The sequence below is a fragment of the Culex pipiens genome, chromosome 1, assembly GCF_016801865.2.
Source record: "Culex pipiens pallens isolate TS chromosome 1, TS_CPP_V2, whole genome shotgun sequence".
NCBI classification, from domain to species: domain Eukaryota; kingdom Metazoa; phylum Arthropoda; class Insecta; order Diptera; family Culicidae; genus Culex; species Culex pipiens.
In genome coordinates, this window is record NC_068937.1 from 62,930,013 (window position 1) to 63,074,191 (window position 144,179).

The following is a 144,179-nucleotide window of genomic DNA, read 5'->3' on the forward strand; positions in this document are numbered from 1 at the left end:
CATAAGGGGTTTGCTTGTAAACATCACGAGTTATCGCGATTTTAAGAAAAAAAGTTTTGAAAAAGTTGGTCGTCATCGATCATGGCCGTTCATGGTCACCCGCGACAGACACGGACGACGAAACAAAGAGAAACGCAAAAAGTAACTTTTTCAAAACTTTTTTTCGTAAAATCGCGATAACTCGTGATGTTTATAAGCAAACCCCTTATGTCTATATATCAAAATTTTTGTAATTGTCTGCTATACAACTTTGTAGAACATTGTTACACTCTAAAAAATAACCCTGCAAAGTTAGAAAAAACACGAAATTTTAAAATGAAAAATTTTGTTCTAAATGAAAAAATGACCCTTCTGGGTCAATGTAGATTCGAAAACTACATTAAATTTCCCATAAAATGCCAAGTTCCAAAATTTTTTACAGTCAAGTAACGGAAAATGGGAGAATTTTTAAAACTTTTTCAGTGTTTTTTTCGATGAAAAATACGTTTTTTTTTTGGAATTCTGAGTACGCCATCAAATCGAGCGTCTAATTTTACATAAAAGTCCCTTTGACACAAAATTTCTATCTCATCACCGTTTCAGGCTGCAAATTATTGAAAAACACCTCTTTTTTCGCATGTTCAAAAATGGAAGGGGTCGTATCGCCCCTCCGTCACGAGATATCGAAAAACGGACCTCGGATTCGTGATCAGGGACAAAAGTTACCCCTTAGGACAAAGTTTCACGCTAATCGAAGAGGGGTCGGGGCAACTGCTGTGTGAGTTGGCGGAGAATTACCCAAATATATGTTCTTTTCGGGGTAAGGTTGATGGTAGCGTAGTTCGGTGGCTCGGTCAACATTTTTGGAACTTAGAATTTAAAAAATCATATCTTATTATTTTATGAAACTAACACGATAGAAGTACAATGTTCCAAACAACTTTGCCGAGCTTCCGTGGCCGTGAGGTTACGGGTTTCGCCTTGTAAGCGGAAGGTGATGGGTTCGATTCCTGTCTGGTTCGGCAAAGTCAGACCCCTTAAAAGGTAGGGGATGAGTTTCGACTTGCGGCGTACTGGGTTTCCAATCCAGAGGTCGTAAGTTCGATTCTCGTACCGGGATGATGAAGTTTAAAAAAAAACTAAAATTTGACAAACTTAGAAAGCTCTCAAGTCCTGTGGATATCCAAAATTAATGTTTACCGTTTAAAATTCATTTTATGGTACTTAATCATGTTAACCTTTTTAAATGTGTCTCGCAGCATTCTAGCAAAGTGTTCCACCGTGGAATATTGGATGACTGAGCAATGCTTATCGTATAACATCTTCAAACGCCACTGCAAAAAGCTATTCAATAGAAATTTCAAACAATCAAATTGAAATGATGTTTTAGTTTTTTGTAAGGTCTTTCAAATTGTTTTATTCGAAATATAAGTGAACATAATTTTATTTTCATGTTTGATCGCTTTGGATTTAACCCTGTAAAAAAAATAAAATTTTAGCAGAGTGTTTTACCAGAGATCAGATCAGTATCAGATTGAGATTATCTAAGACTGAGGGATCGAAAATATAAGTTACTGGTTGAATCTTCCATATTTTCATATTTCCATACAATAAGGTTCCACCCTAGTACAATAACTAGCTTCAAGAAAACGCGTTTTTCTCTAAAAAAAAATGAACTTTCAATTTGACGTGATCGTGCTATTTTGTCGCACGTCGCTTTTTGACGTTTCGAGGAAAACGCGTTAAATAGTTGACCTTGAATAAACAAAGACCAGAGCACGCAATGTTAATTATAGAAAACAATTTTATTGGTTGATCATTCTGTGCATTGTCGGGTTGTTTGGTTACTAGTGTCCTGAGCAATAATTGAAAATGTATAATGTAGTCGGGCTTGTGTGGCTAAACCCTGACTAAATTTCCTTTGGACAGTAGCCGCAACTGCAGAGTGTGTCAAAATAGCACGATCAGATCGCAACTACTTTCATATGGAGAGTGAAAATAATGCACTGGGGTTTTCGGTTTATGTTACATATCTCAGGATTGTAATAAAATTTTGGGGATCTGTGAATATCAAAAGTTGAGGTAAATGGCGGTAAAGCTGTACAAAATGGCGTTCTTAACTTATTTTGACCTAAAGATGATGAAGTTATAAGGTATATCTGAGTCAATTTAGGTGTCCGATAAAAGAATTTTTCGTTATCCTCAAAATCATGAATGCTTTCTCCCAAATGAAGTTTTTTTCCGTATCCGTAAAGATCAGTACACAAACAAATTTCCAGTTTTCTAATTCATATTTCCTTTGGTTTATCATCAGACCACTTTGGAATAGAAAAATAATTACTCGCTCCATGCCGAAGTGGTTGAAAACCACTGATGGCTCGTTGTTTGCATACCTCTTTGTCCGAATTCGTTAATTCGGTGGGGGAGCTTTTTAAACTTTCCTCTCACGTGTCCATTCTGAAGGTGCTGACTCAAGAGCAAACACACACCCATTCTTACTGATCGCAGCCACGCTTCTCCCCCCTCTATCTCTCCCAAACAGGTCTACCCACACAATCAAGATCGAATTTCGGCTTATCCCAGTTTCCACGGCGCCGCGTGCTACGCATCGCGGTGCATCCAAATTTGAGCAGCTGCAAAGAGCTTCGGGGAGAGAGCGAATTGGATGACTCTTGGTTTTGGCTCCTACTTCGTGTGGGGCTCAAAAAATGCGAGCGAAATTGTGGGTCAAACCGTTGCTGGATGTTGGATACGCTGCGCCGCCGTTTCTTTCTTCGGCGTCGTGCTCAAGACTTCGGGTTTAAAGCCGGAGAAAAGTCCACGCGGACAAGAGCGAGCGTGGTTGTTTTAGTTTTTGAAAAGTTTTGTGATAACGTTTGTGCTATTTAAATTAGTTCAAATGTTTCGTCCGTAGATTTTCGAGATTTCAGACCCCGCCTCTCTCCCCCAGTCACTCACTTTCCAATACCTTTAAAATGGGCTGTCACAACCCCCAGCCCCCCCCCCCCTTCTGATGAGTAAATATCCTCTTAAAAAAATTTCATACAATTAAAAAAAATATGGTGCTTAAAACGCCCATCGTGAACCCCACAACCCCCAACTGCGATACGTAATAAAATAACGCTCCCTTAAGTGCTCCAGAAAAATGTTATCCCTGTTAAAACTGCAGTCCCGATTCTTCCCAGTTGACGGTAATTGAACCATCCTTCCACACTACTAGGTGTACTGCCCAACTTCCCTTGCGCCACACCGTTTTACGATCCGTGAAGCCGGAGAAGCAGCGTCTCATAATCGTCGTCGTCGTCGGAGACCGACTGGTTGGCGGAGCGCAATCTCTTAATGCTAACACGCATCAGGCTGGCTCTCCGCGTGAGTCGCCGCGATCAGTCGTTGTCGGTAGCTTAGACGGTTCGGAAGTTTTTACGAGCTGCCGTCTTTTGGTTTTCAGGAGGTTCGTCGCTTCAGCTTTTTTGAGTCTCCAAGACTCTCGCTCTCTGGCTCTGGCTTGATGCACTCACACGTCGCGAATGATGCAGTCGTCGTAATTTTTGCTGGTGCATGTGGAAAACAAGTTGTTGGACAATAGTGTAGTGTCACTAAACTGTGTGTACGAAAAATAAATATTACATAATGTTAATATTGGCATCGTGTGCGGTTATTGAAATGCGTCGATCGTGGTTCACTTGAGGGTCTCTCGCGTAGTGTGTGGCTGTGACAATTTATTGTCCTCGAAAAACCAAAGTGCTCTTCCCGTTTGAGGCGTTAAATAACACCGTCAAAAATATACCGTATAATTTGTTCAACTTGGGCCCCTAAAAGCCGTTAGTAGATTTTTCGGGTTGATTACGAGTTCGGTTAAAAAAACAACAACAAAGAGAGTAAAGTACCGAAAAGAGTGTTTTGTGAAGCCGATGCAATAATATTTCAAGTGAAAGCAACCATGTGAAAGCAGATATTCGCCCCGTGTCTTTGCCCGTTTTTTTCCTGCCTCGCCGTGAGCCGTTCAAAAGAGAAAAAATCAGTTGTTTACATTTTTGCGCTAGCTTTTATTTACTCACTAAAGCTGCCGGAGTTGGTCTCGGAACGGACACTCTTTTATATTCCTCCTGCCTTGGCTCGCGATTGCCCAATGAACGATCGCACTTCTGCAGCGCCTAGGTCTATTCACGCGCCGCGCCACAAAGCGTAAAAAGTCAAAGTTAAGGTAGAGTCGTGTCGTGTACTATCACCTGGTAAAAATTTTACCCCTTCTCCACCGATTTTTGCTTTTTTGCGCGCGCGCTCGCGCTCGGTTCAATTGCAGTAGGCTCTGGCTGTGTAAGGGATGAAAGTACTGGCACGCAGACTGGCTTGCTTGCTGTGCACCTAAATGAGCGTCTCGACGCGCAGCAGCCACGTTGTTGTCGTCGTCCGCGTCAAACTTGTCGATCCAAGTGACCAGTGGGAGTAATCGTGTGTAATATCGTGGCAGTAGCTGAAGAGAAACGATTTCATTACCCACCGAAGACAGCATCCCACCACGGCTTGCTACGACCACCTGCCCGTAAATGATGTTATTGGTAAAAGCTCTGCTGGTCTGCAGTTTTACGATTTTCGCCGAACTCAGACTGATTGAAGGTAAGCAAAGACGAAAGCAGCGCAAAAATAATGCGCGCACACACACACAAACACGTGCGAATGTCCGGCATATTAAGATTATCACGATTTTGCTTGGCGCTTTCTACGGATGCTGGCATTTCCGTAAATAGACCGGCTTGTTTCTTAATTATCTAACTTAAATCCTATCCTAAGGTAGTTTAATGTTAAGTAATGTTGCAATCGTGGTGAAAGAAACATTATCTCGGATTTGTTTGCAACATGTCTGCTTTCGTGACCTTCTCCCTTTTTTAAAAATTTGGCAATAACTTGTTCAGCTAATTTTAAATATTTTATGTTAAGAGCTAGTAATTTTAGTGAAGATATACTCAATGGATGGCAACATCTAATTTAATCCACATTCAGTAATAATGACACCGATTCCAGTAAAAAAAAAGTTCACATGATAATGATTAACCAATTAAAATTCTACCAATTTAAATACTCAATTACTCTAACTTATTTCAATGAGTTATCATACATTCAACAATAATTATTGTTAGTCTTTTGAACACTAAACATCAACGGAATGTTTGAACAATTTGATCTCCAATGATTTTAAACGTTTAAAACAGGGGTGCTCAAAGTTTTTGGAGGCCGGGCCAAATTTGAAGCTCAAATGAGCTTGCGAGCCAAATTAACAAAAAAAAAGTTATTGAAAAAAATAAATTACATTATTTTAATTTAAAAGATTTAATTTGTTATATATATATATATATATATAAAAAAAAAACAATTTAAAATAATAGAAACCACAAAATAACGGTTTTCTATCGGTATCGTTGATTTTATTGTTTCAGGTATTTGAAAAAAAGTTTTAAGCTGAATGTAGGGGAACTATACCCTTTCTCAGCCTATTTCTATTATCGGCCTATCAGCACTTTGATCATGAATTACAGCTTTCATAAAGTGTTTTTGACTGTTCCGAAGTTATAAATAGCTCAAATAAAAGTGAGCAAGCAACTCTCCATTGTTGATACATCTGAAAATGCTGATTTAATAGCGGAAAACGGCAAAAGTGATGAGAATTGGTCGAACGGCTTAGAGTGATTAAAATGGGTATATTTCCCCTACTTATGTTTCAAAAAAAAATCAAAGTTTTGTTTTTATACTTCGAAAATGGTAACATTACATGTTGAACAATTCATCTAAAGGCGTAATTTTATCTATAAATTAAGTGTGGCTAATGAAAAATCGTTTAGAGCCAGAATTTCAACATTTCAAAATGTTAGAAAATGTTTTAAGCTTCTGTATAGTTAAACTGCAATCATTATTTTCAAAAAAAAAGATTCGACAAAAAAACATTTTAACGAAAAAACATTTATTTATTTCATCGAAAATTCACTAAAATTCATTTTTTTAATAAACCCAAGCATGCTCAAATGATTCGAAATGCAAAGGAATGCATATTTAATAAATTTCAGCTCATTGCATTTTTCTGAAGTTTTGAAGTTTTTTGAAAATTTATTTTTGCTCCTGGTTTTTGAGCCTATTTTTAAATAACGGTGAAGGGGTGGGTTGATCGACGAAAGCTTTGTAAAATATTTGCAACATACTTAATCCTCCGATTTCCACATTTTGTCTGCCTGAATCAGTTGGTAGTCAATCAGATTCGTTATCTAACTGTAATGAGTTCGAATCCCGCGGGCCATACTTTGGTCACCCCTGGTTTAAAAAATGATTTAGATCTTCAGAATAGCAATAGTTTTGTGGACAATCTTGTTTTTAGTAACTACCTAAATGTAGTTATCGATTCATCTCACCAAAATGAAGACTTGTTTAAACATGCTTTGGAAATAAGTTTAACGTATAGATTCCTGAAAAAAAGTTTATTCCTATTCTTATTACATTTCCACTCTTTATCTAACAGCACTTTGACAGTGAAATACAACTACCAAAACGAAAGTAAGCAAACAAATTTCTCAAAAAACCTATTAGGCGTCATCCATAAAGTATGTCACGCTCTAGGGGGGAGGGGGGGTCTGAACAAGTGTGACATTGCGTGTTATAAGTATAGGAAAAGCGTGACAAAGGGGGGGAGGGGGGGTAAATTTTGGATGATTTTTGCGTGACGTACTTTATGGATGAAGCCTTAATATTGTTTTTATTATTCATTTATTTATTTGCGTTTAAGGACCACATAACTCAAGAGGCATTCGGGTCGGACTATTATTATTGTGCAAAACGTCATACGTGGATATAACAAGACGCTCAGCTAGAAATGAGTCATCCAACAGGGTGGGGTGGGGGGCTGTTGATTGTCCATGATTCGTAAAAAAATATTTGTGTAAAAGTGTTCACGTTGATTGGTGGCCCAAAGCTAGAATGAGTTCATTATTCTATTTTATGTACAATATAGAGCAACTACTCCTTGAGTCTTAAAAGAAACAAATAAGGTAAATACTAAACAAGAAAAGTGATTATACCATCGCGTGTGACAACGACGAATTGGTCGAAGATGAGTTAAAGTTTTATCTAACTTGCGTTTGTTTAGCGATAGTATTTGAAATGCGATGCGTCAAAAAGTTTGACTCAATCATTCATAGTTGTGAAAAAAAGCTTTTGACATTAATTTTTCGATGGCCATTTTGAAAACAAAATGTATAATGTATTTAAAAAAGTTGAAAAAACACAATTGTACACTTTTTTAAATTAAACTTTCAATTTGAAGCAATGGTTTATGTTTTGATTGCCATTTTTTTATTAACTTAACTACAATCTAAATTAAAATCATGGATAACATTAGGGATACCCCTTGGCTCGATTCCTTAGGTAAAAGTAAGTAGATAATTTTGAGCCAAACCGATTAAGGTGTAGGGGTCGCAGTTATCCGAGAGCAAAATTATTGTAGAAAATTCAATTTCCTACAACTTTGTCCAAGGGTGCAAATCGATCCGAGTTGATCCTGATTTTAGCAAAAAGTATTTTATTATAGGTGCATAAAATACCTTAGGGCAACAGAAAAAAATGAAATTTTTGAAAAAATCTTAAGAGATACCCTCTGGCACGATTTTTATGGTAAAAATAAGTAACTGTGACAATTTTGACACAAAACAGGTTAAGGTTGAAAAGTCGCTATTGATCGTTTAAGTTTGCATGGGAAAAATCAAACAAATTTATGGAGAAAACGAAAATTTCAAAATTCCATCAAAAGAAGGCGTTAAATGTGTCGAATCATTGCCAAGTGTGAGATTCTTATGTAAAATTTGATGACAAACAACTTAGTCGTAGACCGCAAAACTATCCGAGATAACCCTGAAGTGTTATTAGCGATTCAAAGAAAACTTTTTTTGTAAGAAAAGATTTTATCAACCTTAACCGGTTTGGCTCAAAATTGGCACAGATACCTATTTTTACCTAAAGAATCGAGCCAGGGGGTATCCCTGATGACGTTTTGTTTTATTGTCACCCTAATGTACTTCTTGTATCTAGAGTTTTTTTTTTTTGTCTAAAAAAGGGATTTATAAACAAAATGTCAATTTTCAGCTTTTTGAGTGTTTTTGAAACTGCCCAGAGTCAAGAGTATTCGAAAACGACCAAAATACAAAAAAAAATAAAAAAAATTTTGCTTATTGAACCTTTAAAAAAATCCAAGATATGTACTTTCTGTACTCTAGATAAGTTTTTTCGAGTATAGTACAGTTTAGCATTACACTATCTCTGCCCGGGTTATAAACTGATCTAAAATGTCTTGATTGACACTAGAAAAAATACTTGAGTGCTTAAACATTTTAACACACACACAAAGTCATTTAAATAAATCAAGTCATTTCTCTTCTAGATTATTTCGATTTTTTTAAGCGAGCGCACCCCTTTGATTCGAAAACTGAAAACACCAGGTCAAGGGACACAACGGTTAGCAAGGTTCAAATGCAAGAAACTATTACCACAAAGAAGCGTAAATAGTTCCAAATTAGTTCCAGGACACGAACGATTGTAAAACCACCCTGGCAGACCCGGCATACGCCAAAGTCACCATTATCGATTATTGCATGTAGCGGGTGCTTGGACAAATCGCGTGGGGACCTTGCAAGAGCGCGCGCAAGCTCACAGTTTAAAATTGTACGACTGGCCAAACCACCACTACTAACCAGCCAACCAGTCAGCCAGTCAGCTAGCGGCAACAATGGGTTGCACAAGCGACGAAAATGTGAAAAATAATTGTTGATCGCTTTAATTGACTCCGATTCGTTCGGAAGCTTCGAGTCCAAACCATGTCGCAAATGGCCAAGTGCTCAAACAACATCGTCACGGCACTGCACGTAGCAAAAAAATAGTCTATTTGTTTTAAGAAAGCTTTCAAGTTTGCTCTTTGACGTCGAAAATATAGTCAAATTAGTGGTCAATATTATGCTACAAATAGGTTTACCTCCGTAAACAACCCGACCAAGTGTTAGAAAACAATGTTTGTGCATTCTGAAGCGGCTGTCCAAGCGTTCAAGCAATTTGTTTTGTTTCACAATCCAGCCACGGACTGTGGAAAGTTCACCATGAGCAGCAGCAGCACGACGCCGCAGTTGAACTTGAGCTTTTTTCCATTCCGCCACAGCACCAGGCAGACGATTTCCATGCTTTGAATTCTTCTTTGGCGGGTGTTAAAACGTTAGGCAAACAAAAGGGGCAGAGCAATTCTCATCTAGTTTTCAATGCCAAAATCAAACTTTGAACTATGGTGAAATATTTGATATTATGAAATGCCTGTCAATAGGCTTCATGTGTGAAGGATTATTATTTTGAAATAATAAAGATTGTTTACTTCGCCGTTTTTTTTTGTTTTCAATGAAAATTTGGCTGGCATTGGATCTGGATGTTGACTTTGGTCTACAGTATTATTTTTCGGTTTTTTTTATCACTCAAACGCTCGGGTAGTCATTTGATCCCTATTTTTTTCTTAAAAATCTTATAACTAAGTTTTGTATCGTTTCGGGCATTGTTCTGTGAAAAAGTTTTTGTTATATTGACCAAATACCCATATAGGAGGGCCGAGGTACCCCAACGGATTCCGGAATATCTCCGGTAAAAATAGACCATATTTGTCCCTCATCTGACAGTTAAAAATATAGACAAATCCGGATCTTTTGCAACCGGAAGCATCCCATTTGGTCAATTCTACCAAAAGTAATAAAAATTTTAAGAAAAAATATGGGTCAAATGTCTACTCGAGCGTTTGAGTTTTAATATTTCAGGATCAATCATATAAATAATTCAATAATTTCTATTAAAGAGTTTTTCATAGTTACATTATGGCACTATTTGCAGGGAAGGGTACATAAGGAAATATCTCACATTTGTCTACAGTCTAATCTTCAAGTTGTTTTTTAATGTTTAAATAAAAATAAAACTCTCATTAAAGCAAAGTTTTTCGTTTTGCCTTCCTCACTGAGGTAAGGCTATAATCCTGCTCTAAAATTGAACTTTTTATTTAAAGCTCGAAAACCCACCTTGATGTATACATATCGACTCAGAATCGAAAACTGAACAAATGTCTGTGTGTATGTGTGTGTGTATGTGTGTGTGTATGTGTGTGTGTATGTGACCAATAATGTCACGCAGTTTTCTCAGCACTGGCTGAACCAATTTTGACCAAACCAGTTGCATTCGACTTGGTTTAGGGTCCCATACGGTGCTATTGAATTGTTTGAAGTTTCGATAAGTAGTTCAAAAGTTATGTATAAAAATGTGTTTTCGCATATTTTTGTAAGTTGAATAAATGGCAGTAAACTGAACCAAACATCATCATGTAATACATCGTTAGTTAGGTAATTAAAAGACCTTTCCAACGAGTCTAAAACATTGAAGATATGGCAACCCTGTCTCGAGTTCTGACCACTTTAGTGATATTTATGTACTTTTTTGTAGCCGGATCTCACTTAAATGTATGTAAGCAATGTCCGGATCCATCATCCGACCCATCGTTGGTTAGGTAATCAAAAGACCTTTCCAACGAATCTAAAACATTAAAGATCTGGCAACCCTGTCTCGAGTTCTGACCACTTAAGTGATATTTATGCACTTATTTTGTAGCCGGATCTCACTTAAATGTATGTAAACAATGTCCGGATCCATCATCCGACTCACCGCTGGTTAGGTAATCGAAAGACCTTTCCAACGAGTCCAAAACATTGAAGATCTGGCAACCCTGTCTCAAGCTATGACCACTTATGATGCCACTTATGAGCCCTTGAGTGATATGTGTGTTTTTTGTATTCCGGAACTTAACGAAATTAGACGAAATTTGTGTCCAAACCCATCATATTACATATCACCCATTTTTGGAAAAGAGTGAGGAAGGCACCAACCACATAGGTGGATTAAGTTAGTTTTTTCGGATTAAATTTGTAGCTGAAACGCATGCATATAGACAGAGTAGTCTTTCGATAATCATTAAAATTAGCTTTGAAATTTTAGTAGACTCGCACAGAAGTTTTGTTTTTTTTTATCATCAGGAGTAATTTAGTTCCCTGTTCACGACTCTTGGGTCCTTTATTTTCAATATCTTGTGATGGAGGGGTGGTAAGGCTCCTTTTATTTTTTGAATAATCGGAAAAAATCCTTGCTGAGTAAAACGTTACTTAATCCACCGTACGGTGGTTGATGTCTTCCTCACATTTATAAAGTTTTTTCTTTTTTTTTGCAGAATAGAAATTTCCAACCTACAAACGTTCTCTAAACATAACTTCATATACCTACTCATAACTATCGATAGGGTTTTCATATCTTCAATCTTATGAACTCGTTGTAAAGGTCTTTTGATTACGTATCCAACAATGAGTTGCATGATTCGGACGTCCGGACTTCCAGACAATGTTCTCATCAAAATTTCTGAGATCCGGCATCTGAAAAGTACTAAAATATAGGTTCTCTTATAGTTTGATAGGATTATCGGATCTTCAATCTATTGGGCTTGTTGGAAAGGTCTTACAAATACTTTTTTTTTAATCTATGACTTGACAGGGTTTTTAACAAAACTACCTTTTTTACAATTTTCCGGACTTAAGTCTAAATTGTTTTATAAGCATAACTTTTAAAGTACTTACCGGTGGTCGCATGATTGTGATACATGGCGGCATGAAAGTATATCAGAATCTGCATGAAAACTGTCCTCATGCATTTTTTGCGATATAGGCGTATGACATTTTTGCCCGTTACCGACAATTATCGACGTTACCGACCGCAGATTGATTGTATTGCAGAAAAAAAAATCTTAACAGAACGAGGATTGAACCATCAACTTCTAGGTTGCTGATCCGACACGCTACCACCGCGCCATGGACGCTTGATGAATTGTGAGGGACAGAGCGCGAACAAATTGTTCTCTCTGGAGTGTTGCTCGGGACGCGCCAGCATTATATGTGTTGGTGAGAACTGCAGATCGCTGGCGTGTTTACACGCGGGCAAAAATGATCTATGGGCTTGCTGTAAAAAATGTAATAAAATATAACATTTTCTGCAGCAAATCCACTGTTGCAGATTTTGAGATATATTATTCCTTTGGGTGATATTATAACACCTTAATTTATAGATAGTGATAGATTGTCCCCAAGAGGGATTGAATGAAAACAAATCGATAAAAATCCGTTCAGCCGGTCCGCAGATAATCGATTGACAATTTTTCGTTTAACATCCCTACACATACAGACATTTTTTCAGGACATGATTCACCTCTGTCCCGCCCGTGTGGATCAATTGGACCGCGCACTGGACTCACAATCCAGAGGTTGCTGGTTCGAATCCCGCGGCTGGCGCTCTAAAAATTCTAAGTGTAAATATGGGTATTCGGCGCCGTCGCTCCGTGCCATACTCTCGTACACTTAGACGCCCAGGGCGGCGAAGTCCTTGTAGTTGAAAGGAAGACACTAGTGGTTGGTACTAGCAATGGTGGCCGACAGCTATAAAAGTCAACTTCGTTTCAGTAGGGGAAATATACCCATTTTAATCACTCTAAGCCGTTCGACCAATTCTCATCACTTTTGCCGTTTTCCGCTATTTAATCAACATTTTCGAATGTATCATGTGCTTGCTTCACTTTTATTTGAGCTATTTATTACTTTGGAACAGTCAAAAACACTTTATGAACGCTGTAATTCATGATCAAAGTGCTGATAGGTCGATAATAGAAATAGGCTGAAAAAGGGTATAGTTCCCCTATATGTTTTATTTTGTCTTGTTTTGACATTTTTTGATGGAAAATTGTGTGTGTTTTCAAGTTTCGATCGGTTAGAAGAGGTTTTTCTTTTACGGGTGACTAAGATCTGCGGGAAGAGTGTCATTTTGCGATGTCACAGATAAATTTCCTAGCTGTTTTTCAATCCAGCAGCTCTTTCTGGGCCAGCGAAAAATCATCGCTAATTCTAGCGAAGCTGATCCAACAAACAGAGAAGATTTTCACTAAACCAGTAGATTTTAAAACGGAATCAAACAATAAAGACAGCTTTTGGATGGATACAACCGCATCGACTCCATATACAACTTCCATTCATAATTATAAAAAAATCACGATCTCTCGCCTTCAACTTTCGTAAAATTTCTTGATTTTAATTCCAGGTCCTTAAAAGCCACAAATTTTTCATTCCTGCAAAAAAAAAAAACGATTTTTAATGATCGATAACAATACTCTCTACTTTTGGCCAATAGTAAATTGGTTCCACTTTGACAGTTCAAAATTGATGCCGTTTTGCGAACCAGTTTTCAGCACCCAGCTTATTATCGAACATATATGCAAAAATGAGACTGGTTCATTGGATGTATCAAAACTAGTGGCCAAATCAAATTTCTATCAATGTCACCCCGGGCTATCAAAGTCACCCCAGTTTACGGTAAACGGTTGAATCACATGTAAAATCATGTTTTTACATATAACTTGTTGCAAATTTACACCAAATAACATTTAAATTGCAATGTTTAATGACGTGCAAAAGTATTACATGATTAATGATGTAACATTCGGAAATATTTTTTTGTGTACTCAATAACCGTGAAATTTTTTCAAAAATATTTAGGCAGGGCCGAATGGTTTTTCTCCAAAGTTTGTATGGAGGGGGGCGTTTTGTTGCTGTTACATACAAGCAAAAATTGTAAGCATGTGTTTGAGTAGCGGCCCTGATTCAGCCCGGTCTAAATATTTTTGAAAAATTCAAAGTGCACGTGTTTCTGGGGACCCCAACTTCATGCTTCATGAGTTTAGCCTGCGCAGACATTTTGTTGGTTGGTGTTATTTTACTCAAAAATTCCATCGGCCTTATCGAAATAACATGTCAGGTTGACATTTATGATAACATTATTTCAACGAAGTTTTTGCTTTTTTGTGTAATTTTGATTTGAATATTTGAAATGAGAACAGATATTTCACATTTTCGAAAGGATATTCCATCTTTAATTAGGCTTAAAAAATCGCCACCACGCGTCGTAAATGACGAACCCGTTGGTGAGACAACAACGCGACGCCTGTTTTATCGAATTAAGTTGGAAATCGAAAACGGAGAGATCATTGCACCTCGAACACGAGGTGAAAATGAAATTTTGGCATTTATGTACTCTTGTGTTTTCTTTTGGGGGCCAATTTCAGTAGCAGCAGCAGCAGTCAGTCAGTCACCCAGCTGGAAACACAACGGTGAACGGATAGTCGAAACATGACGAATCCAGATCAAGATTATGGTGTCCGGTTGATTGCAGAGAGGTTCACGTGCAGATAAATGGTAAAAAGTTGTTGCCGGACGAACACGGTGGGATGAAATAAAAATTTTTACATGCAAATTCTGGCTACAATGGTAAATCACGCTGACAGTGAATACTGTTGTTGAAACTTTCACTATTTCAACAAACGCTTAACATCCATGAAATCCAAGCTATTTTTTTATTAATAAATTTTATTCATAAATTAACAACAAAAATAGCTTAGGTTAAAATCTGTATAGTACCGTAAATTGTTTTTTTTTTTTTCAGCCAACTTTAAACTCCCTTTGATTGATAATAAAAACCTTAATAAACGTTATATCAGCACTTCATCAAGGAGAATTATGTGTGGCGTCGCTTCGATTTAGGACGGCGTCGACCAGCTCAGATTTAAGCATTAATTGTGCATCGTTATAACGTTGGAAACTCAATGACCATGGAAGCATTTCAGGTCGCTCGAAATACGAAGAAAATAATAAATTCAGGGGGCGTACGCACTCAGCAAAAAAGTATCCAAACCGTAAGGTATGTGTGGCAGAGAGGCTTCACCACGATGGAGTTTCATGAAATATTTAGTTTTAGTTCAACTATGAAATGACTCATTGAAAAATCACCACATCAACGATTTTTAAAATTTTACAGTTTATGGTTTAATTTTGAGTGATAATTTGAAGAAATCGCATTTAAAGCACTGTGTGTGTGTGTGTGGCCCAATCCAATACCCGCTAACCGGTAGCGAAATTATAGGAAAGTATAGTTTGTATCAGACTTTGTATATGCCGAATGCTGATACAACTTATCTCAGTCCCGGGTATTAGGTGGTGATAGCCCTCGCGCTGCTTCCAACGACCCATTTCAGAATGACAGAGCTCCTTGCGGTCCAATTCCGAGGTCGCTGGGCATTGTTCGGCCCCGCCTTAACATAGAAGCAAGCATCTGAAGGAAACTCGATCTATATTTAGACTTCCAATCCCTTCAGGCAAATCAGGGATCAGCGCGTATTTAATAATATGAGAAGAAGAGATAACATGTTTCAACACTACGGATCAATTCACTGCTAGAGTGTTAACCTTCTGATGGCCTACTGCTTAGCGTTCCAGACCACCACCAATCCAAAGGTGTGAGTTCGAATCCCACCTGATTCATTTTAGTTTTTATTCAAAGTCAAATTCCTGATTCCAAATTTCAAAGGTACCGACCGGGATTTGATCCCTGAACCTTCTGCTTGGGAGACAGAAGCCGTAACCATTAAGCCACGGAGCCGGTTGAATGGGACGTGGTTCTCTGTATGGCTTTTTGCGAGATGAGAGCAGAGGACAACATGCATCTCAACGTTTCCACTTTACCCGGGCTAACGACCGGCAGTTCCAGTTCACGATGATTTCCCTTCATATGTTAAAAACCACTTATGATTTTGGCACATATTCCGTTTGTCAGCGTTTCCTGTAATTACTGGCGGGAAAAATCTACGTGGAATCAGCTGTGCAGACCTCATGTGTGACAGGAATGCAGGTAGAGCGACTCCCACGGGATTGAAGAAATCGCATTTAAAGCACTGTGCTTTTAATACCCCTTGATGATAACGACAATTTCACTCACACCATACACACTTCAATCACCTGTCCAAGCTTCACCATATGATACACGTTTTGAGAAATCAATGTGTGTGAGCAACGCACAACCCATTTGCTTATTGAAACGATTAGTATGCTGCCCCAAGTTTCCGCATATCCATAACGCGGGCATATTTAGCACAACACTCCATTACTAATCCAGCTCTTTTTCCCTACAAAGACTGCCACGGGATTATTCTCCTGAGCAAAACAAAAACATTCAGTTCGTTTGCTTCAATGTACGTACAATGTGCATTGATCTAGGTGTTGTTGCAGCTATACATCAATTTTTTCACCGTTTTATAGGGGAAAGATATTACACCTTTTGTGGCTATACCCCAGTCAACTCATTCGGAATTCTGGAACGGAATTCAATGCTAATCATTTACGTATTCCGTTTCAAACGCAATAACCGATGTACGCATAAATATTTTTTTTCGAAAAGTTCGTAAAATTTCCCGAATTTTTATTTTTTTAACATTGAAAATCGGACCATTAGTTGCTGAGATATCGATATTAGAAATTGGAGGGTTGTTTGGGTGAGACTTTAAATACACCAATTTCCCTGTTTATTTGTCTTTAAGCATTTTTATTTCAGCAATCAGATCTCCAATGTCTCTTAGACAATTTTATAGCAAATTATCTGAAACTTAAAAAAATACATTTTTAGGAATGGACAATCATGGACACTATTTAAAAAAGTAAAACAAAGGAATTTATCGGACAGAATTTAACTTTGAATGGTTATATTTTGAAAACGGTGCATTTAATCAAAAAAAAATGTAAAGTACTTTTCGAGGGAGGCAAATCGCAAGGCAAGTTTGTCTCAGACTTAAGTTAGGGGAAATTCTCCTATGTTTGACCGATTAAGCACTCGCTTCTAACTCCATATAATTTGCTGATTTGCACTATTTGAACAACATATTTCGTAAAACTTTTTATAAAAACGTTACTTAATCCACCTTAAGGTGGCTAGTGCCTTCCTCACATTCATGTTGTATTTTAGGTTGTATTTACAAATTAATTTAAAAAGGAGGGGCTGTAATTGAATTTAAAAGTGCTGATATGCCAACATTAGGTGCACGATGGAATTGCATGCTGTCCTCCTAGTCTTAGTAAACAATGTCTCATGAGTTGTATATTTCAGTAAAAAGTTTGTTTAAATGTAAATGTCGAGACAAAATGATGTATTCAGCAACATAATTAATACAGACTTTTTTCCAGAAGAGACGCAGACACTGCTTAGTCAATGTGGCAACCGGGCGATACGCATGCTGCGCGAGTCTCGCGCGTGGGCGAAAAGATTCGGCCTTTGAGGTTATGCAAAAACACCCTTTTTGTAGCTACAAAAAAACTTTTTCTTGGCATAACTTTAAAAGTACTTCACTAAACAGATTAAAATTTAATAGGGTCTTAGGGGACCCCAAAACGAACAGAATAAGGCGGATCCGGCCAAAATCGGTTCAGCCAGTTCTGAGATAATCGTGTGGAAAAAAAATCATGTCTACACACATCCCCACAGACATTTGTTCAGAATTTGATTCTGAGTCGATAGGTATACGTGAAGGTATATCTAGGAGTCGTATTTAAGAAGTTCATTTTTCGAGTGATTTTATAGCCTTGCTTCAGTGAGGTGAGGAAGGCAAAACTTGCTTGCTACACCCAAAGGAAAAATATATCTCAAAATCTGCAACATTGGATTTGCTGCAGAAAATTACATATTTTATAACATTTTTTGCAGCAAGCCCGTAGATCATTTTTGCCCGCGTGTAAAAATTTCAGCGATCTGCAGTTCTCACCAACACATATAATGCTGACCCGTCCCCGAACAACACTCCAAAGAGAAGCATATGTTGGTGCTCTTTCACTCACTCTTCATTAAGCGTCCATGGCGCGGCGGTAGCGTGTCGGATCAATAACCAAGAAGTTGGTGGTTCAATCCTTGTTCTGTTAAGGTTTTTTTTTGTGAAATACAACCAAAAAGCCGTCGGTAATGTCGATAATTGTCGGTAACGGGCAAAAATGCAATACTCCTATATCGCAAAAAATGCATGAGGACAGATTCTGATATACTTTCATGCCGCCATGCATCACAATCATGCGACTGCCAGTTGGGTGTAGATGCTGGTCCCCTACTACTTTGTTCAAAGAACTTGATAAAGTCCTAACTTAACCAACGCGACGGCAACGGTTTGAATAAAATTTCCTTGCGTTTTTCTCAGCTTACTATTTTGCATATGGGACATTTTTGCGAAAATATGTCGATTCAAGTATTGTTAATTACTTTAAGATCACGCCTCGCTTCAAAAAGCAGCTTTTGTGATTTCATAAATTATTTAATCCATTTAAAAAAAAACAGTTCGTACCATGCTGAAGCAAAAAAAATCTCTCTAAACCACTGAATCTCATTTCACCAGTCAACAGAAAAAATATCGTAAACAACATGTCGAAATGTAGGCTTCAAATTTCGTGTTCGAGACCTCGTGCATTTTCGTGCATTTCTGAACTGGTTTCGATCTCAATTGTTGCCTTTCCTTCGCCACTGTTGATGCTGCACAAAAGGACCAAAAGCCATGAATATTTCGTAACTCACTGCGATTCCATTGTGACTTTCGGTAGGTAGCAGTGTGGGCATGTTGGGCTCAACCGCCGCACCTTTCAGCAAAGTCTGGTCTACTGGTGGTTCAGCGAAAGTGGGGTTTTAAGCAACGATGCCAAATTTAACGCATTAGGCACCAGAACCATCGATCCGTTTGGAAGTTAGCAAGGCTGAATTGAAATTAATCATATTTCGTTCGGCGATTGGGTAAACTACTTTCAAGCGAGTGTCGGTTTTTTCCGAAGTTTGGAGGTGATCCGGTTGAGGAGATGAATAAGTTTGGCAAACAAATCACACATCAGTGAGCATTTTTCAAAACGCGGTGACATTGACTTAAATTGAGAGTATTTAAATCGAATGAAGTCAAATTATGGTGAGCAAACTGGATGAGGTCTAATGTACTGCTGAAATGCTGAATCAAGTTGGATATAACCCCATCACCTTGGATTGTGTATCAACATTTTACTTGGTTTACTTTGATAATTTTGCCAAGCACAATGTGAAATAAGTTGTAGAGAAACTAAGTGTGCAGAAATCTTCGTTAATGATATGGAATACATTTAGTCCAAATAAGATCCCGCCTCTACGATATCTCTAGACTGGCTTGTATTAAAATGCTTTGTGATAAGCAAACAAATTACGTCACTCTTGATTAAGTAAAATATAGAAATTGTCATTTAGCTCTAGACTTTCAGCGGTCTCTTCGGATTCTTAGCTCCAAAATTAGATTCATAAAGTCACTCTTTTGTTTGTTTCTTCAATTTGTAAAGGCATGAAATTTAATCATGAGTAAAAATAAAATTAGCTTTGAAAAACCTCTACAATCGATAGCATTAAATGATTTTAAAGCTATCGTTTTTCTAAACTAAACACTATTTATTTATTTGTTTGTCGTTTATTATGTTCAAAAAACGAGTAGTTCTTGGATTACAGTAATATGTTTAAAAGCACATTAGGTTCCTTCCTCTTAGCAGGGCCGAGAGTGACTGCCTAACTACACTCTTAAAAAGCATGCCTTTAGAGATAATTGAATAATCATCAACACCCTTAATTCGTACAATATTTACGGAAATATCTTGATTTGTTCACACCAAAACAAGGGTTCACACGATTACACTTATTGCATAATAAATCTAGAGTAGGTACATTTTCATTTCAAGCCTATGCAAATGAAACCCGTAGCAAATAGGTTAAAACGAAAATTTATTCTAGAAATAATTGAACAATTAGAAATAAATATGTTACCTTCCCGACCCTTGAAATTTGTTGATCAGTACTATTTTTTAAAATGTAAGATTTTCTGTACGATTTCGCAAATCGAATTTTCTTTGTATTTTGCATTCCCTATTTTGAAAGAAGTAATGTTGCATTATTAGTATTTTTATACAAGTCTCCAAACAATTTTGGGGCTAGTTATTTGGGTGCCCAGAATATGAGATTTTTTCTAAAGCCTCGCTCCGCAAGCTGAATATTATTCCTTGAGATATTTCAGGACTCTGAGTCAAATATTAGCCAAATCGGTCAACATTTAGCCATTGATACCTGAAGGTGAAGTTTGTATGGGAAAAACCAGGAAATATATGAAAAACTCAATTTTGTGTTTGCATCCAAATATTCTCAAAGGTTAAATTATTATTGGAAACATAACTAAGCTGTAAAACTTGATCCTGAAAAGTTATTACCGATCTAAAAGTTATTAAATCTAAAATATATAAAAATTCAACGGTTTTGGTCGAACGCGAATCAGTTTAATACGGAGCGCCGGTTCGAGGTGCTCTTTGTTGCGTGGGGTTGGTATAAGTCCAAGGAAGGTTCTTACGCCAAAAAGTGACGACTTTGACCACGTAAAAAACAAGCTAAAAACTAGGGCGTCCAATTTTCCCGGGTTTTGAATTTCCCGGGAAACGGGAAAAATATTTTTGAAATCCCGGGGATTCCCGGGATCCCGGGAAATTTTTGAAGCAGTCATAAAATGTATGTTTTCATAATATTTGATATGTTTTCAAGCTCAATAATAATAATTGCTGACAATCTACACCTCAATCTAAACAAGGACGACAATTTTTATATAACTTAAAAGAAATTAAAATTGTTTTTTTTATTTAAAAAAAATTCAAATTTAATTTTTCAATGTCATTCAAATTAAATAAGTGTTTTATAAATAAATTTCTTCTATATATTTTAATATATGCCACAACTAGAAAAGCTAGACAAATTTCTTTGAAAATATCTACAAAAACGAGAAGCGACAACAAAACAAGAGTTTTTTTTAAAAAAAAAAGGTCCTATAAGCTATTGTCCTTCATATTAAAAAAAAACAGTCAATGCAAAATTTTAGATAACTTTTGAATGTTTTATTTTATATAAAACATATTTTAATAATTCTCTTTAAGTTACTACCGTCAACTAGGGAAAATCAGGAATACAGGCTGAAAAGGTACAGGAGATTTCAGAGCAATACATTTGGAAATCGGTGTACTAATTTTTTTTCTTTTCCTGTTTTAACTAAAGTTATTCAAAACACGATGCAATTCTTTTTTTCTTAAATAGCTGTCTTATTTCGTTACTTGCCCCAAAATCCGGAGTTTGATGAAAAATAATTTAAGATGATAATTTTCAATTTTAATATAATAAATATAAATATGATAAATAGTCTTCAAAAATACGTAAAACTAAATAGAAAATATTTATTGCGCCAGGCATTTTGCGGATATATGACTAAATTATAATCAATTTTCCCTTATAAGTCAAATTAAAGCTGATATATGCCGAATACAAATTTTAATGCTTTAAAGTTCGTATCGATTACTATGTATTTTACTGGGGGGGGCGACATAAACTTTGAAAAATATTTGCAACGGCCTAAATATGTGAAATTCTGTACCTTGAGAAGGGATTATCTGATCGATCTGGTATCTTCGGCAAAGATGTGGGTTATGATCTGGATGATAATTTTCGTATGATCCCACTCTTTTTGCATCTACAAAGTATAACCTTGTTCAAGCATCCCTTTTTTCTTAAGGGTGAATGAGCTCTTTTTTAACCAGTGGTATGTATTTTTTTTTGAGTTTTTGACATTGTTTGCTGAAAAATGGTGTATTTTGTAAGTTTCGAACAGTTAAAAGGGGGCTTTGTTTTTTAACGGGTGACGAAAGGGAATGTCATTCTGCAATGTCAGTTTAAAAAGCACGTGAACGAAGATTTTAAGTCAAATATTCTGTTTAGAAATTGCTTCAAAAGGACCATTCATAAACCACGTGAACACTTTAAAGGGGGGGGGGGGGGTATTTACAGATTCCCAAAAAAAAGTGTCCACGTGGTTTATGGATGATCCAAAAAATGATTTAGAGTCCAGAGTCGATTTTCCGAAAAAAAATACTTCGGATAATCGAATCTTCGGATAAGAGGATGTGTTTTATGGTTGATCTTTAGTATGACCCATAAACTACTCTAAATGAATTTTTAAATCCTAGATGCCGGCCAAAATGGCGGTGATATTATATTGATTTTTTTTTATTTAAAAGGCAGTCAAACATTCATATTTGACTAAAATGAGTCGCAGATGTTGTTTTTTCAAGTAAAAAAATGAAGAAAAAAAAAAATGTTTTGGTCATGATTTGATTATTCGAAGTCCCATACAAACCAACTTCAGACAATCAAGGCTTCGGATAATCTCGTCTGGACTGTATAATATTTTTTTAGTTAGATTTCCGATATTTTCTAAAAAACATTATTTTTCAAATCAAAAAATTATAGAAAATCAATACTTGTTCATAAAGATTCGTTTTATTCTTCATTTGAAAACATCAAAGTAGACGTCAACTAACAGCACCACATCGATGGTCTAAATGAAAAGCGAAATTATTCCGAGGAAGGGACATTGAGGAAACAGATATGAAAGTTGAAACCAGTAATTACATGCAGCTAATTGATGAATTGACTAAACAGTAGCCTGTCCCATTTTGAGGTCATGTCGAGGAATTTCAGGTGCTCACTTCTTAAATGGTAGATTATGATGTTAGGAACAATGTTTTCTTAGACAAGAAAAAATAATAAAATACTTTCTCGCACCCCCTAGTCGATTTACTGAAAAAAGTCACTTTTTTGAACAAATTTTCTAAAATCGCTTGGAATCAATACAAAAACTGTTTCGATCAGGTGTGTATTATCTTCAAACGATAGGTTTTTGTCCATAGATTAAGATGCACTATCAATATTGGACGAAAATTTAAGTTTTTGGACTCTCCCAGGCGGATTTGTGTCGAAAAAATCGCATTTTTTCGAAACTTTTTTCAGAAATGTTCATTTAATTTAGGGTAGCCTATTTCCAGTGAAACCAATACGTGCAGCTTGTAGGAAATTTCATGACGAACATTTTTCCCTCTGAGAAAATGCAATTTCAACATTCCAGAGCCGAGATATTTGAGTTTTAGTGAGGAAAAAAGTGCCAATTTTCAAAATTTCTCAGAATTCTGAAGCAAGGCCTACTAATTACACGATGTAGCAAGCATATGTCTCAAAGGTCAGGGTATGCTTTTTATAGTAATTTTGGCCGCTGAATCCGAATCTGAAATCAAATTTCGTGCAAACAGTGATGTTTTGGAGCTACACCCTTTTGGAATGTTATTTGCGTGTTTAAGAGGCAGTTTTTGTAAATATTGCTCGGTTTGTTCTAGAGGTCGTATCGAGGTGCTCCGATTTGGATGAAACTTTCAGCGTTTGTTTGTCTATACATGAGATGAACTCATGCCAAATATGAGCCCTCTAAGACAAAGGGAAGTGGGGTAAAACGGGCATTGGAGTTTGAATTTTCCGAGGATTTCGAATATGACAAAAGTGAGACTAAACAACAGAACAATAACTAACGTTGTAAAATGTTTGTTATAGAAAAATCGAAAAACTATGAGAAAAACTGCGATTGGCCAAAAAAGTTATTACCGTAGGCTTATAGTCCATGAAATTCCCTAACTTGAACTAAAAGAGTATGGGTGTTGGAGGCTGTTGCAAAAATATATTGAGGTTTAAAAAAAAAAACAATTTTTAACAGTAATTTGCAAAAGCTATGAGAAAAAGTTAAACCAATCTTGGATGTCTATGGCTCATTTTGAAGTGCTTCAAAAGACCATTCAAATGCATCTAAGATAGTTGAAATTGATGAAGTTTTACTTAAATGCGAGCAATTTTAAGATTTTTTATGTATTTTGGACCTCAATCTTCAATGCCCGTTTTACCCCACTTCCCTTTGTCTTAGAGGGCTCATATTTGGCATGAGTTCATCTCATGTATAGACAAACAAACGCTGAAAGTTTCATCCAAATCGGAGCACCTCGATACGACCTTTAGAACAAACCGAGCAATATTTACAAAAACTGCCTCTTAAACACGCAAATAACATTCCAAAAGGGTGTAGCTCCAAAACATCACTGTTTGCACGAAATTTGATTTCAGATTCGGATTCAGCGGCCAAAATTACTATAAAAAGCATACCCTGACCTCTGAGACATATGCTTGCTACATCGTGTAATTAGTAGGCCTTGCTTCAGAATTCTGAGAAATTTTGAAAATTGGCACTTTTTTCCTCACTAAAACTCAAATATCTCGGCTCTGGAGTGTTGAAATTGCATTTTCTCAGAGGGAAAAATGTTCGCCATGAAATTTCCTACAAGCTGCACGTATTGGTTTCACTGGGAAAAATAGGCTACCCTGAATTAAATGAACATTTCTGAAAAAAGTTTCGAAAAAATGCGATTTTTTCGACACAAATCCGCCTGGGAGAGTCCAAAAACTTAAATTTTCGTCCAATATTGATAGTGCATCTTAATCTATGGACAAAAACCTATCGTTTGAAGATAATACACACCTGATCGAAACAGTTTTTGTATTGATTCCAAGCGATTTTAGAAAATTTGTTCAAAAAAGTGACTTTTTTCAGTAAATCGACTAGGGGGTGCGAGAAAGTATTTTATTATTTTTTCTTGTCTAAGAAAACATTGTTCCTAACATCATAATCTATCATTTAAGAAGTGAGCACCTGAAATTCCTCGACATGACCTCAAAATGGGACAGGCTACTAAACAGGAAATACCTCCCAAAGTAGGATATTTTCCGCTCAAAACGGAAACAACTTATCTCGCCTTGTTCCATTGTATTATGTGCCCTCAAAGGTGGATTTCCCTCCGGGCCTTTTACACCAAAGGTAACTTTTTTTGCCTTTACTGCAGTTGTTGTTATCACAAAACCCTACACGCCCTAACCGCTGGCAGTTCCGCAGATAATGATCGACATTCCTCAGCGGCACCCTAATGAGATAACCAAGCGCACACACGCATAATCGCCTCTTGCTCGCACTCATTATTATGCACACATGATCTCAAGCAAAACAGACAAATCCGCGCAATTCAGATCAGCTGGCTGAGTGGGTGGGTGGGTGGTGAGGGGTGAGAACGAAGATTTCAATTTCATCTCGGGGTATTTTTTTTTTTGTTTTCGTGAGCAAAAGTGGTTAAAGCCCACTCAAGTGTGCTTGTGTGAGGGTTTTGTTTACGATTGGGTTCAAGAGGTTTCGCTTTTCATCTGCGCGCGGGATGTTATTGCAGCATCCAAAGAAATCTCCACCACCACATGTTGAGCTTGAATGTAACCCTTAATGGCCTGTTTGATTTGTGAATAACTATCATATTTTTCTTCATGATTGAATTAATGTTTGCGTTCTTATTTAAGTTTCGTGTTATTTATAAAACTAAACATTAGAGTGGAGCGGCCGTGGCTTACTGGTTACGGTGTTCGCTTTGTAAGCGAATGGTTCTGGGTTCGATTCCCATCTGCTCCCAACGAGAAAGTTAAGAACACATAAATTTGAAATGATTAATATGAACGAAAAATCAAAGTCGCTCGAGGCGGGGTTCGATCCTCCGTCCTTTGGATTGGTAAGCAAAAATGCTAACCACTAGGCCATGACGACTTGGTGAGCTTGGACTCGAATTAGGAATACTGTTACAGAGAGCGAGTTGTGGCGCTATAACCACGGCAAATAGTGTCCAGGGCATTCGTGGAAATACAATGTCCCATCCCAGAGGGTCCCGGAGTACCAAACCTTCTTAGCATGGTGCTCCCAACGAATACAACCAAAAAAATCTCGGAGCGTATGGTGGTGTGTCCCCACGCTTCTTCCTTCCCTGTCGATTCAGAATTGTGTTGTTGTTCGAACACTCAGTGCTCAAACTCAACCCAATTACGAGTCATCTCTGCGATACGGCTTTACGCAGTAGGCCTGGCCGCTTTAACGCTTGTGATGTTTCAATGCATTCCGATGCAATGGCGCACTACAAATGTTAATAAATGACAAGAAGAGTGCTAGGCGTCATCTAACCTAAGGCACTCTCCAGGATCCCTTCGAAAGATTGGCTGCGCTAGGGTCTGATTAGATTAGATTAGATTTATAAAACTAAACATTAGAGTGCCCAAAATATGGGACTTTTTCTCAAAACCTCGCTCCACAAGCTGAATATTGTTCCTTGGGCTATTTTAGGACTCTGGGCCAAATATGAGCAAAATCGGTCAACATTTACACATTGATACTCGAAGGTGAAGTTTGTATGGTATGGTAGTTCGTAATCGTGAATTAAGTTCACGAATGTGAGAACCACGAAGGAATTTATTCATGAGTATGGTGCATTTGCACTATAAACTTGAATATATTCCTTCGTAGTTCTCACATTCGTGAATTTAATTCACGATTTCGAGAATAGATTTTTTCCGTGTAATCAAAAAAATGTATGGAAAACCCAATTTTCTTACGGTTTGGTCTGCACGTTGCGCTACTTTCATCCAAATATTCCCAAAAGTGAGATTCTCATTGGAAATTTAATGCTCTACAACTTTGTAAAACATACCAAAGCTGTAAAACTCAATCCTGAAAAGTTATTAGCGATTTCAAAAAGTCATTTTTGTATGAAAAACATTTTTTTCATCAACTTTAGGCTCGGGTATCAATGGGTTAATCTCAACCAATTTCGCTTAAAATTTGCACAGATGCTTAAAATAACCCAATAAATCGTTTTCCGCTTGTGGAGCAGGGGGTTCTTTTTCTGGGTACCCTACTAAACATACATATTTTTCCCGGGAAATTGGACAATTTCAGAAACTTACCCTCTTAGATCGATTTGCCCGAGAATCTGGTGATTATTTTTAAATATATATCTGAACTCGACAGATTGCTTTCTCTTGTCGTCAGCAACACACATAACTTTGGTTATTTAAGCTATTTTCTTTAGAAGTGTTAGAAAACTCAAGACAGGTTTCCCGTTTCACCTTAATATCTTTTTGCAGAAAAATGTTGGTGAATGTACAGAGCGGATTCATTTATTCGAATAGAACTGCATTCGAAAAAGCAAATCCGAGTTCGCTCATTGGAACGACTGACAGCTGTCAAGAGCTTGAAACCACAGGCTCGAAATTTCTCGATCGATGGGGAGAAATGTTATGTTTTTTTAATTTTAATATTAATGAATGAATATTCGAATTAGCGGACTTTCAAAGTAGCGAAATTCGAATCAACAAATTCGCTCTGTCTCTTTCTATTTTTTTTTTTGACTTGGACTGTGGACAAAAGATTATAGTTTAATATTTATCAAAAATAACATAAAATTTTACGATATTCAACACCTTTATCCCACTTTACGACTAAGATGCGTTATCGAGGGTTAAGTGCCCGTTAGAGGCGGGCAGGTGCTTAACATTCATGCATGTAGGTGAAAATGCGGTAAATGAATTACACTCGATATGCACATCAACTGAGTGTATGTGTTAATTGCGTACTTACAGCTTCACGCTTGGCAATGTCTGCATCTGCACCTATAGCTACCTGTACCAGTTCGTTCATCATCACAATCAAAGTTTGCTCACACGCCAATTTGTGCTCTTGATGTTTTCGTGTTTGACGCGTAAACGAAATTAAGAAGCGTTTTTTTTTTTTATTTCAATTGTTGCTGACCGGAGAAGAGACTGTGCTCATCAGATGCCTTACATGTACCTCGGTCTAGGTCAGAGTTCAAACTAGCACTACACTGGTTGGTATGAACATCTGTATGTTATGACCTTAGCCGTTGGTTTGCTGGCTTGCACCGTAGAGACGATACCGGTGCATTTATGCATCGAGGGAAAGGTAACCCACCATCAGGGATGGTAAATGTCAAAAAACCATCGCGAAGCCCTCGTTTGATTTATTACCTTCCAGTTACAGAATTCACTATAATGATGTATGAAGCAATTGTAGATTTTGTACAAACGAACAATTTTGTAGAACATTGTTTTGTTCCAAAGTGAATCGCGATGGTGAGGAGATTTTTGTTTACGCTCTAATGTCAACAGCATTCAGTTTAGAACAAAACAATGTTCTACAAAGTTGTTCATTAGTAAAATATTTACAAGTGCTCCATACATGATTATAGTAAATTCCTTAACTGGAAGGAAATAAATTATAAAAGCTTTTTGGAGGCCCATCGGCAAATACCTTCCCTGCCCACCATTTCCTTTTGCATTCTTCATGTTCCGAGAGTATTTTTGAATGTTTCTTTGTAAAATCAAGTTCCAACATTGAAATGCTTTTTCTCTAACGTGTTTGATAAGAATAAACTAGGAAGATTTGCTAACTCTGTCATAAGTAATGGGAACCAAATTTGATTTTTTTTTTTCAAAAAAGCCCAATTTAAAATTCATCCAGGTAATTTTTCTTACATCCTAGTATATATGTAAAAATATATGAAACCAAACTACATATAGTTCAAAACCCAGAACAGTGTTCGGAGAACTGCAATGCCAAACCATTTCGTTGCACATTGCGCAACATTGTGGTTGCATTTGATGTATTTATCTTGTAGGATTAATCTTTATGGTGCAACAGTGTCGCCACCACATCGTAACGGGTGTGATAACACCTTTGTTTCCCGTTTTACTTCGAGTGGACTGTATTTTTTCTCGATTTTTCGGAGTTTTTCTTTCCGCGAACGGATCGAGTAAAAACGCGCGCGTCTTGCCTTTTCTGTTACACGCTAAACTCTGTTCCTTTATTTTGGCTCAATCAAGTACACGGAAAAATATACACGTCAAAGTTTTTGCACAGAAGGTGCACGTCTATTCAAACACGTCGAACATCCTCCCACCTTGAAATGCCAACATTTCAATTCGCCATCCTTGCTCTTATAGATTCACTCTGCTTCAAGACACCGCCAACCACCCATCCGAACTCAGTTTCTCGAAGCGAGGGCAAGTTCTCCGCCAGCGTGATTTTCCCAGACTTGATCAGATTCCAGAACAATCCAGCTCCCAAGAGCATATCAATCTGACCTGCCGAATTGAACCTTGGATCGGCGAGTTCAATGTTTGGCGGCAGGTTCCAGCTTGTGATGTCGACTGATTCCGGCGGCAGGTCAGCGACGATTCTCGGAGTGACCAACAACTCTAGCTCAGTCGAGAAATCGGCGACGCGGGACTTCATCGTCGCTCGGACCAAGTTGCTGATCCTCGTTTGGCTTTCGTGCAAACCACTAACCTGGTAGTTGGCACGCTCCTTCTTGATCGCCAGTTTGTTGGCAAATCGTTCCGTGACGAAGTGGTGCTGCGACCCGGAGTCTATGAGCGCCCGACACAAGTGCGGGCCGCTGCTTCTGCCGTTGACGAGTACGACGGCGGTCGAAAGAAGGGTCTGTTTCCTTGCTGGGCCTGGCCGGCGTTTGTCCGTTGGCTTCGGCGTAATCGGCGCCGGGACGACCATCTGCTTCTTCACTCCATCAGTGTGGAGCATGGTGTGATGCCGCTTGCCACAGATCTTGCAGGTGCTCATGGAAGTACAAGCTGCCACGCGATGTCCTCTCCTCAAACAGTTGAAGCACAACCCACATTTCCGCAAATGGTTGTACTTCTCGTTGACGGATTTTCCCTTGAACTGCTCGCACCCGTTCAAGCCGTGTTGCCGGTTGCATACGGAACACTTCTGCGTACCAGCTATCAGCATCGTTACCGATCTGTGCGGCTTCACTTTTTCCACTGTTTCACTGCACTGCTCCACCACCTCCAGAACTCGGCACTGCTCCTTTAAGTACGCGATCGTGGCCGCGTAAGTCGGTAGCTCTCCGGCTTTTCGTTGCAATTCCCACGCCAACCGCGTCTCCTTGTCCATCCGTGCTGCCAGCAGGTTCATCAGCATCTGCTCACCCAATCCGTCGACTGGAAGTTGCAGATTCTTCAACGCCTCGATGTGCTTGACGCACGTGTCAATCAATTTCCGGAACGCGACGGCGTCGTCATTTGTGATCTTCGGCAGATTGAACAAATCTTCGATGTGCTTGTCGATAATCACTCGCTTGTCCTCGTAGGTTTCCACCAAGAGAGCCCACGCTGCCTCGTAGTCGTTGTTGTTTATGATGTCCTGGTCGATCACGCCTTCCGCCTTCCCAACCAGCGAGTTTCGAAGGTGGTACAGCTTCATCGACGGAGCCTCGCCTTGGTACCGGTCCATCACGCTCCTGAACATGCACTTGAACGAGAACCAGTTCTCGTAAGTGCCGTCGAACTTTGGCAAGGGCACACTGAGCGGCGGCAGGTACTGCGTCACAAGCGCACTCGCGGGGGCGGTCGCGACAAGCGCGGCGCTCGGCTTTGAGAGCCGTTCGATCAACTCGTTAAGCTGAATCGTTAAACTGTTGTGCAACGTCTCGAACTTCAAGTAGCACGCCCGGTGCTGCTTCTCCTGCTCCGGAGTGAGTTCCAGTCCGTAGATCTGGTTCTGGAACGCATTAAACTCACCGTAGCAGGCCTCCACCGTCTTCAACTGCAGCTTCAAGAAGTGCAGGTTCTGGTTCGGTTGCTCGGTGCTCGAATTGATGGCTGCTTTCACTCGGTCCAGCTTTTCCGCCACTGCGTTCCGCTGCCGCATGAGCACTTTCTGCTGCTCCTCCATCTTCCGAGCTTCCTCCTTCCGCCGCTGTTCCTCAAGCTGCTTGCTGATCGGCGTAACCGGAACCACTTTCACTTGCTTCTCGCTCTTTTGAGCGTTCCGGGGGTCTTCTTCTTCGGCGTCTTCTTATCACCTTTAGGCGTTCTCAACATCATCCGTCATGCCCGTCGCTAGGTGGGGCTACGCCTCGACGCTCCTCAAACACACTCACACGCGGGCACGTCGGCCGCGCGATCGGATCGGATTTCTCCGTCACTTCCGGACCCCTTGTCCAGTCTTTCGGAAACTTTTTCCGATCTTCCGGAGCACTTCCCGGTCTTCCACCAGCACTGGCTGTCGGATCGCGCACTTTTCACAGCGTGGGTGCTACGCCCTCGACATTACACACACACGCGCATACACGGACACGTCGACCGTGATCGCAATCGGATTTTCCGTCGAAAATCCGTCAAATTCACTCCCGGAACACTACTCCAGCATCCGGCTCGAAGGACCACAATGTTTCCCGTTTTACTTCGAGTGGACTGTATTTTTTCTCGATTTTTCGGAGTTTTTCTTTCCGCGAACGGATCGAGTAAAAACGCGCGCGTCTTGCCTTTTCTGTTACACGCTAAACTCTGTTCCTTTATTTTGGCTCAATCAAGTACACGGAAAAATATACACGTCAAAGTTTTTGCACAGAAGGTGCACGTCTATTCAAACACGTCGAACAACCTTCGCCACCGCAAGCATAAGGGTAACACGTAACTCCAACATCTGGGTACCGCTATATGTCGTGTGCGGTGAATCCTACACTTTTTTTTTCGACTGTTAAAGTCACTTATAATCTTTAGTGCCAACCACTAGAGACTTCCTAGATGTTGGCTCTCTCGTTAACGGCAAAAAAAAGATGCCCAGGTGGAACAATACATGGAAGAAAGAGAGAAAATACAAACAAGCAAGAAAAATATGTTCACGGTACGCTGAAAATTGTTGCGTCATCAACCGTACCTTAAGCTTTTCACAGCGTTATTTTTCTCAGTGAGAGGTTCCATTTTTCCATTAACAACATATTCATTTGGCATTGTAACGCTCGGCTGATCTTGGTTACAATCGTCTCGGCGGCTGAGGCCCGACTAGGTCGTCGTCACACTGCGCCAGCAAAGATCGTCATTGCGGATTGTAATAGCGGAGATTATCTCTATGGTGTTATCACAAATATGAGGTTGCTTCATATGTTGCGATTAAATTATTAGAAGCCTTGTGGTAATGAATATCACACTATTTGCAAAACCATGCGTTCATTATTCATACTCTTTACTTCAACATTGATCCCTTTTAAATTAATTTACAAATTTCAATTTCATAAATGGTTCATATAATTTATCTGAATGTCCTACAAACAAAAAGAAACCAATGCAAATTAGTACTAAATGTCGTGTTGGCTGTTAAGACCTATATCAAACTAACCCAAAAATCGTTATATTTTAAATTGAAAGGACAACCCTTTGCAAAAACACCTAACCTCCTAAAATCGTACAAGCAGGATACAGTCACTCAACATATTCGGAACACTTTTGTCTTAATTTGTCAACAGCATGCCAAATGCAGCTTTTCTGCCGACTCTACTATCTATTAGGACCTGAGCAATTCTCTACGAAATCGGTCTTTTTTCTTCAATTTTAATTTTTGTGTTTTTTAATCCGACTGAAACTTTTTTGGTGCCTTCGGTATGCCCAAAGAAGCCATTTTGCATCATTAGTTTGTCCATATAATTTTCTATACAAATTTGGCAGATGTCCATACAAAAATGATGTATGAAAATTCAAAAATCTGTATCTTTTGAAAGAATTTTTTGATCGATTTGGTGTCTTCGGCAAAGTTGTAGGTATGGATATGGACTACACTGGAAAAAAATGATACACGGTAAAAAAAATTTGGTGATTTTTTTATTTAACTATTTATCACTAAAACTTGATTTGCAAAAAAAAAAACTATTTTTATTTTTTTTATTTTTTGATATGTTTTAGAGGACATAAAATGCCAACTTTTCAGAAATTTTCAGGTTGTGCAAAAAATCATTGACCGAGTTATGAATTTTTTAATCAGTACTGATTTTTTCAAAAAATCCAAATTTTGGTCGTAAAAATTTTTCAACTTCATTTTTCGATGTAAAATTAAATTTGCAATCAAAAAGTACTTTAGTGAAATTTTGATAAAGTGCACCGTTTTCAAGTTATAGCCATATTTAAGTGACTTTTTTGAAAATAGTCGCAGTTTTTCATTTTTTAAAATTAGTGCACATGTTTGCCCAGTTTTGAAAAAAATATTTTTGATAAGCTGAGAAAATTCTTTATATTTTGCTTCTTCGGACTTTGTTGATACGACCTTTAGTTGCTGAGATATTGCAATGCATAGGTTTAAAAACAGGAAAATTGATGTTTTCTAAGACTCACCCAAAAAACCCACCATTTTCTATCGTAAACATCTCAGCAACTAATGGTCCGATTTTCAATGTTAATATATGAAACATTTGTGAAATTTTTCGATCTTTTCTAAAAAATATTTTCAAAATTTTCAAATCAAGACTAACATTTCAAAAATACCAAACATTCAATATTACGCCCTTTTGATATGTTAGTCTTTATTTAAAATTCTTAAAAATATTTTTTTCGGAAAGATCGGAAAATTTCACAAATGTTTCATGAGTTAACGTTGTAAATCGGATTTATAGTTGCTGAGATACCGACATTAGAAAATGGTGGGTTGTTTGGGTGAGACTTAGAAAACATGAATTTTACAGTTTTTTAACGTTTGCATGGCAATATCTCAGCAACTATGGGTCGTATCAACAAAGTTCAATAAAGCAAAATATAGAGAATTTTCTCAGCTTTTCAAAAATATTTTTTTCAAAGGTGGGCAAACATGGGCACTAATTTAAAAAAATGAAAAACTGCGACTATTTTCAAAAAAGTCACTTAAATATGGCTATAACTTGAAAACGGTGCACTTTATCAAAATTTCACTAAAGTACTTTTTGATTGCAAATTTGATTTTACATCAAAAGTTGAAAGAAGTTGAAAAATTTTTACGACCAAAATTTGGATTTTTTGAAAAAATCAAAAAAACGAAACTATTGGCACTACGCCCCCCGGGGCATGGCCTTCCTCTAACGTGGGATTTCTGCTCCAGCGCCTCTGACGAGACAGGAGAAACCGGGACCGACGTTTTACTTCACCATCCGATAGAAGCTAAGTGGATAAGGCGGGAATCGAACCCGCGTCTCATAGCATCATCGGGATCGGCAGCAGAAGCCAGTATTGATTAAAAAATTCATAACTCGGTCAATGATTTTTTGCACAACCTGAAAATTTCTGAAAAGTTGGCTTTTTATGTCCTCTAAAACATATCAAAAAAAAAAAAAATAAAAATAGTGTTTTTTTGTAAATCAAGTTTTAGCATGAGCATGAGCATGAGCATGAGAGATCACCCATGGTTGCCCCTCCGTTGCTGAACAGAACCGTAATATCCTTTCAGCACTACTGATCATAGGCTTCGACTATCAAGTGGTGTTTCCCTTATCAACAGCATGTATGAATGCGACGAAAAGATAAAACACCATGATTGCTAAAGCTCGATCAGTTGCGAATAGGTAACAGTCATTGGCCACCAACGGCGCCCGCCATGTCAGTTTGTAGACCTCGATTTTAAGGGACGGGAATGTTAGTTAGCGCAGGTTGCTACTAGGGCAGCTGATTTACTCTGTGCTTACACCCCACAAGCGCCAGGAACCTGAAAATTTTTTTAGTAGGATAGGGTGCTTGGTCAGGATTCATCATAGAAGATGATGATGCGACCCAAAATCATAGTGTTTGTTGAAAGGTTTTATATATTATTCTCAAGGCAAACAATCGGATGCTGCGGATGAGACATTTCCCGTTTAACTGTTGTTTAATTTTAAATGAAATGAATTCATCTTAGACAGCCGGCTGTGGAAAGATAAAGCCAAATAATGTTTATTTATAGAATGAGGTGTTAAACGCAATGCTGCAATGATAGCGTAGTCTGATTTTTAATCATATAACAATTTAATTCATAAATTTGTTACGGAAACGACGCGACGAACTCAACCATCAAGTGCCTTCCGATCTTCTTTCTGTTAGCTAGATGAGGTATTGATTATCGTTGCCTCTCGAGCTACGATGCTATGGAGAGGGCTTAACACACAAACAACCGACGTCGAGCCCTCCGAGCTACGGAGCTATGGGAAGGTCTTTAACACAAAAAAAAGACTCGCGCACCACACAACGTTCTTGATGAATCAAAATATGTTTTAAGCGATAAAACTAACGAACTCAACCGTCAAATTGCCTTCCAACCAGCGATGATGAAGAAAGGGCACTTTGCACACAAACACAACCACCCGCTTGCACTGACGGAACATTACACACAACAGCCACACAAAAGAGACGAAAATTATCGCGAAAAAACAGGACTGCGCGTCCCCAGAAGCACTGAACTTATGACGGCATTATTCAATTATACTGACCAATCACCCCATGCACACAAACAGTCACACAAAAGAGACGAAAATTATCGCGAAAAAACAGGACTGCGCGTCCCCAGAAGCACTGAACTTATGACGGCATTATTCAATTATACTGACCAATCACCCCATGCACACAAACAGTCACACAAAAGAGACGAAAATTATCGCGAAAAAACAGGACTGCGCGTCCCCAGAAGCACTGAACTTATGACGGCATTATTCAATTATACTGACCAATCACCCCATGCACACAAACGGTCACACAAAAGAGACGAAAATTATCGCGAAAAAACAGGACTGCGCGTCCCCAGAAGCACTGAACTTATGACGGCATTATTCAATTATACTGACCAATCACCCCATGCACACAAACAGTCACACAAAAGAGACGAAAATTATCGCGAAAAAACAGGACTGCGCGTCCCCAGAAGCACTGAACTTATGACGGCATTATTCAATTATACTGACCAATCACCCCATGCACACAAACGGTCACACAAAAGAGACGAAAATTATCGCGAAAAAACAGGACTGCGCGTCCCCAGAAGCACTGAACTTATGACGGCATTATTCAATTATACTGACCAATCACCCCATGCACACAAACAGTCACACAAAAGAGACGAAAATTATCGCGAAAAAACAGGACTGCGCGTCCCCAGAAGCACTGAACTTATGACGGCATTATTAAATTATACTGACCAATCACCCCATGCACACAAACGGTCACACAAAAGAGACGAAAATTATCGCGAAAAAACAGGACTGCGCGTCCCCAGAAGCACTGAACTTATGACGGCATTATTCAATTATACTGACCAATCACCCCATGCACACAAACAGTCACACAAAAGAGACGAAAATTATCGCGAAAAAACAGGACTGCGCGTCCCCAGAAGCACTGAACTTATGACGGCATTATTCAATTATACTGACCAATCACCCCATGCACACAAACAGTCACACAAAAGAGACGAAAATTATCGCGAAAAAACAGGACTGCGCGTCCCCAGAAGCACTGAACTTATGACGGCATTATTCAATTATACTGACCAATCACCCCATGCACACAAACAGTCACACAAAAGAGACGAAAATTATCGCGAAAAAACAGGACTGCGCGTCCCCAGAAGCACTGAACTTATGACGGCATTATTAAATTATACTGACCAATCACCCCATGCACACAAACGGTCACACAAAAGAGACGAAAATTATCGCGAAAAAACAGGACTGCGCGTCCCCAGAAGCACTGAACTTATGACGGCATTATTAAATTATACTGACCAATCACCCCATGCACACAAACAGTCACACAAAAGAGACGAAAATTATCGCGAAAAAACAGGACTGCGCGTCCCCAGAAGCACTGAACTTATGACGGCATTATTCAATTATACTGACCAATCACCCCATGCACACAAACGGTCACACAAAAGAGACGAAAATTATCGCGAAAAAACAGGACTGCGCGTCCCCAGAAGCACTGAACTTATGACGGCATTATTCAATTATACTGACCAATCACCCCATGCACACAAACAGTCACACAAAAGAGACGAAAATTATCGCGAAAAAACAGGACTGCGCGTCCCCAGAAGCACTGAACTTATGACGGCATTATTCAATTATACTGACCAATCACCCCATGCACACAAACAGTCACACAAAAGAGACGAAAATTATCGCGAAAAAACAGGACTGCGCGTCCCCAGAAGCACTGAACTTATGACGGCATTATTCAATTATACTGACCAATCACCCCATGCACACAAACAGTCACACAAAAGAGACGAAAATTATCGCGAAAAAACAGGACTGCGCGTCCCCAGAAGCACTGAACTTATGACGGCATTATTCAATTATACTGACCAATCACCCCATGCACACAAACGGTCACACAAAAGAGACGAAAATTATCGCGAAAAAACAGGACTGCGCGTCCCCAGAAGCACTGAACTTATGACGGCATTATTCAATTATACTGACCAATCACCCCATGCACACAAACAGTCACACAAAAGAGACGAAAATTATCGCGAAAAAACAGGACTGCGCGTCCCCAGAAGCACTGAACTTATGACGGCATTATTCAATTATACTGACCAATCACCCCATGCACACAAACAGTCACACAAAAGAGACGAAAATTATCGCGAAAAAACAGGACTGCGCGTCCCCAGAAGCACTGAACTTATGACGGCATTATTCAATTATACTGACCAATCACCCCATGCACACAAACAGTCACACAAAAGAGACGAAAATTATCGCGAAAAAACAGGACTGCGCGTCCCCAGAAGCACTGAACTTATGACGGCATTATTCAATTATACTGACCAATCACCCCATGCACACAAACAGTCACACAAAAGAGACGAAAATTATCGCGAAAAAACAGGACTGCGCGTCCCCAGAAGCACTGAACTTATGACGGCATTATTCAATTATACTGACCAATCACCCCATGCACACAAACAGTCACACAAAAGAGACGAAAATTATCGCGAAAAAACAGGACTGCGCGTCCCCAGAAGCACTGAACTTATGACGGCATTATTCAATTATACTGACCAATCACCCCATGCACACAAACAGTCACACAAAAGAGACGAAAATTATCGCGAAAAAACAGGACTGCGCGTCCCCAGAAGCACTGAACTTATGACGGCATTATTCAATTATACTGACCAATCACCCCATGCACACAAACAGTCACACAAAAGAGACGAAAATTATCGCGAAAAAAACAGGACTGCGCGTCCCCAGAAGCACTGAACTTATGACGGCATTATTCAATTATACTGACCAATCACCCCATGCACACAAACAGTCACACAAAAGAGACGAAAATTATCGCGAAAAAAACAGGACTGCGCGTCCCCAGAAGCACTGAACTTATGACGGCATTATTCAATTATACTGACCAATCACCCCATGCACACAAACAGTCACACAAAAGAGACGAAAATTATCGCGAAAAAACAGGACTGCGCGTCCCCAGAAGCACTGAACTTATGACGGCATTATTCAATTATACTGACCAATCACCCCATGCACACAAACAGTCACACAAAAGAGACGAAAATTATCGCGAAAAAACAGGACTGCGCGTCCCCAGAAGCACTGAACTTATGACGGCATTATTCAATTATACTGACCAATCACCCCATGCACACAAACAGTCACACAAAAGAGACGAAAATTATCGCGAAAAAACAGGACTGCGCGTCCCCAGAAGCACTGAACTTATGACGGCATTATTCAATTATACTGACCAATCACCCCATGCACACAAACAGTCACACAAAAGAGACGAAAATTATCGCGAAAAAACAGGACTGCGCGTCCCCAGAAGCACTGAACTTATGACGGCATTATTCAATTATACTGACCAATCACCCCATGCACACAAACAGTCACACAAAAGAGACGAAAATTATCGCGAAAAAACAGGACTGCGCGTCCCCAGAAGCACTGAACTTATGACGGCATTATTCAATTATACTGACCAATCACCCCATGCACACAAACAGTCACACAAAAGAGACGAAAATTATCGCGAAAAAACAGGACTGCGCGTCCCCAGAAGCACTGAACTTATGACGGCATTATTCAATTATACTGACCAATCACCCCATGCACACAAACAGTCACACAAAAGAGACGAAAATTATCGCGAAAAAACAGGACTGCGCGTCCCCAGAAGCACTGAACTTATGACGGCATTATTCAATTATACTGACCAATCACCCCATGCACACAAACAGTCACACAAAAGAGACGAAAATTATCGCGAAAAAACAGGACTGCGCGTCCCCAGAAGCACTGAACTTATGACGGCATTATTCAATTATACTGACCAATCACCCCATGCACACAAACAGTCACACAAAAGAGACGAAAATTATCGCGAAAAAACAGGACTGCGCGTCCCCAGAAGCACTGAACTTATGACGGCATTATTCAATTATACTGACCAATCACCCCATGCACACAAACAGTCACACAAAAGAGACGAAAATTATCGCGAAAAAACAGGACTGCGCGTCCCCAGAAGCACTGAACTTATGACGGCATTATTCAATTATACTGACCAATCACCCCATGCACACAAACAGTCACACAAAAGAGACGAAAATTATCGCGAAAAAACAGGACTGCGCGTCCCCAGAAGCACTGAACTTATGACGGCATTATTCAATTATACTGACCAATCACCCCATGCACACAAACAGTCACACAAAAGAGACGAAAATTATCGCGAAAAAACAGGACTGCGCTATAGAAACCAGAAGCACTGAACTTATGACGGCATTATTCAATTATACTGACCAATCACCCCATGCACACAAACAGTCACACAAAAGAGACGAAAATTATCGCGAAAAAAACAGGACTGCGCGTCCCCAGAAGCACTGAACTTATGACGGCATTATTCAATTATACTGACCAATCACCCCATGCACACAAACAGTCACACAAAAGAGACGAAAATTATCGCGAAAAAACAGGACTGCGCGTCCCCAGAAGCACTGAACTTATGACGGCATTATTCAATTATACTGACCAATCACCCCATGCACACAAACAGTCACACAAAAGAGACGAAAATTATCGCGAAAAAACAGGACTGCGCGTCCCCAGAAGCACTGAACTTATGACGGCATTATTCAATTATACTGACCAATCACCCCATGCACACAAACAGTCACACAAAAGAGACGAAAATTATCGCGAAAAAACAGGACTGCGCGTCCCCAGAAGCACTGAACTTATCTGTTTTTTTGTAAATCAAGTTTTAGTGATAAAAAGTTAAATAAAAAAATCACTAAATTTTTTTACCGTGTATTATTTTTTCCAGTGTAGTCCATATCCATACCTACAACTTTGCCGAAGACACCAAATCGATCAAAAAATTCCTTCAAAAGATACAGATTTTTGAATTTTAATACATCATTTTTGTATGGACATCTGCCAAATTTGTATGGAAAATTATATGGACAAACTAATGATGCAAAATGGCTTCTTTGGGCATACCGAAGGCACCAAAAAAGTTTCAGTCGGTTTAAAAAATACAAAAAAATCGAATGACCGAAATCCTAGAGAACTGCTCACCTTTATTTGGACATCATCTTGCAATTTCACAAGTAGCAGTACTTTTTGTTAAATAAAAACTGCATTTCAAGACTATTTTATCCAGAGCAGCCTCCAAATTGTCTTTTCCATAATTGTGGAACACCTGAATTTAACCGATATTTTCACAACAGAAGTTATCAAACCATTCATAAAACACAATTAAGCTTGAATTTGATTGGTTTCAGTGTGTGAAGTTATTATTCTGTAAAAAAAAACATGTACTCCTTTAGAGAACCAAAGCTTGTTTACATCCGTAAGAAAAACGTGTTCCGAATTTGTGAATTTGAAGGGTCAATGTTTGTCATGTCAAAAGCTTTCACATGAAGGTAAAAGCAAATCATTATGTTCAATTATCGATTTTATGTGATTTGTTGAACATTGGCCAATCTCTAAACTGTTCCGAATATGTGGGATGACTGTACGGTGAATTCTAGCTTTTATTCTAAAAAAATCCAACTCTACTTGCACAGCTTTGTTTTTTATGCCTCCTGCATAAATTCCATCTCATATATGATGTTCGTAATAACAACTTAAACCCTGGAACATAATTGTCCGTCGTGATGAAAATGCATATGAGACTTTTATGCGATAAGAGCAGTCTATACATTTTTAATTATAACTTAGGACTCAGACAACCAAATTCAACCAAATGTGGGGATAAAACCCGCCCGTGTGGATCAATTGGACCGCACACTGGGCCCACAATCTAGAGGTCACCGGTTCGAAACCCTGAAATTCTAAGTGCTAATATTGACGTTAGTACTCCCGTAGACTTAAGAGCGAAGTCCTTGTAGATTAAAGAAGACACTTACAGTTGGTACTAGCAAAAGTGGCCGACAGCTATAAAGTCAACTTTGTTTTAGTTGGGGATAATGCACAATATAGGTTAATGCTGCCATAAATAAGTATAATTGATCAAAAGTTGTCAAAACTGGAAAAGTGACTTTTCCCATACAAAATCGTAGGAAAAATGAAAAAAATACAATTTCAATTATACATTCTCTCAGATATACTACCAGCACAAATGTTCAAAATGTCATTCAATTTATGAACATATTGTTATTGTCTATTTCAGGTCTAACCTAGAAACAGTGTTTTTCATATAAATTACAATCATTTGACCAAGTTTTTCAATGAAAATTTTAATTCAGCAATAGTATTTTTTTGCCCCTTGATTTTTTGGGATATGTTTGAAGGAGGACCTGTGCCTTCTACAGGTAAAAACTGATTTTGGCGATTTTTCCCATACAAACTTCAAAGGCTTAAGCGGAGGGGTTCCGGGGTCAGAATGGGCTCAATTTTGGAATCTAGCCTAATTATGGTTCAATCTTTGATTTCAGGTGGTAGCCCCGAATAAGCCCGGATTTGAACCACCCTACTGTGCAGTATGAACAACAGTTACAAGAAAGTCTGAATGAAAAATATGTGTATGCAAATAAGCCCATCAAGGACACCACGCAACTGGCACGTTTCTGCTTTCAACTTGCAGCTCTTTAATAAGTACTGGCGGCTCAGGTATCACATTCGTTTCACTTTTAACCTCCCATCGCAGTGAAGGGATGCAACTCTGAGTAAAAATAATTTATCTCGTTATGGTCTTTAGCCGAAATAATTTACAGTTGCAGAAAATATTGTACTATGTTTTTTCTCTAACTATTCATTTCGTTGCATTGATTTTAATTTGATGGATTTGTGCCATGTTGCCACTTCATTAATCTGTGATAGGTCACATACACTTCCTACCTGAGAGCCGATGTGGAAACAGAAAACGCTACCAGTATCTCTGATTATGTCCGGTAGGAAATTTCACCCGTGTTTCTCGAAAGAATTACACACCTTTAATAGGATCCATCAAGATAAAGAAAAATTAAGCCAGAGGAGAGAGAAAAAAACTACCGCCACTAAGCTATGACCGCGTTACTTTACGGGACCGACCATTTGTCGGCTATTGTTTGGGAGAATTAGATTCGCCTCGGAATGAGGTCAACCTGGGCAGCAGCGCCGTCGTCGCAGAGTGCAGGGCATGCCATCGGTGAATGTAATGAAAGTGCTTTAAAACATTACCAAGATGTGGTTTTCTTCACCGCGGGTCGAATCGGTTCCAAGAATCTGGACCGAGGGCAGAAATTGGACCAGTTTTTCCTTCTGTTTTGGGTTGAAGATTTAACACTTGATAAGAAGAAAGTCGTTGATTTATGGAGCCTTTACTAGTTGTTGAAGAGAATGCGGGTCACTTAACCCTGTTGTCGGAAATGCGGTGGTAATGAATTTTTAAACCATTGGTCAGAAATAGGATAAATAAGGGATGGTGGAAGAGGGGGGGGCGTGGCTGAACATATATGCATACGTATATATGTATACAGCAATTCCATTTGAAAAGAGCCTAAACCGAAAAAAAAGTTCTCCGATCGGGCTCAAAATTTTTCTGGGGGTTCCTTGGCCAAAATAATTAGACCCGTATTTTTTTGTTTGGCCATTAGGGTGACCTACATCGTGCTAGGGTGGTTCGAAAAATGGCAATTTTCGTCATTTTTCGCAAAAACCACTTTTTTCGAAAAATCATATCTCCGCGCCAATTCATCCGATTTTAGCTGTCTTAGACGCAAAAGAAAGGTGATGAGTTTGGCTATTTGAGAAAAATAGTAAGAAGTTCCAAAAATCTAGCTTAACTATTGAAAAAGTCGTATGAAAACTTAAAATGGCGTTTTGCCCGTGTCTGGACCAAAGAGCCTATGTCTGAAAATATTTTTATCGGATTCCTCGAAAAATTTCACATTGTATATCAAAAAATTGGCGATGTCGAAACGTACGTTTCGGAGATATGATTTTTTGAAAATAAAAACTGAGTTTTTCGATGCGCCACGCGCAAAAACAGGAAAATGACGAAATCGGCAAAAAATCAACTTTTTTCACTAAAACTGCGATAACTTTAAAATTTCAGCGATGACCTATACATGTCTGGGTATCAAAAGTTGCGTCTTTCAATTACGAAAACCCAAACATCTAGAGGTCATCGCTGAAATTTTAAAGTTATCGCAGTTTTAGTGAAAAAAGTTGATTTTTTGCCGATTTCGTCATTTTCCTGTTTTTGCGCGTGGCGCGTCGAAAAACTCAGTTTTTATTTTCAAAAAATCATATCTCCGAAACGTACGGTTCGACATTGCCAATTTTTTGATATTTTATGTGAAATTTTCCGAGGAATCCGATAAAAATATTTTCAGACATAGGCTCTTTGGTCCAGACACGGGCAAAACGCCATTTTAAGTTTTCATATGACTTTTTCAATAGTTAAGCTAGATTTTTGGAACTTCTTACTATTTTTGCCAAATAGCCAAACTCATCGCCTTTCTTTTGCGTCTAAGACAGCTAAAATCGGATGAAATGGCGCGGAGATATGATTTTTCAAAAAAAGTGGTTTTTGCGAAAAATGACGAAAATTGCAATTTTTCGAACCACCCTAGCACGATGTAGGTCACCCTAATGGCCAAACAAAAAAAATAAGGGTCTAATTATTTTGGCCAAGGAACCCCCAGAAAAATTTTGAGCCCGATCGGAGAACTTTTTTTTTCGGTTTAGGCTCTTTTCAAATGGAATTGCTGTATAGAGTCGTGTGGTGTTCGTGGGGGAGATCAGTTGGCGAATCGACGCGCGAGAATCCGCGAGAAAGTGCTAGAAGATTCTTGAATTCATTGAAAGGGTGTGTCGCGTGGCCTTGCGAGTTTGGCCCTCAGTCGTGTGGTGTTCGTGGGGGAGATCAGTTGGCGAATCGACGCGCGAGAATCCGCGGCAAAGTAGTGAAGTTTCTTGAATTTATTGATAGAAGGCTTCGCGTCGTCGTGTATATATTGTCTTTCTGTTTTTGAGCCGGTTGTTTGTGGTCAGGACAGGGTAAATTCGTGGTTAAGTTGGTTGTAAAGAAGTCGTGCGCGAAGAACTTCATGAAATCGATTGAAACAGTTCGGTGTATCAGCACTATTTGAGGTTTACATGATAACGAATAATACGTTACTAAAAATTTAATTTTGTTTTGAAAGCCCTTCCCATAGCATCGATGCTCGGATGGCACGCCGACGGTAAGAACTAAAAAATACGGGATTGAGAATATAATTAAGTCCTTTTCAAAGCGTCGAAGCTCGGAAGGCAACGATTATGTTTCACTTTCTGGTCATATCATCTACCAATAATAAATCCGGATCTATTTTAAATTGTACGTCACCGAATAATGCGTTAATTCAAATTTCATTTCGTTTTGAAAGTCCATCCCAAAGCATCGTTGCTCGGATGGCACGGCGGCGGTTTGAAGTAAAAAATACGCGAATGATAAGTCCTTCTCATAGCGCCGTAGCTCAGAAGGCAACGATTATGGTTCACATTCTGGTCATATCATCTACCAAGATGAATCCTGACCTTCCCTTTCCTTCCCCTACTAACACAATTCCCCCACTTCCCGTGATGCTTGAAGGAGATGCTGTGGATTCAACGGTCTCATGCGGTGTCAACAGGTATAGAGCGACAAACTCTGTGTCTGATGAGTCTGCAACTTCAACTATCGGACTAACATTCCTACCTTTGTTGAACTGCATCTCCTTGGGGGGGGCGCCGGTATTGACTTAAAGCAGAGATCTTCAGGGGTTATACAGTGAGGATGATTAGCTCCCACTACTCATCTGTTGGTTCATTGTGTAACTTCAGCTGATCCGTCAATAACGGAGTAGCAGCTCATTGGCAGTCAACCATGCTCATGCTCATGCTCATGCTTTTCAAATGGAATTGCTGTATACATATATACGCAGAAAAATATTTTGTAGAATCAGCCTGTACGAGGTTTGCGTTGAATCAACTCTTGACTTTAATTGTTTTTAATCGCGATATTTTGTTGAATCAAAGCAGACTTTTTGTTGAATCAACGTCGATATTTTGTTGAAATAACCCAGCCTATTTTTCATTTTAAGGCTTTCTTTTTCATTCGAATCAACAAAATATTAAATTGAATTAACAATAGTTTTTGTTTTATTTTAATTTTTTTATTGAATAAATAATATTAAAAGCACGAATTATTTGACTCCGCTCCATCAAGACCATCAGCACTAGCAATCCGTGCGCAGATTCGCTACCGCACCGCACCTGATATTCCGATGAGACTTTCGGTAAACCTAATAGACTGTTTTCGGGAGTCGTCCGCAGCAGGGAACCCTTCTGCCACTACCATCCGATGATGATACCAACGAAATCTGCAAGAAATAAAATAAATTATATATGGGGTTGTTTTACATTTGGTGTCAATGCACTTACCAATGGTGTTTCGTCGGATGACATCTTGGTGTTGATCTGTGAGAAATCAGGAAATCCGGGATGAAGCAACACACAGCGGAGCAAGTATGGCGGTTTAGAATCGGCTTGGGATTTGACACATCGCCGAATTTTGCTCATTGCTAGGTTTCGCAGTAAACATTTCACAGGAACAATAACGGAACGGAAAATCTATATTTTAAGATGGATGAAAAACTTAAGCCGCCTGACTAAAATTTGCTTTTGACAGATTGCGGGCACGTGCAAAAAACAATTAATTTTAGTTTGAATCAAAATGCATTGTATGTTTTATTCAAAGTTGATTCGCGTAGAATCAACGCATTTATTTTGTTGTTATTATCAAAGGGCTTGACAAATTGCAGCGAGTTAATTCAACTCTAAATTTAGTGTTGATTCAATCGGTTTTGAGGGTTCTTTCAACAAAAAATCGCCAAGTAAAAACAACAAAATATTTTTTTGATTCAAATAAGCTCGATTTTTCTGCGTGAACTAAAATGAACTATTGGCGAGATACAGCGATTTTACTGAAAAAGGTTTGATTTTGCGCAGCACTCTCTCCTAGTTTTTTTTAGAAAATCGTCAAAAAAGAAGGGCGGTGTCAAAAATAAAGGGTTGGTCCAATCAGCTCCAAACTTGGGATTTCTGTTAACTATCGATAGATGAACGTTCCCTCCAAGTTTGGTCCAAATCGGTAAAGGTCGAGTCCAAAAGTGTACCCAGTTGACCTGAAATGACCCATATGAGGATTGCTATGCTCGAGAGAGGTTATGGAAATTGAACTTATTAAAAAGCTTTTCCCTTAGAAATAATAAATAATAATAATAAAAAACTTTCGATTTCACATCTGGGGTGTAACTACAAAATTTTGGGATACACTTTTTTTTTTGGCTTCTCTCAATTGTAGTTATTGGAATATTTGACAAGTAGAAATTTACACTTTCTGAATAGGAAGATTAGAGATTTAACCCTCTACAACCCAACCCCGCCTCTAGACGGGCTTCAATTTAAAAAATTGCCAAAAATATTTAAAAAAAAACAATTTTTGATCTTTAAAAAGCATTGGAAAGAAGAACTCTTAAAATTTTAGAAAATTTATTGGTTGGAAGTTTTACTTGTATTATGTGACTCAAGGGGTTTCCAGCATCAAGGATTACTGACCAGTCTAAATGGAATTACCAGGATTACTGGCAATACGTCATGAATTACTTTGATTTCCCAGAATTACTTGGGATTTCCAGAAACCACGCAGAATTGCTCAAATTTATAAAAATAACTTGGAATTACTGCATATTGAGAATTGGATCGAATGACAGCTGTCAAACGCACAAAACCACGTGCTTGACAATAGTACGTCCATCCCGGGGATTCCCGGCACAAAATTCCCGGGATTTTTATATGTTGTACAGGGATTTCCCGGAATTAAACAAAAATCTTAATTTGGCATGGAAATTACATTAGTATTACAATTAATAAGTTTAAGCTTTTCTAAAATTTTACATAAATTTTTAATACTTTTTTTGTAGTCATTTTTGTTTTTTAGACATCTTTAACCAACTTTTAAGCTGTTTTAGTCATATCATACAGAAATAAATAAAAAATAAATATTTATAAGATACTTATTTAAAACAAAAAAAATTGTTTAAGCTATCTAAAAACTGCTATCCTTGTGGAGATTGATATAAATAGTATTGAGCTAATTCTATAAATTCAAAGCTTGAAAAACATAACAAATATGAAGAAAACAAAGATTTTATGACCTTTTCAAAAACTAAAAACTTCCCGAGAATAAATAAGGGTAATTCTCCGCCAACTCACACAGCAGTTGCCCCGACCCCTCTTCGATTTGCGTGAAACTTTGTCCTAAGGGGTAACTTTTGTCCCTGATCACGAATCCGAGGTCCGTTTTTTGATATCTCGTGACGGAGGGGCGGTACGACCCCTTCCATTTTTGAACATGCGAAAAAAGAGGTGTTTTTCAATAATTTGCAGCCTGAAACGGTGATGAGATAGAAATTTGGTGTCAAAGGGATTTTTATGTAAAATAAGACGCCCGATTGGATGGCGTACTCAGAATTCCGAAAAAACGTATTTTTCATCGAATAAAACACTTAAAAAGTTTTAAAAATTCTCCCATTTTCCGTTACTCGACTGTAAAAAAAATTGGAACATGTCATTTTATGGGAAATTTAATGTACTTTTCGAATCTACATTGACCCAGAAGGGTCATTTTTTCATTTAGAACAAAATTTTTCATTTTAAAATATTGTGTTTTTTCTAACTTTGCAGGGTTATTTTTTAGAGTGTAACAATGTTGAACAAAGTTGTAGAGCAGACAATTACAAAAATTTTGATATGTAGACATAGGGGTTTGCTTATAAACATCACGAGTTATCGCGATTTTACGAAAAAAAGTTTTGAAAAAGTTACTTTTTGCTTTTCTCTTTGTTTCGTCGTCCGTGTCTGTCGCGGGTGACCATGAACGGCCATGATCGATGACGACCAACTTTTTCAAAACTTTTTTTTCGTAAAATCGCGATAACTCGTGATGTTTACAAGCAAACCACTTATGTATACATATCAAAATTTTTGTAATTGTCTGCTCTACAACTTTGTAGAACATTGTTACACTCTAAAAAATAACCCTGCAAAGTTAGAAAAAACACGAAATTTTAAAATGAAAAATTTTGTTCTAAATGAAAAAATGACCCTTCTGGGTCAATGTAGATTCGAAAAGTACATTAAATTTCCCATAAAATGACATGTTCCAAAAAATTTTACAGTCGAGTAACGGAAAATGGGAGAATTTTTAAAACTTTTTTAGTGTTTTTTTCGATGAAAAATACGTTTTTTCGAAATTCTGAGTACGCCATTCTATCGGGCGTCTAATTTTGCATAAAAGTCCCTTTGACACCAAATTTCTACCTCATCACCGTTTCAGGCTGCAAATTATTGAAAAACACCTCTTTTTTCGCATGTTCAAAATTGGAAGGGGTCGTACCGCCCCTCCGTCACGAGATATCAAAAAACGGACCTCGGATTCGTGATCAGGGACAAAAGTTACCCCTTAGGACAAAGTATCACACAAATCCAAGAGGGGTCGGGGCAACTTTTCCCGATTTCATGTGAGTTGGTAGAGAATTACCCATAAATAATTTTCCCGTTTTCCGGGAAACTCAAAACCTGGAAAATTAGACGTCCTGCTTAGAAATCATCGAACAATTGGGTAAATATCAACATTATTTTGACAACTGATTTTGGCGTTTGAGTGCATTTAAAATTCAAAGCACAACAAAGAACAAAAAAAACTTTAAAACTATCTAAAAGTGCTAGCCTTGTTTAGATTGATTTTAAAAGAACGTTTTCAAAAATTTCCCGGGATAAAAAATATATTTTTCGGTTTTCCGGTAAACTCAAAACCCGGGAAAATTGGACGACCTACTTGGAAATCATCGAATAATGTGGTAAACATCAACATCCGTTTGACAACTGATTTTGACGTTTGAGTGTTTTTCATCCGAATACATTTCAATTAGAGAGCATCCAAATTTGCGGACATTCCGAATCCGCTCTGTACTTCTTACAACCATAAAAGGCATCAAGGAAAAGCATAATGCATTCTGCCGATTTACCTTTAAAGAATTACTACCTAGTGAATTAATGGGAAATACACGAATAACTGAGTAACTATGGAATTACTCGAATTACTACGGAATTACTAGGTAATTCCAGAATTACAGGAATTACTGCAGAATTGCGGAGGAATTCTGGATTTACTAAATTACTTACTCAAAATCCGAATGATCCCGTATTAGCTGTAACTTTGGTTTCTTACATGAAAATTAATAGCCAATAAATAGAATCAAAAAAGGTTTATCGAAATTATCTTTTTAACAGTTATTTTTATTATTTTATTATTTTCTGAAGTATGTTTTCACAAACAAGAATCATGGAATTACCAGGATTACTGGGATTATAAGGAATTACCAGGATTACTCTGGAATTACTCAGTAAATCCGGAATTACAGAATTACTTACTCAAATTCCAAGTAATTCCGGATTAGTGACCAGTCTGACACGATGCTGGAAACCCCTTGATGTGACTTTGCCAATGTTTTTAAAAATGTCATTTATTTAGGGGTCAACTTTGGCTGTGTTTTTTACTAACATTTCCTATATTTTCAGTAAAAAGAAGTATGCAGTAATTTTTGTAGAGTCCCAGACTATGCCTCTACGCACTTTTTTGCAATTTAAATGATGATGATGCCATTCTATAGCAGAAAATGTGAAAAACATGCAAAAAATTTAAAAAGTGACTGTTAAAACGTTAAAAAAATTAGATAGGCAAAATGTAATTATATTAGGTGGTAGAATAGGCCAAATACTACCAAAAACAAACATAAACTTAACAAGATAAATGCAAATTAAAATACTAAAAATAAAAAAAGAAAAACATATAACAAGAGAAGTAAAGTTTTTCGTAGAACAAAAGTTGCTCAAAATGACCTCCTAAACAAGGGAAAAATAAAAATTTTCGAAAAAAAAATTTGGGCTGTAGAGGGTTAACGTTGAACATCCAATCCAATCTCCTTCTTACTTAACTTCCCATAGTTGGTAGTACAGTAAAACCTCGCATATGCACCTCATATGGGGGTTTCTTATGCGAAGCACGCATATGCGAGGTACAGGGCTTATGGGATTTTGGCTATATGGGAGACATGGGCTATATTTTTATAAAAAATCAACTTAACTATACAAATTTATAGTGTTTTGGAATCGTTATGAAGTCAGCTACACAGCTACACCAAATTTACATGGTTTCGATGTTCTAGATCATCCGAAACTTCGTCAAGTTAAGGCCTATGTGTTCAACGCCGTACAAGTATGAGGTAGGCGATTTGACTGTGGTTTTTGACCACAGATCATATCCGGATAGCCTCAGGGAGGTTCAGGGACTAGTCTACCGATATGTGGTGATGTTCTGGGTCTTCTGTAGAGTCCCGGGAGGTACGTCCGATGGGTCTACCGCCGTAACACGGCAGAGGTCGGTAGTTTTAGACCTCAGATCATATCCGGATAGCCTCAGGGAGGTTCAGGGACTAGTCTACCGGTATGTGGTGATGTTCTGGGTCTTCTGTAGAGTCCCGGGAGGTACGTCCGATGGGTCTACCGCCGTAACACGGCAGAGGTCGGTAGTTTTAGACCTCAGATCATATCCGGATAGCCTCAGGGAGGTTCAGGGACTAGTCTACAGGTATGTGGTGATGTTCTGGGTCTTCTGTAGAGTCCCGGGAGGTACGACCGATGGGTCTACCGCCGTAACACGGCAGAGGTCGGTGTTTTTTGACCTCAGATCATATCCAGATAGCCTCAGGGAGGTTCAGGGACTAGTCTACCGATATGTGGAAATGTTCTGGGTCTTCTGTGGAGTCCCGAGAGCTACGCCTGAAGGGTCTACCGCCGTAACACGGCAGAGGTCGGTATTTTATGACCTCAGATCATATCCAAATAGCCTCAGCGAGGTTCAGGGACTAGTCTACCGATATGTGGTGATATTCTGTAGAGTCCCGGGAGGTACGTCCGATGGGTCTACCACCGTAACACGGCAGAGGTCGGTGTTTTTTGACCTCAGATCATATCCAGATAGCCTCAGGGAGGTTCAGGGACTAGTCTACCGGTATGTGGTGATGTTCTGGGTCTTCTGTAGAGTCCCGGGAGATACGACCGATGGGTCTACCGCCGTAACAAAGCAGAGGTCGGTGTTTTTTGACCTCAGATCATATCCACATAACCTCAGGGAGGTTCAGGGACTAGTCTACCGATATGTGGAAATGTTCTGGGTCTTCTGTGGAGTCCCGAGAGCTACGCCTGAAGGGTCTACCGCCGTAATAAGGCAAAGGTCGATGGTTTTTGGCCTTAGATTATATCCAGATAGCCTCAGGGAGGTTCAGGGACTAGTCTACCGATATGTGGTGATGTTTTGGGTCTCCTGTAAAATCCCGGGAGTAACGGCCGATGGGTCTACCACCGTAACAAGATACAGGTCAGAAGTTTTTGACCTCAGATCATATCCAGATAACCTCAGGGTGGTTCAGGGACTAGTCTACCGACTTCTGGTAATGTGCTGGGTCTTCTGTAAAGTCCCGGGAGCTACGGTCAATGGGTCTACCGCCGTAACAAGGCAGAAGTCGGTGGATTTTGACCTCAGATCATATCCGGATAGCCTCAGGAAGGTTCATGGACTAGTCTACCGATATGTGGTGATGCTCTGGGTCTTCTGTAGAGTCCCGGGAGTTACGGTCAATGGGTCTACCGCCGTAGCATGGCAGAGGTCGGTGGATTTTGACCTAAGATCATATCCAGATAGCCTCAGGGAGATTAAGGGACTAGTCTACCGATGTGTGGTGATGTTCTGGGTCTTCTTTAGAGTCCCAGGAGTTACGGTCCATGGGTCTACCACCGAAATAAGGCAGAGGTCACTGAATTTGATCTTAGATCATATCCGGATAGCCTCAGGACGGTTCAGGGACTAGTCTACCGATGTGTTATGATCTTTTGGGTCTTCTGTAGAGTCCCGGAAGTAACGGCCGTGAGGCTATTCGGATATGATCTGAGATCAAAAACCACAGACCTATATCTTGTTACGGCGTAGACCCATCGGCCGTAACTCCCGGGATCTTACAAAAGACCTATCACATCGGTAGACTAGCCCCAGAACCTCCCTGAGGCTATTCGGATATGATCTGAGGTCAAAAACCTCCGACCTCTATCTTGTTACGGTGGTACACCCAGAACATCACCACATATCGGTAGACTAGTTACGGCTGTAGACCCATTGACCGTTACTCCCGGGACTCTACAGAAGACCCAGAATATTACCACACATCGGTAGACTAGTCCCTGAACCACCCTGAGGCTATCTGAATATGATCTGAGGTCGAAAACTTCCGACCTCTATCTTGTTACGGTGGTAGACCCATCGGCCGTAACTCCCGGGACTTTACAGGAGACCCAAAACATCACCACATAGGTAGACTAGTCCCTGAACCTCGCTGAGGCTATCTGGATATAATCTAAGGCCAAAAACCATCGACCTCTGCCTTATTACGGCGGTAGACCCTTCAGGCGTAGCTCTCGGGACTCCACAGAAGACCCAGAACATTTCCACATATCGGTAGACTAGTCCCTGAACCTCCCTGAGGCTATCTGGATATGATCTGAGGTCAAAAAACACCGACCTCTGCCGTGTTACGGCGGTAGACCCATCGGTCGTACCTCCCGGGACTCTACAGAAGACCCAGAACATCACCACATACCGGTAGACTAGTCCCTGAACCTCCCTGAGGCTATCCGGATATGATCTGAGGTCTAAAACTACCGACCTCTGCCGTGTTACGGCGGTAGACCCATCGGACGTACCTCCCGGGACTCTACAGAAGACCCAGAACATCACCACATATCGGTAGACTAGTCCCTGAACCTCGCTGAGGCTATCTGGATATTATCTAAGGTCAAAAACCATCGACCTCTGCTTTGTTACGGCGGTAGACCCGTCGGTCGTAACTCCCGGGACTCTACAGAAGACCCAGAACATCTCCACATATCGGTAGACTAGTCCCTGAACCTCCCTGAGTATATCTGGATATAATCTAAGGCCAAAAACCATCGACCTCTTCCTTATTACGGTGGTAGACCCTTCAGGCGTAGCTCTCGGGACTCCACAGAAGACCCAGAACATTTCCACATATCGGTAGACTAGTTCCTGAACCTCCCTGAGGCTATCTGGATATGATCTGAGGTCAAAAAACACCGACCTCTGCCGTGTTACGGCGGTAGACCCATCGGTCGTACCTCCCGGGACTCTACAGAAGACCCAGAACATCACCACATACCTGTAGACTAGTCCCTGAACCTCCCTGAGGCTATCCGGATATGTTCTGAGGTCTAAAACTACCGACCTCTGCCGTGTTACGGCGGTAGACCCATCGGACGTACCTCCCGGGACTCTACAGAAGACCCAGAACATCACCACATATCGGTAGACTAGTCCCTGAACCTCGCTGAGGCTATCTGGATATTATCTAAGGTCAAAAACCATCGACCTCTGCTTTGTTACGGCGGTAGACCCGTCGGTCGTAACTCCCGGGACTCTACAGAAGACCCAGAACATCTCCACATATCGGTAGACTAGTCCCTGAACCTCCCTGAGTATATCTGGATATAATCTAAGGCCAAAAACCATCGACCTCTTCCTTATTACGGTGGTAGACCCTTCAGGCGTAGCTCTCGGGACTCCACAGAAGACCCAGAACATTTCCACATATCGGTAGACTAGTTCCTGAACCTCCCTGAGGCTATCTGGATATGATCTGAGGTCAAAAAACACCGACCTCTGCCGTGTTACGGCGGTAGACCCATCGGTCGTACCTCCCGGGACTCTACAGAAGACCCAGAACATCACCACATACCTGTAGACTAGTCCCTGAACCTCCCTGAGGCTATCCGGATATGTTCTGAGGTCTAAAACTACCGACCTCTGCCGTGTTACGGCGGTAGACCCATCGGACGTACCTCCCGGGACTCTACAGAAGACCCAGAACATCACCACATATCGGTAGACTAGTCCCTGAACCTCGCTGAGGCTATCTGGATATTATCTAAGGTCAAAAACCATCGACCTCTGCTTTGTTACGGCGGTAGACCCGTCGGTCGTAACTCCCGGGACTCTACAGAAGACCCAGAACATCTCCACATATCGGTAGACTAGTCCCTGAACCTCCCTGAGTATATCTGGATATAATCTAAGGCCAAAAACCATCGACCTCTTCCTTATTACGGTGGTAGACCCTTCAGGCGTAGCTCTCGGGACTCCACAGAAGACCCAGAACATTTCCACATATCGGTAGACTAGTTCCTGAACCTCCCTGAGGCTATCTGGATATGATCTGAGGTCAAAAAACACCGACCTCTGCCGTGTTACGGCGGTAGACCCATCGGTCGTACCTCCCGGGACTCTACAGAAGACCCAGAACATCACCACATACCTGTAGACTAGTCCCTGAACCTCCCTGAGGCTATCCGGATATGTTCTGAGGTCTAAAACTACCGACCTCTGCCGTGTTACGGCGGTAGACCCATCGGACGTACCTCCCGGGACTCTACAGAAGACCCAGAACATCACCACATACCGGTAGACTAGTCCCTGAACCTCCCTGAGGCTATCCGGATATGATCTGAGGTCTAAAACTACCGACCTCTGCCGTGTTACGGCGGTAGACCCATCAGACGTACCTCCCGGGACTCTACAGAAGACCCAGAACATCACCACATATCGGTAGACTAGTCCCTGAACCTCCCTGAGGCTATCCGGATATGATCTGTGGTCAAAAACCGCAGTCAAATCGCCTACCTCATACTTGTACGGCGTTGAACACATAGGCCTTAACTTGACGAAGTTTCGGATGATCTAGAACATCGTAAACCATGTAAATTTGGTGTAGCTGTGTAGCTGACTTCATAACGATTCCAAAACACTATAAATTTGTATAGTTTAGTTGATTTTTTATAAAAATATAGCCCATGTCTCCCATATAGCCAAAATCCCATAAGCCCTGTACCTCGCATATGCAACTCTTGCGACAAAACCGAATCAGGTGGAATGACTCGTATATGCAAAGTTGCATATGCGAGGCGCTCTTATACGAGGTTTAACTGTATAAGCAAGATTTGTTCCCACTGGGCTAGGCCTACACTGGGACATCATTCTCATCGCAACAATCAAAAGATCTCAAATCAATCTAATTATTCTACTTCAGTTGACAAGTTTAATGCAGAAACAATATGCATCCTTCGTCAATATGCAATACCGCTGATACGTAACCGGAATAACTTATTGTTCAAGGAATACATTAAAGGAAATTGAATTCTCAGGTGTTAAATCAAACGTTGTTTCGCAGCTGGAACCTATACGGGGCGCGTTATTGAGGCATACCCTACAGGCAGTTTAATATGGTTCGCCGACGCCACCACTAATTGGGTCGACCGAAAGCGGTTTTCCTTCCTCACTCTCGCTCGCAATAGAGGCAGCAACATTTACCATACAGAAATTCACATGAAACCTATATTTTCCTCATTCAATCATACTGCATCAATGTGCTAAGTTCGGACTAAATTCGAAACCATTCACCTAATGTGAAATGTTGTACTGATCTGATTTTTTTTTTCAATTTTCTTTTTACAGCTTTTCAAAGTAACGATTTCATCAACGATCTGCTAGAGGAACACAGACAGTACGAGGCCGCACAAAAGTCAATCGCGGAGTGGAGAAGTACACTAACCCGAAACAGGTAAATGATATGTTTTGATTGAAAAGTGTTTATATCATTTTGAATTTGTATGCACATTTTTATCCACCTAAAATTTTCTAAAATACATTATTGGGAAAGAATGTTCTTTCAAAAGATAGAAATTAAGTTCAATTTTCTTTAAGGTTATGTAATCGTTTTTTCGTAAAATGAGGTCTTTAAATTTAAATGATTATAAAGGAAATAATTAATTTAGGCCACTGAACATGTTTTTTGAAGTTTATGTCCCTGGACTCTGGGGTATGTAAAATATAATAATTCAAATTACATGCCGGAATTTTAACATTTTAATGAAAACTCCATTTGCATGCATTATACACCCATTCAGTTGATATTCAATCGACAATCGACAAAAACTTTAAATAAAAATTGTCCCAGTATAACATGATTTTTACAGTATGTAAAAAAACTATTTACACCTCTTGGGCACTATGCACATTTTGTGATGAAACATACAAACAATTTAAAGTTTGACAAAAACCTAGTACTACGTTTTGTTGGGAAACTTAGACCGAACATTTTGCTACAAAACGCAAATGCAAATGCAATTCCTATAAAAAAGTTCTATAACAAATACTATTATAAAAATAAAAAAAAAATGTGTACACTAGGGTGGGTACGTTTTTCAAAATGTTCTCCGTTCAAGTTTTAGTATGGTTCCCCTTGTAGGGCATGCCCATAGGGGCTCTCATTCCAAATATCAGCACATTTGGTTGTAAACTGGCTGCGGGTATCAGGGTTAAAGTTTAAATGGGAATCACTATGGGAAATTTGGACTTTTTGTTGAACCAATCCTACATGTCTGGGAAAATCATGCACCAACTTCTGGTATGGCCAGGCCTGAAGGGAATGGTCTGGAGAACACTTTTCCCGAAGAGAGCATATGGATTCGTTGTCGACAAAACATCCGATGTCTCCGGAATCAACGGTTTTCCCTCAAAAAGCATCAAATTTTCCTTAATAGGCTATGAAAGCTTGATGAACACCGCCACTGCATATGTCAGGCAGGTACCACGTGGTTGAAATACGAGCCCAAACATGCTAAATATGATTATCAATACAGAATAGTGCATTTTAAATTGTTTTCAGTTAATAGGAACTCTATTTGTATTTAAATTTACAAGTTTTTTTGAATAAAAAATATGCAGAAATGCCCCCTGACTTTTCGGACCAATTTTGAAGGGGGCAACAAACATAAACTTTGAAAAATATTTGCAACGGCCTAATAAAAAAAACATCAATTCTTTTCATATTTTAAAACTAGTTGCGTTTATGATGGTCTTCATTAATATTTAAATGTTGTTATGTGTTGTTAGTACATGGTTCATGGCTATTTCAAAATTAATCAAGGAAGATTTCAAAGTGTACATTTCAGGGTTTCATTTTGTTTCATTTTAAAAAATCACTTTCACAATTTCAGGAAAAAGCGCGCTGACAAAGTTGTCTGCTATGGCGAGCTGGGCTGCTTCGAGGAGACTGCCTATCTGGAGATGCTTCCATCGTCACCGGAGGAAATTGACACCAAGTTCTACGTCTATTCGGCCAAGCACAGGTGAGAAATCAGTAGTTGCATTTTTCGAATGACATTTTCAGCTTGGCGTGCGTGTATCTAAAGTGTAATTACCGTTTAGAACCTTTAACATGCAAGTTAAGCGAGTTTTACCAGCTCAGAGCCTCGTTTTCCTCGATCGATGGCGAAGGTCAGTGCCTCAGGTGAGAGCTGGCAGGCAGGCAGTCAGGCAGTTGGCCTAGGGAGGTGCTTCACGGTGTGTCCCTTGTTGCCCAACGTGCAAATTTGATCGATCGATCGTGTGCATCGATAGCTCGTGTGTGTGTGTGTGTGTGTGTGTGTGTGTGTGTGTGTGTGTGTGTGTTGCTGTGTATTTTCAGCACGTGCTCGCCCATCAACGAACTCGTCGTCATGTTCAATGTCTTGGCGAGAGAGATCACACTGCAAAAATTAGCCCGCTAGCATTTCCGTTAGCTGGGGTGACTCTGTACTTTGTTTATAGAAGCACGGTAGCATTAAACTTCAAATTGATAGGCCGATTTTCAGCGTTTTTATTTAAGTGCAATGAAATTTTGCATTATTCTCAAAGTACCATCTATTGATTGTTCACTTATAAAAAATGTCGATATAGAGAATCTGGCACGAGACTACTTAATGGGATGAAATATTTAAATAAAAAAAAAAACAATGTTGTGATAGAGTGCGTTTGAAAGAATCTTTCTTTAGCAATGTGCACAATTCTACCAATAAAATTCGACTTCCCAGTTGATAGAAGCATAAATTGAAGAAAAAAAGTTAAAGGAGTCAAAACACTCAATTCTACGGCACGTCCATACATCATGCGCGATAAGTTGCTAATGTGCACGCATCAAGTGAATTGTGGAAACTCGATTCGATGGCCTGCCGCTGTAGTAGGCGATAAAACAAACGGATGAAAAATATTTTTTTTAAGTTGAATGCGTAACACGTTGCCATTGAAATCGCGGAAAGGACAATGACATGCGTTGAGTATGTGCAACGGAACGAGATTAAAGCAAAAAACATGTTGATGATCACGTGGCCTTCAATTACCCGATCAATTTCTGAGCTTCTTCTGAGTGCGATAATAATTTATTTTGACCGAAATAATGAGAGGCAATATTATTTTTCACAAAGTCAAGGTCAGCGATGATCATTAATTAAAGTAATTTAATCAATGTTATATTTCAGAGATGTCAGTATATTTATAATTTCATAGTGATCAAACTTTTGAATAAAACAAGATTTAAAAAGAATAGGGTTAATATCTTGCAAAATAAATTTAAGATTCGCTAAAAACATCACAGCCACAAGATGTTGATGCTGCTGAATGGCGAGATCACGAATGGGCTGTTGCAGCGTTGTCGGAAGATGATTTTCACTTTCATTATGAGTGCTCCCTTCAGCCAGTTTACCACGCGTAGTTTATTTACACGTAAAGGAAAAAAACCAGCCAATTTATACACACACGAAAGGTGCTAAGCGACAAAAACGAGGCTGCTTCAACGCGTCGTTGCATCATAAAAGATGCTAATAGCATCTAGTGGTCCTCTTACTTCCGTGTAATCGGGGAAAGATGGTTAAAGGTGGGGAAGATTGTGCTGCAGTCCTGACATAACTTGATTATCACATTTATCATAATATGTTATTATTGGGATCGCTAAAAATGAGATCATACTTATTATATCGTAGTCACTCTCAATGTTTCCCTTATCGACAAAATCATGATAAAATATTGTTCCGATCATATTAGCTACTTTGTCATATTGAAGCAGATTGTCGCAATTGCGCAATAAAAATACTGTTGACATTTTTATAAATACTCGGAACTCCAGCAACCAAATTCTATCAAATTTTTGACTTATTAATCTGTTAACAAGTGATGGCCATTTTAAGGTTAAATTCAAGTTAATCAAATGTCATGCCTCTGTGCTCTATTGTACTAAGCTTGCTGGTTTTCCTATCTAGTTAGCATAAGAGACTGGTATGTGTGTGTGTGTGCAACCAACCAAACGGGACCACGCGGTCGCTTCTTACAAATTGAGTCGTTTCCATGTATTTTAGATTTTAACATTCTATACATGCAAATAACTCGCATATGCATTTGGAAGGTGTTAGCTCTGCCGAGCTTCGGTGACCCATTTCTACGCTGGCTAGCCGAGCGCGAGGAACTTCAGCTTTATCGACAAGCCCCGCCCTGAAGAACGTTTGCACCAATCGGGTTCAAACGTTATTTAGAACTTCCGAACCCTTGTCAAATGGACAAGGACCCAGCGCGTATATAGTTGATAGTAAGAGTATTCCAAATTCCAGTCATAGCTCACCAAGTCGTGATGGCCTAGTGGTTAACATTTTTGCTTACCAATCCAAAGGACGAGGGATCGAACCCCGACTCGAGCGACTTTGATTTTACGTTCATGTTCAGAGTTTTCAAGATTTATGTTTCCTATACTTTCTCGTTGGGAGCAGATGGGAATCGAACCCAGGACCATTCGCATACAAAGCGAACACCGTAACCAGTCAGCCACGGCCGCTCCTTAGCATAAGAGACTGGTATGTGCAATATAACATTGAATAAATTACATTATTTATGATTATCGCTGACCACAGAGGCATCGATCTCTTAATGCTCAATTTCCATGTGCCTGTCACAACCCAGCTAGAATTGTAGACCCGATGCAGGTCTAATCGTCTTGAGGATCAGACCTGCAGAGGCCCTATATTTCTCACTGGGTTGTGAAAGGCACTTAAAACAAGAATCAATGTAACTTAGAATCATCAGGTGAACAAGAATGGATAAATGTCAAAGTTCAATACTCTCAGCTAAATCAATGGCCTTTTCACTCTTGGCCGCCTGCTGTGGGTGTGTCATGTAATGAAAGTATCGCTAAAAATATGATCTTACTTTCATTTCAGGAGTGAGAAACCCATCTTGGAGTTTTACTACGATGAGATTGCCCGGACCAACAACGGAACCGGGGCGTCTCCGCCGGCACCGACGTCGCCGGCCGCTTCCAAAAAAGCCAACGGAACCACTCCCGCCGTCAAACATCGGTACGACCCGGAAAAGATCTACGAAAAGTTTGGCAACCTGGAGAACGTAACGGCTCGGGCCATCATCCACGGGTTCGGATCTAGCTGCACGCACGTGTGGGTCTACGAGATGAGAACGGCTCTGATGGCAGTGGTAATTGTTCTTGTCCTAAATTAACTTACTAAGATAAACTAAGCATCTTCACGTCGTGCTTTGGTTAATTTTTGTTGATTACTTGCAGGAAGATTGCATGGTGCTCTGTATGGACTGGGAAAACGGTGCCACGCTGCCAAATTACGTCCGAGCTGCGGCCAACACACGCCTCGTGGGCAGACAGCTGGCGTACTTGCTTAAGGGGCTGGAAACGCACAATAGTCTAAACATGTCTCGAGTTCATTTGATCGGTTTCAGTTTAGGTTCTCACGTGGCTGGATTTGCCGGGACCGAACTGAAGGGTCTGCACAGGATCACCGGGCTTGATCCTGCTGGGCCACTATTCGAGGCGCAACATCCACACGCCCGATTGGACGATTCCGATGCCGGATTCGTGGATGTGATCCACTCGAACGGAGAGAATCTGATCCTAGGGGGGTTGGGGTCGTGGCAGCCGATGGGAGCCGTCGATTTCTACCCCAACGGAGGCCGAGTCCAGCATGGCTGCTCGAATCTGTTTGTCGGCGCTGTCACTGACATTATTTGGGGTAATTTGTTCAACTTATCTCATTGTTTCGTTCAAAATAAACTATTGCAACTTCTTTTCAGCACCCCCAGCCTCCGTGGAAGGACGTTCCCTGTGCAACCATCGCAGGGCGTACAAATTCTTCATCGACTCCGTTGCGCCAAAGTGTCTCTTCCCGGCGTTCCCTTGCGACAACTACGAAAACTTCCTCAAGGGCGAGTGCTTCTCGTGCACTCGGATCGAGAACGGGACCGAAACGTCGGTTTGCGGAAACATGGGCTACTATGCGGACCGTTCCGTGGGCCGTGGCCAGTTGTATCTGAAGACTCGCGAAGAAGAACCGTTCTGCGCGCACCAGTACAAGTTGCAAATTCTCAGCTCCCAAAACGAGCTGCCCTTGCGGACGCTAGGCCGACTCGAAGTCGAGCTGGAAAGCGACGGAGGACTGACGGAAGTGTTTACCATTACGGAGTATCGTATCGAATTTAGTTTTTCATAACAAATATCAAATGGGGTGAATACAGACTGTGTAGTTTGAATTTTCTTTGGAAGTTGATGATGAAGCTGAAAAAATAAAACACCAAGTTTGTCAAGACTTGAAGATATGCAAATGTGAAACAGTCATTGGCCACCAACGGCGCCCGCTATGTCAGTTTTTAGATCTCTAGGGAAGGGACAGGAATGTTAGTGAGGATAGGTTAGAACAAAACAGCATCATTCTCATAAATTAATTAACATGCCTATGGTCCCGTGTATGCGAACATGAGCAGTATATAAATTTTGAAGCTATAATTCGTACGCAGTTATTGGGATTGGGGAGCGTTCTTTTATTACGTTACGCAAAAAATCGGATTATTAGACCCCCTCCCTCGTAACAAAATTTCCATACAAATTTCAAAAAAATTGTATTGAGCGTAACACGGCCTCCAGCCTGCCATCTGCGTTACGTAATAAAAGAACGCTCCCTTGTGAATTCTACAATTTCATGGAATTTGTCTACCAATTACGGAATTTCCAAATGTTGGGCATTGACAAAACAATCTCATGTCTGCTTCACCCCGTTTGATATTTTCGCCTGTAAAGCCTTCAGGAAACATGAGAATGTTCTCGTTGAGCAACCCAAGAGCGCAAAAGCAAATCATACTTTATCATTACAGAAAGGACGATGCGGAAATATTAGCCGGAGAAATGATCTCCCAAATACTCGTACCACACCCGGCACTTGGTTTTCCCAAAAACATTACCCTCACCTATCTCGCCTACAAAGGCTGGCTAACACGAGGCCTTTCGTCGTGGAGCATCGAGAAAATTATCTTGAGCGACGGATTTGGGAAAAGGTTTTGTTTGAATTTTGTGTTGTCTGGAAATGAAATTGTAATAACTGTTTGTGTCTTTCAGGTTTTCATTTTGCAAACCCATGCATTTAGACTCGAACAAACCGGTCCACATGACGTTGGTACCGGGAGAGTGCGAAGAAGACGAAGATTACAGTCACGGCCCGACCGATGAGAATCAATCGACGGATTCCCCCGAAGACAGTGACGAGGGCGATGACTACGACAACAACACATCGAAGGGACAAAGTAACGAACGCAATGATATAAATCCTCATTCATACTCACAAAGTAGCTTCCGCGGCAAAGGGACCAGCGACCACGACAAGAACCTCGACAACCAACCGTGGCAACCGATCGTGATCGATCTACCGCGGAGTTATCGTAACACCGACCCGAACGGTTCATATCCGGTCTACGTGACTCCGTCGACGACGACGATGAGCACACCGACCACGTTACGGGTTATCAGCGAACCGGTCCTGAAGCGAGGTCAGCACGAACCTCGTCGACTGCTGAACAAAACCAACGACCGCAGCAGTGACAAACGCTCGATCGAGACAACTTCCAGCGGTAAGAACAATATCACCGGCGCGATCGTACCGCCGCCGCCGCCACCTACCGAGAACAAGATGATCACCGTTCAACTGTTTCCTTATCGGTTCGCCAATGTCTTTGAAAAGGCCGAACGTTACGCAAGACTGACCTTGTTGCCATTACTTACGGAACAATTTCCACAATTTTTCAAGTCAAAATCCGACGTACAACCTCCCCCAATAGAAAATGTAGAGTTCAACCAGACAGAACCGGTGCCCACGATCTACAAGACGAACCGAACCGAAGACATGCTGGTACCAGCTGCCAGCAGACGGGTTGACACGCACGTAGACATTCTGGCCACCAGAGGCGAATCGTTGGGCGAACAGAGAAACTTCAACGGGCCGGAAAAGATTGATATTTTACCTCCAAGTACTCGCAAAGCGTTCATCAGTGAGGATGCACTGTTCCGGATGCACCGGATAGAGGAATCCAGTGGAACCGTGGACCCTTCCAGCGTGGACAGGGAAACTCCAGAGGACTCCATCCGAATCGACTTGCCAACCTTTAAACCACCTAAAGCAAAGATGATGCCGCTGGTTGACCAACAGCGCTTCATCCCACTCAACTATGAAAACGGTAACAGTGTGAAAGAGAGAGATTCAGCAGTAGCAGTAGCAGCAAGCAACGTTATGGGTGATATAAAACCAAAAGATAGCACAAGCTGAGGGAGAGAGAGAATTGAATGACAGTATTTAATAATGTGTAATTAGTGATAAGAGTTAAACTATGATTTAAATAAATATATACGTACTCGAATACGTTTGTCTTTGAAAATTTGCGTTTTAATTGAGTACTGTGAAAGCCACACATTAGTTCCATCAACTGTTTAAGGATGCACAATAGGGTGGCTTGAAGTTGTATGGGAAAATTTTAAAATTGCATTGCACAACCATATTCGACACCTTTTGCGGTCCCAAACAACCCTTTCAAATTTTAGGGCGTTTAGTTGAAACGGGGGCGGTGGTGTAATGGTAAGCGTGGTTGCCTCTAATTCTAGCTGGGCTGTGTTTAATCCCAGTCGACCCAGATTGCCATTTCTGACTGATTCTTCCGTCAGATTCTGATTCAATGATATCTCTGGCAACACTATGCACTCTTCGAACCACATTTGTGATACTGTAGATTGTCCAAAGTATCGTGCAATACAGATCTTGGAGTTAACCGTCATAACGTTATGGTTAAAAATTGGCGATGACCATGAGAATTTTTGAGTACTCCGAACATCTTAAAAGTGGATCATAAACAGTTCATAGTAGTGCAACACCACTGAATATTGATGCCAAAGGGTTCCAGGGCTATCACTGAATATGAACCATGATCAAAATCCTGATAGAATAGTGTTGTTACGTCGGTAAACTCCACGACCTTTATTCATGGGCACTTTAGAGGACTCAGAATATCCCAAAAGCTTCCAAAGTGTGATGCCAAAGGGTCCCGGGACATCACTGAACATGATCCACATTTGCGAACTTGGTAGAAACATTATGGTTTGTGGATATATGCAGGGTGGCCACCTCGGGAAAAAACCGGGAAAACCGGGAAAAACCCGGGATTTTTATCCACTGGGAAAAAACCGGGAAAAACTCGGGAATTCGACTGACAAACCGGGAAAATAATTTAAGTTTAATGTATACAATATGTTCTTTTCTCAAATAGAATATTATTCCTGTTATTCTAAATGAAGAATTCGCGAAAACTTGCATTTTTTTCCTCTACAGCAGCGGTTCTCAACCTGGGGTACATGTACCACGGGCGGTCTCAGGGGGTCCGGAAAAAACCCCAAACGAACTATTTAAGAGAAAAAAAAAACAAATTGATTTGAAGCAAAAGCTAACAACCATATTTTAGGTGCAGTGAATTACGGGCGAATTATTTTTGACCAATCAGAAAATGTTTAAAAAATATTTGAATGATAAACCTATAATTTGCATTCGTTAACAAATTTTAAGAATTTAAAGTAATGTGCACCGATTTAGAGTTTTATCTTTTTGTTTTTTTCTACGAATATTTGATTCAAATTTGTAAATTGTGCCAACCACCATTTAATTTAAAACATTCAAAATATTTGTAAAAAAAAAATCATATGTTTCATAATTTGGATATTGTCAATTCGACCTTTCTTTGCTCAAATATTAGTTTTGCATAAAATTAATATCAGGATTTTTTTTAATTTAAAGATCAAGATTTTTCCTTCAAAGAAAGCAGTAAAGAATTTTCTCAACCATTCGATTTTTGAAGATAAAAAACAATGATTTTTTATTGAAAAAAGCTACAACTTCAAAAAAATACTATTAAATAGCATGTTTAAATCTGAAATCGAAACAGTTTTTGAAAATCTTTTAAATGTATATTTTGGGCAGTTTAAAAAATGTCTGTTCCAAAAACAATTCGGTCATCATAAATTTATATAAAATTAAAAATAAAAAAAATATGGAAGAAAAAAAATAGAAAAAAAGTCACTGAAAATTTAATTTACAGAAAGAATATCTCCAAATTTATTGCCATTTTCAGCAGATGGTTTGAGAAATACAGAAATACATTTTATTTTGAAGCTTTACTAAGAAAAATGATTTGAAGAAATGTACATGGACGTTGTGTAAGGGGTAAAAAATAATAATTAAAGAACAAGCCATAGTTTCAACATTTGAATGCAAAAAGTGTTTAAAAATGCATTTTACACTAGTTCAGTTGTTTTGCAATCATTAGTCTTCAAAAAAATGTACGGAAAAAAACTTTTTGCGATATTGAAGTCCGAAAATTAAAAAAAAAATCAAAAGATTATTAAATCAACCCAAACATGCTTAAAAATGATTCCGAACGCAGGGGAATGTATTTTAAATAGATTTCAGCGGATTGCACTCAATTTTCCATTGAAATTTAGATGTTTTTTGAAAAAAAATATGGCCCCTGATTTTTCGGGGCAACTTTGAAGGGACGGACAACAACTTTAAATAAAATTCGTACCAGCCTTATGTGTTGTTGAAAAATCGCAGTAGATCATTTTTTATAATTTTTTACCATTTTGTGTTTTTCAGACATTTTTTTAATTAAAATTATACCGCTACCAATTTTTTTTTACATTTGTATGAAACATTTCCTGCACTACTGCCAAAGTGTATACATTTTTGTTTGGACTAATGATTCAAAAAGATTTTTTTTTTTGTTAAAAAGAAATTACTCACCAAAAAATAATAATTAATTCACAGAAATTGATAATTCTTGGAAGAATCGTTCTTCTTGAATACACAAAACCTTTTTTCAAAGAAACTTTACGAGCATTTATATAAATGTTGATAACAATGTATTTTTGCAAATCTTTTCTACAAAATTAATAAATTGTAAATGCCATTTCCTGCTTTCTAATAATAGTTTGTGTTATTCTAAAAAATAAAAATGATTTTTTATTTATTTTTAGTTTGTAAAATCTATAGAGCATGATGATGAAAAATCCCAATCATTAGGAAAATTAGAGGTTTGGATTATAAACAGATAAAAACGGCTTCGTTTTCAACTTACTTACTTTGTACTCAAGATATTTGAAAGCTTTCTTGAGGAACTCAAACTTTGAACCAAATGTATGCGTTCCAAAAGTATGTTGATACCAACGTTAGCCTAAAAAAACATTGTAATTTGGTTTAAAAACATTCCGGAAAATTCCTTCTGGTCTCGGGAGAAAACCGGGAAAAAACCGGGAAATTGAAAATCGAAATCTGGTGGCCACCCTGATATATGACAGAATGTAACCAACATTCATATGCTTAGAAAATCGTTGTAATCATAAATTGTATTGTATTTTTGAATATATTTTAAACTTTAAGGTATTTTTATGTTCTAGGTCGTTCAAATGGCCCTAAACTACCGTTTAAATCCTTTTTCCTAAATATAGAAAAACTCCTTAATAACAACATTGCCTGTACATGTTTTGTATATTCTTAAATCTTCATTTCAAATTTCAGCCAATTTGGTCCATCCCATCTCGAGATACCGTCAACTCGGTGTTTAGAGAAAATCGCTCTCAAAGTTTGACAGTCCGCTTTGCGCATGGCAAAATTTTGAGTTTAAATCGTCTCTAACTCAGTTTATTCATGAAATATCGTCATGAAATTATCAGGAGTGATTGAAAATCATCTTTTCAGAGGATTCAATAAATTTTCTGATTTATGAAATTTTACGATTTCTTACATGAATGTAACCCCTTAATTTACTTAGTGCAAGGTATAATTATGAATTGAATTGGTGTTTGACCAAACATAACAAAAAGATTTCCTTAAACGATTCCGCTCTTTTGCTGAACCCTGTTCAATCTTTTCCCTGGTATAACTCACACATCCACCGCAAAACGATTCTATTTACGCATTTATTCTTCATTACGCACGCCGCGCTACAAAACCTTGTCGCTCTCTCGGTTATATTTTTATATTTTTATTCTGCGATAATATTCGCGACAACATCATCCAACGGGTCCGGCTACAGCTTCGCCAGTCATCGCTCTCTCGTATCGAACGATGACGAGAAAGGGGGAAACAGTTGTTAAGTTGGGAACGTGCCCGTTAATTTGTCTTAACGTTGGTTAACAGGACTATTTTTTATTTAGAATTTTAAACTCAGTTTTTTTTTAAGTATAAAACTATGTAGAACTTTTATTTTGCCAAAAAATAATTTCAATGTAAGTTTAACTACAAAAAAGGACTCGAAGTCCCGTTAAAATTTCAAAATTAAATACAAGAATTGGCAGATGTTCCCTACAATACAATGAAAAACAAGACTCTCGTACCGGTAGGGAATGTGGGGCTACAAATGATCGACGAAACAGGACATTTAAAACCGGTAATTATCCTACACCGCTCTCACTGCCCAAACTGCTCTTGGTTTCTTTTCCAACAGATGCAGGATTCCCAATTTTGAGTTGAAAATCCCCTTATTCCCCAACCTGCGGTAAACCGTTCGTATTTTTTTTTTTTTTTGACGGTGATGGTGCTGGTGTGTATAAAACAAATGTAAAACGCGACCATCATCCAAACTTTTGTCAGTCGCCGGCCAGGTCACAGTGGGAGCAGATGTGAGATTGCCTTCTCGGTTGGAAAGAACTCCACGTGTCCGAAGCACCACCCTATTAGTGACTAGAGAAAAGAGTGACAAACATATTTTTGAGTGTTTTATAATGTCGGCCGATAAAGTCACCAACGGTAGTGAAAGGTAAGGTTAAACGTATTCAAAACACGTCAAATCGATACACTTGTTGTGCCATTCGAGGATTAATTATACTGACAGGTGAGCGAACAAGTGCATTCAGGGATTCCCAAATTACCGACCATAACACAGTGATCCTGCTGTACGAGACTGAAAGCGCCACTCTTTATTGCATCACAAATTGTATCTTGAGAAATTGCAAACATTGCTGCTTGTTAGTGATGATATGGCCGCTAGTAGATACTATTGCGTATATTGATATCAAAGAATGCTTCGTATTCAACACGGCTGGCTGATAATGGTGTATTATCAAGCAATCAATTGTGATACGCCGAACGACCGATATTGTAGTGTGGTTCAGAACATACAAAGACATTTTTTTATCGCTGCAACATTATACACAGAAAGCATTTAATAAGCATAGCATTAACGTGATTTAGTTGATGCTGTATGTGCCCAAAGCACTTAGTATTACTTTTGAAATCAATATTTTAAAACTAAGCTTTTAAATAATAAATTTAGCTCTAGTGCATTGTGATGGAATATACGTTGGAATCAATTCGATGTGATTTTGATTTTATACTAAGATTCGCAATTTTCAGTGTAAGAACGGGCCTTGACCGATCTTATGCACCAGGTTCCCGACGAACACGCACTGCCCTTACACCTACATCTCACCCTTGCTCTGAGTCAGTACGAGCAGCACGCTAGAACACGCTTTGAGTGTTCGTGCCAGGCATGCACACCTTCTTTTCCGGTTATGCATTTTAACTCGGCCGGGGGTGGTACATTACGTAGGGTTTGATGTAAGTATAAGCGCCTAACCATTTAGTGTGCCTATCAATTTTCATTAAAACAAAAACTGTTTTATTTTTAGTTTGAATTCAAAAAGTAATTGTTATTTACTGTGTATTGTTTTCTCCTGAAATCTCGCCTAATGTTGTGTCGTGTTAATCTGTTGCTATTTCTTCTGTCGAGGTGTTTTGTTACAATGTTATTTAAAAGTTTACCAAAAGTACAATAATGTTATGTGTGTGACTTTGACAAATCAATATATTGAGTAAGGACTCAAACCTTACTTGTTTGAAGAAAAGGGCGTAGATTAAAACAATAGAAAATAAAGGAAAGCATACTACATAAAGTTCGATACTGAAAGAATAATTGTATGTTGAAGGAAAGAAGAGTAAAAGCTGTATGAAGTAGATTAAAAATATAGGCAATAATTTATGAAAAATGCTATGTGATAAAAGATAAATAATATCATATAAGCTTACATCGCATTATTGACAACTTTAGGAGCCGATTAAAATAATATTTTAATAAATAAATAAGCCAATGAATTAAGATTGATATATTCTATGAACAGGAATTAACCCGAGAATTAACCTCGTTCGCATATTAAGGAGATCAGTTTTTGTTAGGGAAAACACAAATCAAAAAATCAAACCATCCACATTAACGATCCCCCGTTCTTTTGTGGTCTTTATTGCAAGTTTCTGCTCGAACCTAGGAGTCCGAAGGCTTGAATGGGGAGAGCACCCAAACCTCTTTCTACTCCAAGGAACCTTCCACCCCAGTGTTTGAACTGACGACCTTTGGATTGCGAGTCCAACCGCCGCCAGCGATTCCACCGGAGTAGGCTTGGTTTGGTGTGTTGTTTGTACTTATGCCATGGAAACGACTCCTACACCTGGAATGACTTAACGGCCTAACAACCAAGGCCGGGACCGACATTTTACTTCCTCATCCGCTGGAAGGTTGGAGCAGATGGGAATCGAACCCAGGATCATCCGCTTACAAAGCGGACAGCATAACCATTCGGCCACGCACTGCCACTGGGAAAACACATAACAGTTGAAACTGGCAAATACACCCAAAATTCAGAATCGAGATAATCGTTCTCTCAAAATTTATTGAGGGCTCAGTGCCAAATTCGATAGAATAATGGTACAGTCATCCCTCATATTCGGAACAGTTTACAGATCGGCCAATGTTCAACAAATCATATAAAATCGATAATTGAACATAATGATTTACTTTTACCTTTATGTGAAAGCTTTTCGTGCGATCTTTCGATTGATGTATAAACCGGCTGTACATTTTTACGTTTTATATCAAGTTTTCAAAGAAAAACATTGACCCTTGAAATCCACAAATTCGGAACACTTTTTTCTTACGATGAAAACAAACTTGTTTTTTCTCTCCAGGAGTACATATTTTTTACAAAATAATGACTTTGCACTCTGAAACCAACTAAACGCATGCTTAGTAATGTTTTATGAATGGTCTGATAACTTTTTTTTGTGAAAATATCAGTTAAATTCAGGTGTTCCACAATTGTGGGAGACACAAAAACATCCCACAATCATGGAACAGGCAATTTGGAGGCCGTGTTTTGGTGCTCTGGAGAAAATAGTCTGGAAATGCAGTTTTTGTTCAGAAAGCATTAATTTTACTGGTGGAATAGCAAGAGAGTGTCCAAATAAAGGCCCTAAAAATAGCAGGGTCGGCAGAAAAGTTGCATTTTGCATTCTATTGACAAATTACGACAAAAGTGTTCCGAATTTGTGGGTGTTCCGAATATGTGGGATGACTGTACCAACTTACACCATCATAACAAATGAGTTCATTCGTTAGTTGAATCAATAAATCTCCAACAAGTGTCATACATCGACTTCTGACTTCTCCTTGGTCACCAAGCTGTGGTGGCCGAGGCAGCTAAGCCATTGGATTGGTTTGTCAAAGGTTTCTAGTTCGATTCCCGTTGTCGACACTTATGGTTTTTTGTTTGACGGATGAACTTTTTCTGCAAATGAACCTCGAGAGAATAGTTCTATCGCCCATCTCGAGCTGTGTTCTCTGCGTCCGTGAATGGTACCACTATTCTCTCGACTCGAGACCATCATTCTCTCGGACTAGCGCTGCCAGTTTTGGGTGTAGAGTAGAGGAGACTTGAAAGATAAGTGAAACAGAACTAAAGTAGTTGGAGATAAGAAGAAGAGATACTCCGAGTTGCGATGTTCTAGGTACATCCACAACAGTTCGTTCAACATGCTGTGAATCAAAACAATACCTTCTACAATCACAAATGACTTCCCTTTCCCACATTGCCGCTTTATATTGTTATTCATGTTCTGCAAAGAAAGAGATGTTAGTAAAATATAAAAACTTTAAAATAACGATACAGTTACTTGCGGGAACCTGAGTGACATCAGGGTTTCTAATGTTGTTGCTGTTGTCTCCAGTGTGATAATATCACTCCGAAGTGGTTGTCGTGGTGCAATCGTTTTCCAGCCGTAGGCCAGACACGACATGAAAATGGAAACAAACAAAAACAAAACAAACCAAACAAAAAGATGCATTATTATATGAAAATAAGACAAACAAAGGATCATGCAACCAAAATAAAAGGGTGAATAGTAAACAGAAGCCGAATTAGAAAATCAGTTATACATAATAAAGAAATAGAAGATAGATAGTAGCTGAAAGTGGATAGAAGAGAAAACCCCGTATTGCGATGTATCAGGTACATCCACAACAGTTAACTCAACATGCTGTGAATCAAAACAATACCGTCTACAATCTTCCCTTCCCACATTGCGCATCCCTTTCTTTTGGCCGTCTCGACTCTGACCCTCGCTGGTCAAAGGTTTACGAGCCGTTTCCACATGCCACCAGCAAGGTCACGTGTTGTCATCATGATGACGAAACCAAGCCAACGTGGAGGTAAGAAAATGGGTAACTTGCAAGGAACCAGAGCAGCTGTTTTGACCAAGATCAACTAACAGCACTACGGATGTAGTTCCGCTCCTTCCAGGATGTTCCTCACCGGGTGTCAACCGAAAAGGTATTCTTTCACCCTTGGCCTGCGATTTTGATTTTATACTAAGATGTAACAAAAATGACTTTTTGGCGGGAAATCAGGGCTCCGGTGGGCGTAATGGACCCAAATCCCAAATATGAGCTTGATTGGAGACAGGAGACATCTGCAACTACCGCGGCATTGCAGCCCTCTGTGCCATGTCTAAGCTTTTTGAGGTTATCGTGCCTAACTTTTTTCAGCATAACTGTTCTTCTGGCATTGCTGACGACCAGCAGGGATTTCTCCCCAAAAGGTGACTTTGTGACCAGTGTTGAAATTTGAGCGAGAAGAAGGAAAGCATTGCTCATTCGTACTTTTTTTTTAATAATAATAATAATAATAAACTTTATTTCATTTCAATTCATATTGCATTCCATAATTCCCCTGGTGAACATTAGTTCTTTTAAAGGGTTTTTATGTTGTTGTGTTGTGTTGTGTTTTGTTGTGTCGGAGAGAGAGGAATACTTCTCGCGAGAGCGCGAGAATACCAACACTGCTTGTGACTTCTGTTTCCACAATACAATGAGCAATTCAAAATGGGTACCAGCAGGGATGCCACATTTGAAGATTTTCGAGCACAGGCTCAATGCTCAAACGTATTGTTTTGCCACGTTATTCGGTGATTTTTAATTAAATGAACAATGTTTTGCTTCTTTTGCCAAAAACAGATTTGTAAAATATTATTTTGCCATCAAGTTAAACTCATTTGCGTTTTTGTGATGTGCCCGAAAATCTTCAAAATCTGGCATGCCTGGGTACCAGGTCGATGCGGTCTACACCGACCTCTCTGCAGCTTTCGATAAGATTGATCATCGAATCGTAATCGCAAAACTTCGCCGTATCGGCTTACACGGGACTTTCCTTGACTAGGTTTATTCCTATGTACCTAACCAGAAGATCGATGCAGGTGAAAATTTTGAATAGCCTTTCGTTAACATTCTTTGTGACATCCGGAGTACCTCAGGGCAGCCACTTAGGTCCATTCATATTTCTGCTCTATATCAATGCTCATCAATGCTCTATATTGCCGGGACTAGTGGCGTAGGAGTAAGCGTGATTGCCTCTCACCCAGTCGGCTTGGGTTCGATCCCAGCCGGTCCCGGTGGCATTTTTTCGAGACGAGATATGCCTGATCACGCGTTCCGTCGGACGGGGAAGTGATTGTTGGCCCGGTGGCTCGAAGTGGCAATCAAAGACAAGCCCACAAGATTACTTCCGTTATATCAGCTTCACGAGCCAATCTGATTAAAGTGATGCCACTATCAACCAGACTCGGCAACTAAGTCAGCTTAATCTATCTACAGTGAGTCAAATATTTGTCCGTACCCCCCCGTACGGAAAATGTTTGTGATATAAAAGTACATAGAATTCGACTAAAGTACCATGTTTTATACATCAATCGACGCGAATGTCCTCTTGAAAACACTGTCATTTGATTTGCAAAAAAACTTTTTCTAAAAAAATACAAAAATAGTTTACTGAAAAATTTCAAAAAAAGAGGTCAAATAATTGTCCGTACCCCTAATAAAAGTACAAAATCTGATCGATTTAAGTGAATTCATTTATGAAATGTTGTTTCTGTGTCAAATACTAGTACCTCTAGCTAGTTTGTGACAACTTTGAACTTCTGATAACTTTGTTTAGTTAGTTTATATTAAAAATTGGTTTAAATTTAGTTTTTTTAGGTAAAACTTATGAAAACATTAGTTTATAAACAACTATTTTTACAAAATTGCTATTTTATGTTGTAAGAGTCTCTATTGAACAAGTTTGAACAATATTTGTTCAAAATATACATTGTTTTCATCTTTTTTTATTGATATTTTTCGACCAGAAATACTGTTTCGGAACAATACCGGTAAACAATCCGGATTGTCCCGGAACCGGTTTAACCCCTCGGGGGGAAATTTTGTGGTGGTCAGATAGAGGACAAAAAAAACCCACCTCTTGCAATTTGAAGCATCCAATTTCGTCCACTACAGCCCGATTACGAGTCCCTAGTCTGAAATTTGAAATTTTTACTTTTCGTGCCGAGAATTTCTGTACCGTCCTGGGTCAGAATGTTTTGCTTGGGGAATTTGAAAATTTCAAATTTCAGACTAGGGACTCGTAATCGGGCTGTAGTGGACGAAATTGGATGCTTCAAATTGCAAGAGGTGGGTTTTTTTTGTCCTCTATCTGACCACCACAAAATTTCCCCCCGAGGGGTTATATCGGTTCCGGTACAATCCGGATTGCTCAACGGTATTGTTCCGAAACAGTATTTTTGGTAAAAAAATGTCAATAAAAAAGATGAAAACAATGTATATTTTGAACAAATATTGTTGAAACTTGTTCAATAGAGACTCTTACAACATAAAATAGCAATTTTATAAAAATAATTGTTTATTAGCTAATTTTTTGATAAGTTTAATTTAAAAACACTAAATTTTAACCAAAGTTGTCACAAACTGGTTAGAGGTACTAGTATTTGACACAGAAACAACATTTCATAAATGAATTCACTTAAATCGATCAGATTTTGTATTTTTATTAGGGGTACGGACAATTATTTGACCTCTTTTTTTGACTTTTTTCAGTGAACTATTTTTGTATTTTTTTAGAAAAAGTTTTTTGCAAATCCAATGACAGTGTTTTCAAGAGGACATTCGCGTCGATTGATGTATAAAACATGGTACTTTAGTCGAATTGTATGTACTTTTATATCACAAACATTTTCCGTACGGGGGGTACGGACAAATATTTGTCTCGCTGTATATGGCGCTCGCCAAATCTCGCAGTCCACTGAATTGGCTCATTCTTCAGATTCTCACCATTATCAATTTAAATGTACGTGTGTTTCGCCCAAAACCGCGCTGTTATCTCTGTTGTTGGCAAAACGAAATAGAGCTCGCAATTCGAGCTGTGTATTTTTGGTATTCCGATTGAGCTTCTTTAATTTACTCAAATGCCTTTGAATACCCCCCTCGTTACAGGTCATCGCATCAAAATTTAGCACGATTATACCTCACTTATCACATCGTTTAATTCTACGCAGGGCGGTCGGTGACGATGGCTTCCGCGCGCAACCGACGGGATTTGCAACCAAGGCGATCCACGTGGCCCAGGATCCGGAACAGTGGAAAAGCATGGCGGTGGTGCCACCAATCAGCATGAGCACTACCTTCAAGCAACATGGTCCGGCACAACATGCGGTAGGTTCTCTACTACCGATGAAAAACATTCAATAAACTGTAACAATCTTCCTCAGGGTTTCGAGTACGGCCGCAGCGGAAACCCAACCCGTGACGTTCTGGAGCGCTGCCTGGCCTCGCTGGACAACGGCAAGTACGGACTCACGTTCTCGTCCGGGCTGGGCGTGACCACCACGATCATAACGATGCTCAGTGCCGGTGACCACGTCGTAGCCGGAGATGATCTGTACGGTGGAACGAATCGGCTCTTGCGGCAGGTCGCGATGAAGATGAACATCGCGGTGGACTTTGTGGACACCACCGACCTGGCCAAGGTGGAAGCCGCCATCAAGCCAAACACCAAGCTGTTCTGGCTGGAAACCCCGACGAACCCGCTACTGAAGGTCGCAGATATCGAGGCGGTGTGCAAGATTGCCCACAAGTTCCCAGGGGTGAGGAATCCTGATTTTTGCGTTGCGTTGCATTTCTCAGTAATCGATGCCTTTTTTGTCTTGTTATTAGGTTGTGGTTGTTGTGGACAATACGTTCCTCTCGGCTTACCTGCAGCGGCCGCTGGATTTGGGTGCCGACGTTGTAATGTACTCGCTGACCAAATACATGAACGGACATTCCGACGTTATCATGGGTGCTGCAGTCATGAACGATGAAGCCCTATACGAACGGCTCAAATTTCTCCAGAACGGTAATGGTTCATTGGATTTTGGATGATACAAAAGTGAAATGTGTAACATCGCTTTTTTTCTCTCTTCTAGCCGCCGGAATCGTGCCTTCACCCTTCGACTGTTACCTAGTTAACCGTAGCTTGAAGACCCTGGCATTGCGCATGGAGCGCCACAAGTCCAACTCGCTGGCCGTGGCCAAATTCCTGGAAGCACACTCTAAAGTTGAACGTGTGCTGCACCCGGGCCTGCCCAGCCATCCCCAGCACGAACTGGCCAAGAAGCAAACCTACGGCCACAGTGGCATCATGTCATTCTACATCAAGGGAGGACTGGACGAGTCTTCGGCGTTCCTGAAGGCGTTGCAAGTATTTACCCTTGCAGAAAGTTTGGGAGGGTACGAAAGTTTGGCTGAGCTGCCTTCCGTTATGACGCACGCATCGGTTCCGGCGGAGCAGCGCGCCCAGCTGGGCATCACCGACGGACTCGTTAGAATATCGGTGGGACTCGAAGACGTCGATGACCTTATTGTGGATCTGAAGCAAGCTTTGGAGAAGGTCTAGTTTTGGAACATATGTGTGTTTTTTTTAATCCTCATAACGAAAATAAATGTTTGTCTTGATTTTGTCCAAAACAAAATACGAAGTTTTAGCAGGGATTTCGGATTTTTCAAACTCAAAAACCTCTATCAAGTATCACAAACATCATTTTAATCAGCGGTCAGACTTCCGCGAGACTAGATTCAGCTCTCACATATTGTACAGCATTCCGGATGCAACCTGTTTGGTTTTCTCCAAGCCAACCAGAATCTCGCCAAGCTTGAGAGCAAAGTCAAACGCGGTAGCGGGTCCGCGACTGGTCACGAGATTCCCATCAACCACGACCGTCTTGTCGTCGATGTATCTTTTTGATTGAAAGAAATATTAAGGTGTTTCAACTTTTGAAACCAACACTAGAGAAAGACTTACTTGTACTTGCCAGAGAGCTGATCCTTGAAGGAAGGATACGATGTCAGCGATTTGCCGAGAGCGATAGAATGAGTCAGCAGAACCGTCGGAGCTACAAAAAACTCTCTTTAGTAACAGTCTTACAAAACTGACATAGGTACCCTCAAAGGCTTACCGGCGCAGATAGCGGCAATCAGTTTTCCGTTAGATTCAAATGACTTCAGAACCTCACCCAGTTTGGAAGATTCGGACATGGCCTTGGAGCCACCCAAGCCTCCCGGCAGAGCGATCGCATCAAAGTCTTCCTGCAAGAGTATTTTGAGAATGTTTAGCTGACTGATATACATTCAGATAGTTGAATCTTCATTTGGATATTCCTACGGATATCCAAAATTTGGAGCTCTATTATCAATCCTTTCTCCTAACTGTGCATAATTTTAGGATAAGATCGGGAGACTTCTAACTTCTACTTCTAGAAAATCAGTGCCAAGAGGGGAATAGATCGAAAAAGGTTGAGAACCACTGCTTCAGAGAGTACGACCAGGGTTGCCAGGTTGCCAGATAAATCTGGGAATGCCAGATTTTTCAAGTGTCAGCCAGAATAAAGATTCATCCTTCTCTGTGCCAGATATTGACAGATTTTGCCAGATTTTTCACTTTATGGCCATTTTGAACAACTTTTTGATTAAAATGAACGAATTTAATTTAAATTCGAAAAATTTAGAATGTGTTTTTATAAAAGAAAATGGCAATTCATCAATTTTGTGGCCATAAAATCAGTCAAACCATCTAAATTCTACAAACTTTTTAATTAATCCATAAGTTCCTTCCCCTTCGCCATTCAAAATTGTTAGATTTTGGTCTGCCAGATTTTTCCAGATTTTTTAGCGATACTTTGCCAGATTTTTAAAATTTTGACCTGGTAACCCTGAGTACGACACTGATCACTGATCAGCACTGATCTTTGGGGATTTGGACCGCAAAAGCTTAATACTTTTATGAAGATGTTGGTATTGGACATACCTCTAAATTTACTAATAGTATTTGTAATCGAGCAGATATCTTTCGATAATTAATTCGTTCAGTGTTTGACTCTACTTCCGTGTATGCCCACCCGTTCCTCTAATTACTGGAGAACCATTTGACCATTGACCAGGAACAATTCATAAATAGCTACAAACCTTGACCGCTTCCTCAAGCGTGGTATCGGCGTTGATTACGACATCCCGGGAGCATTTGACCGTGGTGTCGCCCAGACCGGCCACAGTTACGGTGACCTACCAAATGTGGCAAAGAATAGAAACAAGTAAGAAATGCATAAAAAGGTGACCTTCGGAGAAGCAATTTTTGAAAATTTTCTTACGCCGCACCGTCTCAGCACATCAACGCAAATCACAAACTCCATCTCTTCGGCGCCATGCGGCAGCAACATTAGCAGCTTTTTCGACATTTTTAAGCGGTTATTTGGTTGAAAAAAAGCGAAATTTGTGGACCTGCAAACTATGCCGGCTGAACTCAGTGCAAACTTCTTTGACGTTTTAGCTTGTTTTTTGCATACACTTTCAGAAAAAGCAAACCACAACAAATCAAATCAACTTTGGGTAAAGAGAACGATAGCTGCTTCTACAATTTAGCAAAGTTTATCGAACACTCCCGCTTAACAGTGCACACGTCACAAGACTGTCAACGTCGTCTCTGTTTTGTCATCACAGCACAGTTTTGCTTGTTGAGTTTTCCCTTGGCAGAAGGAAACTGTTTTGTGTGCAGTGATCTCTCGGGCTGACAGGGCAAAGCGAAAAAACGGTAGGTGAAAATTCAGACGTGCGCATTGATTTTCCATTTTCCTCGGCAGGCCAAAAGTAGTAGAAATTGGCTGTCGGTCAGATATTGAACGAAATTGTACCGTTTCGTTACAGTCAACCCGTCGCCAACTGGGTCGAAATTGTGCTGCAAGTTGTTGCCGATTTCAGCCAAATCGAGGTGAGTACGATAAAGAGTGACTTCATCCAGAAAAAGACCTGCGATATATCGCGAGAAACTCCTGCACAGAAATCCTGAATCGCACCACAAAATATCGATTTTTCATTCTGCTCTAATATTTCAGGAAAAGGGAATTGTTCCTGTGTTGAAATTTTTCTCTGAAATACATTTTTGTCATTGACCTGCCGTTTTAATCCGTAAACACTATCACGATGGCTGTAAGTTCTACTTTTCTGTGAACGTTTAATATCAAATAATAAACATTCTAAATCATGTTTGCAATTATTTTCAGATGATGAAAGCCACCAAGTGTCCCACGGACGAACTTTCGCTCAAGAACAGAGCGATCGTCAACAGCTCGGATTTTACGGAAGACATTAAGTAAGTAAAACTTAGTTAATTTGCTGGGTTCCCAATCTCACCCCCCAGACCCAATGTCACCCCTGATGACGGTAATAATAACTTAACAGTTCAAGCATGCCTTTTCCACTCCACTGTGTTCTGGATCTTTGATATCCCATTTGAGATGGGGTGAGGGCAGTCTCCTCTTCACTGTATAATTTAGCCACAACGATTTTCAATCAAAATTATAGGGTTTTCCCGATAAATCGTTTTTGAATAGCTGTTTCCCCTAGCCTTTTCCGCTGATATATAACCATCGTTAACGTCGCCTAGATGAATAAGGCATGTTTATAACGTAACTAACATTTTGGATTTTTTAGACCCGCTTTGTAACACTCTTCCTAAATTGTATTGAGGGTAGCACAGCCGTCTACAACCCTGCCCCCGACCAAAGTCGGGGAGTGAGGCGATTAAATTTAAAAAATTGAAATTATAAGCCATGGTATTAACACTTGAGCAATTCTCTACGAAATCGGTCTTTTTTCTTCAATTTTAATTTTTGTATTTTTTAATCCGACTGAAATTTTTTTGGTGCCTTCGGTATGCCCAAAGAAGCCATTTTGCATCATTAGTTTGTCCATATAATTTTCCATACAAATTTGGCAGCTGTCCATACAAAAATGATGTATGAAAATTCAAAAATCTGTATCTTTTGAAGGAATTTTTTGATCGATTTGGTGTCTTCGGCAAAGTTGTAGGTATGGATACGGAAAAAAAAAATACACGGTAAAAATAATTTGGTGATTTTTTTATTTAACTTTTTATCACTAAAACTTGATTTGCAAAAAACACTATTTTTAATTTTTTTTATTTTTTTATATGTTTTAGAAGACATAAAATGCCAACTTTTCAGAAATTTCCAGGTTGTGCAAAAAATCTTTGACCGAGTTATGAATTTTTTAATCAATACTGATTTTTTCAAAAAATCTAAATTTTGATCGCAAAAATTTTTCAACTTCATTTTTCGTTGTAAAATTGAATTTGCAATCAAAAAGTACTTTAGTGAAATTTTGATTAAGTGCACCGTTTTCAAGTTATAGCCATTTTTATGTAACTTTTTTCAAAATAGTCGCAGTTTTTCATTTTTTTAAATTAGTGCACAAGTTTGACCAATTTTGAAAAAAATATTTTTGAAAAGCTGAAAAAATTCTCTATATTTTGCTTGTTCGGACTTTGTTGATACGACCTTTAGTTGCTAAGATATTGCAATGCAAAGGTTTAAAAACAGGAAAATTGATGTTTTCTAAGTCTCACCCAAACAGCCCACCATTTTTCATTGTCGATATCTCAGCAAGTAATGGTCCGATTTTCAATGTTAAAATATGAAACATTTGTGAAATTTTCCGATCTTTTCGAAAACAATACTTTCATAATTTTCAAATCAAGACTTACATTTCAAAAAGGCCAAACATTTAATATTACGCCCTTTTAAAATGTTAGTCTTGGTTTAAAAATTTTGAAAATATTTTTTTCGAAAAGATCGGAAAATTTCACAAATGTTTCATATTTTAACATTGAAAATCGGACCATTACTTGCTGAGATATCGACATTGAAAAATGGTGGGCTGTTTGGGTGAGACTTAGAAAACATCAATTTTCCTGTTTTTAAATCTTTGCATTGCAATATCTTAGCAACTAAAGGTCGTATCAACAAAGTCCGAACAAGTAAAATATAGAGAATTTTTTCAGCTTTTCAAAAATATTTTTTTCAAAATTGGTCAAACTTGTGCACTATTTTTAAAAAATGAAAAACTGCGACTATTTTGAAAAAAGTTACATAAAAATGGCTATAACTTGAAAACGGTGCACTTAATCAAAATTTCACTAAAGTACTTTTTGATTGCAAATTCAATTTTACATCGAAAAATGAAGTTGAAAAATTTTTGCGATCAAAATTTAGATTTTTTGAAAAAATCAGTATTGATTAAAAAAATCATAACTCGGTCAAAGATTTTTTGCACAACCTGGAAATTTCTGAAAAGTTGGCATTTTATGTCCTCTAAAACATATCAAAAAATAAAAAAAAATAAAAATAGTGTTTTTTTGCAAATCAAGTTTTAGTGATAAAAAGTTAAATAAAAAAATCATCAAATTTTTTTACCGTGTATTATTTTTTTCAGTGTAGTCCGTATCCATACCTACAACTTTGCCGAAGACACCAAATCGATCAAAAAATTCCTTCAAAAGATACAGATTTTTGAATTTTCATACATCATTTTTGTATGGACAGCTGCCAAATTTGTATGGAAAATTATATGGACAAACTAATGATGCAAAATGGCTTTTTTGGGCATACTGAAGGCACCGAAAAAGTTTCAGTCGGATTAAAAAATACAAAAAAAAAACGAATGACCGAAATCCTAGAGAACTGCTCACTTGATTTAAAAAATTGTTTTTCAATACATTTTACACCAACCCAGTTGTTTTGTAATTATTATTTTTCCAAATATTTAAGTTTTGACGATATTTTTTCTCAAAAAACACGTTTTGCGGTACTGAACATCGGAATTTTACAAATATTCTAAATTGAAATTGAAGGGTAGAGGGAGGAGGCGACATGAACTTTGAAAAATATTTATGGCAATTAGAGGCCAGTATTTCAATTAAAAATATTTAAAAATATGTGCAAATGGGTAGAGAAGAGAGCAAAGCTCGAAGAGGAGAGAGAGAGAGAGAAAACTCCGTGTTTCGCTCTCTCCCTGCTCGCGTCTCTTATCGTGCGCTTTTATGACGCCTGTCTTAAAGCTTTCATGCACACCCTGAACTCACACATTCATACCGTCGATCATTGATAAATGAGAGGGCTTTCAATGTATTTCTTGGATGCGTGCATGGAGAAAGCCGAACAGGTTGCCAGCTGCTTGGGAGATTTTGCAGCGCGCGTTGGATTTTCTTCGAGCGCTCTATGATTGAATGCTTGAATGATTGAACGTCGCAGAACGGGGTTTTTATCCTTTCCATTTCCAGCTACCATCTATCTCCTGTTTTAATTTGCTCTACTGATTCGTACTTCTTCACTAATTCTTCTGTTTACCATTTGGTTTTAATTTTATCATCTCTTGATTCGTTATCTCTTAATGCTTGTCACTTTTTATTCCAAATAATGCTGCTTTAACAAACTGTGTGTTTTCTTTAAAATAAACCTTCCCCTAATGTACTAGTAAGACCAAGTCTATTTATCATTTGCCTATTCTTTGTTGATTTACTTCTTTATTTATTTATTTGCATATATTTTTTTCTTTTTATCTTGCCCATCATAACCTGATAAAAAGTTGTAAACTAACAGGCTCTCGTCACAAATAAACAAACAATTACAATTACAACAATAATCTAAGCTTGTTTGTTATCTCTATTTATTAACTATTGCCTATTTCTACATCTACTACATCAAGCTTATTCTTTTTTATTTATTTTTTAACATACAATTATGATTTTCTTACTATTGCTTCTTTATAAAGTATATTCTCCTTTACTGTCTATTGTTTTCTAACAAGTGAGGTTCGAGCCCTTACTCAATTGGGTCCTAAAATGAAGCTTAGATTGCTGATATTATTGTTTACAGCGATAAAGCTTATTTTTCTGTGTACAATGACCCATTGTACGACCATAAGGATTTAAAATGGATTTTTAAATCAATTTTGAAGAATTAACCTCGCGGTCCTTCTTGACAGAAAAGCTCCTGCTTGACAGCTCGTTCCAAGGGGACCATAGTTGATCCATCGAAAAAATGTTGTCTTGTCAAAAAAAAATTGCATTAAAATGAAAACAACTGATCAGAAATGGTTTTTAATCGTGTTTTTTACCGTTGTACATAAAAATTGACATAGGGCTTTAGTACCCAATTTATGGAATGATTGAAGGGTTAACACAAATACTTCTATTGTACTTTTGGTAAACTTTTGAATAACATGCTTAGGTCAAAAAAAATTGTAACAAAACACCACGACATAAGAAATATCAACAGATAAACACGACTTAACATTTGGGAATATTTCAGGAGAAAACAATACACAGTAAAATAACAATTAGTTTTTGAATTCAAACTAAAATAAAACAGTTTCTGCTTTAATGAAAGTTGATAGGCACACTATAGATGGTTAGGCGCTTATACTTACATCAAACCCTACGTAATGTACCACCCCCGGCCGAGTTAAAATGCGTAACCGGAAAAGAAGGTGTGCATGCCTGGCACGAACACTCAAAGCGTGTTCTAGCGTGCTGCTCGTACTGACTCAGAGCAAGGGTGAGATGTAGGTGTAAGGGCAGTGCGTGTTCGTCGGGAACCTGGTGCATAAGATCGGTCAAGGCCCGTTCTTACACTGAACATTGCGAATTGCGAATTGCCTTTTGGGCCTCAAAACAATCCCATAAAATTTGGAACCGATCGATGGAAAACCAAACAACAGCGAGTTTTAGAGAATATTTTAAATTGAAATGCAATTGTGTCGGTTTAAAAAATTTTAGAAACCGAAAAATCTTGTGCTAAAAAATCCTTCTTCAGAATCAGATCAGAAACTCATAGCGGCGACGGCAACTTTGTGAAGTACACTCAACCCCCGGTGGTTGGTCACTTTTTCGTTTAACACTTTTTTAGTTTGTACCCCGTTGGTTGGTCAAAGTCAAAATAAAAAGTGACGAACTGTCACCTTTTACACGGCGCTCACGCACACTATCAAAGCAAATGTTTGTTTGTGTGTGTGAACTCCGTGTAAAAAGGGTGTCAAACTAAAAAATGACCCCGTTCGTTTGACAACAGTTGGTGTCAAACCATCGAGGTTTGAGTGTAGTTACCGGAACGAATTACGGGCGATTTAGAGTCGCGAGTGTTCAAAATTGTCTGGTTGATCCATCCTTTCGCCATTCTGAAATGTCAAAAAAAATCACCCTAGCATCTTACGTGAAAACCATTGAAAAATTACAGATGAGTTCCATTAGAATTTCTTATGAAGTCCATAGTCTATCTACAGTGGACCAAGTACATAAGTAAAGTTTAGTTATAACAATATGAATTTATAGTGACGGTCATAAGAGTGTCTATGAAAATTGTGAGATGCTAGTGGACAGGCCTGCAAAAAGTTTCCAATCCAGCGTACACATGAAGCAAATGTCAGTTCTCTGCTAGCATGTGACTGCAAGCCTACTGTGTCTATTCAACCACTGCCGCCTGACTTGTGCCGGTCGGCTGCTGGAGAATGAGAGACGTGAAAAAATGAGCTACACTCACTCAATTCGTGTCATATGACTGACTCGTAAAATCTTCTTTAAACTCTATTCTGACATTTTCAAACAATTGAATGGTTGTAGACTGTGCAAAACACTTGAAACAACCATAATTCGCAATTTCTAAATTTTCAGTGTAAGAACGGGCCTTGACCGATCTTATGCACCAGGTTCCCAACGAACACGCACTGCCCTTACACCTACATCTCACCCTTGCTCTGAGTCAGTACGAGCAACACGCTAGAACACGCTTTGAGTGTTCGTGCCAGGCATGCACACCTTCTTTTCCGGTTACGCATTTTAACTCGGCCGGGGGTGGTACATTACGTAGGGTTTGATGTAAGTATAAGCGCCTAACCATCTATAGTGTGCCTATCAACTTTCATTAAAGCAAAAGTTTGAATTCAAAAACTAATTGTTATTTACTGTGTATTGTTTTCTCCTGAAATCTTCCCTATTGTTGAGTTGTGTTTATTTGTTGCTATTTCTTTTGTCGCGGTGTTTTGTTACAATATTTTGGTCCTAAGCATTTTAGAAAGTTTTTCAAAAGTACAATCGTAATATTTGTGTTAATCCTTTAATTATTCCATAAATTGAGTAAAGGCTAGAACCTCACTTGCTTAAGTAAAAGGTGAAATTTCAAAACAATGGACAGTGAAGGAATATACTATGTAAAGAATCAATAGTAAAAGAAAGATAGTAATTTATGAAGTAGATAAAGAAATTAACAATAGTTAATAAATAGAGGTGACAAACAAGCTTAGATTGTATTGAGGGCAATTTACAGGGAAGATGAGAAATTATTCAAATATATAAATAAAGAAAAGGCACATGATAAACAAAATTGACATCGCTGCCAAGTTAAGGGAAAGCAGACAGTTTGTTACAGCAGAATCAATTGGTAAATAGAGTGGAAAAGCGTTGAGAAATAAGAGAATCAAATAAGTAAAATCGAAATCAAATGGAGAATAGTAAACAGTGCCGTTTTAGAAAATCAGTAAACAAAATAAACAGAAGATAGCTGTTAGCTGAAATGGAAAGAAGAGAAACCCCGTTCTGCGATGCTCAGGTACATCCACAGCAGTTGACTCAACATATTGCGAATCAAAACAATACCGTCTACAATCACAAATTACATCCCTTTCCCACATTGTCGCGCCCCTTTCTTTTAGCCGTCTTGACTCTGACCCTCGCTGGTCAAAGGTTTACGAGTCGTTTCCACAGGCCACCAGCTAGGTTACACCTTGTCATCATGATGACTAAACCAAGCCAACGTGGAGGTAAGAAAATAGGACACTTGCAAGGAACCAGAACCATGCTGTTTTGTCCAAACAGCACTACGGATGTAGTTGGGCTCCTTCCGGGATATTCCTAGCCTGGGTGTCAACCGACAAGTATTATCAGTATCATGCACCCTTGGCCTGCTAAAACAACCATAACTTATATTCAAAATTACATTTCAACGCATAAATACGAACTTTTTGTGTAAAAACTTGTTTCTTTATGTGTGTGCGTGCAACGTCGAATGAGCGTTGGTCGACTACACCCTTACCAAAAATCATGATTTTTTGAGTTCCAAATCCCACTTTTCATACGAATTTTTCAGTTCAACCCATACAACCATTTTTATGGTTGTAGTACCTGAACTCTAAAAATCGTATGAAAAGTGGGATTTGGAACTCAAAAAATCATGATTTTTGGTAAGCCTCGCAATGCAGCTGCTCAATGAGCTAGGGCACTCACGACTGCGCCGGGTTTGTTTATGTCACGGTTTTGCGGTTCAGTGAATGAATCTCAAAAATTCGTGTCAGCGTCGCCGATTTTCGCGTCATGACCCCTGACATTTTCAGCACTGCTAGTGGATACTCAAATCAGACAGCACATAAGATGTAGACTTATGAAAATCTTACATTCTTTTTCCTCAGTGCACACATACGGCAAAATGTTCATTATACGAAATGACCTTCGGTGAAATTTACCAGTAATTTATGTAATTTTTAGGCAGTGCAGATTACAAATAGATAATAACAATGTTTTACAGTAGCAGCACTAAAGCTAACTTTTTTGGCCAACCCTTCCAGGTACATCGACGTATCGACCGCACCCGGTGCGCATTTCATCTTTTCGGTGGAGCGCTGCCACGACGTGCCGAATTACTGCATCGGCTTTTCGCTGCTGCAGCGCAAGTGGGCAACTCTGTCAATTAATCAGGACATATCTGTGAAACCTTTTAACTTTGAGCGTACTTCGGAAGTTTTGACCAACGTTTCGATCGAGGTGGACTTTCTGCAGAAGAAGACGACCACGCTGGAGCCGTACGATAGCGACCAGATGGCAAAGGATTTTATTCTGCAATTTTCCGGACTGGCGTTGACCGTTGGTCAGCCGCTGGTGTTTAGTTTCATGGATAAGAAGTTGCTTGGGCTGTGCGTGAAGTCGCTCGAGGCGATCGATGCCAGCGCCAGCATGCAAGGCGACAAGGGCAAGGCCGAGCCGAGGAAGACGCAATTTGGCCGGTTGCTGGGCAATACGACGGTAACGTTTGAGAAGGCGGAGAATTCGTCGCTGAATTTGGTTGGTAAAGCCAAGGGCAAGGTGGTGCGGCAGTCGATCATCAACCCGGACTGGGACTTTGGAAAAATGGGCATCGGTGGTTTGGACAACGAGTTCAACGCCATCTTCAGGCGTGCATTCGCTTCGCGAGTCTTTCCACCGGAGATTGTGGAACAGCTGGGATGTAAGCACGTGAAGGGTATTCTATTGTACGGCCCGCCCGGAACCGGTAAGACCCTGATGGCTCGCCAGATTGGTAACATGTTGAACGCCCGCGAGCCGAAGATCGTCAACGGTCCGCAGATTTTGGACAAGTACGTCGGCGAGTCGGAAGCTAACGTTCGTCGTCTGTTTGCTGACGCCGAGGAGGAGGAGAAGCGGCTCGGTCCCAACAGCGGACTGCACATCATCATCTTTGACGAAATCGATGCCATCTGTAAGGCGCGAGGCAGTGTTGGCGGCAACAGCGGAGTGCACGATACAGTGGTGAACCAGCTGCTGGCCAAGATTGACGGTGTCGAGCAGTTGAACAACATTCTCGTTATCGGCATGACCAACAGACGGGACATGATTGACGAGGCCTTGATGCGTCCGGGTCGACTCGAGGTGCAGATGGAGATCAGTTTACCTGATGAGAAGGGTCGCTTCCAGATCTTGAACATCCACACGAGGCGCATGCGTGAGTTTAAGAAGATTAATCCCGATGTGGATAATAAGGTTTGTAGACTTGGTAATTGAAGAGGAATTTTGTAATATCTTGAACTTATTTCAGGAACTGGCAACGCTAACGAAGAACTTCAGCGGTGCCGAACTGGAAGGTTTGGTCCGTGCCGCTCAGTCTACGGCCATGAACCGCTTGATCAAGGCCGCCTCGAAGGTCGAAGTCGACCCCGAAGCCATGGAAAAGCTGCTGGTGAACCGTTCCGATTTCCTGCACGCCCTCGAGAACGACATCAAACCGGTAAGTTTGAATTTTCGTTGCCCGATTGAAATCCGTCGTATTGTACACTTTGCAGGCCTTTGGAACGGCGCAAGAAGCGCTTGAGAGTTACCTTATCCGCGGTATCGTCAACTGGGGTCTTCCGGTGGCACACGTGCTGGAGGATGGCGCCCTGTACACCCAGCAGGCACGCGCATCCGAGAGTTCCGGACTGGTGTCGATCCTGCTGGAGGGACCACCCAACTCGGGCAAGACGGCGTTGGCCGCCCAGCTCGCCAAGATGTCCGACTTTCCGTTCGTCAAGGTGTGCACGCCGGATGAGATGGTCGGTTTCACCGAGAATGCCAAGTGTCTGCAGATTCGGAAGGTGGGAACGCTTCGTCGACACTTGATTGACCTCCGACTAACTTTTACTTTTTCACGCAGTACTTTGACGATGCGTACCGTTCGACGCTCAGCTGTATTCTGGTGGACAACATCGAACGGCTGCTGGATTACGGTCCGATTGGGCCGCGGTACTCTAACTTGACGCTGCAGGCCCTGCTGGTTCTGCTGAAGAAGCAACCGCCCCGCGGCAAGAAGCTGCTCATTCTGTGCACCACCAGTAGAAGGTAGGTAGTAGAAGGTTGTTGTGTAACTTGACGGTTTTACTCCAAGTTCCCGATGAACACAGCGCAATGTTTTCAGTTGAAGGTGCGCCTCAAGTGCGTCAACTGTGAAGGCAATCGCACCAGCAATTACCACGGATGCGTCGCACGAAAGTTGTCATTTTATAGTTCCACTTCCATTCTTTTCTATTCTACAGACAAGTGCTAGAAGACATGGAAATGCTGTCGGCGTTCACGGCCGTCCTGCACGTCCCGAACCTGTCCCAGCCGGAGCACATTCTTTCGGTGCTGGAGCAGGAATCGGACGTATTCAGCAAGTCCGATCTGTCCACCATCTACAAGCGCATGAAGGGTCACAAGTAAGTTTACTTCTATTACTGAGTTTAAGAGTTGATGTCAATTTGGCCATCATTCTTCCTCGCAGGGTCTTTGTCGGCATCAAGAAGCTGCTCGACCTGATCGACCTGTCGCGGCAAACCGAACCGCAGCAGCGAGTGAACAAATTCCTCACCAAACTGGAGGAGGAAGGAGCGCTCGATGCTGGAACTTCCATCCACTAACTTATAACCGGAGGGTAGCTATGGGATCTAAGTATTATCTCTTTCAACGACACATTTTAAAAGGACAACTTCGTCTTTGCTCTATAGCTGACTTGGGCTTACACAGTCAGATTATGCTAATAAGATGTTTCTTTTAGCAACTCATCTTAAGAATATTAAAAAAAGAGCGGTTGCGCCGAAAATGCTATCAATTAAACAGGCTAATGTTGTTATATATACAAAACAAAAATTTAGAAAGGAAACAAATAATTACAACTACACCACAGGCCACCAAGAGGATATTGATATTTACAGATTTTCTTCTACGCTAAATTAGTGTTGCTGCATTTTCCAATAGTCTTAGCTAGAGACATACAGAGAGTCTGCAACAGAAAAAAAGAGGCATCATCTATCTCTTTGGTTTCGTTCACCGTACAACAAGCAAGTCAGAGATGATCATCATCGATGCAGAGCGCGAATAAAATGGTTCTTATTTTGTTCAACTCGAAACTCCAAAAAGCCTTTGTTCTTAATCTTCTAGATGTGTGTTGTGTGCGCGTAACTTTTTGTTATTTAATTGTAAGTTTACTGTCGTGTAGAAAACAAAGCAAACAAAACGCGACTGCGTGAACTACCTTACGCAATCGCACCTGAGTTACCCTTCGTGAATGGAAATAATGAATAAAAAGAATACCAATTGTAATTTTAACAAATGCGCTAGTTAAAGAGAGTAGAAACTCGCCCATTTTGCTTCTCCTCACAGACGCCCATCCTGATTCTATTTGACGCACTTGTTTTGTTTAACAGAAGAAGATAAAAAAACACGCAATAACGTCGATCGGTTATGAACCTGGTTGAGACACGATCATTACAGATAGTTTCTCTTGTTGCAGCAAACGCGCATTGTGCGTAAAGTTTAAATTTTTAGCCAAATCAGTTGTACATTCCATGAAAGCTTGTTGCTTACATACTGAGTTTATTAGAAATCATTTATGGAAAAGGAAAGAGGCAAGGTGATTATTGTGTGCATGAATAGTGGACAGATAATTACAATAACGCTACATGTTGAGATTAGGTAGAGTCGGCGTCACTGAATTTCTTTGAGCAAATCTGGGAAACCGTGTTTAGTTGGCGATTAGCTAAAACTTTATTTAATTCATTAGTTTGGATACAATCATAGTAGTAGCTTTACTTACAATTTTTCAGTATGCGAATTACTTTTTAACCAACTTCTACGTTAATTCTCAAATGGCATCGGCTTGGCCGGATCTTTGTCGTACTTGTGAATTCTGGTCGTTTCTTTTGCCTTTCTATCGATCTTCTTTTCTCTACTTTTTACTTCTCCTTTCTACATTTCCAATAGTTGGTAATGCCCTTAAGAAAGATTTGTTCCCACTCGGCTAAACCTGTAGTGGAACGTTATTCTCGTCGCAACATTCTCCCCCCGGTAATACGACCTGATCAGAGGAGTGTTACAAAGAAACTTATTTGCTAGAGAATAATTATTGAACAAGCGTCTTGTTCCCATATACACACCACCCTAATGCACAGCTGAAAGCTATTGGTTCTCCTACTTTCCCTGCACGCACTTCTGTTGGTGCTGTTAGGTGTGTGTTGGTCAGTCCAATCAGTAGGCGCGGCCTAGCATGTTGGTAACCTTTTATATCTGTTTTCCTCAAGTGACAAAATGTTTGCTTCAATTTCTTTGCACTAATGCTTTGCTTAGGCATGCAAAGTTTCGTTTGAGTATGTACGTTAAACAATGAATATTTTTTGGTTTCATTGATACCCGAGATTTGAAAACCCATGCTCCGAGAATTTGTATTCTGAGCTTTCGTCCCATCCACCCACTGCATACTGAAGTCTTCAACTGGACCGTCAAGCTGTAACTCTTCAGCTAGACTGCTTTCCACCATCGTCGCTGTTGATCCCTCGTCGATAAACGCATACGTGTCCACTGTCTTGGATTTCCCGTACAATCGTACCGGAACATATTTCAGACCAGCAGAAATCTCCGTTTTCGACGACGTGAAACATGCTCCAGATGTCGAAGGTGGATTCTGCAGCGCTGTATGCAGTAGTCGGTGATGTTTCAGACCGCATCCATCAATTCCACAAGCTGTAGCGGTCTTGCAGGGCCACGGCAGATGTCTGTTCAGGCAGCTAGGACACAGCTGCGCTCTGTTTACGTTGTCCCAGCGTTCACTGACCGGCATTGTTTTGAACACTGCACAGTACTGAGACCGATGTCCGTTTTCGTCACAGATTGGACATCGATTATTCCTCTCTCGGCGGCTCAATCGCGAATCCACCTCCGGTACTTGATCTCTTGCTGCGTCACTTTCACAACAATGAGCATCCTCGCGTTCTAGGGGTATCTCACGAGTTACAGTGGCGACCAGTGTGGAGGTAACTTGGCTGGCTGCTACGACGATCTCGTACATGAAGGCACTGAAGCTCGCGATGTTCACCACACCAAGAAGTTGTTTGTGAGTGGCCCATCTTAGTTTCATATGTGTTGGTAATTTAGAAACCATCTCTTGCAGCAGACATGGGTTGTTTAGATGGTCGTGTAGTCCAGCAGCCACAATATGATCTGCCAAGTTTTGCACTGCTAGTCCAAAATGTATTAGTGAGTTGAGGTCCTCACTGTCAGGGGCTTGTATGCGGCGAATTTGTGATAGTAAAGTTGATATCAACAAATCTGGCCTACCGAACAGTAACTTCAAGGTGGAGATCACTTGAGGAACACACTTCGGTAGCAGAAGCTTACTACTCACAGACTGGAGAGCTGGACCTTCGAGGCAACGCTGTAACCGAATCAAATTTTCAACGTTGCTGAAACCACAGGCTTCCGTGGAGTTGTTGTAGCTGCTAATAAATATCGGCCAGTCTTCGGGTCTACCACTAAACTTGGGCAAATCAGATGGGATGACCTGACGCGCAAACATCCGTTGAAGATGATCCTCAGTGTGCACTTTTGTTGGCGATTGCTGAACTGCATACAAACTGTTAAACTCGTCTCTCAGCGCAGCGCATAACATCTGGGCTTCCCCGACCGATGATGTCGAAGAAAACGTGTCCACCAGAGTTTTAGTTTTCCCTTGTATCGTGTCCAATTGTGTTTGTAGAACAGCGAACTTCTTCCGCAAATTCCTCTTTTCCACAACAATCTCTTCCTCCAGCTTCCGTAGGTCCAGAACAGTGAGCATCAGCGGTCCATATTGACACATTACGGCGGAACATTCCTCGCAGAACCATTCCGGGTTAGGTGTGGAATTGTTCCCACTCAAGCAGGCTGCATGGTAGTGTGAATCACACTGCAAACACGTAAGAAAATCTGCACGATTTGCCAGCACCGGTTCGTTGCACTTTTTGCAGTTGAACTCCATCGTTGAGTTGCAAATTCCGCAGGAGATTGAAAAATTTTTTAGTGTTGAGATTAGGTAGAGTCGGCGTCACTGAATTTCTTTGAGCAAATCTGGGAAACCGTGTTTAGTTGGCGATTAGCTAAAACTTTATTTAATTCATTAGTTTGGATACAATCATAGTAGTAGCTTTACTTACAATTTTTCAGTATGCGAATTACTTTTTAACCAACTTCTACGTTAATTCTCAAATGGCATCGGCTTGGCCGGATCTTTGTCGTACTTGTGAATTCTGGTCGTTTCTTTTGCCTTTCTATCGATCTTCTTTTCTCTACTTTTTACTTCTCCTTTCTACATTTCCAATAGTTGGTAATGCCCTTAAGAAAGATTTGTTCCCACTCGGCTAAACCTGTAGTGGAACGTTATTCTCGTCGCAACACTACAAATTAAAGAAGAAAAAAAAGCTAATCATGATAAGACAAAGTTTAAAATTCAAATAATTAACACTACTGACATAATATATTATATCAATGAATAAACTGTTATTGAACTGAAACCTGTTTTGCTGAACTTATTTACTGAGAACTTCCTCCCCGCCAAGCAACAACATAAGAAAATAACATACAACAAAAAAGATGTTAGATGAAGCAACCTATCGATACGTTACAAATTTCGCTGTGACAAAAAAAAAATGTCGCGCAACAGCAGCTTGCAACACAAGTGAGGCGTCGCGACGCTCATATTAAAAGGTAATGCAGTTAAACGCCGCTGATTCAACGATGACTGGACCGTCACTAGAGCTTTATGGCATTTCGCGTACACACACTAGCGCACCATTTGAATTTGTTGGTCGGACAAAATTTAACCTCAATCTTTTGCGTGTACGTACACGAAATACATGCGCACGTAGATAACTCTCTTGGAGTGAATCGAGACTACAAACCGTAACAGAGCTATTTTGCAGTTTTGTATGTATGAAGCTTTTGCGTTAAGGTAGTGATTCTCAACAATAGAAAACTATCATTCCCCGTGAATTTTCGGAATCCTTTGGAATTTTAAAAATAATTGTTTAACTAATAAATTGGTTTTAAATAACAAGAAACATACTAAATCATTGCTAGACCTTCATCACAAAAAAGCATGATTCACCGAATTGGAAAGTTTTCAGATGAATCTAATAGCACAGGCAGAGTTTGGAACTATTCACAATTCTGACTGGTTACATCATTGCCACGGATGGATCTCTTACCCGTCTCACTTACCCTCTCAAACACTTACGTGATACTTTGAAACAAATGCAGACGATTGGGCGGTCTCTATTACTCAAATATCAAACTAATTTTACCATCCATTTCCTAGTGACCTCACTTTTTGCATACAATAAATTGACTGTAACTTTTGAAGATCAAAACACCTTAATTGTGAAACACCTTAATTTCCAACCGAGCCAAAAGTTGTCCCTTCTAATTTGAAACAACACTATCTAAGAAAAAATCGGCTCTGAAACTGCACCATTTTCCGGAAATTCCAATGTCCACTTGATCTTACGATCTAGACCACTGTGCAACAAAATCTCCCATCATCATCGCCGTCTTTTTTTTCATTTTTGGGAAAAGCTAAATGGCTGGATTAACATATCGTATTATTCTTTGTGTCCCTTAGAGCCGTCTGCGCAAAATGATCATTTTCGGAGGCTAATAATTTTTCAACAAAAAATCCTAAAAATATGGTGTCTTCGAGAAAAAAAAATCAAAATCAAATTATTCGCTCTACAGCATTGCCTTGGCGTTCTCGATTGCGAGATTCCTACTCGAAACTAGGTGTTCGAAGGCTTGATTGTTGAGGCAAATGCAAAACTCTTATTACACCTTAGCTTCCATCCACCCCGGGATTCGAACTGACGACCGTTGGATTGTGAGTCCAACTGCCTACCAGCGACTCCACCGAGACAGGACCCAGGGAGACGACTCCTACACCTGGACTGAGGTTAGTCCGGGGCCAACATTTACTTCCTGTCCGACGGAAGGCGTGATCAGACAAATCTCGTCTCGAAAAATGCCACCGGGACCGTCTGGGATCGAACCCAGGCCGACCGGGCTTACCCCTACACCACGGTCCCGGCTGTCTTCGAGAAAGTTGTTCTAAATTTAATTAATGTCCTATCACTAAGAATTGATAAAGATTGGACGACAATTGTGTCTTCCACAGGTAAAAAACTGAAACAGTTGTTTTTATCCTTACATTTAGACGATTTTCCCCATAAAAACTTAAACAACTCAGACGGAGGGGTTTCCGTGGTCATATTGAGCTCAAATTTGGAATTTAGCCTAGTGATGGGTCAATTTTTGATTTCAGGCGGTAGCCCCGAGAAAGCCCGAATTTGGACCACCCTAGTGTTCACGTGGTTTAAGCATGGTCCCTTTACATAAGTACTACTTTTTTAAAGCGCGCGCAGGACGTAAGACTGCGGACAGTGGTACTCAAAGTTTTAGAATGACGGGCCAAATTTGAGGCTCGAATGGGCTTGCGTACCAAATGTGGAAATTAGTTTATAAAAAATAAGAAATTGCGTCATTACATAGTAGTACTCAAAAATCATAACTTAATAATTCATAGTTATAGTTTCATCATTCAATCTTGCGTTTACATTGATATTTTAAATATAAAAAACATGTTGAAAGTGGTGACATTACAATAAAATGCAACTAATGATAAATCGTCGCGAAATGATTTTTCAACAATTATTCCTCCGATTTCAATAACGTTTTTCTGCCTAGATCAGATGATACTCACTCAGATTCAGAAATTTTGACAAGGTTTACTTATTACACTCACATGCTTGTTTTTTGGTAACATGTGAACATTTTTCAAAAGAATTGTGAACAATTTTTTCAAAAAAATACTCCGAATTAGGCCGAATTGACACAAACTTGAAGCCCAACTACAGATCTCAAAAAATATTTAACGGTGCACATCAACCAGAGCTTTTGCACCCAGATTTTTGTTACAGACATTTTAGTAACTTCAAAACTACGGGTACTATCGAAATATTTTTTATTCATCCCCTAAAGTGCTGTCCACAAAGTAATTTACAACAAAGTTTGATTAATTTTACATTCCCGTTATTGCAGAATTGGGTCCGTAAGTTTGACCATTTTGGAATAAGAAGACAACAACTTCCTTCGTTGCTGTGGCATAAGTGCAGTGCTTCTGGGGACGCGCAGTCCTGTTTTTTCGTGATAATTTTCGTCTCTTTTGTGTCGCTATTTGTGTGCATGGGGTGATTGGGCATAACAATTGAATAATGCCATCAAAAGAGTGTTTTTACTACGGAAGAGGTTTACATCGCAGTCGGGAGCTGGTTGGATGATCCTGGAACTGAATTTGGTGAGAGCGTTCTAATTTATTTCTTATTATATTACTGCATTTTAATGTTCATAATATTTATCAACCAATGCCCACTACTTCATTCGTCGGTGAAGTATCCCATCAAACCCTTTCCCCTTCCAAATCCGGATATCTTGGAGGTCGTCTAAGTTCTTAGGCATCTCTATAGGGTATCCAATCATCAAATCCCTCCCCACCTCCCCCGTTGATCGTGAGGAGTCGACCAAAAGGACAAATGAGTGGTAATGTGTCATTCGGCACATTCCTGACGCATTTATTTTCCTTATCGGTGCCAACCTAGCTATTGCGAGCTTTATGCTCGGCTAGAGTACGGTCAACCAAGCTAAGCTAAGCTAAGCTAACAACTTCCTTCGTTGCTGTGCCCCCCCCCCCCCCCGCCGACTTCGACTTTAACAACAATTCTGATACGCAGTTTTTTTATATAAATCAACCGATTCTGACTCAAACTCCAAATCAATAACTCAAAAAACATGACCCTGAAAATGCATGCTCGCATTGTAACATAAACTGTACCTGCGACATATAATTTAACACTGGAACGCCCAACGCATGTCCAACTTACACGGACGCCCAGCCTCCCAAAAAAGGTGGAACGGTAACTTCAACTCGCTGGTTCTCGAGCATTACTCAACCAATCGGGACGATTCTTGTTTGCAGTGATTTGTAAGAATGTCTAGATGATCCTAAAATTTTGCAGAACTTGATTTGAATAAGTCTGCAATTTCTGCGACTGAAAACATCGTTCCACCTTTTTTTAAAACGACTGCCTTCGCGGAATTTTAGGTGATTTTTTTTTTACACGCGAAAAAAAAGTTGGAGCGATGTTTTTGATCGCAATAATTACAAATTTGATCAAATTAAGTTCTGCAAAGTTCTAGAATCATCTAGACATGCTTACAAATCACTGGAAAGAAGAATCATCTTGATTGGTTAAGTTATGCCCGAGAACTAGCGAGTTGAAGTTACCGTTCCAATTTGGGCGTTGGAATGTTAAAAAAAACACTAGCCGCACAATATTTTATACTTCTTGTAAACAACAATCTAGTCAAAGTAATAAAGCAAAAGTTTCTGAACGCTGCGACTGATGGTGATCTGAAAAACCATGCTTCTCCTCTAAACCAGATCATCCTCAACAACAGATGACACAGCTTTCGCTCTCTTTGCTAATCATGCAAACTTTTAGCATTTTGATATGCTTTGCACGTTCTCAATAAGCGAAAGTTAAAACAGAGCCAACTCAGGAAGAGAGCGAAACAGAGTGTCAAAAGTGTGAGAGGAAAACGTCTATCGTGAGATGACATCGAAGACGGCCGTGACACATGTTTTTCCTTGGAGTCTCGCTACCAAGTTTTCCCTTGCATAGGTCGCAGCACGAAAGGAAGAGGAGAGAAAATTCCTTGGTTTCGGTTTAAATTTGAGTGTTATCAGCGCCTGCTGTGGTGAGCAGCGACAAAAAGTGAGAATGGAAAATAACCTGCTTATTCGCGTGTTTTGCGAAAGAGTAGTTACTTTGATCTAACGGAATTATTCAAATTGACCTTCCTAAATCATTCTTGCATGATATTGAGCCGACTTTTTGAATTACCTTAGGTATAGAGGTGACCAAGGGGGAAAATTACATTAATGATATTAATGATTTGAAGGATGAAGGATCTCACGATCTTGGCAGATCAGTTTCCGATTGAACCACCTGCTTCCTTAACTATAATAAATGGACAAAAATAATAGATTCGTTATGAAATTCAGATCCCGATTCTTTCCTAAAAACGTTTGACGAGATACTTTTCAGCACTTTGAGTGAAAAATAACAAAATCTTATCGTCTAGGTAGTTGCTCATTCACTGCATTATATCAAAATTTACGATTGGCTTGATAGTAAGTGTGTGTCCCGTGTAAAAAATGACAGTTCGTCACCTTTTAATTTGACTTTGTCAAACCAACGGGATACAATCTAAAAAGTGTATAAAAGTTGAAAATTGTTTTTTTATATATTTTTTTGAAAAATATTTGCAGTGGCACTTTTTAACGTATGAGGAACGTATGAGAAGCTTAAATATTTTAGTTCTTTAACATTATGTCTTTAAAAATCTTATATTTGTTGGAAAGTCGAACCGATGACGTACCCGTACAATGGCAGGGTTGAGTCATAAATGATTAAGTGAGCCATTAGATTGAACAGTATAATGGCTTATTTAATTAATTCCAATCAATTTAAGGTCGTATACGGTGTCATGCACTCTTGGAGCAATGACTTTCAATGATGATTCTGAATACAGGGTCAAGAAATAGTAAATTGAAATGAAAAATTAGTCACGATATGTAAAAGGCTTCTACAAACAACACAAAGAAAACCATTTTTTGATTGATGCATTCTGAATCAAGATTTGAATAATATTCTAAATCTAGATTAAATTTTCAAAACAACCTATTCCTCATGGGTTTCCTATGCAGATAGGACCTTTTGAAAATTTAATCTAGAAATCAAACATGGCCGCCAAATGGCCGACCGAGAATGATACCTCTCAGAGCCTTAATTTGATCCGATTTCCTACCATTTTGTCGAAGGGTACAAGAAGATCCGAGTTGATCCTGTGACAAGGTCAAAAAATCAAATTATTCGCTCTACAGCATAGGGGGATGGCGTCGCTATTTTTAGACCACGTTTTCCACTTTTTCTCATCGAAACCGACTACTTTATCGACTTCATTTTGCTGGGCGAGATAGGACGCCGTCTATTTTTAGACGATGACTCAGCACTTTTCCACTCTTGCACTTAAAAAAACAGATAGCAGCACGATGTAACGCCACGTCCCTATTGCCTTGGCGTTCTCGATTGCAAGATTCCTACTCGAAACTAGGTGCTCGAAGACTTGATTGTTGAAGCAATTGCAAACCTCTTTTTACACCTTAGCTTCCATCCACCCCGGGATTCGAACTGACGACCTTTGGATTGTTAGTCCAACTGCCTACCAGCGACTCCACCGAGGCAGGACCCAGGGAGACGACGCCTACACCTGGACTGAGCTAACGACCTAACCTTTTGACGTAGACTACGTCTTTGTCGAAGGTACTGGGGTGCCATTCCAAAAAACCCGGGCCGAAGGCCCTGGATTACTGCGTCATCCGTCAAACGCTTATATCTTCCTTCCCTCTAATCGAATCGACACGATTTATGTTCCATTCGATTCGAAAATTATTCAGCAATTTGCTATATAACTTTCATTGTTGGCAAAATAGTTTTACTATTGAAACAATTGAATGTTTTAAAATGTTTTCAAAATGCAGAGATTTTGCAAGCAAAATGAGCGCTTCCCACTCACGGACGGGAATGTCAAGTTCCTATTTTGAGGGGAAAATCATCCGAGCAACGCGACCGAGTGTCGGTCGCGAAAAAGGAGGGGAAGTAGCGGGCCGAAATCATATATAAGAAAGTGCGCCAGTTTTCATTCCAACATTCTCGTCTCAGACTAATGGACCGGCAGCAGCAGCAGCAGGAAAGCTCAGCCCAGAGCCGCAGCAGCAGGAGAGAGAGGGACCAGAACTGGAAAAGAAGCGCGCATCGCCTTCTCGTCGTCACCGTCAGCCAGTTGCCTCTCGATGGCCGGACCGTTTGAATCTTACGTGGTAGGGTGTGAAGACTTCCCAACTCTTCAGAGTTGCCTCACTCCCCGTCCCTCGTCCCACCCGGGACGAGGCATCAACAAGATGAGGCGCGCGCCTGCTGCCTTCTGCCGAAAAGCGTCTCGTGGGTCAAGCCGTGGTTGTGAAACAATCAGGACATCCAACTAGCTCGTCGCATTCGTCCACAAAGTAATTTACAACAAAGTTTGATTAATTTTACATTCCCGTTATTGCAGAATTGGGTCCGTAAGTTTGACCATTTTGGAATAAGAAGACAACAACTTCCTTCGTTGCTGTGGCATAAGTGCAGTGCTTCTGGGGACGCGCAGTCCTGTTTTTTCGTGATAATTTTCGTCTCTTTTGTGTCGCTATTTGTGTGCATGGGGTGATTGGGCATAACAATTGAATAATGCCATCAAAAGAGTGTTTTTACTACGGAAGAGGTTTACATCGCAGTCGGGAGCTGGTTGGATGATCCTGGAACTGAATTTGGTGAGAGCGTTCTAATTTATTTCTTATTATATTACTGCATTTTAATGTTCATAATATTTATCAACCAATGCCCACTACTTCATTCGTCGGTGAAGTATCCCATCAAACCCTTTCCCCTTCCAAATCCGGATATCTTGGAGGTCGTCTAAGTTCTTAGGCATCTCTATAGGGTATCCAATCATCAAATCCCTCCCCACCTCCCCCGTTGATCGTGAGGAGTCGACCAAAAGGACAAATGAGTGGTAATGTGTCATTCGGCACATTCCTGACGCATTTATTTTCCTTATCGGTGCCAACCTAGCTATTGCGAGCTTTATGCTCGGCTAGAGTACGGTCAACCAAGCTAAGCTAAGCTAAGCTAACAACTTCCTTCGTTGCTGTGCACCCCCCCCCCCCCCCCCCCCCCGCCGACTACGACTTTAACAACAATTCTGATACGCAGTTTTTTTATATAAATCAACCGATTCTGACTCAAACTCCAAATCAATAACTCAAAAAACATGACCCTGAAAATGCATGCTCGCATTGTAACATAAACTGTACCTGCGACATATAATTTAACACTGGAACGCCCAACGCATGTCCAACTTACACGGACGCCCAGCCTCCCAAAAAAGGTGGAACGGTAACTTCAACTCGCTGGTTCTCGAGCATTACTCAACCAATCGGGACGATTCTTGTTTGCAGTGATTTGTAAGAATGTCTAGATGATCCTAAAATTTTGCAGAACTTGATTTGAATAAGTCTGCAATTTCTGCGACTGAAAACATCGTTCCACCTTTTTTTAAAACGACTGCCTTCGCGGAATTTTAGGTGATTTTTTTTTTACACGCGAAAAAAAAGTTGGAGCGATGTTTTTGATCGCAATAATTACAAATTTGATCAAATTAAGTTCTGCAAAGTTCTAGAATCATCTAGACATGCTTACAAATCACTGGAAAGAAGAATCATCTTGATTGGTTAAGTTATGCCCGAGAACTAGCGAGTTGAAGTTACCGTTCCAATTTGGGCGTTGGAATGTTAAAAAAAACACTAGCCGCACAATATTTTATACTTCTTGTAAACAACAATCTAGTCAAAGTAATAAAGCAAAAGTTTCTGAACGCTGCGACTGATGGTGATCTGAAAAACCATGCTTCTCCTCTAAACCAGATCATCCTCAACAACAGATGACACAGCTTTCGCTCTCTTTGCTAATCATGCAAACTTTTAGCATTTTGATATGCTTTGCACGTTCTCAATAAGCGAAAGTTAAAACAGAGCCAACTCAGGAAGAGAGCGAAACAGAGTGTCAAAAGTGTGAGAGGAAAACGTCTATCGTGAGATGACATCGAAGACGGCCGTGACACATGTTTTTCCTTGGAGTCTCGCTACCAAGTTTTCCCTTGCATAGGTCGCAGCACGAAAGGAAGAGGAGAGAAAATTCCTTGGTTTCGGTTTAAATTTGAGTGTTATCAGCGCCTGCTGTGGTGAGCAGCGACAAAAAGTGAGAATGGAAAATAACCTGCTTATTCGCGTGTTTTGCGAAAGAGTAGTTACTTTGATCTAACGGAATTATTCAAATTGACCTTCCTAAATCATTCTTGCATGATATTGAGCCGACTTTTTGAATTACCTTAGGTATAGAGGTGACCAAGGGGGAAAATTACATTAATGATATTAATGATTTGAAGGATGAAGGATCTCACGATCTTGGCAGATCAGTTTCCGATTGAACCACCTGCTTCCTTAACTATAATAAATGGACAAAAATAATAGATTCGTTATGAAATTCAGATCCCGATTCTTTCCTAAAAACGTTTGACGAGATACTTTTCAGCACTTTGAGTGAAAAATAACAAAATCTTATCGTCTAGGTAGTTGCTCATTCACTGCATTATATCAAAATTTACGATTGGCTTGATAGTAAGTGTGTGTCCCGTGTAAAAAATGACAGTTCGTCACCTTTTAATTTGACTTTGTCAAACCAACGGGATACAATCTAAAAAGTGTATAAAAGTTGAAAATTGTTTTTTTATATATTTTTTTGAAAAATATTTGCAGTGGCACTTTTTAACGTATGAGGAACGTATGAGAAGCTTAAATATTTTAGTTCTTTAACATTATGTCTTTAAAAATCTTATATTTGTTGGAAAGTCGAACCGATGACGTACCCGTACAATGGCAGGGTTGAGTCATAAATGATTAAGTGAGCCATTAGATTGAACAGTATAATGGCTTATTTAATTAATTCCAATCAATTTAAGGTCGTATACGGTGTCATGCACTCTTGGAGCAATGACTTTCAATGATGATTCTGAATACAGGGTCAAGAAATAGTAAATTGAAATGAAAAATTAGTCACGATATGTAAAAGGCTTCTACAAACAACACAAAGAAAACCATTTTTTGATTGATGCATTCTGAATCAAGATTTGAATAATATTCTAAATCTAGATTAAATTTTCAAAACAACCTATTCCTCATGGGTTTCCTATGCAGATAGGACCTTTTGAAAATTTAATCTAGAAATCAAACATGGCCGCCAAATGGCCGACCGAGAATGATACCTCTCAGAGCCTTAATTTGATCCGATTTCCTACCATTTTGTCGAAGGGTACAAGAAGATCCGAGTTGATCCTGTGACAAGGTCAAAAAATCAAATTATTCGCTCTACAGCATAGGGGGATGGCGTCGCTATTTTTAGACCACGTTTTCCACTTTTTCTCATCGAAACCGACTACTTTATCGACTTCATTTTGCTGGGCGAGATAGGACGCCGTCTATTTTTAGACGATGACTCAGCACTTTTCCACTCTTGCACTTAAAAAAACAGATAGCAGCACGATGTAACGCCACGTCCCTATTGCCTTGGCGTTCTCGATTGCAAGATTCCTACTCGAAACTAGGTGCTCGAAGACTTGATTGTTGAAGCAATTGCAAACCTCTTTTTACACCTTAGCTTCCATCCACCCCGGGATTCGAACTGACGACCTTTGGATTGTTAGTCCAACTGCCTACCAGCGACTCCACCGAGGCAGGACCCAGGGAGACGACGCCTACACCTGGACTGAGCTAACGACCTAACCTTTTGACGTAGACTACGTCTTTGTCGAAGGTACTGGGGTGCCATTCCAAAAAACCCGGGCCGAAGGCCCTGGATTACTGCGTCATCCGTCAAACGCTTATATCTTCCTTCCCTCTAATCGAATCGACACGATTTATGTTCCATTCGATTCGAAAATTATTCAGCAATTTGCTATATAACTTTCATTGTTGGCAAAATAGTTTTACTATTGAAACAATTGAATGTTTTAAAATGTTTTCAAAATGCAGAGATTTTGCAAGCAAAATGAGCGCTTCCCACTCACGGACGGGAATGTCAAGTTCCTATTTTGAGGGGAAAATCATCCGAGCAACGCGACCGAGTGTCGGTCGCGAAAAAGGAGGGGAAGTAGCGGGCCGAAATCATATATAAGAAAGTGCGCCAGTTTTCATTCCAACATTCTCGTCTCAGACTAATGGACCGGCAGCAGCAGCAGCAGGAAAGCTCAGCCCAGAGCCGCAGCAGCAGGAGAGAGAGGGACCAGAACTGGAAAAGAAGCGCGCATCGCCTTCTCGTCGTCACCGTCAGCCAGTTGCCTCTCGATGGCCGGACCGTTTGAATCTTACGTGGTAGGGTGTGAAGACTTCCCAACTCTTCAGAGTTGCCTCACTCCCCGTCCCTCGTCCCACCCGGGACGAGGCATCAACAAGATGAGGCGCGCGCCTGCTGCCTTCTGCCGAAAAGCGTCTCGTGGGTCAAGCCGTGGTTGTGAAACAATCAGGACATCCAACTAGCTCGTCGCATTCGCGGCGAGCGCTTCTGAAAGAGTTCATCGTGTCCAATTCTAAACTATTGAAAGAGTTGCCCTCATCCCTCGTTCCACCGGGGACGAGGCAGCGAGCTGCAATAATTTCAATTTAAATTTCAGGAACAAATTTTGGTCTTCGGGGGCGACGGAATGCACAGCTTTCTGAGGCTGCTCTCGCCCCCAACCTCTCTGCCCTCCCCCAATCTGCTCTTAGCATTCTTGCAAAAATTCATCCAATGCTCTCGTTTAATTTCAAAATCAATAATTATGTATTGACTCATGCCTAGAAATGCTATAAGTTTATTAATCTTTTTAATCTTATTGAAAATTTCAAAGAATTTGATTTTTTCGAAAGTGTCGAAAGTTAAACAATTTGCTACCCGATTTGATTCTCACCAAACGCACACATCTAAACTTTACGTAGTCCACGCCATTCCGGTTATGTCTGTGACATAACTACTTTGACTTTTTTTTTAGGTTAGTCCGGGGCCAACATTTACATCCCGTTCGACGGAAGGCGTGATCAGACAAATCTCGTCTCGAAAAATGCCACCGGGACCGTCTGGGATCGAATCCAGGCCAACTGGGTGAGAGGCAACCACACTTACCCCTACATCACGGTCTCGGCTGATGACAAGGTAAGGCAATGAAAAAAGAGGGTTATACAGTCCAGACTCGATTATCCGAAGGCCTTGGAAAAATTTCACTTCGAATAACTGGGACTGCGCCACCTGCCGGCAAAATTCGAAAGTGATGTCCAATGACTAATAATTGAAAGTGTGATTGTTTTGCCCTAATAAAGACAATTTCGGACCATGCTAATGCATTTAGCATGTATTTTCCATGAAAGAGAAAGCTGCTGCTCTCACGAAGAGAGTGAGCGTGCTCAGCTCTCTTCATTCAGGAGCAAGGAAAGAAGCTCGCGGGGGGTGTTTTTTTTTTGTTGTACCTTCAGGAACATTGCTAGCTTCCATGGAAAGTGAAAATTTCGGGGTGATAATTTCCCGCACAAGCAAAACGAGCGAGCATAAGAGCGGTCGGTTCCGTGTCGGGTGTCCGTGTTGTGTCGGAGTCTCCGGGCCATGTCCGTGTATGCTTTTGTGCTGCTGTTGGGTTTGGGGGACACACGTTCGTTTTGGCGATATTAACGTGTTGAAAATAGATGTCTTTTTTGTTTGACTTTTTCCAAAGAACGACCTCCGGAGAGGAGCGTCATTTCGGACTTGGGGAACTGAGTTTGTGAGTTCGAAAATAGAAGAAGAGGTGAAGGTATTTGGTGGAAGCGCGCGTGGAGTACGTTCTAATAATAATCGGATCGCATAGTTGTGTGTGTGTGTGTGTGTGTGTGTGTGTTATGTATGTGTGCACACCACGGTTTGTCAAGGGATGAACCGACGAGACCAAAGTGTGCGTTGAGAAGCAACAGAAAGCAGCAGTAGTCTGACGCTAGCCAGCAGCAGCACCAGCAGAACATGGCCAACTGAGTGTGGGGTCTTTCGTTCTCTTCAAGTAACATTACAAAGTCGAGTTTGCTCTCAGTTATCAGCGGGGTAACAAAGAAGAAGGATGCGCGATTAGTATTCCAAGCCACCACGGATATTCGAGGGTATAACGAGGGGGAGGGGAGCATTTTTATCCTCCTCTCTCTCTTTCTCGCTTTTTCTCTGTGTCTGTGGAAAAGTGCTGATATCGATTTGGTCGGTCGGTCGGACTCGTTCCTGAGCCACAAAGGGCAGAATATATTTTCCTCATTACAACGCAACGCTTGCTTCGATTTTCCCCGATGGAATAACGCAAAAACCACGAGCTCACGTGCCGCGCCGTTTGGCTAGTTTCAATTCAAAGCCATTCTTCAATTAGTGACGCAAATCGGTAGTGAACCACACAACTATCCCACTAAACGAGAGCTGCAGCAAAAAAATGGATCAATTTACTGTTTGTGTGTGGAGCGGAGTGGATAAAAGGTCATCTTATGTTGTGCAGTGAAACGGAAGCGAAAATCTTACATGGAAGTGTATGTGTGTTTTTTAGCTCTTATTATTTGTACAGAAAACCAACGTTAAATACTAGCCAGTAGTGCACCCTAGTGTCGCACATGTCGTGTGTGGAGCAACAGCAGCACTTTTCACAGCATTCTACGATAATCCCGAAAAGCAACAGAGAAAATTAATATGTGCGGAGAGAGAATTGCAAAAAAAAAAAATAACAACCTTAACCTAGCGTAAAAAGCCATGCAGCACACCACTAATGTATATCAATAAGATTCACCCGATACCGATACGGCGAGATCTATATTTCACACTTATTTATTCCCCATTAAAACGTTAACGTTATACCCACTCACCCCCTGCTGTTTGCTACTGCAGCACAGCCACAACATCGCCTACTAAGATTCCCAACCCCCCTGTCAGCCAGCTGTGAGCAATGCACACCAATAACGCGCGGTGGTCGTCGGTCGGTGGTTGCTTCGATTGATTTGAACTTGAACGAGTATATCACCCCCTCTTCCTACCCTTCCGCCCCTTTCACACCAACCCACCCATAGGGATCGTCATCGAGCTTGTCGTTGTCGATTGCTACTACGATTGATTGCGGATCGCGAGCAGGCGAATGGGAAACTTACCATCAGCAGCAGGGGTGGCATCTCCTCAGTGGATCAATAGTGTGATGATGGCAGGGATTTGCACGGATTTTATGATTCCCCCCGCTCAGTAGGGGTCGAGGGCGCCTCATCGGAACTGCTATCTGTTGAATTGGTGTAAAATGAGAACACGCTTCTCTGGATTAAATTCGAGGGAATTTGATACTCACAAGAGAGAGTGGCAGTGCGTGGCCGAATGGTTACGCTGTCCGCTTTGTAAGCGGATGGTTCTGGGTTCGATTCCTTCCATCGGATGAGAAAGTAAAATGTCGGTCCCGGCCTTGATTGTTAGGCCGTTAAGTCATTCTAGGTGTAGGAGTCGTCTCCATGCCATAAGTACAAACAACACACCAAACCAAGCCTACTCCGGAAGAATCTCTGGCGGCGGTTGGACTCGCAATCTAAAGGTCGTCAGTTCAAACACTGGGGTGGAAAGTTCCTTGGAGTAGACAGAGGTTTGGGTGCTCTCCCCATTCAAGCCTTCGGACTCCTAGGTTCGAGCAGAAACTTGCAATAGAGACCACAAAAGACCCGGGGGTCGTTAATGTGGATGGTTTGATTTTTTGAAGAGAGAGCGAAGAGCTTTGATTTAGGCTCTGTCGCTTTTATATTGAAATGATGTATAATTAAAAAAAAAGAAATTCCAATTTAAAATAAAAGTTTGTGTGCATTATACACCAGTACAGTTGTTTTCTATACAATCCTCATCTTTAAAAAAATCTAAGGATTTATGAAAACTGTTATTCGTTTTCATTTGATCGCCCGTCAATAAAAATGTTGATGTTCTATAAAAAAAACTCTCTGCTCCTTGAGAGAGGGGTTAACATTAAATTTGAAAAATATTTGTATCACACTTGCCTACCTGAAGTAAAAAAATATGTATTGTGCATTATGCTCGTTTTCATGAGACATACAAATTTGTGTACCGTTAACAGTCTGAATAGAAAGACTAGTGATAAGAGCATATCAAATTAAAATTCGGAAAACGATGCATTATTTTTGTCATTGTGTGTTTATTCCATCCAAACCTTATGAAAAATATCCTAATATTGTACAGTAACAAGACAAAAACAGCTGTCCCAATTGGCCCCTGTGCCCCGTTTTACCCGAGTTGACGGTATATTTCCTATGCTCGAACTATACTTTAATTTTTTTAAAGGTTTTAAATGGATGAACATAATCTTTTTTATGCATGTTTCTATTGTAAAATTGTCTCAGGAACACGAATATGATTAAACCATCAACAAAAATGGGATCTAAGGGGTCTCCCGAGCAAACATTTACAACCAAAAAATTCACTAAAAGTAAAAGTGTCTATTTAATGTGTTAAACTGCCTTACCCAAAGCGTTATCAGTCTCAGATGGTAGTTCCAGATGTCCCCTACAAGCTCCAGGTCGAATCGAGTTTATATCTGGATGGAACACTTTTTTATTTGAGTTTGAAAATTGTGCTTTTTTCACTAAAATGCCAATAACTCGCTTGAGATTTAACCAATTGGGATGCTTCACCCTGCATTTTGTTGGTTTTTTTAATCCCTGATGCAGATGCATTTCGAATTTTTGAATTTAATTGAAGTTTACCAAAGTTACAGCCTTTTGAAGAGTTTTGACTTTGTTGAACCATTAAAATGTGTGTCTTGCCCCACTTCCCGTTGACTTAGAGTGCTCATATTTTGGCCAGATGCTGGTTTTATATGTACAAATAATCCCTGAAAATTTCAGGCAGATTGGTGAGGTCGATGCGAGATGGGTATGCTTTGTTCGTGGACTCGCTCAAGAATATACGAATTAATAAATTCAAATCATCGATTATTCGAAGTTTATATGAAGACTGAGACTACGGATAATCGAGTTTGGACTGTATTTTGATTATACTTAAAGCTTTTTTTTTATTGGGAAACATAAAACATACAAGATCTTTTTTTTACGCTCAGTACTGAACCATGCGAGCCCAGTTATCATATTAATCAAATAAAAATGTTAATCGCACTGTCTTCATGTCCGCCCTTGTAGAGTAGTCGCTGTTATAACTGATTCCACATGCAATAAGCTGGTTTAACCACGGGTCTGGTCAAAAATAGCCGAGCCTACACTATACTCTGCTTGGCGTTATGACGTGTGTTCACATCACATAGTGACATTATGTCGAAGCAGACATGACTGGTTGATGCATTATTAAAATATTTATTTTTTATATGGCACTGTCATATTTTGCATTTTTGGTTAAATAATGCTCAAGAAATAAGTCAGTGGCTTATTGATATCATCATTATTTTGCTATGAAAACCATGAAAATCTAAAATATTCAAAATTGAAAACTTCTTAACATTACTGTTGCAAATTTGCTTCGAATACTTTTATCGAACGTTGAATTTTAAACAGCACACTCCATTAGCACCTTATTTTCGTCAAGACGTAGTTGCCATCAGCAGTGATGAATGGGTACATTAAATTTTAATAACCAGATAAATATCAGTCTCAGGCAGAGCTGCGAAATGGGAAAGTCAACCCTCTGCAAAGTTCAGCAAAACGTTTAGCGATTGTATGTTAAACGTCTAATTTTGAGTTGAATTTGGCTCCATTCGGCACAGGGTTCATACATTTCAATAAACAGTGGACAAGAACATACATTAACTGCTTTTGCATTAAATTTCCCTCAGACCAGTGCCAAGTGAAAAGATTGGTGATGTTCTCTCAAGCTCATAAATAGTTTCCTGTTTGCTACTTTATTGCAAGAGTCGGTGCGGACTTGAGTGCCGAGATTCGTTCCAAAAATGGTTCCCGAAAATTTCGATCATATTTTTCGTATTTTTAGACCCGTTCAAGGTCATTTCGCTTCACCTGAGGCGTATAATATACGAGTGGGCGTCGATTGGCGGTGTGTCCCATAAAATATATAGCAACTATACTAGCAAAGACGTCCAAGTCGAAGTCGAAACACGCTCCTCCTACGCCATTTTTCCGTGCAGTGAACCGTCAGCGGAATCAGAGCGGGAAATCGAAGAGAAAAGCCAAAAGAGAAAAGCAAAACAAGAAAGTGATGATTTAATATATATATTTGCCAGATTAAATTTAAATTGCCTCATGCTCCAAAGTGCTGCCGAGAAAGATTAGAGATGGCGAAGGTGCGAATGGGTTTCCACTTTTCCGGGGTCAGGGCACGGGGCTGTTATTCATAGCCTCTGTGTGGGGTTAATCTTTTGAGGTGTGATACTGCTAATAATACAGCCCAGGCCCACGCAGCACTCTTTCTCCAGCGTGTCCTTTTGATAGTCTTCGTAATCTTCATTACTGAGGAAGATTCTTTTTGAGGATGCGAAAAATCTTTTCTTCTTTTTTCGTTAGGTTGTAGTTCGCACAAACATTATTTTATCAAATATTTTTAGGGAAAATTCTCGTATGTTTGGCAGGTTAAGCATTTGCTCCCAACTCCATCAAATTTGCTGATTTTCACTATTTAAACAACTAATTTTGCAAAACTTTTGATAGAAACTTGCTTGCTCTCCTTTTTTAAGCTATTTATCACTCGATTTCAGTTGAAAACGCTTTTAATTTGCTTTCTTTGAATGTCAAAGTTGTGACCTGCCAACATTAGAGGCACGTTGGAATTAGATGCTGTTCCCCTACTTATCGATACTTCAAACAAAAAGAAACGCCGTATTGAACCCTAAATCGAATTGAATGAGGCTGAGAAAACTGGTTACACAAAATGAGTCAATTTTGCAGGCATTACAGGGTATGATGACTCTCTATGAGTTTTCAATTCAAATTTAATTTAACCCGTAAAATCGGTGATTTTTTGATTTCCCGAAACAACCGAAGAGTGTGATAGAAATCGTCCACTCTGAAGAATGTTCCAACATCTATTACATGGAGGGCCTCATGGCTTTCATGGCGATGTTTAGCGGTTTCACCGATCCTTTACACAGAAAAAAATAATATAAATTTGGAAGTTTTAATTTTGGAAGGTTGAATATTACCTCTTTTATGATGTAATATTACCTCAATTTAGACTGAAAAAGTGACATTACACCAGAAAAGTGGTAAAATTACACATTTCCAGAGGTAAAATTACACCTTTTTTCTTACATAAAAGATGTACCCCTTCCCAGATGTAATATTACCATGATTTTTTTTTTCTGTGTAGTTGCTATGTTTTGCGGGTTCGATTGAACCAAAAATCCTGCTTGTTGTTTTTAGAACTAAGAATAAAAAATAATGCTCCGTTAACCTTAACTTTACCCAGTATATTGAATATTTTGTGAGGGTTTTTCCTTCAAGCACGAATGAAGTGTGATCTTGAAGACACGTTTTCCCATCCATCGATTCTCCAACCAGCGTGATGTGTAACCCGTGATTGCGGGTTACGCCGTGAGAGCATAAGCAAAAGGTGAAAAGATTCTTCACTACGATATGAGTACCACCTCAGCGGTTCGGATGGGAGCTCTCTCCATCAATCTTATTTGACTATTTCGCCCGCAAGCAAACTCGTATCTCGTGTCACTTGTCTGCTGGGGTGTTTTGTGGTGTGAAGAGTGTATTGTGGCACCACACACTCGGTGAGATAATTACCGATAAGGTACCACCCTCAACTTAATGTTGGGGAGGGAGGTGGAGGGACGCAACGGTGACTTCCTCCAGTTCCGCTCTGGTTCCTCATCATCGCCATCGTGGTCGTTGTCGTCGTCGCCATCGACGTAGTTGACGCCACCGCCACTCTTTTGGTCGAGTGTCTCGAAATGATGAAGATGACGGGGCTTCGACGTGATAATAACTCGTCGAAACTGTGGACAAGACCTGCTTGACGCCAGCCAGCAGCAAACCTCCCGAAACACAGCCATGAGACATCACTGGCCGGCAGAAGTGTTTAGCTGGCAGTCAGTCAGTAAGTAAAAGTGATATATTGACCGTCCTTGTCCTCCCGCTAAGCTGTTCCCCGTTGCGTCTCTTACGTACCTTGCCCATAGTATTCTTCTGGCTTTGCCTGGTCTGGACTGGTTGCTGGCGCTGGTGGTGACGATAAGGGCTCGCTAATCAAACGACGATATGACGTAATGGGAAAAACGTATATTCACTAATGTGTGTACAACGGAGTATCAGGTAGTGGAGCATGTGGTTGGCTCAGCAGGGGTTCTTATACTCCACCTCGTATGAGAAAGCAAAGTTTTTACAAACAATTAACAAAATTTAAATTAAATAATCAAGCCTTATTTTCACAATGTAGTCTTAATAGATTATAACCGAAAATTTAGAAAATTATTTGTTTTATCTCCTGATATTTTTGGGCAAATTTTGAAAAGAAGAGGGAAACAAAACAAATAAACTGGCCGATCATGGCCAAATTTAGATATTTATGTTTGTTGTGCTTTGCTTTGCACTCTTACAATACCATAAAATAAAATTTCTGTGGATTTTGTATTTTTCCAACTATCAGAGAACACTTCTACAGTTTTTTTTAAAGGTCCTTGAATCTATTGTGTTTCATATGTTTATAATTTATTAAATAATTAATTTATTTTTGTTAGGCAACACTCATCCTCCACATTCGGAATAGTTTACAGATCGGCCAATGTTCAAAAAATCATCAAAAGCGACAATTGAGCACAAAGCTTTGTTATGCTTTTATGAATTGCATGATATTTTTTTGTGAAATTATCATTTAAATTCAGGTGTTCCACAATTTCGTGTGTGTGTGTGCAACCAACCAAACGGGACTACGCGGTCGCTTCTTACAAATCGAGTTGTTTTCATGTTTTTTAGATTTTGCATTCTAAACATGCAAATAACTCGCATAAGCATTTGGAAACTGTTAGCTTTGCCGAGCTTCGGTAACCCATTTCTACGCAGGCTAGCCGTGTGCGAGGTACCTCAGCTTGAATCGACAAGCCCCGCCCTAAAGAACGTTTGCATCATTCAAATCCAAACGTTATTTAGAACTTCCGAGTCCTTGTCAAATGGACAAAGACCCAGCACATATATAGTTTTTACTAATAGTATTCCTAATTCTACCAATCCAAAGGATGGGGGATTGAACCCCGGTTCAATCGACTTTGATTTTTCGTTCATGTTTAGAGTTTCAAAAATTCATATTTCCTGAACTTTCTCGTTTAGAGCAGATGGGAATCGAACACAGGATCATTCGCTTACAAAGCGAACACCGTAACTAGTCAGCCACGGCTACAGGTGCAAAAACACCCCAACAAAACAGGCAAGAACAGGCAATTTTTGGACAGTTTTTTGCTACTCTTGATGAAAAAATCTTGCACATCACCACAAAAGCGTTTCAAATTTGTGAGTGTTCCGAATATGAGGCATGACTGTATTACAATTATATTTTAAAGTATATTTCGCTCGGTCCTGGTCACTAGTTTGTCGCTTGTGTGCTATCTTGTGACAACAACCATTTTGATCGAAAATGATTTAATGATATTGTTCGACGAGATTTGTGTTAACACCTTTTGTGTAACAAGCCTTGATTCCTGTTTGTGTGTTCACCTATATGTTTCTATTGTCTTGGATTAAACGTCAAGTTGTTGTCTAGAAAACGGAGCGGAAAGACGTTTGTTTTTTGTCTCTTCCGCCGAATTTGAATCGAAGAAAATACAGTCCGCTAAATTTTGAACTATCGAGGAACATTTTGGTCCTTCATGGCCGGATTGCTGGAGCAGTGATCCGTGGTATGAAGTGACGGGTTGCCGGAGTGGGAACTCGATCCAACAACAGCCGCGGTCGAAGTGTCCGCGTGTGTGTGAAGCGCGGGGCGTAGCACCTACGCTGCGAAGAAAAAAAAGTGATTGAACTTTGGAAGTCTGTGACCGGACGGCTGGAGAGTGTTTCGGGAAACGGCCTTTCAGAGAAAAGCACCGGGCGGAGTGTCCGGGTGTGAAAAAGTGTGGCCGGAAGAGTGGTCTGAAGGTGACATTTGGACGGATTACAGTGTTGAAACCGAACCGGGACACCGGACGAGACAGTTTGTGCGCGTGATTGAACGGCGCGGGGCGTAGCACCTGCTGGTGGAAGTGGAGCATGGTAGTATGACCCTGCCGCGTACGCCGAAGAGTAACAAGAAGAAGAAGAAGAACTCCACGCCGAAGAAAGAAGTGTCTGAGGAAGAATCCGGAAACGGTGACGCGAAGAAGGAGGAAGTGACGCCAATCTGCAAGCAGTTGCTGGTGCAGCGGAAGAAGGAAGACGCCCGCAAGATGGAGGAGCAGTTGAACGCGCTTGTGCGACAACGTGATGCTGCGGAAAGAAGGTTGAAGCGGGTGCAGACGGAAATCAAGACGAGTGCAGCGGCACCGAACGAGAATCTGCGGAACGTGCACTTCCTGAGGCATCAGCTGAGCAACGTGGAGAGCGCTTTTGCCAAGTTCGGTGAGTACCAGGAGAAGATTTACGCGATGACACTCACGCAGGATGAACAAGTGAAACACGAGCAGTGCGAAGTAGAGCTTGAGATGTTGCGCCGCGGTCTGACGCTACAGCTAAAAGAGCTGGTTGAGGAGCTAGAGAAGCCTGGACTGAGCGCTGCGCTCGTTCCAGCTGCCACCCCGCAATACCTTCCACCGCTGAACGTGCCTCTGCCGAAGTTCGACGGGACGTACGAGACGTGGCTCTCGTTCAAGTCGATGTTTCAGCACGTCATGGCACGGTATACGGCTGAAGCTCCGGCGATCAAGCTTTACCACCTGCGAGACTCGCTGGTCGGAAAGGCTGCCGGTGTGATCGACCAGGACATAGTCAATAACAATGACTATGAGGCGGCGTGGGCCGTTCTCGAAGATCTGTACGGAGACAAGCGTGCGATTATCGATCGGCACATCGACGTTGTCTTCGCTTTGCCCAAGATCTCCCGCGACAACGCAGCCGAGCTCCGCAAGCTCATCGACACATGTGTGAAACACGTTGAGGGATTGAAGTCGCTGCAGCTTCCGGTCAACGGACTGGGGGAGCAGATGCTCTTGAACCTGCTGGCGTCCAGGATGGATCTGGACACGCGAAAAGCCTGGGAGGCGGAACAGAAGGTCGGAGTGCTTCCGACGTACCCAGCAACCATCGCGTTCCTGAAGGAGAGATGCCGAGTCCTCGAAAGGTTGGAACCGCACAGTGAGAAAAGCGTCAAGCCACAACGATCGGTCGCGTTGGTGGTCGCGAGAGGAGCGAAGTGCTACGTTTGCAACCAGCAGCACGAGACCAAGAATTGCGAGCAGATCCAGCAGAGAAGCGTCAATGAGAGGTACAGCCAGCTACGAAGGTATGGGCTGTGCTTTAATTGCATGAAGAAGGGGCACCGCGCTGGTGAGTGCACCTCGACGAACTCGTGCCAGAGATGCAGCAAGCGGCATCACACTATGCTGCACAAGGACGGAGCGTGGATGTCGGAGACATCTCCGGCGACGACGGCGATCGATGCGCCGAACCCGAACAACGAACTGCGCTGGCAGTCTGGAAGGAGTGAAACAAGCAGCGTTGCAGCCAAGAAATCGACTCTGCTGTCGACGGCCGTAGTACAGGTCTACGGTGGAGACGGTGTACCGCACCTGTGCCGGACTCTGATCGATTCCTGCTCGGAGAACCACTTTATGACGGAGAGATTTGCCAACTTGTTGGCGGTCAAGAAAGAGCGAGCCAACTGCGAGGTCAGTGGCTTGAACGGAGGATGTACGAGGATCAGTCACTCGGTGCGAGCAACGATGAAGTCCAGGGTCACATCGTTCTCGCGGAAGCTGGAGCTGCTGATCACGCCCAAAATAGTCGAAGATGCGCCTCTGAGAACGATCGACGTTGCGAACTGGAACCTGCCGTCCAACATCAAACTTGCAGATCCAACCTTCAACAAGACCGGACCGGTAGACATGCTGCTGGGAGCGAGTGTGTTTTGGGACCTGTTGAAGGCTGGTAGAATTGCTCTGGCAGATGGCCTTCCCTCACTCAGAGAGACTGAGTTGGGTTGGGTAGTCGGCGGTGCGCTGCCGATTGGAACACCAGCAACGACGCGCTCGTTCTGCGGTGTAGTAGTTGGAGCAGATTAGTGATATGGGAGAAGGATTGTTGAAAGTGTTTCAACAATGGGGGAGGATGTTCAACGATATTTGTGTTAACACCTTTTGTGTAACAAGCCTTGATTCCTGTTTGTGTGTTCACCTATATGTTTCTATTGTCTTGGATTAAACGTCAAGTTGTTGTCTAGAAAACGGAGCGGAAAGACGTGCGTTTTTTTTGTCTCTTCCGCCGAATTTAAATCGAGGAAAATACAGTCCGCTAATTTTCGAGCTTTGGAGGAACAGATATCGTTTTGTTATACTCAAAAAACCCTACAAGATTTCAACCGAGTTTGGAAATTCGCATCCTTTTCCCGGATATCGCAATTCACACTTCATAGACCAATTTCTCATCAAAATGGTCAAACAATCCTTTGCGACGCGACTAAAATTGTTGGAAAATTAGGTTTGTTTGAAAGCATACAACAATATTGCCTTCATCATGCATGGTCTTGAAAAAAATAACAATCAAAGCTTAAAAATCAATTTTCTTGAAAAGTACTACATGGTTAATCCTGAGATATTCAACAAAAACCATCACTCTTAATATGAAATATAGCTCCGATGAAATCGGACAACAGCATGAAATGGAAAGAAGGCTAGACTGAAAATAAAAAGCTTTATTTTTAAACTCCGCATAAGAACCACTGCAATTAGACGTGTTGGTCGTGTGTGCGCGCGCGAATTGGAACTTGTGTGCGGATGCGATGCGCTCCCCCTTTGTGGGATACCGGCCAGAATCGGGTGAAGTGGGGGAAAAGGGGACAGGATGGGCGGAGGCATGCAACCTCGGCGACGATGACGCTGGTAGCAAACGACAACGACGACGACAACAACAACACCATCGGTGAAGTATTTGTACAATCTCGCTAAAGCGCTCGGCGGCTTGCAGTGGTAATCAGTACACGACACATTTGTGTGACTTGGGTTCGCGCTTTAGGGGAAACGATATCACCCACCCAATCGACCTGGCCGGCCACCACCGTCCCGAAACAACCCACAGTTTGCTTTTTTGCCTTTGAACGTGTGGAACACAATCGATACGGCACGCGTAAGTGTACATAGCGATTCGTCGACGGAACATAATTGAATCGTGCGCGCGAGCGCTCGCAGAGAATCGATTTGCGCAACCCAAAACTAAATCACTGCCAGTAATGAGGGGTGAAGAGGGGTGTAATTAAGGTTTTTTTTTTAAATATTTGCGACGAGTACAACAATACCTTGCGATGGGAGAATAGTAGTGAGTGCATTGTGTTTTCAAGTTTATTCAAAATCATGCAATTTGATTGAAGAAATAACGCGTGAAAAAAAGTGTCGAAAACACCAAGTTATCCCACCAATGGGAAGTGCCCGCAGATATGAATTAGGTCTCTCGATACGCGTTATCAAAAATGGTGACCAGTCAAGGTAGTCGAACACCTTCGGTTTTTTCTTCTTCTAAGCCGTCGTCTATCGGGGTTGGGTTTTAGGAGCACATGTTTGTGTTTGGTTGTGAGGTCATTTCAATTACTAATGTTTTTTTTTACTTTGACGGACTCATGTACCTACAGCTTGTTGGAAACACATATCAAATCGATAATAACAAACACCATCAACAACTACTCTAGTAACAATAGGAAAGCGCGAGTGATTAACCTGTCAGACTCATGAAATATATACGTTAAGTGTTTGCAATCCGATTGGCCGTTTTCCAAATGATCAAGATTAGGAAAAATTAAGAGCTCACAGTGTTGTTTTTATTGGTCTGGAATTGAACAAAATGTTCGCATGTGTGTTGTTCTGAAAGTCGTAGAAATCAGAAAAAAATAATATCATCCAGCATCCAGTAGAGAAGAGAAGCTTAAAACACGGCGTACCAAACGCTGATGGTCAAGCATTACATTTCGTTGAATTGCGCTTCGATGAGCGGCGTGAGAAGAAAATCCCGCCAATAAAGTCACAGTCGGTGGCACGCTGTTTCGGTGTTGTTTGCCTTGTCGCGGGGGCTCCTCAGCCCCCGCTGCAAACCACCAAAAAAGCAACACGTCGACAATTGATGACCACATTGTCGATTACGCCACCGAAGACGAAGCTTTGACCGCCAGCACGACGGAGCTATATCAGCACAATATTGATCAGCAAGCAGCAAACAATAGTATCACCGCCAGTAACAACAACAGTAGCAGCAACAACAATCAACAGCAGCAAGAGTCACTCTCGGATGCTGCTGCACAAGCTTTGAACCAACTCCAGCAGCTTCATCACTCCCAATCCGGGCAGCTCAAGTTACCTCACATTGAAGAAGAGGAAGATGATGAGTTTGATATTGGTATGCAACATTTCCATAATCCCCTGCTACCGTCCCGCATTAAAGCTTGTACAATTCGATACGCAGATGTCGTACGCTCGTTAACACCTTCGCCGAAAATCAATATCAATCGCATCAAGATCAAATCCAAAGTGAAATCAATCATCGCAAGCACCACCAACACAAACGCCAACAACAACAACAACAACAACACGGCTAGTGACTTAGAATCAAGCAGTAGCAGCACAACTAACGTCTCACCGTCAGCGATTAAGATGCAAGCAGAGCAGGGCTCTATCGGTGATTTGCAAAAGTATCACAGTCGGTATCTGAAAAATCGGCGACACACGCTGGCCAACGTCCGGTGAGTACCATCCGTTCATTCTCTTGTATATAAGTTCCCCCCACTTTCGTCCCTTTAAAATATGACAAACATTACTGACAAGATTCTTTTTCTGTGAGAAAATTTCACCCTTTAAAGTACCATGCAACCCCATCATAGTTGGAGCTTGCAGCAAATCCAAATTAAAATAATTCTGGAGTAAATTTTGAAAGGTTGATTATTAAATATAACAAATCTAACTAAATCCCCGGGCCTTGTTCCTGACTCCTAAGCAAAAGCGAGTTTAAAAAACGGACATAAATTTCATCTGAATTATTAACTCTTTGGAAAACGAGTGCGCAGAAAACCTGGTTTGTTTGGATTTGGTAAAGAACAATTTAGTCCTACTAAAATCCATGCTCACTTCTGATAATGTTACCAGATCTTCAAGTTTTTAGACTTGTTTCGTTTATCTATTCAACGATAGCTCGGATGATGGATCTGGACACCATATTCGTACAGATAAGTAGCTGGCTTCAAAAAAGTACATAAATACAAATCAGTTGTCATAACTTGAAACAATGTTGTGAGATCTTCTAACTTTTAGACTCTTTTGATCAAGGGGTTTCCAGCATCGTGTCAAACTGGTCACTAATCCGGAATTACTTGGAACTTGAGCAAGTAATTCTGTAATTCCGGATTTACTTCCAGAGTAATCCTGTTAATTCCTAATAATCCCAGTAATTCTGGTAATTCCATGATTCTTTTTTGTGAAAACATACTTCAGAAAATAATGAATAGTAAAAAAATAACTATTGAAAGATAATTTCGATATACCTTTTATGATTCTATTTATTGCCTATTAATTTTCATGTAAAAAACCAAAGTAATAGCTAGTACAGGATCATTCGGATTTTGAGTAAGTAATTCAGTAATTCCAGTATTACACCGCAATTCTGCAGTAATTCCTGTGATTCTAGAATTACCTAGTAATCGGCAGAATGCATTTTGCTTTTGCTTGAAGTACAGAGCGGATTCGGAATGTCCGCTAATTTGGATGATCTCTAATTCAAATTTATTCTGATGAAAAAGCACTCAAACGTCAAAATCAGTTGTCAAACTGATGTTGATATTTACCCCATTATTTGATGATTTCCAAGTAGGGCGTCCAATTTTGCCAGTTTTTGAGTTTCCCGGAAAACGGAAAAAATAATTTTTTATTCCCGGAATTTTTTTGAAAACGTCATAAAATCAATGTTTTCTTTATATTTGTTATGTTTTTCATGCATTAAAATCATAATGTTAGCTCAATACTATAAATATCAATCTAAACAAGGATAGCAGATAGCCATAAAGATTTTTTTCGTTCTTTGTTGTGCTTTAAATTTCAAATGCACTCAAAAGCCAAAATCAGTTGTTAAACTGATGTTGATATTTACCCAATTTTCTCGATGATTTCCAAGTAGGACGTCCAATTTTCCCTGGTTTAGAGTTTCCCGGAAAAGGGAAAAATATTTATTCCCAGGATTTTTTTGAAAAATTCATAAAATCTATGTTTTCTTTATATTTTTATGTTTTTCAAGCTTGAAAGTTATAGAATTAGCTCAATACTATTAATATCAATTCTAAACAAGGATAGCAGTTTTAAGATAGCTTGAATAAATTTTAGTTGTTCTCTGTTGTGCTTTGAATTTTATATGCACCACATTTCTAATTCAAATTTAATTAGTATCTTATAAATATTTATTTTTAATTTATTTCTATATGACATGACTAAAACAGCTTAAAAAGTTGGTATAAGATGTCCTCAAACAAAACTGACAACAAATAAAATGGTACCAATTTTTATAAAATTTTAGAAAAGTTTAAACTTATAAATTGTAATGCTAATGTAATTTCCAAGCCAAAATTCGATTTTTGTTTAATTCCGGGAATTCCCCATACAAAATATAAAAATTATCGGCGTTCAAGAAACCCCAGGTTTTGAAAAAAAATCCCGGGAATTTTGTGCCGAGAATTCCCGGGATGGACGCACTATTACCAAGCACGTGGTTTTGTGCGTTTGACAGCTGTCAGTCTATCCAATTCCAAAGACTTTTCTCAATATGCTGGAAGCTGGGCAGTAATTCCAAGTTATTTTTATAAATTTTAGCAATTCTGCGTGGTTTCTGGCAATCCCAAGTAACTCTGGTAAATCAAAGTAATCCGTGGCATATTGCCAGTAATCCTGGTAATTCCATTTAGACTGGTCAGTAATCCTTGATGCTGGAAACCCCTTGCTTTTGATTATTTTCGATTACTTATCCTACGAAACGAAGCAACTTTTAATTTTTCGACTCGGTCTAATATTTATGCAAAAAAAACTAAAAACAACTATTTTGTCTATTTCCAATCTGCTAACTATTTTAGGGTTGAGTAATTTGATTGTAATAGGGTAATTCTCTACCAACTCACACGAAATCGGGAAAAGTTGCCCCGACCCCTCTTCGATTTGCGTGAAACTTTGAACTAAGGAGTAATTTTTGTCCCTGATCACGAATCCAAGGTCCGTTTTTTTGATATTTCGTGACGGAGGGGTGGTACGACCCCTTTCTTTTGAACATGCGAAAAAGAGGTGTTTTTCAATAATTTGCAGCCTGAAACGGTGATGAGATGGAAATTTGGTGTCAAAGGGACTTTTACGTAAAATTAGACGCCCGATTTGATGGCGTACTCAGAATTCCGGAAAAAAAACCTATTTTTCATCGAAAAAAAAACACTAAAAATGTTTTAAAAACTCTAAAAAATGTCCTTTCAATAAGAAGCTTTGATTTTTCTTCGTTAAACTATTCAAAAATGTTGCAAATTCTAAAAAAAATATTGTAACTTTTTTGGCACATTTATTGAGTTTTAACTTCGTTTAACCAAAGATGTTCAGTTATTTGATATAATTATAGGAATTTTATAAAATTTAGCTACTATTTAGTATAACTTCTGTTAACTGAAATTTTAGGTCGGCAAAATAGCTTTTATATGTTCAAAGCAAATCACTTGCATTGAAACAATACAAAAACAATACTTTTTGCTAGAAAATTATTGATTTTCGTTGAGTGTCTAATTGTTCCTGCAAAGTGCGTCTACAACCTCACATTTTGGTCGATGTTAGATAACTTTTAATAAAAAACATTGCTTAATCCTCCTTTAGGTGGTTACTGCCTTCCTCACATTCATATAGTGAATATCTTCATTCAGAATTGCATCATTCCCCCTTAACATGTTTAACAACTTTACTCATTACATTACTCAACATTACTCATTACTCATTTCTTTCGATAGGGTTTCCAGATTTTCAATATTTTTGGCTCATCGGTAAGGTCTTTTGATAACCTATCCAATGATAGTTCGCATGATAGATCCAGACAACTTTTCATCAACATATCTGATATCCAGCCACTGATAGGTGTTATATTTACACTTAAGTGCTCATAACTAACTGAACATCTTTATAAGACCTCATAGATCCACCTTCACGTATACCTATCGACTCAGAATCAAATTCTGAACAAATGTCTGTGCGTGTGTCTGGATGTGAGTCCGTGCACCGAAAAATATGCACACGATTATCTTCGGACTGGCTGAACCGATTTGGACCGTTTTTGTCTCATTCGATCCGTCTTGGGGTCCCACATGACCCTAGTTATTGTACGATCAGTACCTAGCTGGACTCGGTCACTGGAAACGACCGGCGGCTCAGAGACCGACGAAATAGGCGGCGGGCCAGATTACAGATTGTCTAGGGAGACAGATTGGCCAATGTTTCTGGACACCAAACGCGCTGGACACCAACCGCCCTTTGAGCCCAGCAAAACTGGCAGTGTTGCAAGCGCAAACACACGTTGCCAGTGCCAATTTATTTTGCATCGGCCAATCTGTCTCCTTTGACAATCTGTAGGCCAGATGCGGGCATAAAAATGTCAAAATCTCTTCCCCCCTCACTTCGTCTCACCATCCAGCTGCAAATTTGTTGACAAACAAACGGAGCACGCGGTCGCATGATGGCGGCATCGAGCCAGAATTAGGGGTGATCATGTGATTAAAAATGAAAGTTTTTTCAAGAAAAATAGTATTTTTCCGACCGAATAAAAAAATTGCGAGCATGTTCAAACAATGATTCCTGATGTCGCCGAAGTGATAAAAAAGCTAAATTTTAAATCCATAATTTTTCTATAAATTGAATTTTTTCAATCCAACTGGGAACCCCTAGGTCTATCCACGACCGTTTCCAATGACCGTGAGAAGATGCCAGAAAATCCAGCTACGAGCTAAATCCACAATATTATTGTATTTTTTTATTCGGTCGGAAAAATATTATTTTTCTTGAAAAAACTTTCATTTTTAATCACATGATCACCCCTAATTCTGGCTCGATGCCGCCATCATGCGACCGCGTGCTCCGTTTGTTTGTCAACAAAGCTGCAGCTGGATAGTGAGACGAAGTGAGGGGGGAAGAGATTTTGACATTTTTATGCCCGCATCTGGCCCGCCGCCTATTTCGTCGGTCACTGAGTCGCCGGTCGTTTCCAGTGACCGAGTCCAGCTAAGTACTGATCGTACAATATTATGAAGTTTGGAAAAGTGACCGAGCCACGTAGCCTAGTGGTAACGCTCCCGCCTAGTAAGCGGTAGATCGGGGTTCGAATCCCGGCTCGGACCAACACAACTGGTGATCTTTTCCCTTCTGGAATCGATTGCTTAGTAAAGGGAAGGTAGTGTATCGTCACAAACTGGACCTTATCACGACACCTTAGGAAGGCGACCTATGGAATGTTAACATTAACCTTAACATGTTAACATTATGTTGAGAATGAAATTGCCACTGAATCCGCTTTGTAAATGCCGGCCCCGATACTCTTCAAGGGTGTTCCCCTCAGGAACTGGGAAAGATTTACTTTACTTACTTGGAAAAGTACTTCAAAAGTTATGCTAAAAACGATTTGGCTTGAGTTTGAAATATTGTAAAAAGGGTGGTTTTTGTAAGAAAACCCGTCAGGCTATATATTGTTAAGAAGGTATTTGAAAAACTTTTCCAACGCGTCCTAAAGATTGAAGATCTGACAACCCCATCAAAAGTTATGAGCACTTAAGTGTTATGTATACACTTTTTTGAGGCCGGATCTAAAATATTTTGATGAAAAAGTTGTCTGGATCTATCATGCGACCCATCGTTGGATAGGTAATCAAAAGATCTTTCGAACAAGCTCAAAAGATTGAAGATCTGACAGCCCTATCAAAAGTTATAAGTACTTTAGTGTTTTTGATAAACTTTTTTGAGGCCGGATTGTATAAATAATACTATACAATTTTTTGAGGCTGTGTGGTATATTCACTTTATGAATGCGAGGAAGGCACCAACCACCTAAAGGTGGATTAAGTAACGTTTTTATCAAAACATCTGTGATCCGGCCTCTGAAAAGTGTATAAATACCACTTAAGTACTAATAACTTTTGATAGGGTTATCAGATCTTCGATGTTTTAGGCTCATTGGAAAGATCTTTTAAACACCTTTCTAATAATGTACAACATGATGGGTTTTCTTATAAAAACCACCCTTTTTACAATCTTCCGGACTATTGTTAAAATCGTTTTTTTAGCATAACTTTTGAAGTACTTTTCTAAACTTCATAAGATTAACTAGGGTCTTGTGGGACCCCGAAACGGATCGAATGAGATCAACACGGTCCAAATCGGTTCAGCCATTCCGGATATAATCGTGTGCATATTTTTCGGTGCACGGACTCACATCTAGACACACGCACAGATATTTGTTCAGAATTTGATTCTGAGTCGATAGGTATACGTGAAGGTTGGTCTACGGGGTTGAATAAAGGAGTTCATTTTTCGAGTGATTTTAGAGCCTTTCCTCAGTAAGGTGAGGAAGGCAAAAAATGCTGAAAAAAGTTTGTTTTAAAATGCTGATGAGAAATTAGAAAAATCATTGAAAATTAAAAACCAAAAGTGTCTCATTGATTACTACTCTACTTTACTTTTACTGCTCAACAAACCTAAGATTCAGATGCGTTGTCAGTTATCTCTGTCGGAAAACCTCAAGCGCTTGCACATTGAGGTGATAACAAAAAAAATCGACTTCCGAGTAAACCCTGACCAATTATTAGCGATTTAAAGAAGACGTTTTTGTATGAAAAGTTTTTTTTCGACAACTTTAACGACCAAGCGACCCTTAAACCTTAACCGATTTGGCTCAAAATATATACAGTTACTTATTTTTACCTAAAGAATCGAACTTAAGAGGCTTGCTCTTAAGATTTTCCAAAATTTTCAACTTTTCTTGTCACCCTATTGCACATCCCTCTCGAACAACGTTCATGTCTCGTGCCCATAGAGATCAACCGGTCTGATCAACGTTTCGTGCATAGTGAGCTTTATGCCTGGAAAGGTGACCATACCTTAAGGTATTGTGGAGTCCATAGTAGGAACGACTACCGGTGATTATGCGCCTCCCAATTTCTCTCCTGCAGTTGTTGTCCGACGTCACCAACGATCCGAGCTACACAAATTCCTCCACAATTTCGATCTCGTCCTGTGCTAACTTTGGACACTAAAATCCGTTTTTAACATGCTTTACAATAAATTTAAAATCGATTTATGAATGATAGGATTCATAGTGTTTGGCCACCTTTAGACGGTGGTTTTACTGTTTGATAAATTTTTAGTATACTGTTTGAACAACTTATGATTCTATATTTATTAAAGTCCATGTTGATTATATGCTTTTCCTAGCAATCTCGAGAGCGAGAGTTCGCTGCATAATAATTGTGACGTAGCGATCTTCGTGCGCAGCGAAAATCGCTTAGATCGATGGATAAAGACTAATTACACGATTGAAATCACACAATTGATGCAATTTCTCTGTACTCCGGTTTCGCCAGTGAATGATCAAGCAGTGTCTGATTTCACCTTCATTTGACTGCTTTTGCCGTTTGATCAAGGACGCAATATTCGCAATAGATTGATTTTCTTCACGCCCTTGGCAGTGAAAGTCATCGTTCATATGAATCTAGTTAAAAGTTTTTAATTAGCTCACCACCGGCGGCGGCTGGCACCAAAACTTTCTGCGGTTGTGCGCGTGTAAATGCCAAAGGTCATCCGATTGAGCCAATGTAATATGCGGTTGTTCTTCTGGGCGGGAAATTACGAGTTCCCTTTTGCTTGGTTCTGATGTTCGCGGACGGGGCTGGGACACAGTGGGAAGTAGGGTGGCTGTTTTCATACCTTACCTGCAATCTCCTAAGTTTCCCCAAATACTGTCCTCAACAATCCCAAATTATATAGTAAGTCAAATGATTGAATTAAATACATTCAAACTAGGTATTCCTACATACAGAATGCTTTACAAATATATTTTTCAAGAAACAAAAATCTGATTAAGGAGCTGATCTTAAAACAAACAATTTTTTTTGGAATTAGTTTAATTTCTTCAAGACCTTCCCATTGTGCGGGCTACGACCACCAGAGAGGGATAGGAACCTGGGCGTAGATTGTTGAACAACAACAACAATTGTAGTAGTAGCTCTCTGGAAGGGAGGAGGGAAGTAAATTGGTTCAGAATTCTCATAATTGAACTGCCCCACAACTGGGTGTTCAGGCCGCGATGAGCCGAATAGTATAGTGTAGTACATAAACAAGCCCTGTTTACTCAAATCGATGATGATGATGCTGGTGCTGGTGCTGGTGTGCTCATCCAGAGAATCGCCACTAACGACCAGCTCTAGTGCTCTGGTTGCGGCCACTCCACAGTGCTAGAGCCCGAGCCAGAGCCGATTAGTGCACACCCTGCTAGATAATTTAGCGGGATGAGAGTGTGTAATTATAAAATATAAATGCATTTTGATTTATTTTTCGCATGGGACTCGTTAATCTGCTCGGTTCGTCTAGTTTGATTTAGAACCTGATTCCGGAAAGTTGACACTCGGCGAGTGGTGTCAGAGCGGAAAAATCGCGGAAAATTCAGGGAAAACGATGGTGAAACTTAGCGTATGATATCGCATGGGCCAGGGGCCAGAAAGTTAATGGAATTGATTTTTTTTTTGGCAAATGTTTCCATGGTGAAAAGTGTCGTCGTAAGACGGTAGCAGTCGAGAGCAAGAAGATAACGAAATTGATCGCGGTTGTGACAGGAAGTGGAAGTGGCCCTCCACGTGGGATAATTTCGTCGTTCCTTCCGCCGCTGGGAGAAGTGCTCCGAAGCAAAATGTAAATCGACTGTGTGCTGTGCAAAGTTTTCGAATGAATTTAAAAGTGTGTTTGTTTCGATACGGCAGTCAAAGTTGATAAAAGGTTTATTTTGTTTGCTCCTTGAGTTTTCCAAAGTTCGATCAACGACCCATTTGAGAGGAGAAGATGGACCGCAAATGGAATGCTCGAAGAGCTTCCCGAACACTCAAAGTTAGGTAAGTGGACGACATAGTGGACCGAAGTAATGTTTGTGACTTTTTGAGATAGATGTCAAGAAACTAATGATTATTTAATTGACCACGAATCGTGTCAGTACAAACAGCATGTTAAATGTTGTTTTGTGATACCAATTTATCAACTTGGAAAGTTCCAAAGATATCAAGTCTCTAGACAAGATTGAAAAATATCTCATAAGTTATTATATCTTGAAATAGAGTTACCAGGTTGACTCGGTGGAAAGGCCTATGATTACCAAAGTAGCTCATGCCCGTGTGCTTCTTGGTGTCCTCTCTTGTTCTATTTAGACAAGAAACCCAGCAAGCGGGTGTAATGTTCAGACATGAACAAAAGAAGCACGCTTTACTTTTCAATACGACACTTTATTGTAAATCTTCAACAAGTGTCATACATCGACATCTGACCACTCCTTGTTCACCAAGCTGTGGTGGCCGAGGCAGTTAAGTCATTGGGTTAGTATGTCAAAGGTCTCTGGTTCGATTCCCGTAGTCGACACTTTTGGTTTTTTTGTTTTGACGGATGAACTTTTTTTGCAAATGAACCTCGAGAGAATGATTCTCTCGCCCATCTTTAGCTGTGTTCTCTGTGTCCTTAAATGGTACCACCATTCTCTCGTCTCGAGGCCATTTTTCTCTCGGACTAGCGCTGCCCAGTTTTGGGTGTAGGTACTTGATTTGGCATAATAGCCCCAATGTTGGTAAAAAAACGTTTTTCAAACAAAAACAACTAATCATTTATCAGATTTATTAAGTTTTTTTTAAATCACACAAGGGATCAACAATGACGATTCATTTCTAATGTGAGTCTTTTTTATCAAACTAAGAAATTATAAGCCCCGTTTTTCATACTGGTATCATACAACTTATCTTAGCAGTTTTCAAGTAAATATCACCAGTCCGCGTTTCGACTCGAACTAATTTTCATTGAGAAATTTTGACACTCTGAGAATATGTAAATGATCCTATTTATAAAAGTTTTTGCAATCATAGTTTACCAACTTAGAAAAAAATCTAATTTGTGTCTTGATGATTTATTGTCATCGTCGAAGCACGATCTGACATATCCAATGTTTTGAAAATATTTAATTCGAAATGATACAGCTTATCTGAAAAAAAAACGACAGCAGTCCTAATATTGAGCTTCGCCATTTTTGGCTAAAAATTCGGATGTGCGACAAAAGGTCGAAAGACATAAGGTCGAATGGACAAAAGGTCGAATGCCAAAAGGTCGAAAGACATAAGGTCGAATGGACAAATGATCGAAAGTGGACAAAAGGTCGAATGGTCAAAACGTCGAAAGGACAAAAGGTCGAATTTAAAAAAAAATAGATTAAATAATTATAATTATAAACTTCAAAAAATTCTTGAAAAAAATATTTTCTTACAAACAAGTCTTGTTTGTCGTAATATTTTTGTAAGTTTTTCCATTCTTTCAAACATGAGCTGTTCTTACAAAAAAAGTTCGACTTCTTAAATATTTTTTAAGTTTTTATTTTATTTTTAAAAACAATCTATTCTTGATTGTCAAAATATTTTTGTGAGTTTTTCCATTCTTTCAAACATGAGCTGTTCTTCCAAAAAAAGGTCGACTTCTATAATATTTTTGATTTTTTTTAAATTAAACAACAAATTCTTGACTGTCGTAATGTTTTGTGAGTTTTCCCATTCTTACAAACAAGAGCAGTTATTCCAAAACAAAGTTCGCCTTCTAAAATATTCGATCTCATGTCTTTCGACCTTTTGTCATACATTCTAAAAATTCATAAATTATACCAATTTTGTAACACCGATATATATTTTATAAATATTTTACCTAACCTGAATTAAATTGAATGAAAATCATTTGAATCTGCATTCTAATTGATCTACTTTCCTGCAAGCTAGCGCGCCAAATCTGCGCTCATTCACGTAAGCATGCATCCCCACTTACATTAATCGTTTCCTCGGAAATAATTGAATTACCGGTGTAAATAAGTCGCGTTACCGCCGTGTTTCGTCACGACTAAACGTCCAATCTCGAAGCGCAAGCAAAATCCATCACATTAGCTATCTACACTAACTAAACATTGGGGCTGTGGCAGCTGTTGGCTGGCAGTGAACGATTTTTCTCACAATCAACTAATTCAACAGATGCTCCCTGGTCGCATGATCAGATGGCGTGCAAACGCGGGTTACGGGCGGGTCGGGGTATCCCGGGGAATGTAATCAGCAAAAAGCAATATACACTCAGTTATGTACAAAATGTATATTTGTAATAATTTTGTTGTAAAATATCTTTACGGTGAAACGGGAAGGTCTGACACGAATCCAGTTTTTTAGAAATCAGTTTAAAGAAAACTAACGAAAATAACAAAAGTTATTTGTGTTCGGAAGAAAAAAAAGGGCGATAACTGATGTCCTGATGGGGGACTTTAGTACATTACCGTAAGGTATTTTCCGTCAAACTGCTAAAAATCATCATTATCTGCTATCATGTTGCCAGGGTATTTTGGACTGAATTTACTCAAGGATGCTGTTTTGGGCGAAGCTTATTGAGGAGAATGTGGAGAATTTCTCTAGCCCTCTTAAAAAGTGAAGCATCATACTTTCTACTTTTTCAAATTATTATGCACATTCTCGCTATGTGGTGGAGCAGGTAGCGGACACGATGTTTTAAATTGATTTAATTTTGTTTATACCTTTGTTGTTCAAATTTACAAGGAGGAAATAAATGAGTAGTAAAGTTATTTAATGCTAAAATTTAGTTATTTGTAAAATAAAAAGTTCGTTTATGTGCAACATAGTGTACACACAAACAAACATATTCTTAAAAACTCATTTTTTTGTTTTGCAGTTAGGGGAACTATACCCTTTCTCAGCCTATTTCTATTATCGGCCTATCAGCACTTTGATCATGGATTACAACTTTCATAAAGTGTTTTTAACTGTTCCAAAGTAATAAATGGCTCAAACAAAAATGAGCAAGCAACTCTCCATTGTTAATACATCTGAAAATGTTGATTTAATAGCGGAAATCGGCAAAAGTGATGAGAATTGGTCGAACGGCTTAGAGTGATTAAAATGGGCATATTTCCCCTATTACGTTGAAATATCGCTAACTAATGAAACCTAACACTATATTGCTGACTAATTTGAAAATAAGCTTTCCACTTAATGTATCCCAAAACTGTTCAATTAACCCCATCTAACCTTATGAACTGCCTGTTCGTTCAGCTGTTCTAAGCACTGACAGGCACCGCTAGTAAGTACATACAAACGAACGAGCATATTTATTCAGTTTGGCTCACGAGCACATGCTTGCCCCGTTCTTATATACCTTCTACCCAGAACGTGACTGCGCTTCGTACTCCGTCGTTGCTTTCTGTGTTACAACTGCATCAGTCCATACGTCATTACCGCCAACAACCCAGGGCAGCGTAGTCGTCACATGCATTGTGCGTGTGTGTGTCAGTATGTGTGTGTGTGTGTGTGTGTTAGGACGTGCTGATTTGAGCTCTAATTGAATAATGAAATTGCTTTATAATGAATACGTTTGGAAAACAATGCATTAGCATAGGTATTAATTTTCTCCTTTTTCTATTGTTACACGGTCCCTCTCTCTCTCTCTCTCGCGGGTATTGTTGGAGAGGAGCGCGTTTCCCACTATCGGAAAAGCTCGGTTTGAGTTATAGCTCAACGTCATCAAAAACAACTGGGCGGTTATAGTAGAATGTGGAAATGCTTTGCCCGGCCTGGGAATCACTTAAATTCCAGTTGAAATATGTTCACTGGGTCAGTGCTGTTTTTTATACAATGTAATGAAGGATCCTTTGATATAAAGGGCATACCGTTGTATTTTTTCGAAAAGCAATTGGTTTTGGGACGCTTTCTATAATTTCTCTTAAATGTAGTGTTGTCTTTGGTTAATGTCGTTTAAAGGGCAGGACATCTTAATCAATGATAAATATTTCTAAAACTTTGTTTTGAACGTGTATTCCACAATTTAAGGATCAGGTTTCATTAGGATAGAAATATGTTATTAAATATATAATAATTAATGAGTGAAAGCATTTATATTTCTTTTGTTTTTGTAACAGTTCAAAAATAAGGCCGACATGTCACAAGATAGTACACAACCGACAGTGCTTAATAGTTATATTAGAACAACGTCGGGAAGTGTTTTTTCATCAAATTTTAATCTTATTTCTGTTTCCCTGTAAATTTTTAAGATTTAAAATATGTCCAGCTATCATTAGTTTGAAAATGATACTTTCAAAAAATGCATTGATATTTTCTAGATACTTTAACACCTAAACTCCCAAGCTCGAGAAAAAGTGGGAATTTCCGTACAAATTCCCCCTTTTTCTCCAGCTTGGGAGTTTAGGTGTTAACATGCCAATTCAACAGTTATTAAAATAATCTCAAACATATTAAAAGTTAAAACAGTGCCAGCAAATCAATATAAAGTTAATTTCAGTTGACTGCAATTCTATTTTTATTGGGATACTTTAATTTAAAAAACAAAATCTTTTCGATTTTTTATAAAATTTTCAAAGTAAGTGAGGCTTTGGCCTTATTCAAATCTGGAGGGCATTATATTTTTCTGGCAGGGTTTGTTTGTTCAATGCTTAGGGCATTTATGTTATAATAGCGGTTGGGTGTCATGATATCCGTTTTGTCAAAATAAAAATCGGATCAATCTGAACATTTTGATGACTATTTTATGAACAAATGTAGGCCGATGCCCGAAAATTGGTGGTTACACAATTGATAAATTGGCACCGAAATATTCAGCAGGCTGTTTTAACCCCCAAAGACGCCTACTTTGATTAAATAAATTTGAATGAATCTACTCAAATGTTTGCCTAGTGCTATTGATCGACCTATCTTCAAATGTTCGAAAATGTAAAAAAAAACTGTTTGCAAAAAAGGGATTGAACTAACGTGATAAACATAAAAAAACTCTTTTTATTTATTCAAACATTTTCTGATCCGATTCCGGAAAAAAAGTGGTAAAAAATTCATCAATTGGGTCTTAAAATTATGCATAAATTTGTGATATTATTGTTCACAACCATAAAACTTATTTTTCTGAGTACAATGACTTTTTGAACGACCGGAAAGGATTAAAAATTGATTTTTGAATCATTAAAAAAATAACTTGGCGGCCCTTCTCGACAAAAAAGGTACGACTTGACCGCTAGTTCCAAGGGGACCATAGTTGATCAATCGAAAAAAATGTTGTCTTATCTATTTTTTTTTTTTTTTTGCATGAAAATAAAAAAAAATGATCAGAAATGGTTAATCGCGTTTTTCCCGTTGTACATAAAAATTTACATAGGGCCTTAGGACCCAATTAGATTCAAAAATGCACTAGAGTGGTATGGGAATATATAATCCAAGATGGCGAAAAATATGGCGGTAATCAAACCTTCCAACGTCCCGAGAAAAACTCGTTTTATTGTTCGACCTTGAATAAATCAAAATTAGAGCACGTTTTGTTTGACTGACCATTCTGTGCATTGTGCCGAAGTTTTGTTGCCGATCAGATCAAAACTTCCTCCATAGGAAGGGTGACTAGTAGCCTGTCCCATTTTGAGGTCATGTCGAGGAATTTCAGGTGCTCACTTCTTAAATGGTAGATTATGATGTTAGGAACAATGTTTTCTTAGACAAGAAAAAATAATAAAATACTTTCTCGCACCCCCTAGTCGATTTACTGAAAAAAGTCACTTTGTTTAACAAATTTTCTAAAATCGCTTGGAATCAATACAAAAACTGTTTCGATCAGGTGTGTATTATCTTCAAACGATAGGTTTTTGTCCATAGATTAAGATGCACTATCAATATTGGACGAAAATTTAAGTTTTTGGACTCTCCCAGGCGGATTTGTGTCGAAAAAATCGCATTTTTTCGAAACTTTTTTCAGAAATGTTCATTTAATTTAGGGTAGCCTATTTTTCCCAGTGAAACCAATACGTGCAGCTTGTAGGAAATTTCTTGGCGAACATTTTTCCCTCTGAGAAAATGCAATTTCGACACTCCAGAGCCGAAATATTTGAGTTTTAGTGAGGAAAAAAGTGCCAATTTTCAAAATTTCTCAGAGTTCTGAAGCAAGGCCTACTAATTACACGATGTAGCAAGCATATGTCTCAAAGGTCAGGGTATGCTTTTTATAGTAATTTTGGCCGCTGAATCCGAATCTGAAATCAAATTTCGTGCAAACAGTGATGTTTTGGAGCTACACCCTTTTGGAATGTTATTTGCGTGTTTAAGAGGCAGTTTTTGTAAATATTGCTCGGTTTGTTCTAGAGGTCGTATCAAGGTGCTCCGATTTGGATGAAACTTTCAGCGTTTGTTTGTCTATACATGAGATGAACTCATGCCAAATATGAGCCCTCTAAGACAAAGGGAAGTGGGGTAAAACGGGCATTGGAGTTTGAATTTTCCGAGGATTTCGAATATGACAAAAGTGAGACTAAACAACAGGACAATAACTAACGTTGTGAAATGTTTGTTATAGAAAAATCGAAAAACTATGAGAAAAACTGCGATTGGCCAAAAAAGTTATTACCGTAGGCTTATAGTCCATGAAATTCCCTAACTTGAACTAAAAGAGTATGGGTGTTGGAGGCTTTTGCAAAAATGTATTGAGGTTTAAAAAAAAACAATTTTTAACAGTAATTTGCAAAAGCTATGAGAAAAAGTTAAACCAATCTTGGATGTCTATGGCTCATTTTGAAGTGCTTCAAAAGATCATTCAAATGCATCTAAGATAGTTGAAATTGATGAAGTTTTACTTAAATGCGAGCAATTTTAAGATTTTTTATGTTTTTTGGACCTCAATCTTCAATGCCCGTTTTACCCCACTTCCCTTTGTCTTAGAGGGCTCATATTTGGCATGAGTTCATCTCATGTATAGACAAACAAACGCTGAAAGTTTCATCCAAATCGGAGCACCTCGATACGACATTTAGAACAAACCGAGCAATATTTACAAAAACTGTATCTTAAACACGCAAATAACATTCCAAAAGGGTGTAGCTCCAAAACATCACTGTTTGCACGAAATTTGATTTCAGATTCGGATTCAGCGGCCAAAATTACTATAAAAAGCATACCCTGACCTTTGAGACATATGCTTGCTACATCGTGTAATTAGTAGGCCTTGCTTCAGAATTCTGAGAAATTTTGAAAATTGGCACTTTTTTCCTCACTAAAACTCAAATATCTCGGCTCTGGAGTGTCGAAATTGCATTTTCTCAGAGGGAAAAATGTTCGCCAAGAAATTTCCTACAAGCTGCACGTATTGGTTTCACTGGGAAAAATAGGCTACCCTAAATTAAATGAACATTTCTGAAAAAAGTTTCGAAAAAATGCGATTTTTTCGACACAAATCCGCCTGGGAGAGTCCAAAAACTTAAATTTTCGTCCAATATTGATAGTGCATCTTAATCTATGGACAAAAACCTATCGTTTGAAGATAATACACACCTGATCGAAACAGTTTTTGTATTGATTCCAAGCGATTTTAGAAAATTTGTTAAACAAAGTGACTTTTTTCAGTAAATCGACTAGGGGGTGCGAGAAAGTATTTTATTATTTTTTCTTGTCTAAGAAAACATTGTTCCTAACATTATAATCTATCATTTAAGAAGTGAGCACCTGAAATTCCTCGACATGACCTCAAAATGGGACAGGCTAATGACCAGCCAGTCTAGAAAAAGTTCAAACATGTACCTATGCTGTATCACATACAAATAATATTTATTAATACAATATTTCCAGATTATTACCTGCCATTCATAACTCCGTTTACTCACTTCTATATCTCACTGCACACTAGCCTGTCCCATTTTGAGGTCATGTCGAGGAATTTCAGGTGCTCACTTCTTAAATGATAGATTATGATGTTAGGAACAATGTTTTCTTAGACAAGAAAAAATAATAAAATACTTTCTCGCACCCCCTAGTCGATTTACTGAAAAAAGTCACTTTTTTGAACAAATTTTCTAAAATCGCTTGGAATCAATACAAAAACTGTTTCGATCAGGTGTGTATTATCTTCAAACGATAGGTTTTTGTCCATAGATTAAGATGCACTATCAATATTGGACGAAAATTTAAGTTTTTGGACTCTCCCAGGCGGATTTGTGTCGAAAAAATCGCATTTTTTCGAAACTTTTTTCAGAAATGTTCATTTAATTCAGGGTAGCCTATTTTTCCCAGTAAAACCAATACGTGCAGCTTGTAGGAAATTTCATGGCGAACATTTTTCCCTCTGAGAAAATGCAATTTCAACACTCCAGAGCCGAGATATTTGAGTTTTAGTGAGGAAAAAAGTGCCAATTTTCAAAATTTCTCAGAATTCTGAAGCAAGGCCTACTAATTACACGATGTAGCAAGCATATGTCTCAGAGGTCAGGGTATGCTTTTTATAGTAATTTTGGCCGCTGAATCCGAATCTGAAATCAAATTTCGTGCAAACAGTGATGTTTTGGAGCTACACCCTTTTGGAATGTTATTTGCGTGTTTAAGAGGCAGTTTTTGTAAATATTGCTCGGTTTGTTCTAAAGGTCGTATCGAGGTGCTCCGATTTGGATGAAACTTTCAGCGTTTGTTTGTCTATACATGAGATGAACTCATGCCAAATATGAGCCCTCTAAGACAAAGGGAAGTGGGGTAAAACGGGCATTGAAGATTGAGGTCCAAAATACATAAAAAATCTTAAAATTGCTCGCATTTAAGTAAAACTTCATCAATTTCAACTATCTTAGATGCATTTGAATGGTCTTTTGAAGCACTTCAAAATGAGCCATAGACATCCAAGATTGGTTTAACTTTTTCTCATAGCTTTTGCAAATTACTGTTAAAAATTGTTTTTTTTTTTAAACCTCAATATATTTTTGCAACAGCCTCCAACACCCATACTCTTTTAGTTCAAGTTAGGGAATTTCATGGACTATAAGCCTACGGTAATAACTTTTTTGGCCAATCGCAGTTTTTCTCATAGTTTTTCGATTTTTCTATAACAAACATTTTACAACGTTAGTTATTGTTCTGTTGTTTAGTCTCACTTTTGTCATATTCGAAATCCTCGGAAAATTCAAACTCCAATGCCCGTTTTACCCCACTTCCCTTTGTCTTAGAGGGCTCATATTTGGCATGAGTTCATCTCATGTATAGACAAACAAACGCTGAAAGTTTCATCCAAATCGGAGCACCTCGATACGACCTCTAGAACAAACCGAGCAATATTTACAAAAACTGCCTCTTAAACACGCAAATAACATTCCAAAAGGGTGTAGCTCCAAAACATCACTGTTTGCACGAAATTTGATTTCAGATTCGGATTCAGCGGCCAAAATTACTATAAAAAGCATACCCTGACCTTTGAGACATATGCTTGCTACATCGTGTAATTAGTAGGCCTTGCTTCAGAATTCTGAGAAATTTTGAAAATTGGCACTTTTTTCCTCACTAAAACTCAAATATCTCGGCTCTGGAGTGTTGAAATTGCATTTTCTCAGAGGGAAAAATGTTCGTCATGAAATTTCCTACAAGCTGCACGTATTGGTTTCACTGGAAAAAATAGGCTACCCTAAATTAAATGAACATTTCTGAAAAAAGTTTCGAAAAAATGCGATTTTTTCGACACAAATCCGCCTGGGAGAGTCCAAAAACTTAAATTTTCGTCCAATATTGATAGTGCATCTTAATCTATGGACAAAAACCTATCGTTTGAAGATAATACACACCTGATCGAAACAGTTTTTGTATTGATTCCAAGCGATTTTAGAAAATTTGTTCAAAAAAGTGACTTTTTTCAGTAAATCGACTAGGGGGTGCGAGAAAGTATTTTATTATTTTTTCTTGTCTAAGAAAACATTGTTCCTAACATCATAATCTACCATTTAAGAAGTGAGCACCTGAAATTCCTCGACATGACCTCAAAATGGGACAGGCTAGTGACTACAATGCACGGAGCTTTTCCAGTTTTGAATGAATATCTCAGGATTGAAATCGACTTTTGTTTTTGAAAGTTTTAATTTACTAATTCTGTTTTCACTAGATTATTATGTTTTTAAACGGAGGTATTTCACACTGTTTACCTTGTTGAGAATTACCATTTCAGTTATTGTTTCTTTCAATTTTCCCCATTTTGGTTTCATTTTATAAATCAAGTAACATTTCAACCGAATCGCCACTGGCTTTTCCAACATTTTTTTTTTTTTTTTTGCAATTCCCGCAAGCGCCACAGCTTCCCACTGTGCCGGTCGTTGTTGCTGCTGGTTTTATGGTGTCGGGTTTGCTGGTGGTGTACCGATGGCATGCGGTTGGAATTGGGGATTAACAATATAACGTCCGATGTCCAGCCGAGTAATCCAATAAATTAAATTTATTTCATTTTCTGTTCTCTTCTCTATTACGCTGATGAAGCCATGGCAGCGCAACCAGTCTGCCAGCCTCGGACGTTGTTGGTTAACAGTTGAACATTGGGTGGGCGTCCTCCTCCCCCCAGGGGCAAGTGGCCATTGATGGGTTTTCCTGTCCCTTATATCTCTCTTTTCCGTTGGGACTCCATGCTGGCTATCTGGAAGGTCGATATTTGAGTAAACAAAAAATAAAGCTAAGCGAGGTTATGCTAATTGTTTCGGTCTAAAAGATGTCAGCCATTTTGGGTTGCATGTCATTGTTAACAGTTAAAAGTAAACGTTGGTTTTATGAATTTATTTTCATGATTACTTTCAATCATCAAATATTTTCTCTTCGTGACAAATTAAATGAATTTTAGACAACAACAAAAATACCCTGGCAAATATTTGATACATATAATTGAAATTCATATTATTTTTTCACCGGGAACCTTGGTGTAGGGGCGTGATTGTCTCTCACCCAGTCGGTCTGGGTTCGATCCCATGGCATTTGGTGGCATTTTTCGAGACGAGATTTGTCTGATCACGCCTTCCGTCGGACGGGGAAGTAAATGTTGGCCCCGGTCTAACCTAGAAGGTTAGGTCGTTAGCTCAATCCAGATGTAGAAGTCGTCTCCCTGGGTCCTGCCTCGGTGGAGTCGCTGGTAGGCAGTTGGACTCACAATCCAAAGGTCGTCAGTTCGATTCCCGGGGTGAATGGAAGCTAAGGTGTAAAAAGAGGTTTGCAATGGCCTCAACAATCAAACCTTCGGACATCTAGTTTTGAGTAGGAATCTCGCAATCGAGAACGCCAAGGCAATGCTGTAGAGCGAATAATTCGATTATTATTTGAAAATCGTTAAATTAACTGGGTGTCATCATATTTGGGATATGAGCTCTAGTAGAAGCACAACTAGAAAATTATTCCCTAAAATTTCAGTGAGATTTACTCATTTCCTTACATCTTGCTGCAAAGGTTTATTGCAGCATCGTTTTAAAGAATTCCAAAAGCAGAAATCGATTTTATTTTATCACCCATCACCAATTTCCATCCTAACGCTGGTAAACAATTTGCTGACTAAAAGTACCTCGTCCAGATGGCGATATCCTGTTCCGTTATGCTTCAGTAGCGGTTGGTTCATGTTGTGCTCTCGTGTCACATACCTATTACACACTTACGTGGACCGGAAGAAAAATGAAAAACCGGAAGAACAATTTTTAAAATTGAATGACTTCAAGATAAATTGATTTCCTATCTATAATCTCGGTTTAGTTTTAAAAAGATTTCATAAACTTTTTTTTTTTCTCCAATACCCCACCGGAAGTCTTATGGTCTTCTAAGAATGAGCTTAGAAGATCGATTTGGCATCCTAATCTTTAGTAAAGGGACAAAAACAGGGAAAATATTTAATTTTATTTTAAATAAGCACATAGAGCATCTCATTGACAGACGGTTAACCCCGACCAACAGGTAGGTATCACTCGATTCTAGAAAGCGGAGCTGATAAAAAACAACAACTAGTGAAACTTACCACTTTGTGCAAAGTTTACTTTATAGTTAGGCGTATGTGGTTAAAGGTGCACCCAACATGTTGACCGAACTCGTGTATGTGTGTGTAGGTGGGTGTGTTTAGTTTGTGTTTACCGTGAATATGATGGCGAGCTGTTTTCGAGGACACTGCAAATCCTGCTTCCGCGTGGAAAATTTTTCCCATTATGTGTGGAACTCCGAACTGATACATATGTTATACAATCTGTTGCTTAAATAGAATATTGATCGCACACTTTCCTTCCTACGTATATACGGATCCCACACCGAGAGAAGCTCATCATCCTGTGGTCTTTTGTCGCTTCAAGGATTGAAACCAGATTTGCTTTGCTTGCTTGCTCGGCGGAGTGGCGGGAAAATCGACTCACGAGGCACGAGACATGCCTTGATTTGTTGCTATGGCACAAATGTTGGCGTGTACACCGATCTGTAACGGTGCGTAATGAACTGGAAAAGGGTGAAAATACAATTTTTACTTTTGGTGTTCGGTTTTAAGGATCTCGAATCGATTAGACTTGTGTTGAGTATGGTTTCAATACATAATGAACATTTCGATCTACTAAAAAGATTAAAATTTTAGTTTTTGCAAGCAAAACTAGACGAATTTAGTTTCTACTGGGTAGTGTCTACTTTTAGGAGCATTTGCTCTCAAAGTTACACATTTTAGAAACGCTTGAGGGAAGCTTGCACTTGGCAATAATCACCTGCTAAGTTTGTCAGCAACCGCGCGAGAAGTGGCGTAGGTGTTGGTTTCAGTTGAACGACTAAAATGCTCGAGAGAAACAATCTCTACTAGAAGAAACGCTTAATGTGAAACAGCGGATTGGGTTTAGAAAATAATCATAAAAATGGCTTCAACTAACTAACAAAGTTAAAATAAAGTTAAAAAACAAAACGAACGAATTTCTCTCTATTTTAAAATTAAAAAAAAACACTTACAGTTGGGTTGGACAACAGGATCAGGACAGAAATTGATTGTTCTAATAACTTTGTAAGAAATTGACCGATTTTGATGCTTCAAGAAGAATCTGAACGAGAACCAGATTTTTCTCTTGATTTCAGTAGAATTTATGAATGCCTAAGAAATGTATTCAGTGTCATCGTTGTGGACGAGCAGAAAAAAAAAACATAATAATTTAAGAATGAATCGCTAATTCGAACCGAACTGCATTCGAATTAGGGGGTTGAAATGACATTGTTGGGCAACTGATTTTAATTCAAATACAAATTGGGGGGGGGGGGTTTGTTTTTTGGGTTTTTGTTTTTTTTTGCAGTTTACTGCACAGTATTTTGATATATTTGATTGGACTTCGTTAGAATAGATACAGATCAACAAAATTATTACATCGATATCAGGTGACACTACTTTCGAAACAGCGAGAGTTCGAATCATTTCACTTGTATGTTCAAACCTTCATTTGGCTTGAGTCATACTATATGGTTGAACATACTTCCGCGATATTGAACGATCCTGCTGCTGCTTTCGCATTATTTTTCAACATTTCGCTTATATTCAAGTCCATCTCCTCCTTGATTTCCATTCCGACTGCTGCATTATTTTCATTGACGTCATCGTCATGTTTTCGCATGTGTGAAACGGCACTTTATTAGCAGCTTATGCCAATCCCAAGTACCTTCATACAACGTGGTTAGAAAGAGGGAGAGACAGAGAGAGCGGAGGAAACGGTTGTTATATCCCTTCACAGAGTCCAACGCTGCTGTTGCATCCAGACGGAAGCCCTGCTCCACTATGGGGTATTTCCATATAAGCGAGCGGCCAAAAATATTTTTTTGCTTTTTTTGTGATTTTTTTGTGTTGTTTGTACTTAGTATAATGAAAACAAATGAATTTTGATATTTTTCCAAAAAAAAAGTTTAATTTTCGATTTTTTCATATATTTGAGGCCACATACATTAAAGTGGTGAATTTTAATATTCTTGCTCTGTCTATTTGATGCCCGGAATGGCGGTTTATGCTATGTTAAAGTTTCTGATTTCCGTTCAATCTCCCTCCCCTTCTTCTTGAGTTAAAATCCACCTCTCTTTGAAGACTCCCCCCCCCCCCTCCTCCTCCAATTAAAATTTGATTTTTGCGGTGTTTTAGAATTTTAGACGGTTTATTTTATGGAACATTGTATGGATTCTCGTCCACGTTTTTTGTTGATCCACTTGCAAAATTCACGTTTTCCACGATAAATTCTTCTAAATCAAAATCACTATGTAACCGATTGTCGTTAGATTACATAAAATATGAACTTCTTCTATGGGATTTTGTATTTCTCGTTTTGAAGCTACAGAACAACATGCGTAGTTTTTCATCTGTGGTTTTTCCCTGAGTTGATCATGTGATGGTTCTGCAATGTTATAATTCTTACAAATATACTCGAAAGCAGTTCTCACGTTTTCAGAATAGTGCTTCGTTATATCGTACAGGGACACTACGGTATTATTATCCATACTTTCAAAAGAACACAACAACGAACTGATATGAATATTCGACGAATCGTTTCTGTAAAATACTTAGAATAGGAATTTCTAATTTTATTAAACGTATTTAGGGTACCAACAAAGTCATGAATATCAAATCAATTTCAAAACATACATAGCAAGTACGTCATTTCTGCCTCCGCAGGTAAATAATGTGATTTTAACCAAGCGTATACGCGAAATCATTAATTTTCTTGCATTAATCAAAATGTTCAAAATGGCATAACTCAAAAAGTGCACATAAGTGCACTTTGAAATTTGGAGACAAGTTAGGACATGGTTCAAATTTTAAGCTGCAAAATTTTCAGATCGCACAAATGCACACAAAAAAAGTACTCCATTAACAAAGTTGAAAAAAACTAAATTTTGAATAAAAATCCATCTTTTTTATTTTTATTATTTTTTTTAGCCTGTAAAAGTGTGTTTTGTAAAATGTTATTGAAAAGTTGAATCAATTACCTTTCTGAATATATATAATGATGCAGGAAAAAATACACAAACAGCTACACAGTACAACTATGAAAAATAATCATTTTTTTGTCAAAAAACATGTTTTTTCTTACCATTTTCGCCTTTGAAGGTCTGCAATTCAGTGAATTTTGAACCTACAACTTTCAAACTCCGGATTTTTCTTAGTTAGAATGTTTATTTTCGAAAAAAAATACCAAAAAAATAATTAGAGTATGTCGGTTTTTCGATTTATGGCCGCCTGAAACCCCATAGTGCTCGTTAAAAGTACGTTTTACCACGGTAATCCACCTCGTTGTGGGGTTGGAACAATAGTTGCTGGTGGTGTGTATTTTGAAGGGGAAAAAGTAGAAAAATCATGGTTTTCCTTGTCTAGCGAGGTTGAGTTGGAGATTGCCAGGTACAATTTAAAATTTAATAGATGAAAATAAATCATTTATGAGTAAAGCCTTACTCTACTCTACTCTACTCAACTCTAATCTACTCTACTCTACTCTACTCTACTCTACTCTAATCTACTCTACTCTACTCTACTCTACTCTACTCTACTCTACTCTACTCTACTCTACTCTACTCTACTCTACTCTACTCTACTCTACTCTACTCTACTCTACTCTACTCTACACAATTCAATATCTTAACACGAAACATCGTATTACTCGTATAACTTTAATATCCATTTTATTCCTCCTTTTTGTCCAAGTCCAAATTTGGCATCGAGAGATTCATGAATTTCACATTAATATTCAGATTTTAAACGAGAATCTCGCTTAGCGACGAAACAACTACTTGCCGCGCACTTTATGAATTAAAACTTATTAAAACAATGTTTTCCACACGGTTGGTTTACGGTAACGGAGTGTCTCCTCAATTAAGGGCATCGAAGCGACACTTCATTTACTCGTCCGAAAGCATTTGCCTCTCGCTCATGGTGATCATGCTGATGCTGATCCATACAGTGTCAGTAGTGGAAGCCAGTCATAAGAAAATCTCATTGGATGTGATTTCAATCGTGTGATTATTTTTAGCACACCCGCCTTGCTGGCCCTCCTTACAGAGTACGGAAACCCTACAAGTCGAGCCCGGCAACGCTAGAGTGGAGACATCGGAATTAAGTTATGTGGAAAATTATTTTCCCACACTTTCAGAAATTCCATCTAACCCACTTTCTTCTACGGCCACAAAACGGCAGGTATAAGCTTGGTGTTGGTAGATTCCTGCCTTGTTGCTGCTGTGTGCGAGAGCATCCACTTCTCGCCTCTGGAAGAGGTTGGTACTTTTGTATAGTAAACATTTCACTCCGCGTGAGGGTACATTTCGGCATTTGCTCATACGAGAGTTCATTAATAACCACCATGGGGTCGAATTGGATGGTGAAGCTTTATGAGTGATAAAATGTATAGTTATGTATCGACAGAACATTTATTTTATCATTTATTTGCTCCATATTATAGGCAGTCAAAATACAGTGTCTTACAAGGACATTTTTTTCTCGATAATAGAGATAAAGTTTTAATTCTTGTAGACTCTAAGTCCGCTACATCATCGTTTTGTATCAAGTGACATAACGTCATCTGGAGTGAAGCTGTTTTGGTTTTTTTTGCGTAATACTTCGGTTACACGCAAAAAAATGAGTTCGCGTAAACGCCAACGGGAACCAGGAAGAAAACTGTTCCACTTTTATGGTGCAAAATTCAAAATTGCACTATGAAAGTTGAACAGTTTTCTTGCTGGTTCCCGTTGGCATGAACTATGTTCATGTTTACTCGAACTCATTTTGTTTGAGTGTAGAATAATGTTCACAGCATGAAAAGAAGTATGGCGCGGATGTAAAATAAATTGTGAACTAACTAGCCCTTTCCGTGTTATCTGGGTTTAAATCCAGCAGGTTTGACATTTGGCGTGTAATCTTTACTAGCATTTCTTACCAAGGTGATGTGCTAGCTTTTGTTTGCAATTTTACTATCGGATTGTTTGCTTGTCAAATGTTTTTGAGGCACCTTTAAAATAATGTATTTTTTTATTCTTTGTCCTCTATCTTACCCTATACCCTAACCCAATGGCTCAATCGGCCTTGCTAGAGAGCCTGAAGCTTATTAGAGAACGGCCATCTCAAAACAAAAGTACAGTAAACCGGGGTGACATTTATAGAATTTCAATTTATATTTGAAATATTTTCCAACTGATAAGGTTTGTCTTAAGATTATTATTTTTAAAACATGTACTAGGGTAGGTCACACAAGGTACATGCACTATTTTTGATAAAAAGTTTTGTCAATAGTGTTTAAAAAAATAGTTGCATTGAAAATTTTTATTTTGAATTCCGGGGTGACTTTGGAAGTCATCGTTATTCTTGTAAAAATAAGATTCAATGTGTTCAAATATTATGTTTACGTGCAAAACACGAATAGAAAACAAAACAAATATTTAATTTTATTTTTCAATTTGAATTTCGTTAAATATTGTCAAGTTTTCTTTTGCTGCCATATATTGACCATGCTGACCTTGCAAGCGCAGGAATTGCTGGTGTGGCGACCGCAGACGGAATGCCACTTTCCGTTAAAGATCGTTCCGGGGACAACTCCGGGAGCGGGGCGACTTCTAGCACTACAATGGACACCTTTGTTGATTTTGTAATGACAAAATTCTCTGCCAAACCCAGTAACTCACGCCACTTCAGACGGCGGTTTGAATCAACCGGAAACGAAACTGCAGAAATGTTTTTAAAGTTTTCTGGTAAT

General features: G+C 39.5%; 5 protein-coding genes across 6 annotated transcripts; 4 read left to right on the forward strand and 1 right to left on the reverse strand.

Moving 5' to 3' along the window:
• Positions 1 to 3,356: 3,356 nt before the first annotated feature.
• LOC120418087 (uncharacterized) lies at positions 3,357 to 63,738 on the forward strand. Its single transcript, XM_052708346.1, has 9 exons — positions 3,357 to 4,183; positions 4,283 to 4,596; positions 55,666 to 55,771; positions 57,210 to 57,341; positions 60,234 to 60,504; positions 60,593 to 61,052; positions 61,114 to 61,501; positions 62,188 to 62,367; positions 62,429 to 63,738. Exons 2-9 carry the CDS (start codon positions 4,527 to 4,529, stop codon positions 63,627 to 63,629), a joined length of 2,808 nt encoding a protein of 935 aa, XP_052564306.1. The 5' UTR covers positions 3,357 to 4,183; positions 4,283 to 4,526; the 3' UTR covers positions 63,630 to 63,738.
• Positions 63,739 to 67,969: 4,231 nt separating this feature from the next.
• On the forward strand, positions 67,970 to 76,508 carry LOC120418082 (cystathionine gamma-lyase-like). The gene is made up of 5 exons (XM_039580340.2): positions 67,970 to 68,160; positions 75,054 to 75,210; positions 75,267 to 75,641; positions 75,712 to 75,892; positions 75,963 to 76,508. The coding sequence occupies exons 1-5, from the start codon at positions 68,126 to 68,128 to the stop codon at positions 76,430 to 76,432; spliced, it is 1,218 nt and encodes a 405-aa protein (XP_039436274.1). The 5' UTR covers positions 67,970 to 68,125; the 3' UTR covers positions 76,433 to 76,508.
• A 49-nt stretch (positions 76,509 to 76,557) lies between these two features.
• On the reverse strand, positions 76,558 to 78,364 carry LOC120418083 (protein dj-1beta-like). Its single transcript, XM_039580341.2, has 5 exons — positions 78,180 to 78,364; positions 77,998 to 78,093; positions 76,992 to 77,121; positions 76,838 to 76,928; positions 76,558 to 76,772 (listed from the first exon to the last, which is right to left on the reverse strand). The coding sequence occupies exons 1-5, from the start codon at positions 78,264 to 78,266 to the stop codon at positions 76,619 to 76,621; spliced, it is 558 nt and encodes a 185-aa protein (XP_039436275.1). The 5' UTR covers positions 78,267 to 78,364; the 3' UTR covers positions 76,558 to 76,618.
• Positions 78,365 to 78,526: 162 nt separating this feature from the next.
• Positions 78,527 to 90,121, forward strand: LOC120418081 (vesicle-fusing ATPase 1-like). 2 transcript variants are annotated; one of them, XM_039580337.2, is made up of 10 exons: positions 78,527 to 78,619; positions 78,733 to 78,796; positions 78,921 to 79,014; positions 79,089 to 79,177; positions 86,500 to 87,688; positions 87,744 to 87,932; positions 87,988 to 88,278; positions 88,338 to 88,522; positions 88,717 to 88,878; positions 88,944 to 90,121. In XM_039580337.2, exons 3-10 carry the CDS (start codon positions 79,009 to 79,011, stop codon positions 89,077 to 89,079), a joined length of 2,247 nt encoding a protein of 748 aa, XP_039436271.1. In that variant the 5' UTR covers positions 78,527 to 78,619; positions 78,733 to 78,796; positions 78,921 to 79,008; the 3' UTR covers positions 89,080 to 90,121. The 2 variants fall into 2 exon arrangements, with proteins under 2 accessions (XP_039436271.1, XP_039436272.1); XM_039580338.2 differs by lacking the exon at positions 78,527 to 78,619 and having other exon boundaries at positions 78,641 to 78,796.
• Positions 90,122 to 105,402: 15,281 nt separating this feature from the next.
• Positions 105,403 to 117,981, forward strand: LOC120418088 (uncharacterized). The gene is made up of 3 exons (XM_052708371.1): positions 105,403 to 116,869; positions 117,013 to 117,770; positions 117,837 to 117,981. Exon 1 carries the CDS (start codon positions 113,456 to 113,458, stop codon positions 115,451 to 115,453), a length of 1,998 nt encoding a protein of 665 aa, XP_052564331.1. The 5' UTR covers positions 105,403 to 113,455; the 3' UTR covers positions 115,454 to 116,869; positions 117,013 to 117,770; positions 117,837 to 117,981.
• The last annotated feature ends 26,198 nt before the right edge of the window (positions 117,982 to 144,179 follow it).

Excerpts from the sequence above, each read along its gene's own strand:
- LOC120418087 (XM_052708346.1), top strand. The coding sequence starts at position 4,527 with ATGATGTTATTGGTAAAAGCTCTGCTGGTCTGCAGTTTTACGATTTTC. Across the intron at positions 57,342-60,233 it reads GTCTATTCGGCCAAGCACAG|GAGTGAGAAACCCATCTTGG; the intron begins GTGAGAAATCAG and ends CTTTCATTTCAG. Across the intron at positions 62,368-62,428 it reads AGCGACGGATTTGGGAAAAG|GTTTTCATTTTGCAAACCCA; the intron begins GTTTTGTTTGAA and ends TGTGTCTTTCAG.
- LOC120418082 (XM_039580340.2), top strand. The coding sequence starts at position 68,126 with ATGTCGGCCGATAAAGTCACCAACGGTAGTGAAAG. Across the intron at positions 75,211-75,266 it reads ATGGTCCGGCACAACATGCG|GGTTTCGAGTACGGCCGCAG; the intron begins GTAGGTTCTCTA and ends AATCTTCCTCAG. Across the intron at positions 75,642-75,711 it reads TTGCCCACAAGTTCCCAGGG|GTTGTGGTTGTTGTGGACAA; the intron begins GTGAGGAATCCT and ends TCTTGTTATTAG.
- LOC120418083 (XM_039580341.2), bottom strand. The coding sequence starts at position 78,266 with ATGTCGAAAAAGCTGCTAATGTTGCTGCCGCATGGCGCCGAAGAGATG. Across the intron at positions 77,122-77,997 it reads CGCTTGAGGAAGCGGTCAAG|GAAGACTTTGATGCGATCGC; the intron begins GTTTGTAGCTAT and ends ATACTCTTGCAG. Across the intron at positions 76,773-76,837 it reads CAGCTCTCTGGCAAGTACAA|ATACATCGACGACAAGACGG; the intron begins GTAAGTCTTTCT and ends TCAATCAAAAAG.
- LOC120418081 (XM_039580337.2), top strand. Across the intron at positions 87,933-87,987 it reads TCGAGAACGACATCAAACCG|GCCTTTGGAACGGCGCAAGA; the intron begins GTAAGTTTGAAT and ends TACACTTTGCAG. Across the intron at positions 88,879-88,943 it reads AAGCGCATGAAGGGTCACAA|GGTCTTTGTCGGCATCAAGA; the intron begins GTAAGTTTACTT and ends TCTTCCTCGCAG.
- LOC120418088 (XM_052708371.1), top strand. The coding sequence starts at position 113,456 with ATGACCCTGCCGCGTACGCCGAAGAGTAACAAGAAGAAGAAGAAGAAC.